Here is a 144,179-nt window from a genome sequence, read left to right as displayed (position 1 = left end):
ATTGCATTAAAAACAGGTAGAATGCTTAAAAGAAAAAGGAAATAATTGGCCTTTTGGCCAAAATACAGGCCACACCCTGCAGATCAACAGGGATTAGCCCACATGAAATGATGACAGGAAGAATAATGAGGCTACCAACAGATCCTAATACAATTGACCTGGTAGGCGCTCAAATAAAACAAAAGCAAATTGAGTATTCGACACAGGTGCAGAACACATTAGCACAGCTCAAAATTGAAGCCTGTAATAATAATACAAGCTGAAAATGACTATACTGACATAGTGGTTCAATAACTGAACGTATACCTGCGACAATAAGTCTTCCGGGAGGATTAGTGTAATATGACAATTGCATGATGCTGAGTCAACAATAATGTTTAATAAGATTGTTAAGTGTATGCAATGTGAATTGAATACGTTGATTGCTAGATTACTATTTCTATGAATCAGATAATGCTGTTAAATGACAATGAGTACTGCTTTCCGTTCTCTATGAGGAAGACAACATGTCAAAACACATGAGCGTACCTGTTTTACCTTGTTTTAACCCTTCTATTAGGTTCCGGGTCTATTTGACCTGACTCTAGTTTCCAATTAGCTTAAATGCTATTTTTCTTTTCATTTTCTGTATAATATTGTATGATTTTTCCTAAGTTGGGGTTATAAATGTATACACAGAAATAAGAATCTATGAGATGTTTATTTTTTTTAGAACAGTTCAGGTATACAAATAAGATGTTTAGGGTCACTGTGACCCATGGCATTTATCTATGTAGATTTGTGTTGTAATAGAAATGTTATAGAAAATAGGATTGGCTCGGCATGGAAAAGTACTGGCATCTTGCACTCCTATAATCTTGCTCGCATAACCTTGTATGCTTTGCTTAAGATAAAGTTTTGCCTACACTACAGCTGTGAGACAATGGATAATAGGGTGAGCCAGACGTGTCTTTGCACATACACACAAAACAGCCATTCTGTTATCTGCTTGCTTAGCTATATGCCACGTATGCATAGTTATAAATTGTTTCCCTTGTATGCTAATATCTGAATCAACATTGGCTAACCCTCTGCCTTGCTGACAGTTTTAAGGTATATAAGAAACTGATCCAGCTCTGTATGTTGGATCACTACTCGATGATTATCTAGCACCTTATGTTATTAGAATGTTCTCAGTTTGCAAACTTAAGAAATAAAGGCCTGTGTGTTTGGAACTCGCAGTCTCTCTTCCTTTTATTAGAATTTCCACGACAATTCTTGGCGATGAGGATGGGATGGCTAGTTTTGTTTTCTGATCATTCCCGGGGACTTCGAGGTTAACCGTGCACAGGGGGTTGCTTAGGAGTGGCTTAGGGAACCACACTCCGAAATAATTTCAGAGGAGAAGGACCCGCCTTGAGCCCGGCTGGGAGCATCGGTGGACGGACACTCCATCCCGAACATACACAAAAGGTGAGACTGGTTTTCCTCATACATAAAATAGACCAATTGGGAACCTGATAAAACCCGTTCTGGGAACAGGCTGCACAGAAAGAGTTCTGGGAACTCTATTGTCTAGAAGACAAAATTAAGATAGACCAATTGGTTAAGGTTCTGGGAACCTGATAAAACCCGTTCTGGGAACGGGCTGTGCAGAAAAGTTCTGGGAACTGTCTAATAGACATAGAAATCCTGATCCGGAAACAGGTAAATGAAGTGATTCGATTGATCTATGAATAATACTAAGTAATTACAAATGAAATTAGTTAAAAAAGACATTGTATGAAATACCGAATATCGAACCAAAAATAACAATCAAAACAATTAAATGCACAGTTAAAAAAATAAAAAAAAAAAACTACTAGTGTAGTTGATCAATATACCTAGTGGTCAATTAAGACAAGTCATTTTTCTGTGCAAGCGGTACAAATAAAAATATGCAGTGATAATAGTGTGGACAACAGATAACCGTGTGAATGAGTGAGTGAACGAGTGTTATCTAATAATTGTGTGTGTGTGTGTGGATGTGGGTTTGATTACAATGGGGTCAAGTAATAGTAAAAAAGAGGTCTGTCTCCTGGATCCGCTGGTTGGACGGGGACGAACAATGGTTGATAAATGGGGTTGCGGTGTTGTAGACCAGGTTGTTTTGTGGCACAAAATAGCTGATTTTCCACTAAAAGGAACCCTGAGTGAAAGGAAGTTGCAAGAATATAGAGAAAAGTTAGAAGAGTTTGAGAAGACAAAGAAAGAGAAAAAGAAAAAATAAAGTTGACTGGGATAGTTATAGGAAATGGGAACGAGAAGCAGAAAGACAAACAGCATTGCAGGCTAAAGGCATAATGGTAAAAGAAAGTTAGAAAGATAGTACTGAGGAAGAGAGAAAAAAAAGACAGAGAAATAGAGATTGAAATGAGGAAAGGGACTGCCCCCCCCGTATTGTGTTCCTGTTTCCACAGCCCCTGCTCCTCAGCCTGACCAACCCATCCAGTTCCACTAAAAGCCCCTGTCCGCCACCCGCGCCTCCGATATCCACCCCAAGCAACCCGACAGGTTTCCAAGGCGGTTCCCGATGGACTTGGTCCCCTTGGTCGCCCCCTGGACTGAGCTTCTTATCATCGCCAGAATCCCCTGAGACATCAGGATCTTCCAGCACGCTGATTACACGGTCAGGACCAAAAGGCAATCCAAACAACACCATTATCATGGCCCCCCTGACAGCGTACTGGCTGCCAGAGGTCCTGATTCAGCGCATCTGGAGACAAGATGAGATTAAAGACTATAGACAAAGATTGGAGACATGCTTTCGCAAACACAGAGGGCTCCGACCAGGCACCGATGAATACAATAGTCTGCTAAAAGCAGCCATAATAAAGGAACTCGTACCTGCCCTGAATAAACAGGTACGGACGACATGCATTGGATGGGAGACGGCACCCCTCATTCAGATTATTGAACATTGCAAGCACACTGACAGACAACAACAGAAGCAAGAGAGCAATCAAAAGCCGAAAGAGAAGGAGTCAAATTGCAAGCAGCTCAGCTGGCTTATTATCAGGGCGAAGGAACAACCCGAGGCGGACACCGACGCGGACGGGGCAGGCGTGGTGAGAGAGGTGCCCCCTGGGGAGGCACTGGGAGGCACGTTTTCACCCTTGCTGTTCGGCCTCCCCGATTCTCTATGAGCAAAAGATAAATATGATATTGGCCTTATGAAAGGGGCAGAGCCCCTAACAGTCACACCGAAAAGCACACACCAACCTAGCCGTGCCCAGTATCCTCTCAGCAAGGAAGCAGAGGAAGGCATTCCTCCTGTGTATGCGTCTTTGGTCTCTAGAGGGGCCATTGTTCCCTGCCCAGACTCGCCTTGCAACACCCAGATTCTCCCAGTCCGCAAAGCCTCGGGAGAATGGCGCTTTGTTCAAGACCTCAGATTAGTAAATGACGCGATACATGCAAGGGCCCCTATTGTGCCAAACCCAGTTACTGTTTTCTCAGCTGTTCCCCCAAGTGCAAAGTGGTTTACTGTTATTGATTTAGCAAATGCATTCTTCAGCATCCCTGTTGCAAGGGACTCACAGTTTTGGTTTGCTTTCACCTTTATGGGGAAACGACGGACCTGGAGTTATGCCTCAAGGGTTCACCGAGTCACCAGCCGTCTTTTCTGCCGCTTTGGTGCAGAATCTGGAAGGTTTTGTTCCCCCTGGTGGAAGCAAACTCATACAGTATGTGGATGATTTGCTTTTATGTTCTGAAACTGATACATGATACAAGAGCTCTTTTAGAGTACCTAGCTCGTAATGGCCATAAGGTATCAAAAAAAAAGCTGCAGCTCGTGTCACCATCTGTAAAATACTTGGGACACGATATTACACCGGAAGGCAGGAAACTGGGCCTGGAGCGTGTCACTGCAATTCTGACACTGCCCCAGCATGCCACAAAAAAAAAACACATGATCACATTTCTAGGTATGGCTGGCTACTGTAGAGCTTGGATTACAGATTACGCCGAAGTAACACAGCCCCTAGCTGATTTGATACATAGGCATAAGATGATTATGAAAGACAAAATTGACTGTACTCCTGACGGACTGACTGCCCTAAAAGAAAACTTAAACAACTCTTGTCCTCTCCGCCCTGTCTTGGGTTACCTGATCACTCTAAACCTTTTAACCTGTTTGTTTGTGAAAAGGGAGGATTCATGTCGGCAATACTGACACAAGAGCATGGGGGAAAATAACATCCTGTGGCTTTTTACTCTAAGTGCCTTGATAATGTAGCCCGAGGGCTAGTCTGTTGCTTGAGAGCGGTGGCTGCCACCACTGAAGCTGTGCTGGCTAGTGCTGACCTAGTTGCAATGTGCCCTCTAACTGTATATGTTCCTCATGCAGTTCATGCTCTTATTTCACAGGCAAAGACAGCACATCTGACTCCAGCTCATCTACTACATTACCAGAATGTATTAATGACCATGTCACATGTTGTGCTAAAACGCTGTACTGTGCTCAACCCTGCTACACTTCTTCCTACAGAAGCCGATGGAGAGCCTCACGATTTAGTAGAACAGGTCTGCAAGCCATGACCCGATCTTACTGATGTGCCCCTGTTGAACGCTGATTTAGAATTGTTTGTTGATGGCTCGGCACAGCGCTCTCCAGCGGGTGACCCACTAGCTGCGTATGCAGTAACTGCTGCGACTGCTGTACTAGAAAGTGCTAGACTACCTGGCAACCTCTCTGCTCAGGCCGCAGAACTGTTCGCCCTAACCCGTGGTTGCATTTTGGCTCAAAGTCAAACTGTTACCATCTATACTGATAGCCGCTACGCCTTTTGGGGTGGTACACGATTTTGGCACCCTATGGCAACAGCGGGGTTTCCTCACTTCTACGGGGAAGCCCACATGTCACTCTAAACTGGTGGCCAACTTGTGGAAGCTATTCTGCTGTCAAGAGCCATTTCTGTATGTAAATGCCAGGCACACACTAGCGCTTCTGATCCTGTCTCTCGAGGGAATGCTGTTGCAGATGCTGCTGCTAAAGCATCGGCCGCATCAACTCAGGCCCCTGTGCTCCAAGTGGTGTCATTACCTGCCTTAAATGAATCTGTATTTTCTTTACAGGACGTAGCTGACTTACAACACAGTGTGGGTCCTGCTGAGATAGCTCTGTGGAAAAACAAATGCTCTTATGATTCTACTCATAAGATCTGGAGAGGACCCACTGGGTTGCCTGCCCTTCCCCGTTCATGTTTCCCCTATGTAGCTAAGTTGGCACTCGGCCAAGACCATGTGTCAAAGAGAGGGGTGGTGAACGTTGTTAACAATTTTTGGTACGCTCCAGGTTTTTTTACATATGCTAACCAATTTTGTGCTAAATGTGTGATTTGTATGACCAACAATGTAGGCCGCAGCACACCCATGTCCGTGTCAGCTCATCCGAGGCCTGAGGGCCCCTTTGAACATGTTATGATGGATTTTATTGAATTGACACCTTGCCAAGGTTACAAGTACTGCCACGTGATAATTGATGCCTTTTCTAAATGGACGGAAGCATTCCCCTGCAGACATGCCACAGCTATGGCAGTAGCAAAAAGCCTGATGAGAGAGATTATACCCCTATGGGGTCTGCCATCTAAATTGACATCTGACTATGGTTCTCATTTTGTAAACAGTGTGGTACAGAACATTTCTGAAAGCCTAAAAATAAAACTAAACTAACTGAGCTCATGGCTGAAACAGGGCTCTCCTGGGTTACAGTATTGCCATTGGCCCTGATGAACATGCGCGGAAGCACGCACAGTACTACAGGGCTAGCACCCCATGAAGTATTGATGGGATGCCCAATGCGGATGCTTTTCCTCAAAATAGGCTCACCCTAATGGGATGTGAGAATGGAATGGTAAAATATTAGGCTTCTCTTATCAATGTTCTGAAGTCTATTTTTCCCAGGGTAAAAGCCGCCCTATCCGAACCGAATAAAGGGGCGCTCCACAAGCTCCTGCCAGGGGACTGGGTGATCATCAAAGACCTCCGCCGAAAGCATTGGCATCAACAACGCTGGACAGGTCCGTTCCAGGTACTCCTGACAACGCAGACGGCGGTGAAAGTCGCTGAACGATCAACATGGGTCAATGCCAACCATTGCAGAAAAGTGCCCTACAGCCCGAAGGGAGCTGTATTGCTCCCTGAAACAACGTAGACTGCTTTGTCGGCTTTGGGACAGTCAGCTTTGGACCCCCAGAGTCCTGACTGTTATTTTTCTTGGCAGCATATTAACTGTGTCTCTCATCTGGCTCTTAACTGAACTTAAAGATAATAAAAAAGAGCTAGATATTACAAATTGCAGCCACGCTGAAAATTACACAGAACTCAGAACAAAAAAAATAATGGGTATAAATAATGGGTATAATGGGTATAAAATGTGTTAAAAATTGTTTTGTTAAAACTATCGATGTAGTATTTAACTTAACACTCTTAATGCCTGTAGATCCGTTTTCTGAAACATATTGTAATGTTGAGACATAGTCTCAAAAGGGAGGGAATGTAATAGAAATGTTATAGAAAATAGGATTGGCATGGCATGGAAAAGTACTGGCATCTTGCACTCCTATAATCTTGCTCGCATAACCTTGTATGCTTTGCTTAAGATAAAGTTTTGCTTACACTACAGCTGTGAGACAATGGATAATAGGATGAGCCAGACATGTCTTTTTGCACATACACACAAAACAGCCATTCTGTTATTTGCTTGCTTAGCTATATGCCACGTATGCATAGTTATAAATTGTTTCCCTTATATGCTAATATCTGAATCGACATTGGCTAACCCACTGCCTTGCTGACAGTTTTAAGGTATATAAGAAACTGATCTAACTCTGTATGTTGGAACACTACTCGATGATTATCTAGCACCCTGTGTGTTGAGAGTGTACTCAGTTTGCAAACTTAAGAAACAAAGGCCTGTGTGTTTGGAACTGGCAGTCTCTCTTCCTTTTATTAGAATTTCCACGACAATGTGCAGGAATAAAACAAACTTCTTTAATTTGTTATTTTATTATTATTATATTTGTATTATTATTTCTGAAAATGACTGCATCTGTCTGGAGATATTTATAAACAAAAAAACAAACAATATATATCTACAAGGCAGAGCCTAATTTTCACTGTCACTATTGCAACAGCATCTCACTGGTGAAGACATTCCAAAATGAAGAGCTCTCAGGTTGGCAGTCAAATAAGTTTTGCCACAGCTCCTGGACTAAAAGTGCATAAAAGAGTAAAACATTTGCAAATAAAAACATTTAATCAAGTTAAGGCTGTTTTAAATTAGTCTGAAATTGCACAGGGTCAATATGACCCAAAACATAACAGATGTACCTAAATTCTAAACATAATAGGAGGGTTAATAAATAAAGTATGAATAACTGAGAGACACACTTGGGATATAGACTTTTATTTAGTGGGAGTTGCCATCTTTTCTCTTCGACAGCTGCAACATCTAAGTGTTTCCTATTTAACTTTTCCTGGGATGAAGCACCTTGTGTCTGATTAGATGGGCTGAAACATCTCTTTAGTGCCCGCATCTATATTTTCTACTATTGTTATCCCAAAGAACATAGAACATAAGAAAGGTTACAAACGAGAGGAGGCCATTTGGCCAATCTTGCTCGTTTGGTTGTTAGTAGCTTATTGATCCTAGAATCTTAACAAGCAGCTTCTAGGATCCCAGGTTGTCAGCTTCAACAACATTACTGGGGAGTTGGTTCCAGACTCTCACAATACTTCTCAAACAATCAACAAACCAATCAAAACCACTATATAGAATGTAAATAACATTATATATGTGCCCAGTTAGCTATTGATGTAAAACATAAACTGTTACGTTTTCATTATGCATCAATATATTATATAAAGGCAGGATGTGAACCATAACTACTCATACATTCACTCCAACTACATAACCTCTACGCTACACAGATTCACATCTTAAACCTTTGAACAGACTAGGCTACTATTTACATTTACCCTACCCAAACGGCAATACATTGCCTCAATATAGGTTGAATAGTGTTGCTATTCCTGTAAAATAAGTGATATCTGAAATAAAAACACATTGGAAATGTGAAAAATGCCAAGTTATCAAAAGTACCCAGCCATTTAAAATGGAGATATCAAAAACACAAGCCAGGTTTCAAGAAACCATTGGAGCAACCTTGCTCAGTATAAAGCAAATAGGCAGAACTGGAAAACCAATGGGGGTCAAGCTTGCCCCAGTTGTTACTTGTGTTTATGTTTCAGATTCTATAACACATTGTTGCGGCTTCTAGCAATTGCTATCAGAATCATCAACAAAACTATTAAGACTGTCAGGACTGTAAACAACACCACCTGGTGTTAAGTGATAATTAGTGAAACTATGTAATCGGTGACAGTTTTGTTCACACTTCTGATGGCATTGTTGCCAGTCCCGATTGCCTCACAGCTCTGACAGTCTTCTTGATTCTCCTGACGGTCCTGGCGATTTTGTTTATGCTCAGCATGTATACCTCTTTTTAGTTATGGCCCCTCGACTTTGTCTCAGATATAATCTATTACCTCTTCATACTCTTGATGTGTCCTGCAATTACTGATTAGATAATGAGTAGAACAGTGAAGGCATCAGTTGATAAATGCTGTTGGGTATGTAAAGACACATCCACATACTGTAATATAGGCAAGGCACAAAATTTTGAAGTGTCAGAGAATACCACCCCTTTCACAAAACTCTGTCTGGATGCTGCAATAAGACTTGACATTATGAACACCATTTTAAAGGGAATAATGCGCTTTTTATTATTATACATGTTTTAACACACAAAAGAAAAGAAAAAAAAACTACATTCTGGTATCAAATCGCTTTAGTTATCACCCATTTAATAAGGCTATACATTCAGTTGGCTGACATAAGCTTTTCAAAACTAATTCTGTTACACAAGGTTACCAATAAACAATGGCATCTAGTTTTCCATGTTTTTAAACAAAAACACAGTGGGCCTGTGGCAGGCTGGCGAGTGGATAGAGGCCCAGAGACAGACTGCAGTTAAAAAAAATGTACTTTTATTATAAATAGTGTGGCAGAGCAAAGCTCTGCCCTTTAAATTGGCAGGGATGGGGTTAACTTCCCCTACCTGCCTGGGTTTATTATGTTCAGGTGGCTGGGGTTGATTAGTTGATTAGGTTGATTAACGATCAATCAGCGCCCAGCCACCTGATATAAAAGGAGGCCTCTGCTTCTCATTTGGAGAGAGGGAGCTGAGGAAGCAGGTTGGTTTTTTTTTTTTTTGGTTGTTTGGAAAGTTTGAATCCAGTGAAGGCATTGCCCAGCCTGGAAATTGTTATTTTTGTAAGTTTTGCTTTTTGTCTTTCTTTGTGTTTAAATTGCTTTGTTTTGGCCCTTGTGCCCTTTCATTTTTGTGTTTATTTATAATAAAATAGTTATTTTTTTGAACTGCAGTCTGTCTCTGGGCCTCTTTCCACTCGCCAGCCTGCCACAAATAGATACAAAAATAAAAAGGCACAAAGGCCAAAACAAAGGGATTGAAACACAAAAAGAAAAACAAAATAGCAAAATGTACAAAATAAAGGTTTCCAGGCTGGGCAATGCCTTCATTGGATTTAGAAAATTGAAAAATCACAACCAACAAAACACAAACCTGCTTCCTCAGCTCCCTCCTCCCAAATGCAAAGCAGAGGCCTCCTTTTATGTCAGGTGGCTGGGCGTTGATTGATCGTTAATTAACCTAATCAACTAATCAACCCCAGCCACCTGAACATAATAAACCCAGGCTGGTAGGGAAAATTAACTCCATCCCTGCCAATTTAAAAAGGGCAGAGCTTTGCTCTGCCACAGGGCCATATATGGAACTTTCACATTTTAAAACAATGTAATTAACGGTTCATGCATTTTTCCCTTGTACTTCCTTGACAAGGTACAAAAAAGGAAATAAAGTGAAAATTTAGCAAAGATGTTAACAGTGACAACGTTTACACGGACAAGTCTTGACAGTTTTCCTCACTATGTTTTTGCCATACATTTCAGGAAAGGCGCTGCTATGCTGTTCTGATTTAGGAAAAAAAGATGTCCGTACCAATGTAGATTACTCAGTTCATAGTAATTTAGGGGAGGGGATATTTAAATGCCGTGTCTGCCTAGTAATTAGGAAAAGAACATGACTATCGTGAGGAGAGCTTCATGTATTGCCACGAAGATTAAAAAAAAATTAACAAGAGAAAATAATTAACTTGCTGCCGCACACATTCTGAATTATCACACATTACTTGTTTGTGTCTCGTTACCTTTCCAACAGATACACACACACACACACATATAAAACTATATAAAATAAAACTTCTACTATATACAAGTTTTACTACTTAAAAAATAGATATGATAACATCTAAAAATTTTAATTAATTAAAGTAGCCTATAAATGTATGTGAAAAATGAGAGGAACACGGGGGTTACATTACAATTCAATAAAAAACAGTGTGATCCTTAGGCCTATATGAATATAAGATTGAGGGATGTGTAAAAATACATACAAAGTTCCTGAGCTGCTTCATGCACTGGCAGTTCTATAGGCGGAGTACCAGGCTGAGCATTCTAATGTTCTGTACACATCTGCCGGTCCCTATACCCTGCCTCTGCTCCGAGAAGCCACTGACTGCTGGTCTGCAGCTGTGGTGGTGTTATGCGCAGAATCCGCTTAACACACAAACATTATAATGAAACGTGGATGTCTTGTAATATTGTAAACATTCAAACAAAAGTCTTTATTTAAAGCGACACGGTACATTTGTGTTGTTTGTTAACTATATCCATTACTTACTGCACAATATGCCAATTGATGCTAACAATGCATTCCAGGTCTGTGCGGTGGAAGAGGAGGTGGAGCTCTGTAGCTGTGTTGTTCTTGGGACATCTTAAAAGAATTCTAGAAAGAGAATAAAACTACTACTACCACTGTATTATTTTTTTAGAATCTTATTTTTTGAGAGAGACATGTTAAATTAGACTAAATGAGTTGCCTTTCCTGCAAGTCTGAGCCCTTGCATTTGTAAGATGTGAAAACATTGCCCCATACGGCAACAAGGCCCACTGAAAAGCTTTGGATCGCCACATAGTAACAATGTTAACACAGTTTCACTGCATAGTCTTGAGTTATATACTGCTTAATTGTGAGCTATTTTATAATGGGTTATGCCATGTATTTATTTATGTATTGTCAGGAAAAGAAATATGCCAAAGGCATTCTTTTTTTTAATGAATTAAACACATTAGACAACATGTCAGACTGCATCCTTGAGTTTAAGGGGTGTTTTGTAGGCAACGCTGAAACAGAAACAGCAACAGCACTTGAACTTGATTATAGAATGCTGTACCCTACAGCAAAACAATGCATACGTGTCAAGCCTTTCAGTGCTCTGCCGAGTAGTTTGATCTTAAAACCAACAAAGAGCGCACTCATTAAGTTTTTCTTTTTTCTGACAAACAGATGTAGCTCTGTGTACTCATCTACATGAAACTGGAGCTTGGAATCTATTTGTGCTGGCACACTTGACTGGGGATGAAAGATCTTGCTTTCTGTGTCCCGACGACCGCTTGGACAGAAATGAAAAGAGTTTCTATAGTGCAGGTGGAGAACAGGATAAGCTTTTTCTGTAAGTATTCATTTTTTTGTACAGATAAAAACAACCGCATAGCTGGATTCAAAACCAGTGCAATCATCCCAGCTTTTGAACAGCCATCTAATTAGATCACATTCCTTGATTAGGGTTGCCTCAAACCATAGTAATTAATTCTGTCAACAAACCCCCAGGGAACTAAATGTATATCTGTGCAGTCACAAAAGAAACAAGGGCTGTGCCCAGCAACTGAAGTTGAGAAATAGGCATTTCTTTCATACTGTATGGGTAAATGTATTTCAATTACAATACCACCAAGGAGGAAGAAATCAGTTTCAGAATGGCTGTTTACGAATGGCTGCTTTGGGTAATGGGTGTTTTCTTTGCACAAGAAATGAAATACAATATCATTAAATAGAGATATGCAAAATCAAGAGTCAACAGATCCATCTTGCTGAGGTTCATACACTTCATTTTTATAATGTTTGTTTTGTCATATTAGCCTGATCATGGAAATGTCATTCATCTGAAACACCCATGACTTCTGCATTGTTTATAAAGTGGTAATTTATGATTACGATGCAGGGCTGAGCTGAATAAAAAGCATTTTGACTAGCTAAATAATATAGTTTTTTGCTTTTGTCACCAGATATTTCTTTTACTGTTTTTCTTTTCATACAGATTACATATTTTGTTATTGTCATCTTCCTCCCTTCTGTCAGTCAACTATAACAGGCACAGCTGCCAGCAGGACAATGCAATATTTCTGCTGCATACAACTCCCATGCTATTAATGGCAGCTATGGAAAACCTAAATCATGCAAACCGGATAACATTAAACAGTATACCAGTATTTGTGGAGATACTGCTTTTTTAAAATTGTTAAATTCAAACTACCCCCCCCCCCTGCAAAATAATGTATCACCTAGACAAAACATTTTCTCAGAGAGATGTTGCACTTGATACAAAAGAAACCTTGTAAAATCATGCAAGTAAACGCAGAATCACCAAAGCCATTTAACCAATTTAAGCATATCAATAGCACCCAATAAGCTGTCAAATGACCACAATAGCCTTCAAAGTACATGTTGTTCCCAAATTGAAAATCTGTCGTTCTGGAATGGGTCGACTGAACCACTTAGGTACTAAAGATCCTCGAAACAATTTTAGAAATGTAAAGCTCCAATACAGTAAAAAGACTACAACAATCCATAACAAAGGGGGAAAAAAAAAACAGTCTGTGTCTCATATCTACTGCCTGCACGTTACTGCTGGCTATTAAAATTAGTTCTTCTGAAAAAGAAAAGAAAAAAATTCTGAAATCAAATGAGAAATCCTGAATTAAATGAGAAAGAGGTACTGGGAGTAGCGTTAGGTGCTTACAATGTCTGTGCTTAAAAATATTCTTCGCTGAAATTAAAATGACCACTTATGAAAACTAATCAATACCACAATGTAATCTTAATAATAGTTCCCTTTCAAGTCGAAAATAACCATCAAGGTATGGGACATTGTCGTCAGGAAGTAGGGATTGGCTGAGCTTTATAGCAAAGCTGCCGATAGGCCTCTGCGCGAGCTGACGGGTAAGCCCGCCCCCCTGGGAGCTTACTATACGCAGCGCGTGGAAACTCTCTTCCTCTTTTGTCTTCAGCATTGGTAGCGGTACGTACTAGAGCTTGGCACTGACTGTACTCATTAAGCTTAGGCTTGAGAAGCTGGTTTTTTACCCCTTCTCCGAGTTTATTTCAGTTGCACTCTTTATTGGTATTTTTGGTTTATATAATTGTGTACATATATTATATATTACTTTATATATTCCTTCACGCTTTGCTTCGGCATCGTCGTTTTGTTTACACTCGTGGTCTTCATCTTTTTCTTATTAATATATTATTCTAAATATTTAATTGTGTGTTTTTGGGTTCTGTATATATATTATATTTTATTTATATATATATATATATATATATATATATATATATATATATATATATATATATATATATATATATTATGATTAGGACGCGCGTTGTTGGCTTGGCGACGCATGCATTGCAGCCTCAGTCTTGCCTCTGGCTTGACCGCATGTGTGTGGAGTCTGCTCTGCAGCCCTATATAAATCTTTCCACTGCTGTGTGCTTCCCCACCGCATGTTAGCTGTACGGCCTGCCCTATAGTCACTCCTACAGTCACTAAGCACTTGCTGCAGCTTCCCAAAAAAAAAAAAAAATCCCTTTTTTCACCATTAAGAAGACGACCACCAAACATATAGTCCCTTAAGTACCAAAGGTAAGTATTCACCTATAAGACACTGTACCAGCACTAGCGTCTCCACTCTATGGGTCAGCTGACGCTTTAACATCTGATGCTAGCGTCTCAACGCTCGGTAGTCGCACTCTGTCTGGTGTCAGCGCTTCGGTGCTTGGTGCAGGGCTTCCGTGCTTTGGACTCACCGCTCGACGCTTTGGCGCTCAGTGCTCGACGCGTGCACCTTGGTGCTCGACACTCGATGCACGTACCTTGATGCTCGGCACGTCAGTGCTCTACGCTCGGCGCTTCGACGCTCGGCGCTTCGGTGCTCCTGCGCTTCGACTCTCGGTGCTCGACGCTTCGACGCTACACGCTCGACGCTTGGCGCTTTGACTTTACACACTCGACGCATCGGCGCTTCGACGCTCGATGCTCGACGCTCGGCGCTTCGACGCTATATGCTCTGCGCTTCAACGCTACACGCTCGATGCTCGGCACTTCAACGCTACACTCTTGATGCTCGGTGCTTCGACGCAACACGCTTGACGCTCGGCGCTTCAATGCTACACGCTCGATGCTCGACGAAAAAATGCTTGATGCTCGCCGCTTCAATGCTTCAGCTCTAGACGCTCGGCACTTCGACACTTCGGCTCTCGACGCTCGACACTCGGTGCTCTATGTACCTTCGATGTTTGTTGTGCCGTGCTCGACGGAGATGTCGGGCTTCCATCGCTGCACGTCCTGTCAGGCAAAGCTGCCTGCCAGTGACCCACATGATGATTGCGTGGCATGTCTCGGACCAGAGCACGCCGCATCCGCGCTGGCGGATAGGGCCTTTTGCCACCTTTGTGCTGGCTTCCAGACACGCACCCTTCGACAAAGGGCTAAGAAATTAGTGGGTGGGCACTCTCCTTCCTCGGGATCTTCCCACACCATTTCAGTCCCGCCGTTGTCTATGGCAACGCCGCCAGGGCGGCTGCAGCTTTCCACGAGCGCGGCCTCCCAGATTACAGCTGGTCAGAGGTCCCCCACCAGACCCTTCTAGAGTACGCCCTCGTTGGGAGTCTAGGTCGCCCTCCAGATCGCCTCGACGCAGAGGACGCTCTCGCTCCCCTCGTTGCAATAAGTGATACAGAGACAGATCGGGGGTGGTGGAGTTAACCTCCAAGATGTCTCAGTTCGTGGAGGTTATGATGGGGCAGCAGTCCATCCTCATGTCCCTAGCCAATGCGGTGCCCCGAGCCCCAGAACAACCAACTGGGTCTGTCATTAGCCAGCCTGTGGCTCCTCCACAACCTCCACGGTTGCCTCCCTTTCAATGCAACCTCAGAAGGACTAGGATATCGATGCAGCCAAGTCTTTCCAGCCAAGGCGGCCTCAGGAACAGCCATGGCGCAGGACACCGCCACAGCAGCAGACGCAATGACGGGGTAGTAGGACCTTCCCCGTAGGTCCAGCAGCGCGCAGCCAACCTGTGTTTGCAAGACCACGGCGCGTAGAGTGGCGCCCTAGAGGAGGTGGCAGGCCACGTCCTCGTGGCTCTGGCCAGGCCCCTCGTGAGCGAGCACAGCCAAAACAGCCCTGAAACATCCAGGCAGCTGTTAGCCCACCCTTACACTGTCCCACAGCTCCAGTTCTGGCAACAATGCACCAACGACATCTGGGTGCACAAGACTATAACCACCGGGTACACCCTTCAGTTCCGGTTAAAGCCTCCCCCCTTCAGAGGGGTGGTCGTAACTGCGGTGAAGGACTCAGTTCAGTCCTCAGCTCTGAATCTGGAAATACAGGCATTGCTCAGGAAGCGTGCCATTCAACAAGTAGACAGTGCTCTGATCGACCAGGGTTTCTATTCCAAATACTTCCTAGTGCCCAAAAAGGACGGCGGGTTCTGCCCTCTTTTAGATCTGCGAGTACTGAACAAATACCTAAAGCGGCTATCATTCAGGATGCTTACGCACAGACACATCATCCAGTCAGTCCGACACTGTGACTGGTTCACCACCGTGGACCTGACAGATGCGTACTTTCATGTTCCCATCTGTCCGGGTCGCAGGAAGTATCTGCGTTTCGCATTCCAGAGAAGGGTGTACGAGTTCTGTGTCCTCCCAATCGGCCTGTCACTAGCTCCTCAAACCTTTTCCAAATGTATGGATGCCATTTTAGCTCCCTTGCGGGCTCAAGGCATCCGACTGTTGATCTGGACGACTGGCTCGTCTGCGTGCAGTCGAAGGAGCAGTTGGCACAGCACACAGTGATGGTTACAGGCTATCTTCAGCGGCTAGGTCTGAAAGTCAATTCAGAAAAGAGCAGCCTCGTGCCAAGCCAACAGACCGAATTCTTAGTTCTGCATCTGGACTCAGTGTCCATGGAAGCGACCTTGTCAACACAAAGAGTTGCCTCGCTGGAGCAGTGTCTCCCTGTTCGGGTTGAGAGAAACAATCAGCAAGGATCTGTGTCAGCGCATACTTGGGCTGATATCTGCCGCCTCACAAGCCCTTCCCTTGGGCTTATTACACCAGTGACCTCTACAGGCCTGGTTCAATGCCTTTGTGTTACATCCACGGAGAGACAAACACAGCAGGTTGACTGTATCCCAAACCTGCTGGGAAGCACTAGGCTGGTGGAAAGTTCCGGCAAACTTGGGTCCCATCTTCCAGAGGGAGGTGTTATGACCGACGCTTCCAAACAAGGCTGGGGAGCAGTCTGGAACGGCTCAGGGACCCACGGAGTGTGGTCAGGACCCTGGAGGTCGGCACACATCAATGCTCTGGAACTCAGAGCAGTGGACATCGCCCACCGGCACTTCTTGCCAGTGCTTCTAGACAAGCACGTGCTGGTGCGGTCAGACAACACCACGGTTATGGCGTATATCAACCGCCGGACGGCCTACGGTCCCCCCGCCTTCACCGAATGGTAACACGGCTGTTACTATGGGCACAGCTGCGTTTGACCTCTCTGCGTGCAGTTCACCTACCGGGCAGAGTCAATTACGCAGCGGACCTCCTATCCAGAGGAGGCCCTCTTGCAGGGGAATGGCGTCTCCACCCTCAGGTGGTAGAGCGCATCTGGGAATGGTTCGGCATAGCGCGAGTAGATCTCTTCGCTTTGCGAGAGACCGCACACTGTCCCCTGTGGTTTTTGGTGAGGGATCCCGACAGCCCCCTAGGAGTCGATGCACTGGCTCACGAATGGTCGCCCACCTCCTATATGCATTTCCACCGATTCCAATGCCCCCCGCCTTCTTAGAGAAGGTCAGGGTAGAGGAAGCGACAGTGATCCTGGTCGCTCCTCGGTGGCTTCGGAGGATATGGTTTCTGAGCTTTGTGCAGTTGCTGCATGATCAACTGTGGGAGCTTCCCCTGCGAGCAGACCTATTGTCCCAGGGCGAAGGACAGCTTTGGCACCCAAACCCCAAGCTCATGCAGCTATGGGCTTGGCCCCTGAACGGAAGCGCCTGTCAGCCTTAGGGCTCTCGACGGCGGTGATTTCGACCATTCAGAGTGATAGAACGCCCTCTACTAGGTCGCAGTACACTCTGGCGAGGGGCAATGACCCAATATCTTGTCGTATGGCAGTGATATTACAGTTTCTGCAGAAACTGTTAGATGACGGGAAATCTCCCTCTACACTTAAAGTGTATTTGGCTGCCATATCAGCTTGCCATGTACGCATTGACGGGTTATCACCAGGTTGCCATTTTCTGGCATCGCAGTTCCTCAAGGGCACAAGACGTTTGCGACCCCCAAGAACGACCAGTTTACCGTTATGGAGCCTTGACGTGGTGCTAGAAGCCCTTACCAAGGCACCATTCGAGCCTCTCCATACTGTGGATATGAAGCTCATGTCTATTTAAACCGCGTTTCTGCTGTCAGTGGTGTCAGCCAAATGTGTCAGCGAGTTACATGCACTGTCAGTGCATCCCTCATGTACTCGTTTCGCAGGAGATGGTTCTAAGGTCTCCATGCGCCCAAATCCAGCCTTTTTACCAAAGGTCCTATCCCCATTTCATATGAACCAGCCAGTCGAGTTGATGGCATTCCATCCTCCTCCTTTTTCTTCCCCAGAGGAAGCACGGTTACACATGCTCTGCCCTGTGCGGGCATTGAGGTATTATATTAACCATACAACGACTGTGAGGCAAACAGAACAATTGTTCATATGCCATGGTTCCAAGACCTTGGGTCAGCTGTTGTCTAAACAACGCCTTTCTCATTGGATAGTGGATGCTATTAACTTAGCTTATGAATCTGCAGGCCTTCCACCACCAGGGCAGTTGAAGGTGCATTCCACTAGGGGTATGGCGACATCCTGGGCCCGCTTTAGAGGGATGCCGGTGTCTGACATTTGCGCGGCAGCCAGTTGGGCTACACTGCATACTTTTATGAGGTTTTACCGGTTAAACGTACTGGATTCCTCTGCTCCACTATTTGGAGCATCTGTACTACACTCTATGGCACCTTAGGATGCCAATGTGGTGTTTATTATTCCACCTTAGGACAGGTGTCATTGCGAGCATAGACGCTGAGGCGCAGCGCCGCATATATTGCCTACGCAGTTGCGACAGCTTGGGTGCACTGTTCCCATACCTTGATGGTTATTTTCAACTTGAAAGGGAACGATAGGTTGCGGATGCAACCCCGGTTCCCTGAAAGAGAAAATAACCATTAACCCGCGAGGTCGCTCCGGAAGTCTTCACGGCCTGAAGAGCAAAACAGGAAGAGAGTCTCCACGCGATGCATATAGTAAGCTCCCAGGGGGGCGGGCTTACACGCCAGCTTGCACAGAGGCCTATCGGCAGCTTTGCTATAAAGCTCAGCCAATCCCTACCTTGAAGGTTATTTTCTCTTTCAGGGAACCGGGGTTGCATCCGCAACCTATCGTTATTTGTTATAACATTACAATAGTTAGTGTTTTAATGATTTATCTTTAAATGTTTTATTTAGATTTTTTTAAATCCTATAAGGCTATAGTTTCTTATTAGTCAGTTTCTACCCTGATTATTTGACTTCTGATCTCTATATCTTAACATTTCAAAGGAACACATGTATTTGCAAATTATTAACAACAAAATGCATCATTAAACATCCATGTTAGTAATGACAACAGAACATGCGTATATTTCTTAAGGATATCATATCATAGTAGTTTAGTTGTTTCATTATATTGTGTTTATTTTTTTCTGTTGCTTTTAAGCTATATGTGCTAATCCCATGCAATATATAAATTAATGTTGTAGAAGATTTATACTAAAATTAAAATTAATTTCTTGCTATTGAAAAATATAATAAACACAGAGGCCATACCAAAACAAAGAAACAAAATGTTTGGATATTAGGAGGACGAGCCAGCAAACAATCATACAAATGTTCAGTTGGCAGTTCAACAGTTGGCCAAATACTGACCCATACAGAAGCTGTGTTTTTACATCTCTAATGTCAGAGCCATATATGCCAACAGTCCCTATATGGTCTGGACAGTCCTAATTTCCTAGCAAACGTCCTGCGTCCTGATGCATAGGAAGAAAGTCCCGATATTTACCCATAGAAAAAAAATCATTTATTCTGCACAGCAGAGTTAGTGAAAACCACACGCTGTGCTCTTGGTGCGGCTGACACATCTGCTGATCATTAACTTACACAAAGGTAAGAATGCTTCATTATGTCTTTTTACTGTCATGATGGTCAGGTGGTGTTGAGTTGGGGAGGGATACGTATATTGTATGGTAATGTGTGCTTTTTGCGTATGACCTCTCCAATGTGTATGACCCCCCCCCAGGGACAAGCTTCCCGCTGGACAGTTTGCAAATGTTGGCAAGTATGCAGAGCTTGTATTATTTATTGAGACGGCTTTCTATAATCACAGATAAAAAGGAGGTAAGCTAAAAAGCACTGAATTTTGTTTTCTCCAGGATTTCTGCTAAAACGTGCAGCATGGAAATAGCAGTTTTATTTGGTAATAATGTTAAATGCTTGGGTTATTTTAGCTACCTTCCAATCCAAGGATTACCGGTAGAATCTATTACTTCTTTATAATAAAATATTGTTTCGACTTGTGTGTAAATATTTACAGAATGCAAAGGTTTGCTCGTGGAGGCAAATACATCTACAACTATATATATTTTGCAATTTTCCAGTTAAATCCAGTTTCCATCAGAATGATAGCATAATACATTAAAATCAGATATAACAGCTATTGCAAGACATCACTGAAGAGCCCACAGCAAAACATGTGCTTTCATCTGGCAAGATAGAAATTTATGACACATGCACAGGATAGCACTGACTTCTATAACAATGTGTGTTAAATTATGTTGGCTGGTAGGTTTTAAATTAAAAATAATTAATGTCTGCAATGTTAAAAACTACTACAGAATATTGTAATGGGTTACTGCAAGCAGATTATGTACTTAGAATAAGACATGCACTGTACGTACCCGCTTTGCTGTTGAGCTAATTCTTTAGCTGTCTGTTTAGATGCTTGTCTCTGAGCCGTGAGGTTCATGGTTTACATCCAACCCCTGCTTCTCCTTTTACTTCAGTGGGCTGAGATGCCAATCCTTTACAGTGATGCACACCACCATTTAATTGCATAGTTATTTCACCAATAGTTATGATTTAAGAAGAGAAACCATTGGCTACAATTACACCAAACACAGATGATTGTTGTACTATTCTTGAAATTCCCTTGATCCTGTCCTTTTTTATTTTGACAAGAATTTATAACAAACTTCAAAGTGCTGCGCCATTGGATGTCATTTTATGGTAATTAAGAAGGGTCTATGCTAATATTTCACATATGACAAATCATTAGAACGTACCAATAATTATGGTTAAATGTAATTATGTGTTAAATGCTTCTATTAAGATTTCCTTAGGTGTTCCATGCTTGTAAGACACATTTCCAAAATGTAGAAAAATACAATACGATGATGGTATGATGACATCATGAATCTAGAAAAATAACATTCCATTCTGGGTGCCAAATGTTGTAAGCATAGTCATTTCTAGTTCGTAGTAACCCGGTTATTACCATGTTAATGCTACGTGTAATCGGGGATGTATATGCCACTGTTTTTTTTATTTTTCATAACATTTTTCAGATTTCTATGATTTCACAAATTCCATCATCAGACACTGATGATGCAGAACAGGGAAATCCAACTTGTATCTTTCGTTAACCCTTTGCACCTGTACCTTATTTAAAATAGTAGCAGATTTTTTTATTTTATTTTATTTTTCTGTATAACATGAGTCATAAATAGTATTATATTTTGACCAGCTAATCATGTCCATTATGTGGTTTGTTCAGTTGGCTAAAGAAATGTAAGAAAAAAAAAATACATTAGCGTGCTGTGCCAGCAAAGCAGAATCCAGTAGAGAAATATGAAATGCCAGTAGGTCACATATCCAGAAAATCTAATTTGTTGGACCAGGGAGCTGATGTTTTCTCTATAATTCAGTGCCTTGTGGCTTTATTATTGGGGATCACATTTAACATGAGGCTTGCAGCAAAAGCCTATAGAGTACTGTTTCTCATGGCACTTCTATCACATTATGCATTCTTGAAAGCATAATCCCAGCCAGGGAAATTAAAACTGGCTTTCAAATGGGAACATTCTGTATGCTTGAGTTGATTGCTAATATTATTTTATCCCACAAAACAACAATAATAATAGATATTAAGGAAACTGCATATTTGTGTTTGCCAAGCTACTAGAGCCTGTTCTATAGTTTAGTAAAATATCGCAACATCAATATTAATTGATACTTTTAGGGGGAAGAACATAGTTGGCATTATTTGTATTATATATACCATCATTTAAGAAACCGACAGCTAAAAAACCACAAGCTCTGATTTATAGTCCTAATTATGCTGTATAATTTGGCTCTGAACTAAACTGCCTTTAGTTGAAAGGTAAACCTGTGGAACATCCTTCTACCATCTTTGAAAGAAGATAATTTTAATGTAATTCAAGGCTGGGGCTTGACGATTCAGGTTGATTCATGTTTTGCCTAAGTTAATGAGCTGATAAATTAACAGTAAACCACTTATCTTTGTCCATCCATAAAGGGGTTTTCAGATTCAGCCTGTCTAGGTCCAAAGCACATTAATCTTTTACAACAGTGTAGAAGCTGTCTGTTTTATTATTGTAATGGGCAATTACATTTTCATTTGCCGCTTGGAATTTACTCAGGGCAAAACTTATATTTTAGGAGGTAGGGTTCGATTTGACAAGTTTTGAGTGACTAGATGACTAGCTTAGAATTCCAAGTACCAAACTGTCTGTAGTTAAGGAGAATGATATAAATTACAAACATTTTTCATAAAGAAGGGCAATCATTTTCCAGTTTTAATTGCAAAACTTCATGACTCAATGGTTAGTTGTAGTACCTTTTTGCAGGATGACAACACATTAAATGTAACGTACACTGGTTTCCCAGATTCCTTAGTTGTTTTTAATGATATTGACTATGCTGTAAGTTTCTTTAATTTCATGTTCTATTGCCAGATTCTGCTGAGTCAACACCCTGTTTGAACAATCCCACCCCTAATTTTAGCTGAAAGTCAAATATTCACCATTAATTTCTGTTTTTTAATAACCATGCCCAAATAATGCTTGAGAGGAAATGTTGCAGCTCACAAGAATAGAAAAAAAAACTGCCTGCAAGTAGTTGCTCTATTGAACAAAGACACAGAGTTCAGCAGTTTTGGATCAGATGATACGGATTCACTACAATCCATATTTAGGATTTAAAAAAAATAATAATTTAGACACCGTAAGAGCTTGTAACCATTTTTTTTGTATTGAACATTTTTATGTTATAGTGCTACTTTGGATGTTAATTTATTATTTTGTGTGACACTGCAATTTCTTACTTGCAGAGACTACGTAAAGTTCTTTATTTTATTGGACTGAAAATGTCACATATTTATATATTTTTTAAATGTATCAGCTTTTAGCATTTTTCATCTACAAATGTGTTTTTTCATGATGTGGTTTTGCACTAGACACTGGAGCTTTAAAGTTTAATGTTTGTTTTGTGAAAAAGGTTTAAAATGACAAAACAGTGTTACCAGTCATTAAATATGTTAACTGCACTTCTTGATTCTTTATCATGACTGTGCTGTGCTCTACCTTTGAATTTTCAGCATGCCTAATTGTAAATGTAATCTATCTACCTAATGTTAAAAATATTCCCTCTGCAATAATGCCTGTAATTTCGTTAATCCACAAGTATTAAAACTTATTATCATAACCCTGGTTCCCTGAAATAGAAATGTAACCATTGCCGTATGGGTGTCTACCTTCAAAAGACCAGAAACCTTATAAGATATATCAAAGCTGCTCGCCGAGTCTGTGATGCAGTCATGGCCCACCCCAGAGGGCATAAAAGCACTCTAGTCACTGAACGTCATTTTTCCTTCAAGCTTGCTGCAATCAAGGACTCAGCGACATTGAAGATTAATATTTACTACCATGAGCGCTCTGTTGGTCAGAAATGCTGGTTTTATGGGGATGCGTCTCTTTATACTGTGGTGGAACCTGTTAAAGCCTTCGTGGCGAGCAGCAGTGGGCTGGTTCCGAACATCACCTCTGGCAGCTTGAACAGCCGGCTGTGTCGGTGTTCAAGGCTGCTGGGGCCTAAGGCGCCAGCTGAGCAGCTTTGGTATATTATATTCAGGGTTTGGGGTCTTTAGGAGGTGAACACTCGTGCGGTAATGGTTACATTTCCTACTTGAATAGGTGGTTCTACTGGTTTGTTTCTGTTTTGAATAAAATGGGGTTTTTTATATATGTTACGGCCAATGTTTGAAGTCAGCCAATGACGTCAATGGCCAGGCTTTGTTGTAAGTGCCCAAGAGCAGCGGCCAATGACAGCATTGACGTCATTTGTCAGTCAATGTTGTTAAAGACCTAAATAACAACATTGGCCAGGCAATAACGACATTGCCCAGTAGCAGCTGGTCAATGTTGAAAAAATCGTATTACTATGACAAAAAAAAAAAAAAAAAAAACTAATAATGTAAATAATGTTCTGATGAAATCTTTAATTTTAAATAATTAAAGTGAGAGTTGACAAATTTGGAGTGTTTTATACTTTATACAATATAGCCATTCCATATTAATTATACCAATGGCACAGAGCTTGTGTTAAAATCAACACAATTTATCAATTGTTTATTTTTTACGACATTTTTTCTTTACAATGTACTTATTGAAGCATGACAGGTTACTATGACACTTACAGTTACATAGTTCACCATTAGCTTTTTTTATGTACACTTATTTGGTAAAACTTCATTTTGGAAGGATATATTTTTTTTACAGCACAAAAAATATATATTTTCAGTGCAGGCTACTTACTGCAGCATGACAGACTACCATGAAACTTAGAATTACATAGTTTACCATTAGCTTTACGTGTACACTTATTAGTAACATTTCGTTTTGCAAGAACACTTTTTTTTATAACATCAACACAACATTTTTTTTCTCTTTTCAGTGTAGGCTACTTACAGCATTGCAGCATGACAGACCACAATGCACTGCTATAAACAATGCTTGACGAGAGCTGTTGACAGTAACACTGTTGCTCGAGATTCACTGGGTTTTGTTGACAATGGCGTGAACGTTTGAATAATAACTAGTAATAAGTATTAGTAATAGTAGTGATAATAAAATACAAAAATAATAATTTTGAAAACTTTAAACGTGAATATTACGTATTTATACTTGTTCTCATTATTATTATTAGATTTTATGTTTAAAAAAAACAAAAAAAAAGTGCTTAAACTAATCAGCGAGCCAATCAGGGGCGAGTTCGTGCTGAAATAGCACAGTGAAAATTTCTACCACCACTTTTTGAACTGAATTGAATCGCACCATGTTTACAAAACAGTAATGTATGACAAGCGTAATCCCCCAAACATTGTGCCTTTAACAATGTAGTCTCCATTTTTACTATTTTTAGTATCTATGGTTTTAATCACAGTTAATAATATATTCACTGTAATATTTGTGTGCAGATAAACATGATAAAACTCATAATTTCATGTTAGACGTGGCCAAACCTAGAACAAAGTATTGTGGCAGACTAATTGGTGCAGAACATAAGGGTACCATTTACTAATTATCTGAGACGTAGGATTCAGCTTAGACTAAATAGTGCAGCCTAACAATTAGTTTAATTTATTACAATCTAAAGAGAAAAACCTTCACATTATAAAGGTGTAACAGAGTTTCCAAATATTTACCAGCTGATATTGTAGAAATGAAAATGGTGGGAAACTGAACATGATGGCTTTGGTAATGACACAGGCTTCTTTGCTTAGATATAGAATATTCATATACAGTGGCTCTCAAAAGTATTCAGCCCCATTGGGATTTAATGGATTTAATTATGATTTTTTGCAACTGATTAACATAAAAAAGTCCATAATGTCAAAGTGAAAAATAAAATCTACAAATTGTTCTTAATTAATTGCACATACAAAACAGAAAATAATTGATTGCATAAGTATTCACCCCCTTGAGTCAATATTTGGTAGAGGCACATTTGGCAGCAATTACAGCCATGAGTCTATTTGGATAAGTCTCTACCAGCTTTGCACATCTAGACACTGCAATTTTTGCCCATTCTTAATGCAAAATTGCTCAAGCTCCGTCAAGTTGGATGGGGATCTTTGGTGAACAGCAATTTTCAACTCTTTCCACATGTTCTCAATTGAATTGAGGTCTGGGCTTTGACTGGGCCACTCCAGGATATTTACCTTTTTGTTTTTAAGCCACTCCAGTGTGGCTTTGGCTGTATGTTTGGGGTCATTGTCCTGCTGGAAGATGAATCTTCTCCCAAGTCCCAGGTCTCTTGCAGACTTCAGCAGGTTTTCCTCCAGGATTTCTCTGTACTTTGCTGCATCCATTTTGCCCCTTTATCTTCATGAGCTTTCCAGGCCCTGACGCAGAGAAGCATCCCCATAGCATGATGCTGCCACCACCATGCTTCACGGTTGGGATGGTGTTCTCAGGATGATGGGCGGTGTTAGGCTTACCCCAAACATAGTGCTTAGCGTTGAGGCCAAAAAGCTCTATTATGGTCTCATCAGACCATAAAATCTTCTTCCACTCGGTCTCAGAGTCTCCCACATGCCTTCTGGCAAACTCTGGGCCGAGATTTGATGTGATTTTTTTTTGTTTTTCAACAATGGCTTTCTTTTTGCCACTCTCCCATAAAGGCCAGTTTTGTGAAGTACCCAGGCTATTGTTACCATATGCACAGTGTCTCCCAGCTCAGCCGTGGAAGACTGTAACTCCTATAGAGTTACCATAGGCCTCTTGGTGGCCTGCCTGACTAGTGCCCTTCTCGCCCGGATACTCTGTTTTTGAGGACGGCCTGTTCTAGACAGATTCACAGTTGTGCCACTGTGCTCTGGGGGATATTCAATGCCTTGGAAATGTTTTTATATCCTACCCCTGATTGGTGCTTTTGAAGAACCTTATTCTGGATTTGCTTTGAACGTTATTTCATCTTCATGTTGTAGTTTTTGTTAAGAAATGTACTAACCAACCGTGGGACCTCCCAGAGACAGGTGTATTTAACCTGAAATCATGTGAAACACCTTAACTGCACACAGGTGGACTCCATTCAACTAATTATGTGACTTCTAAAGATAATTGATTGCACCAGAGCTTATTTAGGTGTGTCATAGCAAAGGGGGTGAATACTTATACAATCAATTATTTCCTGTTTTATATTTGTAATTAATTTAGAACAATCTGTAGATTTTATTTTTCACTTTGACATTATGGACTGTTTTTGTGTTGATTGTTGGTAAAAACTCCTAATTAAATCAATTTTGAATAAATGTTGTAAGACAATAAAATGTGGAAAAGTCCAAGGGGGGTGAATACTTTTGAGAGCCACTGTAGACTTCAGGGAAAAGCCCAATCTCTCTCTCTCTCTCTCTCTCTCTCTCTCTCTCTTTCTGTAAAAGTCTTAGACATTTTTCTACTCTGATGCATTATCAGCATCAACAATTTCCTGAAAAACATTGAGTGAAATAGCTTGCACCAATCGATTAAGAAATAGAAAGAAGTCAAGTTTTGAATTGACAACAGAACTGTCAGAAGGCACAGGTGTCATTGTCCATCCATCAGCAGTCCAAAGCACCTTTGACCATTGTTCCATAGTCAAATTTCTGTATTCTTGTGTATATTTTAGCCTTTTAGTCTTGTTCCCCTTTCTTAAAGGATGTGTTGCCGTAAGAATACCTCTGTTAAGTCCTGATTTCAAGAGTGACCTTCAGGCTATTGATTTGATTGACAATGACACATGTGCCTTCTGCCAGTTCTGTTGCCAAATCAACGCTTGTCTTCTTTCTAGCCAATCAGCTTCCAGTTCTAGTGGGCTCTAACAGATGGTAGATGCCTGAGGGAACATCTCAGCATCAACTGTGAACCAAATTTAAAATCAATTTGTGCAAGTACTGGCTTTTTCTTTTTGACTTGCTGTATTTTTAAGCATAGTTCACATCTATTGGACAGTAAATACTAAACAAAGAGATAATTGGTCCAAATTCATTTTATTGTCCACCAAAACCAGTCAATCAATACTTTGCATTGATGAAAGCAACCAGTCCTGTACTGGCAACTGCCAAGTTTAGAAAGTCGTCAAAACCAACAAGTGTGAGATTTCACAAATGCAAATCTCAAACATATAATTATCAACCAATAACCATCATGTAAAGCATAAATTAACTTTATTTGGAACATATTGTAAATTCACAATTATGGCCTCTACACACTGGACACGATGCAAAAAGGGAATGTGTTTTACGACACAACAAGTTTCAGATTCAACTGTCTCTACACACCATTTCTACACAGATGCTTGATATTTCACCTCCTCCATCAAAAAATGTTCAGAGAACAATTTATGCTACTGTAGCTCAGATCCTAGCTGGAGAATGCAAAGGACCATATTCCCAAAGCATTTACCACCATTCTCATTTTGCACATACTGTTAATGATACATAACTAGCATAAAGAAGCTCTGAAATGAACATTCTGGTTATTAATTTGAAGCTTACACATTTTTATTTCTTTTTAGAAAAAGGGCTAACCTATCAATATAAACACTTTGTCAATATGGCCCAGAGCTTTACTTCTAAACAATTTGATCTTGCTCGGCTGCAGGTGAGGACACACAGGACAGCTTTAAACAAAGTCCCAGTGGCAGGTGGAAAAAAAGTTAGGTTACTGATGTAACCCTGGTTCCCTGAAAGAGAAGATGACAACCAACCAATACTTTTGGGATAACCCTGCCACCGGTCAGGAATTCACTGAGCATTTTATGTCAGAGCTGCCAATAAACCCCTCCAGGGAGTGATGTCTTCAGTCCTGCCTCCTGTGGGAACAAACAGTCACTCCACAGAGCTCATTTCCTCTTTTGCATCGAACCCGTGGAAGCGACCAATGTGACCTCGCAAGGTTTAGTGGTCGTCTTCTCTTTCAGGGAACCAGGGTTACATCCATAACCTAACGTTCCCTTTCAATTCGAACACGACCATCAACCAATACATTTGGGAAAAGTATACCAAAGCCGTCGTTAGGGAGTGTGAGCAGAGGCAGTAGACAAGGGATGTCTCACTACCACAAAAACTACTGTAGGCATAGAGGGATCTACCACATTAACTCGGTAGAAACTCATGAATAGAAGTATTCTGAGTAGCCCAGCTAGCCACAGTACATTTATCAGGCAATGAGACTCCTCTAAAGAAGGCCCATGTTGTAGCCACTCCTCGTGTAGTGCATGGCCATCCACTCAGGTGGGGTTAGGCCGGCATTAATATATGCAGTCAAAACTGTGACCACAATCCATTGAGACAGCCTCTGCTTTGAGAGGGCTTGACCCAGGGTCCTTACACCATAACAGACGAAGAGCTGGTCTGACTGACGCAGGGCTCTTATTCTGCAAACATAGCTTCTCAATGCCCGAACCAGGTGGGGGCTGTCTGGGGCAGTGTTGGAACTGCCTCTAAGCTCGGTGTTCTGCTGAGATCTGTTGTTGCGAGTGGGCTGGGCTATTAGTTGCCCAGGAAGCCTCAAGTCATTAAGTGGAGCATGGGGACCGGGACTGTCCGAGTCACCGTGTGTCTTGCGGGAAGGTACCAGCATCTACCTATCTCCTGAACCGGAGCACGGGAAAAGCATTGAGGCTATCTGCCGAGACACCTTGTGTCCTCTGTGGGAGCGCTGCAATATCTCCTCCACGGCTGGTCCTTCAGGCCGGGGGATATCGGCGTTTCTAGCAGCGTTGCCTTGTCCTCGGCTTAGCCATGCTAGCGGGGGATGTAGCGCCCATAAACTTATCAAGCCTCCTGCATAGCACCTGAGGCTGGAATGCTGCACAACTAGAGCAGAACGTCTCATCTTCAAGGGCAGAGGCGTGCTGCATTCCCAGGAACCGGATACAGGGAGGTGCTTGTTCTGTGCAATAAGCATCACCTTGCAGAACATGGAAGCGTGGAAATTAGCCATGCTTGAAGATGGTATCACCGTGGTGGGGTGTCTAAGCATTGAGGCACGGAGTGTCTAAGCACAGAGGGCACTGAAGCACCGAGGCTCTGAGGCACAGCTGAGATTCTGATTCCTGGGAATTGGCACGCCGACTTTGAGCAATATAAATATTGCAGAGGAACTCCAGAAAAACTTGAGTGAGAGCTCTTTCACAGACTCAAAATCTCAGCAACTGGAGAGGATAGTATACCTACCTTACCTACCTGATGTGAGAGGCAAAAGAGAAAGTGACCTCTTTGGAGTGACCGTTTGTTCCCTTGGGAGGCAGTAACAAGGATGTCACTCCCCGGAGGGGCCTACAGGCAGTTCTCTAATAAAATGCTCAGTGCATATAGATCTGGAGAAGGAATTGGAGAAGGAATCTATGAAAAAGACCTAGGAGTTTTTGTTGACTCAGAAATGTCTTCATCTAGACAATGTGGGGAAGCTATAAAAAAGGCTAACAAGATGCTCAGATACATTGTGAAAAGTGTTGAATTTAAATCAAGGGAAGTAATGTTAAAACTGTACAATGCACTAGTAAGACCTCATCTTGAATATTGTGTGCAGTCCTGGTCACCTCACTATAAAAAAGATATTGCTGCTCTAGAAAGAGTGCAAAGAAGAGCGACCAGAATTATTCCGGGCTTAAAAGGCATGTCATATGCAGACAGGCTAAAAGAATTGAATCTGTTCAGTCTTGAACAAAGAAGACTACGTGGCGACCTAATTCAAGCATTCAAAATTCTAAAAGGTATTGACAGTGTCGACCCAAGGGACTTTTTCAGCCTGAAAAAAGAAACAAGGACCAGGGGTCACAAATGGAGTTTAGAAAAAGGGGCATTCAGAACAGAAAATAGGAGACACTTTTTTACACAGAGAATTGTGAGGGTCTGGAATCAACTCCCCAGTAATGTTGTTGAAGCTGACACCCTGGGATCCTTCAAGAAGCTGCTTGATGAGATTCTGGGATCAATAAGCTACTAACAACCAAATGAGCAAGATGGGCCGAATGGCCTCCTCTCATTTGTAAACTTTCTTATGTTCTTATGTTCTTATTGAAATCAGTCGATTAAATGGGACGTTATCAAGCAAAAATCAACCCATATAAATGGGCCAGTAGGTACCTACTAACCCCTAAATATACCCCCTACACCTAAACCTAATGTCTACAACTAACCTAAAATCTACCCCTAAACCTAATCTCAACCCCTAAACCTTTATTTCAAACACCGTTTTTTAGCGCCCTCTAGTGGCTACTACAGCCGACGTCCATTAAAGTGCTTGATCCCGACCAACTCTACCTGTTGGGAGACTAGTAGGTACCTACTGGCCCATTCCTATGGGCTGATTTTTACTTTATAACGTTGTCTAATCTCAATCAGATGTGGTGCATACCTGGCCTGTGGCAAGCATATCACAAAAGTATTGGGTTAGTGGTCGTCTTCGAATTGAAATGGAACCATATATCGACTTTGCAAAATCAGGCGTGATGTGTAGTAATTTTAAATATTGGTCAATTAGCTTTTCTAATGTGAACCACATTAAACAGTGGCTCAAATATAGTGGCTATGAGGATTTTGTAAAGTAATTAAAGGCTTATATAAAACATATAACTGTGCATTAGTAGCCATACAGTTGACTGCAGTCTAATGCTGAGTATAATATTTTTCAGTTCACATTCTCACTGATTAATGCTATAATGTTTTTTTCTCTCTCTCTCTCTCATTTCATAACTGCCTTCTTGTAGCATATTCTGGACAGAAACAAACAGCTCTCTGAAGCCTGCAATCATGTTTGATTGCATGTAACCTCACTATAGCACTCGATTAACCTACACTCTGTGGCCTTGTCTAAACAATACAAGTCGAAAATGATCTGTGCAGCATTTGCAGTGTTTGCATTTAATATGAAGCTAAAAAAAAAAAAAAAAAAAACAAGGACAGCTTTTAACAAACCATGTAAAAAGTAATGAAATGAAACCAGTTAAGCTCAGCAGCCTATGGAAGTTAGCTGTCATTTTGCTTTAAAATCTAATCAACAAGATATTTTAAAGGGTAGACAGATTTACCAGTGAGCAGGAGGATGATGGGGAATGTAGTTCTGAGAGGTCCATGAGTGTACATGGGAAGCCATCTTGAGGCAGAGAATGCAATTTAAAAGTTTAAAAAAACTGGTCAAAATGTTAAAAAACATAAAGTTTAGTAAGGGAGAGATGTCAGGTATGGTACAGTACATTTTTAAAAAAAGTAAACCAGTATTAAATGATTTTGATGCAATTAATATAATTAGCAGTTTATAAGGATATGAACATAAATGTCATCTATGCATTTCAGTATTTTACTTCTAAAACCACAGTTTAAAGTATACATTGTATGTTTAAAAAGTTAATCATTATTGCTACTCATTTTTTTTTAATTGTCTACCATCACCAAGCAGCTCCATTTCTTATATATTTAAACTATGGTCATATACAAAGATAGATGTTGGCTCCCAATGTTTCAAAATACAGATCAGACATGACATTAGCTTAAAGCAAGCTATTGTTGTGCCTTAGTAAATGGCAGACTCGATGGGCTTCCAGCACGATTGACTCAATCGACTACCCAGGCAGGGATCATATTTAATCTGACCAACCCCGTTAAATCTGACCAATCCCCATCCTCAGAGCTTGTGTCGTTTCAGACCTATCGTATCTCAGTGATTCTATCGCCCAGATATTAAAAAAATAAATCAGAGGGAGATCAAGTTGAACAAACAAATATTTATTTGATTTGCAGACTTAAACATAAATGTTCAATTAACAATTGCTTTCTCTGCTTTGACTGTCTTGCAGGACGCTGTGATATGGGACAAGACCCCAGCCATCCTCCTCCTTGTCCTAAAGGCATTTTATAATTCCCACCACTTCTCCTGATTATACATTTAGCTGTAAACATTAGATTCCTCACTCTGTCCTCCATATTTGCTGTAATTATGACAAACTCAGAACCACACTTTCCCTTTCATGTATACATATTATAATACAGTGTATTTAAACCTTATGCATAATTCTGTGTGCTGAATTCCGTGGGCTGTGATAACTTAAATATGAATCATTTAGCTTGCTTTATTTGTTCATATAATTAGCTTAGTAAATAGGGCTACCGCTGGTTAATTTTTGTGCACGGTGTGGCTTCCCCCTGCCGCCGTTTAGTGAATGAGGCCCAATGTGTTTTCTCTATGCTATTGTATTCTCTAGTGAAATGCTGTACTAACATTAGCATAAGAAAATAATCTGTAAATAGTAAACTATTTGTATGTGGAGGATGTTGCCCTAACCTAAATGTCACACAATGCAAACATTTACAGATATCATATATAGTGAGTTATGAAAAGGAAATCTTGACCAGCAGTTGGAAACCAAAGGCTTGAAAGTGTCTCATCTGCACCAAGTTTGTTTTCAACGCAGTAATTGGTAGCAAACTGTTCCTGAACAGTGCTAGTAACTCCCTCCTCCTGAGACACAATTCTACAATCACTGCAAAAAGAGTAAACCGCAACAGAAATTCCATCTGTGACCTATCATGTTTCTTTTAGGCTTTTTGATGTTACAAACTTGACTGCAGTATATTACTGTATGTGCCAAAGCCAGATGTTCAACACACGAGGCTCAAATAAAACCCACGTTTGCAGCTCATGTATTTTTTGTCTAGCTCTCAATAAAAACAAGGGAGAACTTGAGAAAAGCAGGGTTGACTTCCAAGGGTCAGGAATAGCATGCTTCTTTAGGGATGACCACAGATCCCTTATGTATCTCAGATGTCAACATTGTCAAAGAAACATTTGAGATGGTGGCTTGGGGTTTGGTAAGGTTAATTTCTCAAAAAACGAGATTTATCCCTGTTGTAAAGGAACACATTTCTTGTTTCAAGCATATATGGCCAGTGAACACATTCTTATCTATCTCAGCAGACCACTGTATGGTCCACAGCTTTTCAATAACACAAGGTATAAGATAAACTTGACAGATACACTTTCTGATAGTCTCAGAACCTATAAACAACCACTTCATAATCTTATAATCCTCAAATGAAAGATTATGGGAGGGGAACCATTATAGTAGTGTCACTCTTGCTTAAAAGGCCAAACAGTCTTTCAAGCAGGTTGCACGAATATTTTAGATATCCAGCCTAATGTTATTTCCCCCTGCTTTCTGAAAAGAGCAGCTTCCTTTGTGAAAGCATAGGTTCAAGCAACAGACAAATAAACACATCCCAAGACAGCTGTCACTTTGAAAGCTACCTTCTGAATTATAAACACAATTGAAAATAAATGTTGTCCTTGTTTAGTGTTTTTATGTGCACAAAATGACAGAGGTTGAGTGCCCTAAATAAATGTTACATAAATATCACATAAATGTTTTCCTGTCACTTTAATACCCAAGCAACTGTAAATTACTCTGTTTTGTATTAATGTTTGATACTTTCTATGGGAAAATGGCATCAATGTATCCTTTTGAAACAGACAACCAAATTAAAGGCACAGGCTATGGTGTTTAGACCAATAAAAAGCGTTATGCTTAAAAAAAAGGAAAAAAAAAGGTAGAAGGGTGACCATCTCATGTGACAATCACATTAAATACATTTTTTAAAAAATGGCGCATCAGCTAACTAATTAACACAAACTTTTAAAAAACAGGATTTATTTAACTGACAAAGATATAACATACAGTATAACACTTTTTTTTTTTTTTTTTTTTTTTTTTTTGATAGACACCGCACAAGAGAATTATTGGTTATAAAATGAATATCAACAAGAATATTTGCTTTCAGTTTCCCTACTTATTTCTTAAGATGTAAATATTATTAAAAAAAAAGAAAGAAAGAAAGAACAAATAGTATAACGGCAAGGTTTTTATTTATTTATTTATTTAAAAGCTATAAATTTAAAAAATCAAGCTTTCTATTTTTTCCTAGCATTATGGTTACACATGTTCTGGAAAAAAAACTAAACAAAAAAAAAAAAAACTGATATTGGTAGAGTTCTGTAGAATCAGGGCACAATGCAACTTTTTTTAAACTTGGAATGTAATAATTTGTAAAAGGTACAATTTATCCATATTTCATTATTAGTTTATTATTTGGCAGATGCCAGTTTTCTATAATAAAGTATTGCTACAACAAATCCTCATGCTTTGTCTAATGAATTATTTAAAATATATTTTAATGGATTACATTTTGGATGCATTAAACTTTTCTAGACTGTTGTTCGAGAAACCAACCTGTCCAAACTTTGTGAATATAATCTGAAACCACTATAGCTTTTTGACTAATAACTTTTTATTTATATTTAGTATATCTACACAATAATCATGCTGTTGTCATTCTCGAAATATAATCATATACATGAAAAGTGTGCGCTTGTTTGCTTAAAAAATTCAGGCTTATGCATAATTTAACTACACACATTATTAACTTTATTTTTTACTTTCCCAAAAGACCAACACAAAAATTCCACAAGTTGAAAGATGACACGTTTCTTCATTAGAGGTCTTTTTATGCTACATAAAAAAGGGCTATGTCTATGTAAAACAATGTAATGTAGCATATGCATTTGAACTTTTTATACTCCATCTCTCAAACAATCTCCAATGTGCAGATCTAAAACATAAGTTGATGACAAGCATATATACAGATTAGTAATATGTATTTATTGTAATGCTTAGACATACCGATTCTATCTTTGTTGTTATTATTATACATGGTGAACAATAACATTCCAATATTAAATAAGATAAGGGGGTTGCACGAGACCCATTTATAATAAGCATCATCATTAGTGACCAATGACCTCAGCCACATTCCTTCCATGGGATGTTAAGCAGTTTAGACTGATGGCTCTCAGAAAGGCTCTTGAGTGATGAGGAAATTATCAAACTCCACCTTATAAATCCACACCCTGGCTTGCCCCCCAACATTTTTTTTAATAAAATTAAAAAAAAAAAAAAACCTGAAGTTTAAAATTAATTGTAAAAAGTAATCTTGTTTTACATTTTTTTTTAATTCTGTTTTCCAATGTTATTCTCAATACTTCTACAATGTTTGTCTATTATATCACCAAGTATATTATAACTAGAGCTTCTGATTTTTGGTTTAAACCGATAAAACACCCCCAACCCCCGATACAAAAAAAAAAAAAAAAAAAAATGAAATCAGTGGATAGCTAATAAACACCGGAAAACACAGGAAAAACTGTGGAAATGGTTAATCAATTTATGTTGACTTTACTATTTTCAGATTAAGAAATAAAACATACTATAATAATAACAATACATAAACTTCCCAGTGCTGCTGGGCAATGTCCAGTCTTCCTGACTTGTATCTATCACTGATTCGTTCTGAATACTTTAAACCCGCCCCCAACTACTGAGTGACAGCACATTCCAACATTTCTATTGGAGATTCCACTTGCAAGATTTAAAACAAGATTGCAAGTCATGGAGGCGTGTTAGCGGGATTTAAAGCTGCATTACAGTTAAGACACAGAGGATGTAAAACAAAATTGTGGCGAATTGTACAAAAATGCCTCCACACAAAAACCCCAGAAGAATGTATCTGTGACCAAAGAGATTTCATTGTGGAAGACAGCAAAGGAAAGAAGGTACAACTTAAGTGTGCAAGTACTGTCGAGTTAATACTATACATATTTTGGCAGAAAAAAAAAAATCGCTCAAACATGTTGGAAAGTAACCAAAAACACTAATTTCATACAGTTCATCAAAAACAAACGCTCCCCCAAAAAAAGAATTTACATAAAACTCGAAAATAGCTAAAAATAAGCACTAAAAATACAATTAATAAAACCCAAAAAACAGAAACCCTATTTATAACAAATAATACACAAAAACAGTACATATAACGTTGCAATTGTTCCTCATTGACAAGCCACCCGACACCCTTGATATAATTACAGCCTTATCATCCACAGTTGGGTGTATATTATTATTATTATTATTATTATTATTATTATTATTATTATTATTATTATTACATAGTGCATATATTTTTTTATTGAAACCACAGAATCATCAGCAATTACAACAATGGTATAACTTTTCATAATGTTTGGCCAAGTCAAACTGCCATCCCATTCATGCTGTCATGAAAAGTGAATTATTTTTTAACTGTACGGGTCCAATAAAACACACACGCACGCACGCACACACACGCACACACACACACACACACACACACACACACACACACACACACACACACACACACACACACAATTAGGCTTAAGCTGTCTACCAGTTTAAGGACTATGCTGCATCACTCCACAGAGCAAGAATGGCAGGAAGGGTGTTTTGATTCATTTGCAGACCTCTGCCATTAGTAGTATCTTAAAATGACTGAGTTATCCTAAGCTGAGCGCTCTCTGCAGGAATTCAGTGAATTAAGGGGCTTATTTATCTTACTATTTACTATCTTGTCTGACAGGCCCCTGATGTTCTGTTATCAGAAGGTCTGGAATAAAGCTGGGTTATTAATAGTTGTTGCTCCTATTGCTTTGAACAGGAATTGGTCACGGAAGTATTTTACAAAATAAGAGATGCATCCTTAGAATTTACTGAGGTGTCCCACAAACAAAACATTAACCATCCTGCACTGACATGAACAAATGTAATATAGATGCAAATGTAATATACATACTAGTTATTATAGTTACTACACTGTACATCAGCATTATGTAGTATGCCAATGCAATCTTTATCCCCTAACATTATTAAATACCTATTGTGCATACAAAAGACTGAAGTATGGATAGGAAGCCCTTTGTATTTTTATAAGTTAGCAACTTTTAAATTACAATGCAAAGAGTGTCAGTAGTGAATTAATTGTACTGAACCTTTTATATCCACATCCAAGTCAGCCTCCCCTGCTCATGGCAACAAACAACATACAGCCAACCCCCCCCCCTCCTCCCTCTGTAGTTTGGTAGATGAGGATATTTTAGATTTTAATAAGGATTCACAGAGCGAAATAATATTAACAGTATTAAAGACTTGCTACAGTGGCTTGCGAAGGTATTGACCCCCCTTGGCATTTTTCCTATTTTGTTGCCTTACAACCTGGAATTAAAATTGATTTTTATTTGGATTTCATGTAATGGACATACACAAAATAGTCCAAATTGGTGAAGTGAAATGAAAAAAATAACTTGTTTAAAAAAATTCTAAAAAATAAATAATGGAAAAGTGGTGCATATGTATTCACCCCCTTTGCTATTAAGCCTCTAAATAAGATCTGGTGCAACCAGTTACCTTCAGAAGTCACATAATTAGTTAAATAAAGTCCACCTGTGTGCAGTCTAAATGTCACATGATCTCAGTATATATACACCTATTCTGAAAGGCCCCAGAGTCTGCAACACCACTAAGCAAGGGGCACCGCCAAACAAGCTACACCATGAAGACCAAGGAGCTCTCCAAACAGGTCAGGGACAAAGTTGTGGAGAAGTACAGATCAGGGTTGGGTTATAAAAAAATATCCGAAATTTTGAACATCCCATGGAGCACCATTAAAGCCATTATTAAAAAATGGAAAGAATATGGCACCACAACAAACCTGGCAAGAGAGGGCCGCCCACCAAAACTCAAGGACCAGGCAAGGAGGGCATTAATCAGAGAGTCAATAAAGAGACCAAAGATAACCCTGAAGGAGCTGCAAAGCTCCACAGTGGAGATTGGAGTATCTGTCCATAGGACCACTTTAAGCTGTACACTCCACAGAGCTGGGCTTTACGAAGAGTGGCCAGAAAAAGCCATTTCTTAAAGAAAAAAATAAGCAAACACGTTTGGTGTTCACCAAAACGCATGTGGGAGACTCCCCAAACATATGGAAGAAGGTACTCTGGTCAGATGAGACTAAAATTGAGCTTTTTGGCCATCAAGGAAAACGTTATGTCTGGCACAAACCCAACACCTCTCATCACCCCGATAACACCATCCCCACAGTGAAGCATGGTGGTGGCAGCATCATGCTGTGGGGATGTTTTTCATCAGCAGGGAATGGGAAACTGGTCAGAATTGAAGGAATGATGGATGGCGCTAAATACAGGGAAATTCTTGAGGGAAACCTGTTTCAGTCTTCCAGAGATTTTAGACTGGGACGGAGGTTCACCTTCCAGCAGGACAATGACCCTAAGCATACTGCTAAAGCAACACTCAAGTGGTTTAAGGGGAAACATTTAAATGTCTTAGAATGGCCTAGTCAAAGCCCAGACCTCAATCCAATTGAGAATCTGTGGTATGACTTAAAGATTGCTGTACACCAGCGGAACCCATCCAACTTGAAGGAGCTGGAGCAGTTTTGCCTTGAAGAATGGGCAAAAATCCCAGTGGCTAGATGTGCCAAGCTTATAGATACATACCCCAAGAGACTTGCAGCTGTAATTGCTGCAAAAGGTGGCTCTGCAAAGGATTGACTTGGGGGGGGGGGGGGGGGGGGTGAATACTTATGCACGCTCAAGTTTTCTGTTTTTTTGTCTTATTTCTTGTTTGTTTCACAATAAAAAATATTTTGCATCTTCAAAGTGGTAGGCATGTTGTGTAAATCAAATGATACAAACCCCCAAAAAATCAATTTTAATTCCAGGTTGTAAGGCCACTGTACTAATGCAGCTTCATGCTGGTAGGTAGAACTGTAATGCTTTACAAGGTGAAAGATGACTGACAGTGCTCTTGACAGTATCTTGGCTAGCAGTTGACTCATGGGAGACTTATTTGACCAGAACATTAATGGTTGATCCAGAGTTCGATCTTATCTGTCATCACATTTAAACAAAGTGTTATAGCTAAGTGTCTTTCTGTGGCAGGATGGTCGCAGTGCGCAGGTGCGTGGTGATGTCATGGACCAGGAAGAAGCGAGACAATACACAGACGTGGGTTTTTTGGTGAAGCTGAGCACTTGCTTGCGCTCAGAATTTAATAAGTAAACAAACAGAAAATAAAAAGAGTGTAACAAAAAATACTGGACACGGCACTTTACGCCAAAAATAAAGAGACAAACAAAACTAATAGACATTAACAAAACAGAGTGGACGAACGCTAAACAAAACATATACGGTGCTGGTGCTTCCAGCACTCGTGGTAATTGATCTTATATTTTATTTTACTTTACATTTCTCCTCTCTCTTTCCTGTTCTCTACTCCTGAACATACAACACCAAGCGATGGACAACATGCTGCTTTTATGTAGTTGTACTGAGACTCGATTGCTAATCAATCATTCAATTGGAGTCTCGGTACAACTGCACGTGAATTTATGTAGTGCAATTCCCCATACTCACATATTATTTCATTTTACCTGCATGTGAAGTGCTGAGCAATCCTAATGCCGAAATACAAATATACATTTTAAACACCCGTGCTCGTAACCCATATTATATCCTGTGTACCAACAACATTACACCAACATAAACACCATACATATAACACAAAAATATGCACAGGGGCGGAGCACACTTCCACACTTTCCTACACACACCCAGCCCTCGTTATATCACCACACGCTATACTACGGATTCAGATATATCGCGGTCCTGGAGTTGGCTCCCCATTTTTACTGTTTAACTGCATATGCCTTAGCTGCAATCTACAGTCACTTAGAATTACTGTTTGTTTTACTTTGTTCCGCACATCATAAACAACAATATACAAAGCAATAAAAAACTAAGCATTAATATTGTACTGTTATCATATACACACGTAATATTTACTTGCTAAAGCGGTTTTTATTTTAGCCAACATGGTGTTCATTTGTTGCAGCAATGCACTAGCAAAAGTCACAAGGCAGTGACGTCATCTCCTTAGCAATAAGCCTCCTACTGTATATTTCAGCACAGCAGGTTTGTGCATTTGAGAAAGGAGAGAAAGACTAATTTAATTAACTGGAGACTCAAGTTGATGAGAAGCAATTACCCTACACTGTACGAACTGAAATGGTGTGCTGCTTTTTATACGAAAAAATTGAAAATTTGGTTGTTCAGTATTTGTTAGCCTATTTGTTTTTCTATGGGTCTATTTGTTTAGTGTGTTCACTTGTAATATTGAATGCAAACAAACACATGCCTCACTAACTTCCTTGTTTTGTCTTTACAATGCACTGTGGGAGATTTCTTTAGAATAAGTGAGATACACTTTCTGTTCGCCAGCATGAAACCATTTGGTTCATCGAATTGAATGAAATGTGGCTCTAACGCGTACTTAATTTCAATTGAGTTTGGCACACCTCTGGAGCATCCGTCTGAAACTGGCCATCTTTGTATTTCAAGGGTGGTTTTCTGAACTACACATATGGTCTAATTCTCTCTGTCTCTAATTGATTATTTTGTAAGGCTACTGTCCCTTACTGTCACATTGCAGAAAGTAACTTTTCATTTCAAAATGTCTGTGTTAGAGGTGATTGCAGTTCTGCAGAATTCCATTTTGAACATAAGATTAGTTTCGCTTTTATAGGTTCTGCCATACGGTATTATAAAAATGATCCAGTAATTTGTAGAAAGCCTGGAGAAGACGTATGAATGCTTTGAACACTTATGACACACTGGAGTTCTTATTTACTGTAATAATTATTCCAAACTGCATATGTTGTTGCATGTGAACTCCAAAACCAGCTGAGTACAGAGGAAAAGTATATATTACAGATTTTTCGTAGCAACTAAAGAACTGAAAATTACCATTAGCACAACTGCATAAAAAATGTAACATGAAAAGAACAAATCTTATGTTAATCTATAATTGTTAGTTTTTTTTTTCATAAATCTGTGCAGCAATTAATGTCCAATCAAGTTAAGCACAAGCCCTGCAAGGTTGTTTTTTTTTTCTTTGTTGTAATGACTGGTAGAAGGTTTTGTGATTAATACATTATATTAAATTGCACATTATAAGACATATATACTAATCCCTGCTAGAGGCAGAAGTAGGGATACATGCAGAGCAGTTATATGTTAAGCATATTCTGAAACATTGGCCATTTTTTAAAAGGGTTATACTACAAATGCCCTCCCTGGGTCATTAGAATTAATGCACTTCTTTTATTGCTCTACTGGGATCAAAGTGTTAAAAGGTCATTGATTTGTCATTACAACAATCATTGTTTTTGTTCTTAGTTGGAACTGTAAGTGAAACATTAAAGAAATGTCTATAGTAGATGTTACTTGTAACTAGAGAACATCTTGAATCTTCTGTGGGCTAAGTTGCAAATTAAAAGGAATTATCCGCTGCTAAATCAACTGAATTTCTCCTTGAAACAGTGTTCATGCTTTAGTTAGCACCTGTCCACAAGCTACATTTGCCCTAGGACCACAAGATATTGCTTCTACAGTACCCATATGTCTTGTCACAGATGGTTCTGGCATATCCCTTTTGTGCTATAAGTCATTAGATCCTTTTGCACTGACGGTCTAGGCTGCAAGGGTGTGCAGTTCTTTAATGAACCCAGATTCAGTTAAAATGTGTTTGCCCACTGACGATGAGAATGAGAATGTAGAGATGGGAGTCCAGCTAACAAGATTTAGGTTTTTGCAGGTATTTAGTAAAGACCCTGGTCGCCCACACTTGTGATATAAAACGTTGGATGCACAAGCCTGTTGTGGTGTTCGCAGAGATACTTCGACCTGAGCCAGGAGGATAATTTGAATCTTGCTGGGAACAAGCTGACTTATTGGATATGGATTGGATGCTATAGAATGAAATACATTGCTAATAGTAATGCTGTAGGATCCTGTATTTTGTATCATTTTGAATAAGTCTGCTAAAGAGAGCTCCTGGTATCAAAAGGTCAGGCCGACCTGCTGAAATTTCCAAACCTCCCTGATCAGACAAAAGCATCTTTTTTAAATAGACTCAGAGTTAATATGCCAGAAGAAATAGAACTAGGTTTGATTAAAGTAAGAAAAAACAAAAGTATTTAAATAAATAAGAAACCTAATATAATAACATTAAGTAAATGTATGAGCAGTCCTAGTTTTAATATTCAAGGTTGCATTTGCTGCTATGCAGATGCCTAATTAAAAATTAACCTCTTGCCTTCTGTGTATATCAATTAAGTAAAATAAAATTACAATTTAAAAAATAGATTACTATATTGGATAATGAGTTAGAAATACATGTCATAAAATCATTTAAAGTTAAACTGTTGAAAGAACATATTCCAGTATAACAGCAAAAAAGTATTATAGAGTTGTGTAATTCTGTAAAGAGAGTGCACTGACTTGAGGTCACGCTGACCAAAACACACCTGTGAAAAGAAGCCATCATTTTTTTAAAGAACTAAACACAGAGGCTATGTATTGAAACTTAACAAAAAGAAAAAAAGTAACCCTTGTAACAAATGTTTAAAACTAAAAAAGATATGTTATACCTATTTGATTTTATTTGATTGTATTCTGATCTAATAATAGTGACAAAACTCTCTGAAAAGCAATAATGTTTTAAGTCAATGGAAACTAAACTAACAAGTGTTTTTGCTTGTTTAAGAATCTACTGTAATAAAAATAGGACTGTAAAAGCAGGAGCAAGAATTTCATTTAATCAATTTAAGAATTAGTTCAGTTTCTGCCTTCAACTAAACAAAAAGTCTTTTAGATATTACAATATCAATTAAACTAAAGAATAAAATGTTTAGTTTATATAAAGGTTTTACTGCAATAAAACAAAACAGAGGAACTGTTAAGTATGAAATAAGAGAATATAGTGCAGACTGTATTTAATAACTTTAATATACAGTGAAGAAAATTAACACATTTTCTGACCTTGTCCTTACGTGCCTGAAGTAAGAGCAGTGCTGGGCATAAAAAAAATAGATTTTGGCATATGAAGAGGGACTTGCTGGTTGTCAGCAGTTTTTAATCGAAGGCCTTTCAATAGTGAGCAAAATTAACTACCGAAATACCTTTTGGCATAAGAATAAGGGAGTATATGGGGTAATGTCCGTTCTCTTCATTATATTTAGCTCTTCTGTTTTTGGGGTTCTTATTGTATTTTTTGGTTCTTATTTTTAGAACATTTTTTGAGTTTTATGTGAATTGTTTTTATTTTTTACGGCTTTCATTTTTGATATACTGTATGGAATTAATGTTTTCGGTTACTTTCCAAAATGCTTGAGCATTTTTTTCTGTCAAAATATGTATAGTAGTAACTGGACAGTACCTGCACACTTAAGTTGTACCTTCTTTTCTTTGCTGTCTTCCACAATGAATAAAATGCCTACATACAAAAACCCCAGAAGAATCTGCCAGTGACCAAAGGGGCCCAGGCACATTCTTCTGGGGTTTTTGTGTGTAGGCATTTTTTTTTTTTACATTTCACCACAATTATGTTTCAAATCCTGCTAACAAGCCTCCATTCCTGATTGTAATCTCATTTTAAATCTCGCAAGAGGAGTCTCCAATTCAAATGTAGGAGTCAATAGTTGGGGCGGGTTCTAAAGTATTCAGAGCGAATCAATGACAGATACAAGTCAGGAAGGAGGGACATTGCCCAGCAGCACTAGGAAATGTATTTATTATTATTTTTGTAGTAGGTTTTATTTTCTAATGGGAAAAGGGTAAAGTCAATATGAATTGATAACAATTTCTATGTTTTTCCTGTGTTTTCCAGTGTTTATTGGCTCTCCACCAATTTCACTTTTTTTTGTATCGGGGGTGTTCTATCAGGTTTTATCGGTTAAAACTGAAAATCAGAAGCCCTAATTATATTATAGAAATTAATATAAACTTGGCAGCCGAAGTGAGCATTAATAATAATAATAATAATAATATCTATTTTTATATAGCACCTTTCATAGTGGACCACCATCACAAAGCACTTTACAGAGGCAGGCTGTGAACTGTGCATTATAGAGTCACTTACAATAGGACATTGACTTAACATCTCCTCCGCAGGATGGAGCACAAGGAGGTTAAGTGACTTGCACTGGGTCACACAGTGAGTCATTCAGTGGCAGAGGTTTGAACCAGTGACCTTCTGATTATAAATCGTGAACTTTAACCACTGGACCACACTCCAGTTTCATTTAAATTAGAAAAGTTGTCTATAGTATCAGTTCTTATCAAAAAGTTAGCGACTAACTGGGATGATGTTTTTGAGCCAACATTGACTTCTTGCGGTGAGTTTGGAAAAGCGCTTACAGTGGAGTTTCATATTAATTAAAACACTAGCCTTGACAACTAAACAGGGTGTCTGAAACATGCTTGTGCAGGCGAATGTTTTGAAACAGAGAGAGGTCAGGCTTAGTCCAAAGGTGGTACAAGTTAATATAAGGCTATTATATTTAATGTGTTCAATTATTTATTTATTTTTAGCAATACATTTTAAATCAAGTGTATATTCAGGTATCCATTTTTTTTTCTTAAACACAACCATAACACTATGCTTTATATAATGGAAAGTTATGGAACATCATAATAAATATTGCAACAGTGGAGTTATAGCAGCAAATCGTTATTAACGATGTACTTGATGACTATGATTAGCTGCAAACACCAGCAAATTCTAATTCATACGAAAGCTACTGAGGTGGAACACTCCATAAGGTAAATCAATCAAAACACATTTTTCTTCCCTTCTAAACAATAATGAGAACAGCCTGTTTGAAATACCTTATTTTCTGTACCATATATATTACAGAAACAATAAGTTTTCAGTCTTTTATGGATGTCAAATGAAGGCAGATGTTTTGTACTCACAGTGGCTCAGTTATGCAAAGCATCCATCTGCCCTCACTCATACGGGTCTGTACTGCCTTAGTGTATTGCATATACCGGCACTTGCTTGCTGCCTGTCATGACATTGTGCTTTGGCAAAATCTAACTTGCTATTATTGTTTGTATATTTGTAAATTAATATATGACAAAGCATGTGACTTTACACATCTTCGCCAGGTGTTCCAAATTGAGCAATTTAGATACAGTTAGCAATCGGGAATTTGGTTTCAGACTCATCAGTTATCACCATATTAGCCAGCCAGTATTCAGTATTATACCTACAAATAAAGGCCTATTTTGTGTCAACATTGTACCTAGAGAAAGTAATTATTTTCCTTATTAATTATTGCTGTTCATTAAAATAAGTGGCGTACTGTGGGAACAGAAACTCATCACTGTTGCAGGAGGGAGCATGATCTGGATACACTGCAGATATTAGAAAATATGTTTTTTTTTTCTCCTGGGGAACACTCCTGAGTAAATGTTGATAAATGTATTGTCCAGTTGATTTAGGACTGTGGCTTCCACCTACGTTTTTCAAGGGATAAATTTTACAGACACTTTCACCTTTCCTTGATAAATCTTATTGGTCTAATTCATTTTCCATCTCTGCAAAGTACATTTTCCGTGAATTTTTCATTTTCTTTTTTACTTCCTGACAAAGTTACGAGGGACAATGTCATTTTCTGTAGTCTTGCTATCACTGAGCTACAGTACCATCCCTATTAAGAACATGTCTTCCTTGGACAATAGTAGCATGATGTTTTATTTATTTATGTATTCTTTTTTTATTTTAAGTTATAGCAGTGCATGGGTTTTATATAAATTCTGGCTGCCTTCTTGACCCATTCCTAGAGATTATTAAATTGTTATTTGTTTGTGTGATTATTGCCAGTACACCCTGTTAAATTAAAACTAAACATCTGCTCATTTTCTTATTTAAAATGTCACACCTTTTATTTTAAATGTCTTAATTTAACTTGCACAGATTGCATTTAGTGTAGAATCTGGAAAATCAAATTACCCAAGTACTGACCCCAGCATTAATATTAAAAGATGTATTTTCTCTTGATCACAGGCAACTTTTGAGTTATTGATGCATTTCAGACATGTCACAAAACCTAATACTATAAGCAGCTGTTCTACAAAAGGCATACATCATTCCACTGAAACTGTACCTCAAATAAGTACTTACTAATAGGAACTAAGTAACTAAGCATAAATAAATAAATACACACACACATAACTAAATAAATAAATAGGCTGACTATGCCAACCTAGCAAAAAGGCAGTTGACCCTCAACTAGAATCATTACCCTCTGAGGCTGAAAATGTAATTAATCCTTAACCCTTACAATCTTCATATGTCCTTGAAGGACGGTAACTTTCACCTTTAAAAGCAAAATATTACCTTCATCAGTAGTGTTACATGCTGTGTACCAACTGATCTATTTTGATCTTTGCTGAGAGTTATACTTGCTCATGTGACACTACCTATTGATATCCCATATAATCCCAAAATAAGCCTCAGGAGTTGGCAGTAGTTTTTTTGTATTAGGCTAGACAGAAGGATATTAAACCTTGTGGTTAAACAGAACCCTTTTTCACTTGGAAGTGGTTGTTGTTCTACAGAAGTCAAAAGGTGGCTGTACAAATGCAACGCTGTTGAGGGCCAATTGTAAGCGCTCTTGTGCTCAGTACTTAAATTTTTTTGTTCATGCTGTGTTTTTAGGAGTTGCGATCACTATACTCACCCCAGGGGTGCTCAAGGTGAAAATACACCTTGAGTCATTCAAAAGGCCTTGATTTAACACAAATGAAAATCAATACAAGTATCTGTATGCTCAAATGCACAAGAAATTAATAGAGTAAGCCAATTTACTCCTGCAGTCTCATACAAACCCTCTGTCCTCTCGGGTTAAGATTTGTCATGCTCTGGAATGGAACCAAACAGGAAAAATTACAATTGATTTTCCATTAATGTTCTTGTCGTTCATTTATGTGAATGCTTTCAATGAGTGGGAGCAGCTGTTGTGCAACTTAAGTCTATTAATGGAATGCGCTGAGTGGCAGCTTCGTCACCTTGCCTTCTTTGAAATACCAGTTTAAAAACAAAAAAAATATTATGAGATAATTTATTCTTCTGACCTTTATCCACGCCTCATTTTCACTGGTCCCATCACTTAACGAAAAGGTCGTTAGAGCCCAGTTTGAAGTCTCAGTTTTCTCATTTGTTTGCTTTTTCAAAATTATACAACCTGCCAAATGTTACGGTAAGTAACCTAATGTTCCCATTCAATTCGAATACGACCACCAACCTATACTTTTGGGAAAGTATACCAGAGCTGTAGCGAGGGAGCGTGCGCAGACAGCATACAAGGGGCGCCTCGCTACCGCCAACTAGTGTTGGTGGTGTGTACGTGCACCCTCAAGGACCCTTGTGCCTAATGAAGGTGTAGAGGAATCTACCACATTGATTTGGTAGAACCTGGTGAATTTATGTCGTGTAGCCAAGCTAGCCGTAGTACAAATGTCACAGTTACAAATGTAACAAATGTCAGTTAATGATGTGCCTCAAAAGAGTGCCCATGACGTAGCCACCCCTCTAGTAGAATCTGTGGCCACCCTCCCAGCCTCATTATAAGCAGTCAATACTGTGTCCCATGTCAGTACTGTGTCCCTCACCAGGCAGAGAATTCAGTTTCCAATTCTCCTCCAAATCAAAGGGAGGGGGATGGAAAGACTCTAATTCCACTGACTGGTTCAAGTGGAAAGCCGTAATCACCTTAGGTAGGAATGCAGGGCTCGTGTTTCCATTATCCCAGACAAGCATACAAGAACTGTGCACAGACAGAGCCTGCAGCTTACTGACCCGCTTAGTGGAGGTGATGGCCAATAAAAAGACTTTCTTAATAGAGAAATATTTCAGCTGTATGGAATGTATAATTATACGGGAAAACATATAAAAGCACAACGGTGGAGGAAGAACCACAGGGGGCAATGAATCATCTCTGCCGAGGCAAAGAGATCAACGTGGGCTTCCCCGAAGTGATTCCAAATATGCTGCACCACCTGATGGTGGAGTCGCCATTCTGATGACTCCTCTGCCTGCCCAGACCGCACCCCAACCCAGGGTCGATGCGTCTGTCATCACCACTTGATAGCTGTGTATCACGCCCATCACTACACCTTCGCGGCGGTGGGAGGTTTGTCTCCACCAGCATGGGGCTTCCCAACATGAGTGAGACACTGTCAGCTGACTGTCTCGCTTGGGGTGTAGACGAAAGGCATTGAGCCACACTTGAATGGGGCACATACGCAGTAACCCCAGTTAGATAGCTGATGAAGCTGCAGCCATTAGACCCAATAGTTTTTGACACAATAGTAGCTGCACTGTGGACCCCTGTTGAAACAGGGCCAGACAGGTTTGAATAGCCTCTACTCTGTCGTCCGACAGATAGGCTCGCATGGTGAGGGAATCCAGCTGGAGACCCAAGAAGTGCACTGGTATTAATTGACTCTTGATCCCTCGAAAGGGATTAGGTCCCGCGCGGAACTGCGGGGTATAACCGGTGTGCAGGTGGAGAGCACCAAGGAATCCAGTGTGCATGGTGGCAAGCACCCAGGAATCTGAGGTGCAATTGCACCAGTACTGCAGATGATGTTGCGGAAACGGGTGGCCTGAGCCCGCAAGCCTTCAGGCCCCCTGCTGGGGCTGCTGAGACCGGGCAGAGCACGCTGAGGTGTCTGCCTAGGGCGATGCCTGGGAACTGTCTTCTGCTGCATGGGAGCACCATACCCTGTGTTCCCGCTTCCTTACGGAAGTGTCCGGTTGAATGCTGCCGTGGTGTCCTGCAGGCGGTGTCTCAGGTCACCCAGCAGAGCTGTGGGAATCGGGACCGTTCGGGTTATTGTGCGTGCCTGTGGAGATGCCAGCGGCTCGGCCTGCCCCGTTGCCGAGATACCTCGTGATCTCGGTGAGAGCGCTGCAGGATCTCCTCTACTGCTGGCCCAAAAGTATGCCCTGGGGATATCGGAGCATCCAATAGCGCTGTTTTAACCGCATCATTGACCCTCGTCTGCCACAGCCATAGCTGTTTGCGAGCCACCAACAGGCTTGCCAGGCTCCGGCCCACGGCTTGCCCTTGAAGGCCAGAGATCTGGAGCAGCATGCCTGAAAGGAGGCATAATTCGGAAGCCATGCAAATAGGCGGTTAGGATACTTGCTGTATTCGTCAGATGAGTCACCTGTGCTTCAGCTGTGTAAGCCCCCTTCAAATGCGTCTCTGGGACCCTGCATTGCAGGTTTGAGAACGCAGGGTCCTCGAGCAAGCCCCACACCGGAGAAGCTTTGTCCAAGGCCACAGTGGTGGAGTTCACTGGGGGAAAACCCGCCAGGCCCAGCTTGTCTGCACCCTCTAAAGAAGCAAGCGGGGCCGCTTGCTTCAGCAAACTGGATGTTGAGGCCGGAAGATCCCATGAGGAGCATACCTCCTCCATGAAATCGGGGAATGTTGGGAAGGGCTGAGGGCGAGGAGTCACCACCTGCATCCTGAACACAGATTGGGGTGGCTCAGGTGCAGGAGCGTAGGTGAGAGGCAAAAGAGGAAGTGAGCTCCACGGAGTGACTACTTATTTCCTCGGCAGGCGGGACCAAGGACATCACTCCATGGAGGGGCCTATCATTGACTCTAACATAAAATGCTCAGTGAATACCTACCTAAGGCAGGCATATCCCAAAAGTATTGGCTGGTGGTCGTCTTCAAATTGAAAGGGAACTGCATCACTTCAAAGATGTCTAATCTTTTACTCCACTTAAATGGTCTGGATCATAACAGGGATATTAACTTTGCTATAATTTAATGTAATCCTATGTGCCAGGAATCATACTACTAATTAGATCATACGGTAAAATGCGTTACTTAAAAAAGGGAACATTTTGCATACTGAATTGAACTAAATGCTAGTCATTTATATCAACTAGGACCCATTTAAAAGTGCATCCGAGTCTCTTCATAAAACACTAGGGAGGATTCTATTTTAATTTATAACTGCCACTCTTTAAATCCAGTTTTGATTAGTTCACCACTTCTTCTGGTTAGGATTAAAATATGAATAAAACAGAATAGTAGGTTTAGGTCTTTTGGTCTGGATTTGCGTTTTCTCTGATATACATATGTATTCATTTATTTATTGGGGGGGGCAAACCCCATTGTCTTTGACTTCATATCAGTGTTTAAAGACAGCTCATGAATATACAGTAAGATTACTTTTAACAACTGTGTTTGAATATATATTTTTTCAGTAAAGCAGTAATTCCATTTTGTTTTTGACCACATCCAAGACCAAAAACACAGCACTCGTAATTATGATTTAAAACATATTTGAGTATACTACCTGATCAGCCTCTAACGTGGCCTTGCTGTTTACCTGTTAATTTGAAAAATAACCTGAACACAAGAGTCCATCAAAATACCACTGAATGAAATTAGGCTGACCTTCTCAAATGGGTTAGGACCTTGCTGGAACCAATTATTCTACTTAATCTCCTTGACATCTGTTTTTGATCAGATGTGATCAGCACTTTCTAACATGCAGAGTAAGAGTAAAAAAGCCATTCTCTCCTGAGCACGCAACCCCAATCAATGAGTAGACGAAGGTTGCTGAGCTTCTCAGTTCTTGATACTAATCAATGCAAACCTACCCAGTAATGTCTACAGGTTCCCACTTCTACACAAAAGCATTACACAAACCTTAATACAGGCAAGAATAAAGAATAATACAGGCAATGTAAATGATGTTCCACAACACTTGTTCATAACGTCGGCCATCTGTGTAGAATAACCAGCACATGTCCAGCTATGATGGACTACAGCAAATACAGACCTGCATTATCAGGCTTGCCTGCACACCAAGTGAATTAAGTAACTGGAGCATATCACGTTAATTAGGTCTTTCCACTGATTAAGAGATAACCTGAGACATTAGGGAGTATGGTGCAAGTGCAATTATCTCTTGTACAAACGTACTCTGAGCAAATATGACCTGTACAATTGAAATATTTTACCTAATATTTTATGACCATAGATAGAAACCATTAGTATAAACACACCTCTGGCAAATAACATATTTTAATACAAAGACCAGGGATATCAATTCTGGTAGCCTGGGACATTCAACCACATGGGGGATAAGAAAAAAAATACACAATGTTTCCCAATGGAGATTTTCAAAGAATTTTACTGTTTTTATAACAGTAAATATCAGTAAATCAAACATCATTACATGCAAGCTTACATTTTATTTCTCTATGTGGCAAGCATATTAGAAATTGATGATTGGTAAATCGATGCATGAAATTAGAGCCCAGTTTGAAGTCTCCAATTAGGTGTGTTTACACTAGCATAATATATTCCACAACAAGAGGACAAGAGTTACGGTTCCACAACATTCACTTGTGCAAGCGTCACTGAGCACGTTCCAGAATCTTAACTCTTAACCTCTCAAAAGTTCAGTTCGTATTCCGCAATGAGAGGACAAGCGTGACGATTCTGAACATTTTCCTTGTATAAATGCACTGAGGACAAGATTCGGTAAGATTGGAGGAAACCCCCAGCATGCACTGCACATCTACCTGCAACATCATCACAGTGCTGCTTTTGAATCAGAAGAGGGAACACAACAACATTTTTGACTCGAACCAACTAAATAAAGTAAATGCAACTTATTCATATATTATATTATATCTATAATTTCAATTGCATTGTAGCTCACCTTTCCGAAAGTTCTTCAAATGGTCACCCACATCCATATCTTCATTTCGTTGAAGATATTCAAAATATGGTGCTCGATAATGTCGTCATTATGGCACGTCGCCGCTACAAATTCTGAGAGAACTACCCCCTGCTGTTTTATGCATGTGTGAACGTGCTGTTTCTGAATATTTTGTACTGGAATCGCGTCGGAAGGTTTCTGGATTGAAATGACTGCACATGGTATTTTCCAAAGTGTCACGCCCTATTTACTAACTAATTAGAAGCAAAAATACTGCTCGGAAAAATTCTAATTAAAATACAAATTGTGGGGTGGCAACAGGTCTGAAGTTGTGGTCTGAAGTGTTTATTCTGTTGACAACAGGTGAAAGAGCTTACTTACTGGTGGTAGCAGGGATACAAATATGAGAGAGATAAAATAAAATATGATGAAATAATATTTTATTATCTACGCATCCTGCAACAATCTGAAGCCTACAACACATCAGCATAGTTTGTTTTGTATGGTACTGAATGTAGAATAAACTAAAAAAAAAAAAAAAAAAGCAAGCCTGTTAGGTATTCATTTGATTTACTACTAAAATGAAAGCCTGTTGTACAAATCGGACAACATTTTAAATTATAAAATTTACAAACACATTACATGTTGTGTAATATATCATATTATACGGTAGTATAAATATATATATATATATATATATATATATATATATATATATATATATATATATATATATATATATATATATATATATATATATAAACAAACATAAATCAATTGAAAACATACAAATACATATACAATGCAAATGAGGTTGCGGCGAAATTGAGGCCTTTTCATTTTGCATCCGATAAATCCTTTTTTTCCGCATTGGAAATGGGAATAGTAAACAGGACGGGATAGAACTGCACACGGTAATCATCTTTTGCATACGGTAAACACTTTGTAAATGAAGCCCAAAGAGTCTGACGACTTGTAATGTTTCATTTTCACACCATGGAATATGGTCCTGGTATCAGTTATTGTAGGTATTAGAGACACACAAGTACAGATGTTATGCAATTATTGGAATAGGTCAGGCCGAACAATATAATATAATATGTGATCTGCCTAGAACGTGTGAGGTCAATGTTTTATACCATGTATTTATTTATTCATTTACTTATATATTTGTTTGTTTGCTTGTTTGTTAAAGTGAATAATGTCAGCATAAGGATCTACATGTAAAGTCAAATATTGTATAAAAACTGCATAGTTTAAGTACACAGCCATGTCTAAGTTTCTGGTGAGAACACCACACATTACCCTCTTATTTAAATGAATACCTTATAGCTTCCTCAGATCTCATTCTTTTTTATCATTTTAAAATCCCAAATCTGCGTACTGAGGCTGGTAAAGGATCCTTTGCTTATTATGGCCCATGGTCCGGGAATTAGTTCCAGTCCAAACTAAAGCTGCAGACCCAGATATCTTTCTTGCAATTTAAGAGTAAACTGCATGATTTCATGACTGAGAGTTGTAACTGTGATTGTTGACTACTTTTGTGTATTTTGATTATTATTTAAAATGTGATTTGCCTGTGTCTTAATTGTATTTTATTGTGTATTTGTTCTTGTTGTTTAATATTAATGTGACTACCTAGTTAAATAAAGTAGAAAAAAAAATCTTAAATATTAATCAAAAATAAAGTTGACTATATAATTGAATACTGTGTACCAAAATAATTTTACCAACTACAGCAGAAAGAAAAAATAAATACCTTTCAGTTTCAATTCTCCCGCTTTTCTAAAATGATTTAGATCACACTACAAGGAATGACAAGTAAGTATTTTAATGGATTCCAAACTGCATTAGAAGATGATTCAGTACCACCAGCCAATCAGCTTCCAGCTTTAGCATAATTCCATCAGACAGTAGATACCCGCTAGAACAGCATCAACTATAAATCAAACCTAAAATCAATCCATGCAAGTGCCGGCTTTTGCATTTTGGACAGCAGATACAAAACAAAGACACAATTGATCCAAATGTATTTTATTATCAACCAAAAACAACCATCAATACTTTGCATAGATGAAACCAACCAGGCCTGCACCCGCAACTGCCAAATCAGCTTGACTGAGCTCAGTATCTTTTAACAACAAACCTAGACAGAACAATACAGTAATATTGCTCCATTCAGATATCTGGCGCTGTCCAGATAAACTATACTCTGACAAGTTATTAAAGCTAAAGTATCTTTCTTTAATTATGTGTGTGATCCTTTATGAACATTTCTGGACTGTTTTCCTAAAACGTTTCTCAGCAAAGGGTACCTGACGAATCATTACATGTTCAAGGTAAATCTAGATTTAAAGAGTTTTTTTTTTTTTTTTCATTTTTAAATAAAATAATGAGATGTATTTTTTCTAATATTGAAAAAATGGCTTCCCCTGAGACGACTGCCCACTTCAAATCTCCTAGGCTTTGCTTTAAAAATTGTTTGCCATACTATTACAACAGTTGGGCAGATTTTTGTAACACATACAGTAGAATGAATAATTCTATTATATCACAGCAAAAATTATTAAAAGAGAAAGTGATTTAAAATTTGAAAAACACCAGTGTAGAAGTAGGTATTTTAAATAAACATACCGCAGGTGATATACTTATTAAATTAATTCTGACTCTCCTGCAGTGATTTATCATTTCCTAAGTACCAACAGAGGTATGTTTACCTGTATACTACTTTAAAATAGTTACACAAGTGAGGAATGACAATATCAAAACTCTGCTTGATTGCTGAATATTTTATAATGCGAATGCTTCAGTATGTTGTTATATGTTTTAGCTGGGATTCAAGAAAGACAATGGCCTTGTGTGTCCAGAAGGGAAGATATACCGTGGTTATTTTTATTTATTTATTTGTTTATTTAGTTTCTATGAATGCCTTCGCTGTTTCTCAAAGTTTGCAGTAGGGTACCTTAATAACTGCAACTACATTTATTTGCATTTAGGTTATCATTTAAGCCTTTGCACACAAAATAATATTAAAGAATATATAGGAACAAAAAAATGTGAAGTCATTTTTTGTTCTTTTATTTTTTTCCCATTATTTTACATTAACAGCGCCATGAAAAATGTATTTTGCAGTCCTATTTAAATGTATTTCAAGAGTACTTATTCAGAGTGATTCTGGAGTTTTCTTTATATCTATGTTTACCTTCCTTTGAGATCCTAATGGATAGCATTGAAAAGACTTTCTCATTCCATTCAAATGGATGATATTATTAAAATATATTTTAAAAGAATAAATGTCCACCCCTATAATTAACAGATTATCTTGATTCTTGATATAACATGTGTGTAACATTTAGCAGTAAAGTGATAACGAAGTCAAACAATACTTTAATTAAGCAACCATATGTAGTCTTGTTATAGTGACAATTAACATCCCGATGAAGGCAGAGCTAACATCTTCTTTCCATTTCATATTTTACAAGCAAGACATGAATAATTTTATTTTTCTAAACTTATTAAAAAACTCAAACCGCAGAAACTTTACTTTCATGTCTGCACAGCCACAGACCAATTATGGAACGAATTGCATCTGTCTGGGAAACACTGCTTGAAGCAGTTTAAGCACTGATATGTAAAAGTGATGCAACATTTTCTGAGTCTAAACACTACCCACTACTGCCTTTTTTCAATTATTGTATGTAATAGTGCTATAATTTATAATATAGAAATGAGGCCAACATATTAAACATTTCATAAAAGCTGTGCAATGGTATTTTTGTACTTTTCAGTACAACAGGCACAATCCCGCAGGTCAGAAAATTGTTGAAAGGGATTAGGAAGGATGTGTTGGGGAGGTAGGAAGCTTACAGTATCTGACAGTTAAACATGCAGTTACTTTAAAAACCCATGCTGAAAACATCATCTCTGTAAGTCCTCTCTGTATTCTTAAAGATCATCAGTATAACAAAAACAATAATGAAGCCACCGAAACTTTGTCAAAATGTTTGTCATTGAATGTGGTAAGTTTCTATTAGTGTTTCGAAGTATAACAAAAACACCATTTGGTTTGGTTTCTGCACTATAACAGTTCTTGTAGGTGTACTTTTTAACCACTTAGGGGTAGGTGTACTACGATGGGCCGGTTGCAGCTCAAACATACTGCAATTTGTATTTTGTTGTGACATTTAACAAAGAAAAATGTTGTCATTATTCATTGCAACAGTAGTGCAATATTGTTCAGATAAATAGCGGGAGTTGAGTTGTGGTTTGCTGCAGCAGAGGCTGCCTGAAGGATAGCGTCTATACATGCAAGGGTGCAACAATCAAAATAACATTGACTTTGTTTTTGTTAAATTTAAACATCACCTGTGCAATGCATCCATCTTCATTTTCTCTGTTTTAATACTGTTTTTATATATATATATATATATATATATATATATATATATATATATATATATATATATAAAATGAAAGGCAGTTTAATCCCATCAGATTCTATAGTGGAGCCCCCACCTCCAACCCCCAAAAGCTTTTCATAATCATACAGTAGCCCCTCGCTAAACCAGACATGTTTGTTCGACTTAAGAAGGTGTCGGGTTTAACAACAATACAACACGATCACACACACACACATACATTTATAGTGCTCAATGCATTTTAAATGTAAATAACACTAATGTGTTTTGGGTAGGCTGCACATTACATTATGTAAAAATATTTGTCTGTAAAGTAGGTCTAGCACACTTTCTTTTTGCTTTAGCCTACCAGTAACACAAAATAGAACATGGTTGTAATATATTGTTGTATCAAGTACTGAATTTAAATTCTTTATAATAGTTTAGTTCCAATTCAGTAAGCAGGAACAATACCTAAATTTAGCAAGTAGGTGGTGCTAAACCAGATAATTACCTGTTCTGTAGTAAGTGAAAATAAAACAGTTGGGGGTTTACAGTTGAAACGTGCAAGTCAGTGTGCTGCGTGGTTATTGTAAAATAATAGTAAATAACGAATTAGAAGATTTAAAGAAACACTTCAGTGGTCATATACAAATGCTCAGAATGAGCTGGAGGGGTTAGTGGCACGTGTGCAGTCGATTGCTCCCAACACACTTGGAAAACCAAAAATGTCATAGAAATTTGTTTTCAAGGCATGTAAGTACACCCTGCTTTTTGTGAAATTCAGGTACTTGGGTGTTGACCTCAACAATACATTAAGCACAACTGGCAATGCATGGGAAAAAAGCGGACTTGGAAATGCCAGCAACAAGTGTGACTGTTTAAAACATGCTTTCAAAAGTTCTTAACAATTGCAAGTGAGCTTTTGTACATCTCATTAGAATATCTGAGAACCCTCATTTGCACTATATCCGCCCCCTTTTTGCAAATTTATGCAGGAATGCCCATAAATACATATTCATTCAAGTTTGAATCACAAAATAAAACTGCCACAAAGTATTCCCTAAAAAGTCGAAAATAGCATTGCGCTTGTCTTGCACATTTCACCCAAGACTTCTTTGCAGCTGGTTTGCGATTATTGCGACAAGCACAACACTTTATCTACTCTTAATGTTGCAAAAAGTAGAAGGAAATAATTCATGGTTAATTCACATTGAAGTTGGTAAATTTAAATTTAACATGGTTAATAAACACACCGGTTAATTCATAATTAAGATGGTTAATTTATATTTAGGGTGGTTAATTAATAAAGAAGATGGTTTGTTCCTTATTGTTGTGATGAACAGCCTTGAGGTCATTTTGCTGCAGCTCAGATTATAAACGCTAATGAATCGATCAAATAAATCTGTCCTTAATGAGCCACCATCAAAAAAAAGTTATATAATATATCATAGAAATTATATATATATATATATATATATATATATATATATATATATATATATATATATAATCAACAGCCGAAACAGCTAGCTTCAATGCCTATATTACAGTATAATCTCATATTTACTTAGTCATTTAGAATATGTGTAAATATGTAAACCATATTTTTATGTACATCAGACAGGTCTTTACTCCAGTAAAACCCAAAAAGTTGACAAATTCACCTGATTAGACACAGGTTTTTAGGAATGTTTGCCTATTCAGACTTACATTGAAAAGATCTTGTGAAAATTGTTCTACCTAAAAACAATCTGAGACCTATCTCAGCAGGTCTGATTGGAACTGGTCTCAGAACAGTCTTTCTATTCACTTGAATGTTCCATGTTTCATAGTAACAATTCATTTCATGGGAGAAAGTCATGGCACCTCATATCCACCAGGCGTCGCACTTCTTAACACTTTATAGGAAGAACGTTGTATATTGTCTGTCAGGGAGACACTCTTAATTAACAGATAAGAATCATCTTTGTTTGTCTTAGGCAAGGCCGCAAAGATCACCACGGCAGGTAATCTCAACTATTCCCCAATTTAAATCTTTACGACCCTCTGCTGCAATATCTAATCCTTTGTAGATCAACAGAAATGCACTGGGGGAAGATCGAGAGAGACAAACTTAATTAACCTTACAGCATCTTTAGTCTCAGACCTAGTTTTCAAGATTAAAAATGTCATTTTAGAAAATACATTTGATTACAACTACAAATGTATCCCACACTTACACATACTATGTTATTATGCATAGTTGCAATGTATTTAATGTGCTATTCTTTTTGCACGCTATAACCCTAACCCCCCTTACCCTTTTCTGATACAATTGTATACTTACATATATTTCAGAAAAATATTTACATATTGTAACTATGCATAATTCCATGATAATTATGTGTAAGTACATGTGTATTTACTAAGTAACTACTATGTAAATGCACAGTAATTAGAGACACAATGCAAAGTGTTGCCAAGGGAAAAATGGAAACCAAAGCCCCTATGGAAAACAAAATACATACATAAATAAATAATTAGAAGTAAACAGATAGAAAGATAGACTGTTCCTGTAGCTGACACTATACACTGATAAATGTTTCCTGGCTGGATATTCATCACAGCATTCTAAACAGCTGCATGAATTCTCAAGAGGACAGTAATGTGAGGTATAAGTTGTTTGCTTTCATATCGCCAGAATTTATTAGACAGAGTTAATAATTGTATAGCACTTGAGGTAGACTTCAATATGACATCTTTCCATGGATAACTGCATCTGGGATTCTGCTGTGCACAGGTGTCCTGACAGATTTGTATCACATATCTATGTTTGTTACCTGAGTGCCGTCAGCCCTGACCAATACAATTAAACTAACAGACAGACTGTGTCATGTACAGAATCCGTTGGAGATAATACACATTTTTTGAAAATAAAGGCAGATTGGTGGAATATTTTTTTCTTGAAAGAAAATACATTGCTCAAAAATCTAGTGAGCAACATATTCAGGTCAGAATGAATACAGTACTGCCATGGGCTAGTACAATACGGATAAAACCAAGGTCAGACGTGTTTTCTCAGTCACAAAATAAATAAAATCGATATGTCTGATGAAAGTGCTCCAGGAACATCAGAGGCACCCAAAGAACCTTGATGCAACACATCACTGATACCTTTAAGTTTTAGGGTTATGTTACTGTATTCTGTATATATATATACTGTATGTATTCTGTTACTGCAAGCATGTGACTGGTGCAAAGGGTCTTGTCTTGGGCTTCCCCTGTGTAGAAAGGAATATAAAATGTATTAAGACTTTTTTTCAAGCGATAAGAAGTTCCATTTGTTTTCTTTTTTTATATATATTGGGTGCGTGCGGATGCTCGCACTTGTGATTGCCTTTTAGGAATTATTTTTTGGCCGGTATTAAAGACTAAGTAGCGAGGTTCTGAAAAATCAAGCGTTATACGTTCTGTTTAATTTAAGCATGTTTATCTCAACATAAACAAATCCATGATTACATTGACACACCCCTTTTAATTACTGTCCTAATCAGGTAATGACATTGTTTGCTGATTTTATATGATTAAATCTTTAATTAATTTGCGGATGCATGCTTTTGCATATTTACTTTGCAGTTTGGTTTGTTATTTGTGTTAAGCCTAATGCTTCCCTTTCATATTATATACAGGTTTATTGTTTTCAAACAAAAAAACATTAAAACCACACTTAATACTGTGTGCTTAGCAACTTTAAAACAGAAAACTATACTGAAAGGCCTTATTAAATGATAATTGTATGAGCCTATGGAGAAATAAATAGTACTTTCCAGTGGTACGTCTCTGCCTACCGGTAACCACTGAAATACAAATGGTGATTCCAGCTGTTGAGTCTGTGTATAGGATACGATCCCAGTGAAAGGCACTGACACAAAAAGAACATTGTTCATGCACAGCTTTCACGTGACTTGTTTTTACTTAAAGCTGTACAGAAAGAGCTGAGGACACAGAGCATGGAATTCATAGCTGACCCAGTTCAACAAATCACTTTGCCTTTGTATTCACAAGGATACACTCGTGCAACAATGTCTTTGTTTAAATGCACATTTTCATTCTGACAACAGTTATTTATAGCTGCGTCATTCACATGCTTTGACCTACTGACATCATGGAGGATCTACTCCTTAAAACCTTATGAGATCAAGCCCAATCTATTAGTGTCCACATAAGGTGACTGCAATCATCAATCATTGCCACAAATTCATATTTTTTGTGCAATGCTGTTTAACAATCATATTAATAATTACCAATAAATACTGTATATTTTGTTTCTTGGAATTTATTCTGATTTATTAACAGGTACCACTCAGGCTTTTGTTGAAGTATTGTATTTGTCTACTGTTGCAAAATGCTTAGGAACTTACAATCACCTACTCCACCCAGAGCAGTATTTCCTTTCACATATGGTTGTATTCATCTTTAACAGCAAACAAAAATACTGTACCCTTACTTAGTTGACATGATTTTATTGTATTCAGAGTTCTGTTTGCCATAAACCAACATTTCAGTGTAACTGTAGACCTACCTATCACCTAGTTCTATCATTGCATGCAGAGGGTTGGAAATGAACGTTGGGTTCAGTGCAGAAGGAATACATGGCTAATCAAGTAAATGTTTTTTGCATTAAGCATTAGAAGGCATAATCGCATCAATGTCATGCAATCACTAGATTGAATGTGGGGTTGTCAGTAAATTTGCAACTACCTATATTTTAGATTAGATAAAATAAAGCAACATCTGGTTAGTCGACTACCAGTTGACAGTGATTGTTTCAATTCTACTAGTCAATTATTCTCCTATTCAGTGTGACTAAGTGTGGATAATTGGAGTAACCTCGTTACTGTTATCATCAACTACATTGTTGGAATAAGCTTAGTCTTCTATATTTTAATAATAGCATGTATTTTGTATAACGTGTGCATGTGTGTTTGAAATGATTAATTTGTAAAACTTCTGTTTTGTATAATTCATTTGGGTGTGGTCCTTTGCCTAAACAGTTGGTTTATTTCAGAGGAAGGGAGGGGATTCTGTGTAAACTCGCACCAAGAAGCTGATATGGCAATATATGGTCAAAGGCGCTGTATAGAGAGAGATAGGAATGTAAAACAGACCACACCCAAAAGTGCTAATATAACGCAGGAGTGAAAATCAGAGCATTGCACGCCATACAACCAACAGACAATATTAAATTTGGCAGGGTGTGGCGATTGGTAAATATGCCTTTTGTTCTGTAAATATACTATTAACTGTAAACTAATATGTTTATAGGTTATATAGGTTTATAGGTGTAATTGTATATATAAGGCCTGCAATATATACTATGATTAATATTAATTATTGGTAATAAAAAGACATGAACATTGATTGATGGTCTATTATTATTTAATGTCTCTTTAGGGTCTGCCCAATGTTAAATATACCTCTGGCGATCTGGCTCTTTACTTCTTTTTACTCATGCACTGTGACAGACCCCTGCTTGCCATATGTAAATGGAACGAGGAGAGTCAGGGCTTTCAGATGAGGTCCTACTTTTCTGGTAGATGACCAGGTGATAGGCTTGAATGCAAGTGTTTTGCAGTAACAAACATTTTCACACAAAATTATTATTTTCTAATAAATATGTATTTGGATCAGATGCAAATATATACATGTTCCGTACATGTTGAAGTTCAATGTACACTGTCAAATTTGAGCTGGCCATGCTAAAATATATTTTACAAACAATAAATAATGTTGTTTTTTTTTTTTTTACAAAGTGTCTATTTTTCTGTGTTTTTTGTTATCTGTATTGAACAGAGTGAGTTTCAGACTATTTCACGATGAAAGCCTTGTGTGTGCACATTCATTTCATGTGTGACATGTACCTATAACCTTTATAGTTAAAGAGTTTTAGACACAAATCTATCAAGAGTAAAAGAAATAGGCGGAAATGGCTTGGACCCTGAATTTATTTCATAATAATGTTATAATTGTAATTTGAAATAGCAGAACATAATTTGATGCATGATAAAATTACCATACTTTTAGCTGTACTGTATGTTGTAGATTAATTTGATTAAAAATCTACATATATAAAAATTGAATAATTATTACAGAGTAAGAACACGTTATAATAAACAATTCCAATAACATTACTGTACTGCATATTGCAAATACCACTGGATGTGTGTGTACATTTTAATGCTTAGGGAAGTCAAATATCTGTCTGTTTCATAAGAAAGATCTTCTGCCAAAGACAATGAGTTACATAAATGTTCTAAGGCAATTATACCAAGGAAATAATCTAGATTGGCACAGCAATTAGCGCTCCTCCTACTAGTATATAATACCGGCATTTGGTTTATGAAAAGTGTGCCACTACATTTGCTTTGTGTGTGGCATTTATTTGCATAATTCAAACAAATAATTTGCATTTTTCTTAGAAGTTTGAATTACTTTTAGGTGTGGGCATTTTTTGTAATCCTTGTGTAGACCTTTATGAGTATAGTGATGTGTTTATTAGCATCACAGTTGTGTTGTTTTGTTGATTTAACAACATATAGCAGTTTATTAGCAATTAGCAATTAGCAATTATTTTTCTTTAACAAAAATAATAAGAAAGGATGAAAACATATGGTATATAGATATGAGGTGAGAAGCTAAAGAAGCTACAGTTTTTTGGCATGCTCTAGAAATCCACATACTTTTCTTTAATAATTAAAGCAAAACAACTTTAGTGGCAGATTTGAGAGAATATATGATAATTTCTGTCTAGGTTAAAGGATAGATCCAGTGCAAGAGAATCCCATTATCAAAGCTGCTGAAGTAGGCTTCACAGACACAATTATCATGCATGATTCAATGTGTATGGTAATTACAGTATTAAAATAAATGGGAACACGGCGGTATGTGACCTAAACAGATCTTCTGGTAGAACAAAGATTTGTGTGATTTCTGGAAAGGTTACTCTAATCTTTTTTTTCCCCTTTCTACAGAGATACCACCAAGCTTCACTAGGGCAGTCAAAACAGAACAGGTTCACTCTTAATCTTTAAAACAATCCCACTGTTCAATGGAAATCTTTTATCAGGCATTTGCATTTGCATTGACATCTAAGGCATTAAACAATATTTTGAGTGCCTATTGGGTTGCACACCTCCAGCACCTCCAGTAGAAATTTGGTAAGAAAAATGCTCTTGTTGTACCTATTATATACAGGGTTATCATGCCTAGGTGCACCAAAATACAGCATGTGCAGGAAAATAAGGTATATGTGATTTCTGAAGCTACACTGAAATACTCACTGAACTTAGTTGGGTAATTGTGTTTGCGAAGGGCTTTAACACCCAATTGAATTAACCATACTTCTTTTCTGTGCCACGCTATTACAAAGTTGATTAGCAGGATGAAGAGCCTAATAAAACAGTGGCAATGACTTTGAAAAAAATATGCAACCATTCTATATGAGTGCATTGGAATGAAAAGCAAAATTTACTTTCACATTTATTTCAGTCCACAATTATCAAACTGCCAACCACTGACAGTATGTTTTATTTAAACTCATTTAGCACTTTACTAGTGCATAATCTTGATGGTTTTTTTTTTTTCCATCATTTTGACATCATTATCAGTTTGCAATTGCATTACATCATAAGCTTAGGGAGGATGTTGACAATACCTTTGTAGTGTTAAAACTAAATGTCTGGCTTGCCCTTGCTCATTCCAAATACATCAAAACTTAATGATGTCTTCTTTTTCAAGCAATTCTCATCAATAAACGTAAACACTGTATCATAGTATGTCATTCCTTTGCACTCTTGAGTAAATGCATGAGGAGAATGAAATGATTATAATCATACAAACCCTGGGGCTGTCTTTTCCTGCAATAGGAAGCACAGTTAGGGTCCTCTTGGCAGGGAATCTGGAACTCAGACTCACAGAAGCTAAAGCCCTGCCTGTCGTTGGTGTCACTATAAACAAACAAACTAAGCAGTGGATTAATTAATTAAACAGGAAAAAGTATTCTCTATTTAATCTTTGGCAGACATGGGTTTGCAGGTTTATTCAGTAATTTGAAATGGCTATAACACCATTCTGGCATAATCAAATAGTGCACAGGATTTTTTTCACTATGGTACTGAATATCACAAGTTAGGCCAATGAAGTGAGAAGCCAATGTTTCGTTTAAGATTGAGACAATGTGCTGCAAGACAAGCAGGTACAGTGGAAATACAGAATAGATAAAGCCAAGCACCCTAAGGAGGCATTGATACAGATGCTAAAGCCCAGTTATTACCATATTATTACATGGTTATGTATGCCCCATAACAAAATACATGTGCAATAATACAAATAAAGTAACATAATATGTGTCAAATAATACATGTTTATATTTATATATCTCTCCTGACTCTTTTACTACAGTGGTGACTGTTGATATAATTTTTTGTATATCATTTTAGTGTTGGAATTCTTCCTAGTAAGGGAATACAACCTCCAAAATGATTCTAAGAATGATAAAAGGGTCTGGAACCTAACAGTACAAATGTCATGACATTTTTGTGTCTTTTCAGCCAGCAGCCACATAGGGTCAATTGCACCAAATTAAAAGGCGCATACTAACTGCAGATGATCCCATGGTTAGTACGGAGGGGGGGATTATACTAGTACGCAAATTAAGACGAACTGCAATGAACTTAAGCAGCTCAAGCTGCATATTAATATTTTTCTCAATTGTAACGAACCCAAAGTAACTGCTGTTGCCTCTAGAGGGTACTAATCACATATTACTAATGCTGTACCAGCAATGGTATTGTAGTACCTGGAACACATGAAAAAATCTCAGAATGTATTGTCAGCTTTTACGAAACTGAACTATGTATAACCAAAAATTATGTCAAATGATTCTAAATCTTCTGAAAAAAAAACAAAACAACATTTGCTACAAAAACAGTTCCATCCAATCTGTTTACACGTGTATTCAATCTGTTTACACGTGTATTCAATCTGCTTACACATGTATTCAATGCAGGTGTGCGCTGCAGAACTGCTGTGGAATCCTTTCGGCCATAATTATAATTTTATTTTTTTGTTAATTATATTGGTACAGATAATAGAGTGGTTAAATAAAACGTTTCATTCTTAAATCTGATTACAGTTTTACCTTAAGTCTTCTGATCTTTAAAAGTAGGTTACAAACTTTCTTTTTCGATTAGGTTTATTCTTGATTGTACAACACTTTGTGATAACTCTGTTGTGAAAGGCGCTATATAAAAAATACAGTTGTACTGTATTGTATAATTATGAAATACATTTTATAAGGAATAAAATAAACATTTAATATTGTATTCAGTATATAGAGATGAATTTGGAAGGAGTCCAGTGTTAGCCTGGTATTAGGGTGTATGTACGTTTCCTATTGTAATGTTATCACAGGGGCTCAGGGTTAGAATGGTGAAATGGGCTGCTGTTGTATGGGTCTAATATATGTGAGAGGGCTGTGTCAGCTAATGTGAAACATGTAAACCAAAACCAGATGTTACAGTATGGAATTCTATAGGGTTACAGCTAAGTTTATAGCCCTTTCGTAAACGAGGCCCAAATAGCTTAACCCTGAGCTCCGTACTAAAGGTGGGGATCAGCTAGTCCCCAACTTTGTTCCCCATCTTTTTTCATTGCAATTGGTACTAAATTAGTACGCAGCTGGGGATGATCCTGAGATAGTACTATATTAGCTAGTCCACATCTAGAAGTCTGTTGCAGTTGACCCACAGAGTACAATATATTACCTTAAAAATAGTTTACAATCACCTGACTTGTATTACAATTCCTTTGTAATACATAGCACGTGGTTTGTGTAAAAAAACATCATGGAAAGCAAAGGACAATCATAAGTCACTGTCCTATATTAGGGAATGCTAGTACCTTTTGAATAGTAAACAGATGCTCAACGACTTTTTTCTCTGAGCTGTGTATCTCAGATGACAAACTACACTTGTGAGCTCCCCATTCACCATTGAAATATTTTGTTGAACTGGTTCCAAGCTGATGAAACTGTGGTTCCTTTCACTTCTGTCTTCCCTGTATCATGAGCAGCAAGTATCTGATTACAATCTCCTGTAGTTCATAATATTGTCCATTCATCTTTGACGAAGAGAGAAATGACTTGAAAAGGCCCTATTATATCAAAGATGGCCACGTTAGGCTTTTCATTTATGGAGCACCAGTCTGTCTTTAATTTTTAAATTTGTGCCGAGTGGTACATCACCTGCTTTTCTATCAGAAAAATACTGTGAGATTCCTGAATCATTGTTAAAGTGTGGCATGACCCCAACATGAAAGTATGCTTTGCTCTTTAAATGATTTTAATTCAGTGTAATTTGTCGGATCTAATTCGATTTCTTTCTGGTGTATATGTACTGCAACCACTGTTGCCATTTAATGAAATTGTGCCTTTTACATCTGTCTTCTTGTAGCAGCAGAGTACATAGATTTCCAGCTAACCCAATACATTAAAGTGATTGTTAACAATGAACTGTGTAGATGCTGGGATGAAAAGGCATGTTTTGTTCAACTCCATAATATAGGCTTATGTTAACAAATATAACAGAGAACATGCTTTGACTGTCAAGTACAGATCTTTTTGTATCACTTCATGCTTTCTCACCACACACACAGTGCAAGAATGTACAATATATACATACACTACAAATGTCAAAATGCCGCATGCATGTGGTTTTATTTATGTTTTTTTTTTTGTTTTTATTTTTGTCAGAACACTTTAATTTGTCACACTGTACCTTTGTCACCTGTTGAACAAGATTGACTGTATAATTATGTTACTGAATAAAATGGGTGTCCAGTCTCAAACATCATGTTTTACTATTTGGAGCTACTGTATGGTTTCTGAATGGCTGTCACAGCTTTAAGCTAAAAGTAATCTTTATTCTTTATCTTTAATTAATATTGTTATTTAAAAATTGCTTTTTTAAAAGTTTGTTTTTTGAGTTGAAATCACATTTGTATCTTTAGTAACCTGTTCTAGGCTGCTATTGAAACCATTTTCATCACTTCAGATAATTTCATGTAGAACCCCAACTTATATACTGTACCTGCTGCACAACGTCCTAAATTAGAGGTTTCAAGCTGTTAAGCTTTTTTTTTAATCATGCCATTTACATACCTATCTCTCTATCTATCTATTTCATATAATTCATAATTTATGTACTGACAAGTGGGTTTTGACTGGCTATCTCAAGAAAAATGTGTTGTCTGTGTTTGCCATCAGTAACACTGTGGGAAATTCGTTTCACAGACGCAGTTGCTTAATTGCTCCTGTGCCCTATTCTACTGTATCCCCTCTGCGGGAAGCAATACACTTCATTACTGGTAGTACAGACCAATCATTTACCAACGGATGACGCAACACACAAAATATTTGCAAGAAAACAAGCAAGCTCTCTGTTGGCTTAGAAGTGATCCTTTTGTATAGGCTCAGTGGGACATTATCAATGCAGCCAAATGTGCTGCAATGTATAATATTTCCCCCACAAAGAGGAATGCCAATGCATTCCTCTGTGTCTTCATTTAAATTGATTTAACTTACTTTAGGTTTGTGCCAATTATAATAAAAATAAATCTTTAGTAGTTTTTATTTTTATTTTTACTGATATATATATATATATATATTTTGTAATTACACAATCAGACAAAACCGTAAACATTAAGCAACACAGCTCGCTGAAACACAATCAACCAACTCGAGTCTTAATGGGCTTCTGTTGTAATTGTATTTTTGAGATGGAATCAAATGAGAAGAAACAACATCTGTGATTAACAAACTTGCTAAGCCTTGGAGACCAGCACGTTGATACAGAATTTGAAAGGTGTTATTTTGCTTATTTTAAAGATTACTACTTATGGAAACTTGAATGCCAGTTCCAGCAGCTAAATATATTTATAGTTTTAACTTTAAATACTCGTAACATATTACTATATCACATATGTTTTTGTTTTAGAATACAATAGATACATGCTTTTAACTAAAGCAATTATGTATGTGAATGTGTTTTATATTATAAATCATTTCAGGATCAGAGTGCTCATTGATAAAATCTTGGGACTAATGATTATGCTAGTGCAAGATGCAACACAAACACTTATACCATATACAAAGCTCTTACAAGGACCGTGGACAGACGGCAAGGAGGAACATCCCTGAATTTAATATTTGAATGTTTTTATTAATCATTCATCCATCCATTATCATTAACCGCTTAATCCTTTACAGGGTCATGGTGAGCCGGAGCCTATCCTGGCAGACACAGGACACAAGGCAGGACTACACCCTGGACGGAACGCCAGTTCATCACAGAGCACCACACACACATAAACACTCACACAGAGGGCAATTTAGAAGAACCAATCAACCTGAACAGCATGTGTTTAGACTGTGGGAGGAAACCGGAGTACCCGGAGAAAACCCACGCAGACCCGGGGAGAACATGCAAACTCCACACAGACAGACCCCTAGGCAGGAAACAAACCCAGGACCCTGGCGCTGTGAGGCAGCAGCGCTAACCACCATGATAATGTTAATAATTTGTCTTACATACAGAAGCATTCAGGTTTCTAGAAACATTGCAGAACTATATTAAAAGGGACCCATCCACTGTGATGCAACATTTTAGAACAAATGAGTTCAAAGTAGGTTATGCTGATAAAGAAGCAGCAGATACACTATACTGTACATGTTCAGAACTACTTGTATTTGTGGTCTTTTAGAAATGATATGCTACCATTTCTTTAATCAGGATCGTATCATTTATTTATTTTTATGCATACATCAAATTATTTGCAGTTTATAAATTCACGAGGACACAGTAAACCAAAATGTGCATGTAGTCATTCCAAGCAGTATGAGAAACAAATAAAGATGCTGTGTCAGATTTGCATTCAAGAGAATATGGCAATCGAATAAAGTTAGTGTGCTGTAGGTGTTTATATATAGGGTTTTTAAAACTAAATAAATTATAGTTAACAATAAAATGTGCTTTTTAACTCAAAACTATATACTATGGAGACACTAGAGTCCTAAAAAAAAAAAAAAACACTGTTAAGTTTAAATATGGTAATGCACTGTACAGTAATTACCACTTCAACATAAACATCAGTTTACACAGACCAGCCCTTATTGCGATGTGACTCCATCACATCTGTCCTTTACGGTCCTGAGCACAATATATAAGCATATCGTTCAGCATTCCGCTACTCTTTGCATCTGCATCCTTTTTTAATATTTGTGATTTGCCTTCATCGCATAGTTTACTAACAATACTTTTTTTGATGAATGGTTATTTGTGATGTATGGGTATTGATCCCAATCAACCCAAAATCCTATAATGTAATTCAAAATCACTCCATGATGTTTTCATATTAAGCCACCTCTGAAACTTTAGACACGTAGCCATACCCTTTCTTTTATATCTTCAGAAACATAGTTTAGGTTATTTTGAAACTAACTGGGTATGTATTTACTTATGTATGTATTTATTTGTGTAATCCTTCATTCATAATACACTATTGATTAATGCAGGCATTTCAGCCCAAGATTTCCATTACTTTTCTTATACTGCCAAACCAAATCTATATCTACACTTTCTTGTCTAATGAGCAACTGAAATTCATGATTTATAAACATGTGCCTTCCATTAAAGAATGACAGCATTATGTATTGTGCATACAGTATATTAAGGGCAATGAAATATATCCCCCTAAAAGCTTCAGTGAACAGAATGAAATATTTTTTTGTCTGTATAAAAAGAATAAAGAAAAATATCAGGCGGTTGTGTTTCCTAAAGAAAGCACCTGCATTTGTTTTGATATCAGAAGAGCCCCAGCATTTACTACTTGGCACAGAGAAGAAGGTCAAGTGGCAAAAACCATGAAATTTTATTTCGAAAGTCAAATGTTACTCATACTTGTAAGATCCATCAATTTTGACTGGGACTCGGGTATGCCATTTCTCTCTTCAGTGCTTTTGTTTGGTAACTTGAGCATAAGCAATGCTGGTAGACTGTTCCTGTTCGTAAACAGACTGGAGTCATTTGTTTTGCACTGCTCTCATTATATTTTTATCACTAAGAAAATGCACTTGTGTCATGTATCTTCAGGAGTCACAATCACACAATCAGATCCTTGCATACTGTACACAGGGGTGGGTGTTTTCTGTCTATAGACGGAGTCCATCTTAGATTTTTGGGGGGAACATTGAAAAACTATGAGGGGCATTTCTTGATGTTATTATACGTATCGGGGTACGTTAAACCATTTTATTTGTACTTGTATAATGCGCCACTAGGTGGTCCACATCATTTTCATTTATATACAGTCTAATCAAAGATCTTCTATATACACAAAATAGTCACCTCTGATGATTTAACATTGGAACTTCCATCGCTGTGAAAGCAATGCATCATGGGAATCCAAAGAGTTCCAGTGGCGATTTTTCGCCTAGCTATATAATGTAAAGTCTGCTTCATTTCCTATTCCAAGCCTTCTCTTTTTAAAAAGATTGCATTTTTAAACACAATTCACCTGGATTTGTTTAGAGACACCCCTCCTTATCACATACGTGTTATTATTTCAACGATCAATGTATTCCCTTGGCTTGCCAGTTGACTATCTTGTGTATACAGAAGATCTTTGGTCTAACTGATTGCCCGCTTCAATATTCAATATCTACATGTTTGTTGATTGCATTGCTTTGCAGGCCTCTACTTATAATTTTGCTGAAACAAAGTGTTGACATGCCATTATTTTTGAATAACATGACACAAACACACATACACACACACACCTATTGGAGATGTGAAAATATAATGCCATTGGTAGTGATGCATAGAGACTTTCCTTAAAAGGCTGCATGGACAGTAGGTATGAGAAACCAACGTTCCTAAAGAGTTTTTGCATTGTTGTGTGTAACCGCTCTCTGAAGTATAGAAGCAAAGGCAAAAGGGTACTTTGTAATCACTATGCTAAAGACAAACAATATGTGAAATTATTTGCAGTACAACTATGTAAATAATCAAATCTTTCCAGGTGCCGAGCCAGCCACAGGGAGAATAAGCACAACAGACCGAGTTATTAACCTCAAGTTAACATGTGCATTTTTTAGTGAACACTGTTTGCCATTATTTCAGATATAAGCAAGTTGCAGAGAACAAAGAAGAGCTCAGTAAACTTTACATGTCAAGGAAGTGTGGAACATGCACAAACACACATGCATTGGCAAATGCTTAAAACAGAATTATGCAGTGCTTTAAAGAAGACTTACTCGGATAGATAACTGTTCTACTGTGTCTTGCATTTGTAATGTAGAAATGCCAACTACTACAATGTAAGGATAACAGTTTAAATAGAAAAATGTCAAAACTTAGATAAAAAAAGCCAAAAATACCTTTGTGCAAGAGGTACTGTTTTGTGCATTGGATTTATTTTGTGAGACATGCTTTCAAAAATAATTTCTGAAATGTGAATATTCTCATATCTGTTAAATGCTTTTATGTCAAATGAAACATAATAAAATGTTTCTGACATTAGTGTGCACAATGTGCGTTTTTTTCTGTAGATTTCATAATCAAATGCATATTTGTTTTGTATTTGTTATGCAGAAGTGCAATCTGCTCAAATGTAATCACAGCAGTTTAAATAGTAAAAATACGGTTACATAGGGGCTACTCAGAACAAGAAAAACCTTTGGACGCTGGGGGTCAACTGCCAAACAAAATGTTTGCCTCGCTACTCTCGGCAGGATGCCTTATTTTTCAGTCTTGGCCACTTTGCTGTGCTTCCACCCTGTGTACAAGAGCTCTACAAATGAGCACTCTAGTCTGTTAATTGTGTCCTCCATTTGACTTTTTCAGTGTACAGAAAATATTAACATATTTATATCCCACGGTAGAGCACGATTCTCAGGTTTAAATTATTGTTCTGGCCACCACTTTCTTGTATGACTATTTATCTCTACTGCATAGCTAGGGATATAGAATGCCATAGCATTTTGATACTAGTGCTTAATATAGGGCTGCAAACACCAAACTGAAAGCCGTGCTGACAGCTGGGTCTGTGACGTAGACGGATTAAGGGAAAAAAAAAAAAAAAGTTCTACAAAACTATTCTCTTATACTGTCAGTGCAGGAGGACTGGTGTTCAAAGAGGAAGGAAAGTAATTTTGTTTTTAAACAGTCAGGTTTAAGGCTCTAAAAAAGAACACTAATAGTCAGGCTTAAAAAGACAAGCCTCATAAGCAAAAATAGACAAGGGCGGATTTATATTTCTAATAGAAAATATATGTCACTGACTGCCATTTTTTGTTTAACATACATTATTATTACATACATCTGTATTTATTTTCTGATATTTGCAACATTTAAAATATACACATCTTTTTTTTTTTTTTTTTTTTTTTTTTTTGATGACCCAAGGTGAGAAATAAAACATCTTTTTTAATTTCTAATAATTCTTAATCAGATTTTAGGTGACAAGGGCTCTGATATAAAGACAGATACTGTAGCTTGGCAAACACATGCCAACTGATATAGATTAATTGTCAAAAAATAAAATAAAATAAATTACAGTCAGCAGTGCTTCCCACTGGCTTCTTGCGGTCTGCAGTCCTTTGAAAATCACCTTCCCAGCGTCAGCCATGTGAAAATGTCATTAAAGCATATACATTTGTACAAAGTTTGCAGTATGTAGAGATATTATAGGTCATGCACAAGCATGAGTAACAGACTTACACAGGCATTTTTACATTTCTGTCAATCGTAGCCATATCTGGAACCTCAAATAGCATTATTAGGCTATCAGAATGGTTTACACAGCCTATAATTTTGCTGACTCCCTATCTGTCATGTGCATGGTCCATTTTTTTGCTTTTTAAATGGATCCGAGATATTCAAATACACAGTCCACGGGCATTGTAAAAACACTTTTGATGAGCTGTCAGATAAGGATCATTTTAGAAATCATGTAATTTAAGCAGTGTGGGGTACTTCTAACAAAGACCATTTTTGTTATTTGCTTAGAAATAGTATCACTATACTGTTGCCAGTAGGTGGAGCACTCATTAGCCTGGAAATGTAATAAAGTGGACTGAAGTAGCAAGTTCCCTTTCAATTCGAAGACGACAACCAACCAATACTTATGCCTGCCACAGGTGAGGTATTCATTGAGAATTTTATATCAAAGCTGCCGACAGGCCCCTCCGTGGAGTGACGTCCTTGGTCCCGCCTGCCGAGGGAATAAGTAGCCACTCCACAAAGTTCCCTTTTGCCACTCACAACCGGGTAAGTAAGGTATATACTAAGCTCTTCCAGTTGTTAGATTGTCTCTTAAAAAGAGCCCTTCTCTTTAAGTTTCTGTAATTCCCTTGCAATTGGTTTGCTGGAAGTTGGCTTGCAACTTCCCCAGAATCAGAACTTGGCAGTTGAAGCCTGAGCAAACGCCACACAATTGTGCATCGTTTTTTTTTTTTTTTAAATAAAATATATTACATCAACAGCCTATGTGGACAAGTGGTTAAAGTCCAGGGCTTGTAACCAGAAGGTCACTGGTTCAAATCCCACCTCTGCCACTGACAGACTCACTGTGTGACCCTGAGCAAGTCACTTAACCTCCTTGTGCTCCATCTTGTGGATGAGATGTTAAATCAATGTCCTATTGTAAGTGACTCTGCATATAATGCACAGTTCACAGCCTACCTCTGTAAATCGCTTTGTGATGGTGTTCCACTATGATAGGCGCTATATAAAAATAAAGATATCATTTGTATTATAATTGTCATTACATCAGCTAGCAATTGTAGTCTGCTTCCACTGATCTTGCAGTTTGCTGTCTGTGTTTTTCTATTTTTCCTCTGCCATGGCAGCTTCAAAAAATATCAGAGAAAGAGAGTGGTATCCCTCAGCTGGACCCGACTTCTGCTGTGCCCGCTGTTGAGTCTAGTACTCTGGGCAACCTCGGATTGCACACTCACTGTGCACGGCCTAGTCTGAACCTAGAGGATGTCTATTAGCATTGTTTTTCTGCTTGCAGTAAAAAAAAAAAAAAAAAAAAAAAAAAACACACCCTTACCCTCCAGCTTGCTGTTGAGTGGCTGTGCGTGTATACTGTCTTGCAGTTTAAAAACTCAATTAAAAAGGACAACTCTGTGCTTCCTCCTTTAGGCCTGGTATTACCTTGTCATACTGTTGAGTAGACTCCATGTTCTTTAGAACCACACCCAAAAAAGTGTAGTGTAAGTTGGTCTTTGTACCTTCGGTGCCCCATTGCCACATTGCCACAGTGCCTGTGCCCCAGAGCCGTGGTACTCGATACCCTCAATACCTTGAGTGCTCTCGGTGTCCCCAGTACCTTTACACTCCACACCTCTGTGCTTCGGCACCTTCTGTGCTTGCACGTTCTGTGCATCCGTGGCTTCAGGCCCCTCGGTACATTGGTACCTAGGTGCCCCAGTTTATCGGCACTTCGGTGCATTAGAGCCTCCCAGGGCTCCAGAGCCTTAGGGCCTCAGTACTTCGACGCATCCGGTGTCCAAAAGTCCGCTGCATCTATTATGTCAGTGCCTTCAGTGCACTCGTACCTCAGTGCTCCAGAGCCTCAGTACCTAGTAACAATGTCGGGCTTTCACCCTTGCGCATCCTGCAGGTCGAGCCTTCCCCCACAGGACAAGAATGTATTGTATGTCCAGTGCTTAGGCAGATAGCACACCTGTTCTACCTTAGAAGACAGGTTGTTCTACCCCATTTGTGAAAACTCTAAGGAGAGAGTCCTGAGCAGGAGGGTAGCACAGTTCTCAGACGAGACCTCTACGGTCAACTTGGATGAACCAGCTGTGTTCTCAGGGCCACATAGTGACCTGAGGCTCCACCTGCAGGACTCCACAGCAGCCAATACCCGGTGAAGTCAACAAGGATGGGGAAACACTGGAAGTGAGGCCCCAGCATATCATCGCGCAGAGAGACATTTCCAGTGGAGCTGCCTCAGGCAGCCTCTGAGACAGGCTCCAACCCAGCCTCAGAAGCCTCAGCAAGGGCACTGAAGGCTTGCAGCCTCAGACTCATCCCTTGTCACAACACCAGCTACAGTATTGGTGCAATTGCACCTTAGACTCTTGGCTGCTAGCCACTGTACACACCGGTTACGCACAACAATCCTGATCGGTACCTCCTCTCTTTTGAGGGATCACGACTACATCCGTGAATGACCCTCTCCAGATTTGGCCCTCAAGCAAGAAGTAGAAATATTACTTCTCAAACAAGCCATTCATCTCATAGAACACACCTTTCCAGAAGAGGGGTTCTACTCGAGATACCAAAAAAAGGATGGCGGCCTTCGCCCCATGACCTGAGACACCTCAACGGGTTCTTGGAGGAGAGGAGGTTCCAGATGGTCACACATTGCCACATCCTCCATTGACCAATATCTGTACTGCGGCTAGCTGGGTTACTCTGGATACATTCACTAGGTTTTACCGACTTCATTAGGCACAAGGATCCTTGAGGTTGTACGCTCACACCACCAACACTAGTTGGCGATAGCAAGGCAGCCTTGTATACTGTTCGCTCAGAACAGTTAGCCTTGACTTCTCCAAACAGAGAGTTATATGAAAGCGTAAATGGCAAAATATCATTTTTTGTTTTTCTATCTTTTTTTTTTTTTTATTAAACACAGCTGAATTCCATTTTTTTGACAGCACAATCATTTCAATTGAAAGAGACATCTCTGCCAGCTCAGGGTCTGCTAAGGTTAACCCCAGACACTATCTCTGTAAAGTGTCATTACTCCTGCTACTAGAGACAATCACAAAGCCATTTTTGTGTCAGAGCTGTCATATCAGCATTTAAACCAGGCCTCCTATGACTGTGTCTGTGCTTGGACAGCTGCTTTGAAAGTAGGGTTAGCATGTCTGTTACTCACAAAGAAAAAAAATACACTTAGTTTTCCAAGCTAATTACCTAATTTCCCGCAAAAAGAAAACTTATTTACTTTTGTCGATATTTCTATCAAGTCAAGTTAGAAAAAGTGTATCCTGGAGGGTGGGATTTTTTAAAGATAAAAACAGGGTTGCATTTTATTTGTTTCGATTCAAAATTTGGATGTACAAGATTGAGACAAACAAAATAAATAATTTAAGATAATGTCCAATACACATTATACACAATCTCTTTGTGAGTCTGCTGAAAAAACATCAGGTAACAACTGATAATAAAACCATCTGGCCTTTTATTTGATTCACACAATTTAAATGGAACTGCTAAATTCAGCAATAATGTAAAAGTTTTTTGAGTGCAATATTAAAAATGATAAACAGATGTTATGCCAACCTTACTATTAACCCTTTCAGTTTTAGAATGTCACATTACTTCATGGCCACAAAACATGACATTTTAGTGGACTTCATAACATAGCCACCGTGGTTCATTGTTGAGAGCTATATAACACTTACTGCTGTTAAATATTGAATGTTGGTTTTATCAGATGACGGAGTCCTAGGTTTATCAGTCTTTTATGTGTCTAATTCAAACCATTTTCATTTCTTTAGCCTTAGGCATTCTGGAGACATCTCTGCTGATGTATACTGAGCATCTGAGATAAGAAACTTATCACTTCTATTTGAGCATCAAAATAAACTTTTCACTTATATTTGGATACAATTGACTAGATGTGATTGAAAAATGACAAACTTTGTTTTAGAGCAGGTGCAGGGACTTTTTATTGTGCTGATTAACAACTGACATCACAATGATGCTGTCGATCTTGGGTAGGTGTTGTGACTCTTGGTCTCCCAGTTCATGGTCTGTCATTGATAAAGTGTGTCTGGTTATACCATCTCACCAGGTTTAAAATTGCTGGCTGCGAGCACCCAAGATGGTGAGCCACAGTGCGCTGCACTAGTCCAGTCTCCAACATGCCGATTGCATGAAGGCGCTGCTCTCTTGACAGGCATGGCATATTGTTTTTTTTCTGTGATTTTCTTTATTGCTTTTATTCAAGCTTGCAATTCAACAGCTGAAATCACTCCAAACCCAGTGTCCAATCAACTGTCTCACTAATTAGGTGACTAAGTACATATGCTTCAGTCACAGTGACTCAAGCTTGTCATGGTCAAGGATAAATGATCGAGCGATTAAAAAGAAACCAAAAACATTTAGTCAATTTCGATCATTTATATACCTGATTTTTTTTTTTTTCAATAAATGTGTTATAATAGTGATACGTTTCTTTTGATGCTGTGTATATTTTTTATTCTATGTAACCATGTTTTAGTAGCTCAAAATACCTAGATAATTAAATAAACAAGCATGTTGTCAATGTAATGCATGTTGTATGTGTATTAGACACAATATTCAAATATGATTGAGTATTTTCTATCTTCATTTTGAAGATATGTTGCATTAAGTAAAAAGTGTTTATACAGAGTCATCTGCACACTGTTTGAGTGGTCTGGGCCAGCACTCAAAAAATATCAAAAACCCAATGGGAGTTAAGCTTACTTAAATGCAATATATCCTTGACTCTAGTGGCACTGGAACCATTTTTAAAATGGGGGTGCTGAAAGCCATTGAACAAAACTATAACCCCAGCACCCCTAGTTCCAGTGCCCTTGCTTGAATCCCTTATATATACATATATATATATAACACACACAAACACACACACACACACACATACAGATTTCATAAAGCTAAGAATCAGGTATTTCCTTCATGGGATCTCCAATTCAAATAAATAAACAAAAAAAGTATTTAAAACGTCATATTAATGTACCCATTTAAATAGAAACACTTTTTTCAAACAGTCTGTAGAAGTGTGGGTGTAAACAAGGCAAAATAAAGGGGGTGGATTCAATGTGGTGGATCTGTGAAGTTTGGGCCCCCATCGCTCAAACTGGGCATCTTCTCACTAAAAGAATTCCCATGGCAGGTTTTGGGTGGATGAAGAAACCTGTTATTATAATCTCTCTCTCTCTCTTCAAAATACCTATTTTATCAAAGCTGCATTCTGTGGTGACCTACTTTACCAACAAGATCTCCAGTGAATAACAGTATCATCCCAGTAGTCTGTCGTGTGAAAGAACCAGCTCTTTTTTGATCTGAGTCATCCACCTTGCACTCACATGGTAGTGCCTCTATTGGATGAGTCACTTGGGACCCACATTTTCCATAAAAGGAATCAAACAATTGTAACATAAAACATAAGAAACCGCTTTGTTGCAGGAAGCAACAGCCACATTTTTGTTTCAAGTAGTTCCTTGCTTGTTTTATACCATTACAATCAGTGTAATCCTCCTTGAAATCATGCCTTTACATTTGCACTTGCTTTAAAACATAGCCATATTCATTGTGATTCTAAAGCTTTTAAATAGTTTCCACATCTGGAACATGGGTTATGGAATATGTACGAAGCCATCTTAAGCAATCAACTAAAATTGTACTAGCTTTTCATTACCTCACTGTCCTTACATACCCACATTTAACAAGAACGACAACCAGAACTCTGCAAACCATAAATGCCTAAACAACATCAGAACAGCCAGTTGTATCAGGATAAAACATGACAAGTCTTCATGCTTCTGATTTTCTGATTTCAGTAGCAAAGAACAACTTATTTTGTTATATAGAGAAATGTATTTTTTAACAACAAAACATTTTAATAGCAGTTGAAATAATTAGTTGTTTTCAGCAAAAAAACAAGGATAGGGAGAGAGAGGGAAAAAAAACAAACATTTACTCTACCCTGAGTTTGCAGGTTTGAAAATCAGCAGAACATTCTCTACCCTGAGACCTGCAGAGAGAAAAATAAACAAACTATTACTGTACATCAGTATACAAAAGCTATATGTCTACAACAAAGTATATATAACCTCAAATACAATGAATAACATACAATACAATAAGTAATAGAAGTGTGCATTAGTGAAAAAGCAATGTGCTCCAAAATTTAGTTCAAAATCTATAGCTTCTCTATTAGTCAAGCAAGTAATATAGAATGGTGAAATTTTATAGAAACAGTTAATGCAAACTATATTTAAAAAAAACAAAAAACAAAACAAAACAAAAAAAACTATATTTGTTAGTTCCCACTTAAAAGCCACCATGCAATCTGCACTCGAAGTAAATAACATATATTGACAAATAGGTTGTGTACATGATGAGCAAATCTTGAATGTCTTAATTAACCATCACTTTGACACAACCTAGAAATAATGCATACAACAGAGTTTCATCTGCTATGACATGTACAGTATGTCAAGCTTAAGAAAAGGTTTAACAGCACAGCAATTTTGAAAAGGTTTACATCTTGGTTCTCAGTCCTTTAAAGCACATAGAGTTATATTTAGTTTTTATCCATGTAGTCCAAGGAAGCAAATACTGATGGTAAAAACAATATTTCCCAAGAGCTGTTGGTCCTGACTATCAGGAAGTTAATGTAAAATACCTGTTTAATTAAGGATGCCTCGAAAGGCTGTAGGAATTTACATGTGGGTGAGCGGGTGGGGAGAGGAATATCTGTGAAGGAGTGCCAAGAAAACAGTGTTGGTTAGTGTTAAATAAAAACAGGAATTGTGGATATTGGCGTAAGGATTAAAGAGTTGGTAAACAGCTGACCTGTTTGACTAATAGACAGGCCTAACTGAAATTTAGCTAGGGTTTCAATGTGGAACCAGGTTTTGTTTTGTTCTATTTAGATTTTTGCATTTTGTCTATTTTGAAAGCAGTGCAAGAGCCTTCTGTGTAAAGATAACACAATTACAGGTGGCAGGAATTAAGGAGCCCTAATGTCTGGTTTTAAGGGAAACGCATAAGAAACACCAACATTTCTTTAATATTATCTTTGACATACCGTATAACTGGAAATTTTGTCGTAGAATATATTTTGGATTTATTGGCGGTTTGGACTGGATTGCCAAAAATACTTCTACCAATCGGAGTGTGGCACATAGTGAGTGATCCTGCCCTCTGACAGACAAGTATGCAGCACAGGTTAAAGAAGCGCTGGTCCAGGGACAAAATGTGTCTGAAATCAAAGTGAATATCAGAATGGCAGTCAGGGATGAAGTCAATTTGCTTGAAAAAATTTAAAGCAGACCAGACACTTCCATCAATGATTTTAGAAAATCTGGAATTTATAATGCGATCAGAAACTCAGAGGCAGTTTAAACTGTGCCTGCTACTGTGGTACCTGAAGGACTGTTCTTTTTATGCTTAAGCAGTTTTGTGTTATTTCTTTTACAAGGGGTTAATTAAGTAACAGCCAAAATTGTTTATGCCAGGCTTGTTAGAAAGTCTGTAAAAAAAATGGTGCTAATTTGCTTTGGATTATTATTGTCGACACCCACCGTGCAGGTATTGCAAAGTACCTAAACAATATGTTAAAATAATTTAGTTGTGCACTGTATAATAATTAGCTGATTTTGCCAGTGCTTGCTAGTCTATTAACCAGTTTTAAATTTAAAGCATTTTCATTTTGGCTTTATTGTTAATGTTTTCACACATGGCAATACTGTCCGACAATTACTAACCGATGCTGTGATCATTCCACTGTGTTATGTTAGTGATCCATAGCTATGTTTTAAAACTGACAGTTAGCAAATGCCCATCGTTAAAGTGTACTCCAATTAGTATATCCTTTCAATTACTAGTATGTTAAAATTTAAGAGCCATACAAGAATGATAAACATTGTAACTTGTTTTTAGAAGGCCTTCTTTGTTGTTCTCCAAGTTGCTACAGTGATACTGTAGATGCTATAACCAGTTACTATAAATGAGATACAGTTTTAGAAGACACATTTAATTAAGTAAACATGCATTTGAATGTTTTGAAATTAAAATTACAAATCCAAAACTGCGTGGCATTTTTCTTTGTGAATATGCCAAGTGATAAATGCCAATTCAAAAAAATATCATAATATAGATATCAAATCAGCGAATTTCCCGTTACACGGTATTTTAGATGCTTAAATGATTTCCACTATCTTATTAAAAACGTACTGTTTAATATGGATCAGTATATTCTACTTTGTCCCCAGCATTTGAATAATGCTTTACATTACATTGATCTGCGTGTGATTAAATATATAACCTTTACAGTAAAATATGTTTTTATGATGTATAATGGTAATTAAACCATATATATTCATGCGTGTATGTATAATATGCATTACATTTGTAACATTGAAAAATCTGACATCTGAGTACATTTTGACTCATTTTGTCTCTTTAAAATCTCTTTAAAGACACACAAACGATAGTGCCTTAGTTTCTAACATCTATTAATTTTTTGTTTTGTTAATATTTATGGTTGGGGGGGACAATGGCTGTAAAATAATTCTGACCGTCACAAATGGGCTTTTCAGGCTCAGACATCCAGTGACTGGAAAAATCATTTGTAAAAATAAAACCAGGTAGACAGGATCGTCGCCTCAGAAATTGCATTGATTTGCCACGGTGCTACTCATCACTACAGCTACTGTCTGAGGTAAGATTAGCCCCTAATGTACCATGATGTAGCTACTATTTGTCTGGCTTGCAAGTTCGATTGCTAGAAATATCAAGAGCACAATACTGTGTATACTGCATGATTATTGAGTTGTACCAAGATCTGGTGGTATTGTGTTAAACTATATTACAGTATGCTTCAGTTTTATATATATTATTAATTGACAAGTCTTAATTTTTGCGACTGTGGCTCAACCAAATAAACCTGATTTCTCCTTGAGGCAAAATATTTATAATTCCGTATTAATGATTTATCCTCATATTCTTTGACAGAGGGCACATTATTTTCAGGGAATTTTGCAATATGATGAAATGAATGGTTTACCAGCCAAGCCTAGCAGTAATCATCAATCATGGTAAAGTAAAAAAAAAAAAAAAAAAAAAGATCACAGGCTTTTAATTCTGATGAAAATTAATGCTCACATTCGCATTTCCAAGGAAAAAACATATTACATAGCAAACTGACAAAACCTTAATAATACTACTAATAGGACTACTACGACTACTACTAATAATACTATGACTAATACTACTACTACTAATAATAATAATAATAATAATAATAATAATAATAATAATAATAATAATAACAAATAAAACAAAAAATGTGGGCGACATTTAAGCTCCTTGCATTTTTGCAGCTTGGGGTGAATTGCATCAGATTTAGATGTAGTGTATGAACAGAGAATAAACTAATGTAGTGTGAAAAACAGCTGAATGTGATAATTGCTTTGGGACCCAATAGGATGGTCTTTTTTAACACTCAAAAACAGCAAGTTAGCATTAACTTGTTTACTCTCAAATGGCATTTTCACAAAATAATTGCCACCTTAAAGTTTAACATGGTACAGTGGGAAATATATATATATATATATATATATATATATATATATATATATACAGCTGTAGTTAAAAGTTTACATACCCCAAATATACATTTATAATTTCTAGAAATTTCTCGAAAACAAATAATTACAGGAACAATCTTCTGTATCAAAAGTTGCTTTTGTGGATGAGGAAAAAAAGTTAGAAGAAATAGATTTCTACAATTATTTATTTCAGCATTTTTTTTTGTAAAACTCCAAATATGGTAATTCACAAGAATTGATACCCTGACAAGGAAAATTTAATTTCTATCTAGTTGAGGCATTTTTAGCAATACTAACCTAATTTAAATGATTAGGATATTTGTCAATGAGCTTATGGCATGATTTTTAGTGATCTGTGACCATTCTTCAATGCAAAATTGTTCTCTTGTACACAGCCTTCTTCAACTCATACCAAAGAATCTCAATTGGACTTAGATCAGGACTTTGACTAGGCCATTCCAGAACCTTGATTTTATTCTTCTTTACCATTCTGAAGTAGATTTCGATGTCTGCTTTGGAACGTTGCTGTGTTGTAACGTCGTGTGGAAGCACCTTTGTCAGCAATTACAGCTGCAAGTCTTTTTGGGTAAGTCTCTACCAACTTTGCATACCTGCTTGGTGCAATTTGTGCCCATTTGGCAGATTTGCTCAAACTCTCTCAAGTTGCGTGGGGATCGCTTATGGACAGCAGTTTTCAAGTCTTTCCACAGATTCTCAATAGGATTCAAGTCAGGACTTTGACTGGGCCACACAGGGACATTGACTTCCTTATTCTTAAGCCACTCCAGTGTAGCTTTGGCCTTGTGCTTTGGATCATTGTCCTGCTGAAAGGTGAATTTTCACCCCAGTTTTAAGTCTTTAGCAGACTGAAACAGGTTTTCCTCTAGTATTTGCCTGTACTTTGCTCCATCCATTTTTCCTTCAATCATAACAAGCTTTCTAGTCCCTGCTGAGGAGAAGCATCCCCATAGCATGATGCTGCCACCACCATGCTTGACTGTAGGGATGGTGTTGACTGGGAGATGTGCTGTGTTGGGTCTGCACTAAATGTAACACAAAATAACAAACAGCCATGCATGCATGAAGGTTTCACTTCCACAAGAAACATTTCTGTTTATTCTGTTTAGCCATATTTTTGTTGGTTGAGACACAGCATGAGCCAGATTGCAGCAGGGATGAAGAAACATTTGCTCTAATCAACATTTGGGCCGACGGTTCAATAAAGAGAAGCTTGGATGGAAGCGTCTGTAACAAGCTGCTTCTGGGGCATTGATACAGCTATTGTTTACTTGCGTCTGTCACCCATAGATTCTGACCCGGGTAGAGCATGCCGGTGTGAAAGAAGCTGTAGATTATCTTCATTATCAATTTGAGATTGACATGTAAAGCACAGTGAGAAAAAAACAAATTTCGTTCCCAAGATTAAAACATGAATATGCTGTATACATAAAACTTCCCTTCCTGAACTGTAATGAGCCCTGGCATACTGAACCATCATGTAGAATATTAACTTCTCTTGACATAATTGTTTAAAGTAGGGTGGAAAGATAATAGCTTCTATGTAGGCACTGACGTAATCTGACTGTCTGCTCCCATATCTGAATCTGTATTAGATTAGATATAAATTATCCTCCCAAATGCAAATGACCTATTTAATATTCAGATACGGGTGGGTATATTTAACTGTTTCAATTTGGCCTTGCACGACCACTGATATTGTGCAGCTTCCTTAAACTGGGTTTAACTGGGTTTTTACATTGTGTTGAAGAAACACAAACGGAGCCTGCCTCATTTTTTTTTTTTTAAATGAATAATAAAAGCAATACGTATCATTATCAAAAACACAGTATTGTACATTGTACATTGTTAATACAACAAAACACATTACAATACACCAAGAGGTTTGTATCTGGCCTACTTTCAGCACGCTTAAAATTATCAAAACTTTTAATAACATAATAACTGCAATGACAATGACAGAGACCGTTTAATAGAGACCCAGCATTTATTTACAGGACTAGCAAGTTTAAAAAAGTACTAGTCCTTGGGTCTAGTACCACAATATTGTTAGTTTCTAACCCTGCTTATGGTAGTCTACAAACACAGCTAAAATGCAGCACTTTAAATTAATGACATAAAAATTAACCAGTAAAAATGTTTAGTACAGTACATTTTCAAAATAAAGGTAGTACAACATATACTACCACTACTACTACGACTACTGCGAAGAAGAAGAAGAAGAAGAAGAAGAAGAAGAAGAAGAAGAAGAAGAAGAAGAAGAAGAAGAAGAAGTGCCAAATCCAAATAACAGTGGGGGCTACTTAAATGAAGTGGTCATAATGCTGTCATGTATCATCATTACTAAACACAAAGAAGTGAACGCTAGCAGTCCTGAGCATAGCAAGAACATTGGTCGGAAAGCAGCCTGAGTCTGTTTGTACATGAGGCACTACAAACATGGGTCTTGGAAGCACAGGATTAAAAATACTGTACTGCTCTACACAATGTGCAATAATGTGTGCTTTACATGTACGTTTTTGCATAAGATTGATTGATATATAACTGATTTGAAAGTTCAATCCAGTGTATTACATTAACTGAATCATATAGATTTCTAGACCTCAGAATGTCAGATGTAAGAGGTCATTTAAGATAATGTCAGATTTTTGGAACAATATAATAATAGTAGACAAAAATATTCCACTCCTGTGGTAACTGAAAGGGATGCTGAAAAATGACTTTATAATAGAGACAACCGGTCTACTAAACATAATCTCTTTTTTACACAAATAACTGCTCCTAAACATACCAAGTATGTATCCAGACATTTTTCATTGAACTTGTTGGTATTTGTTGAGTTCTGATCCCTCAGATTCCTGTACTGTTTGTCAGACCACAGATATTTGTTGAGTTCTGATCCCTCAGATTCCTGTACTGTTTGTCAGACCACAGTTTATTTGCACTGTACCACTCAAGCTTTACATAATGTGTTTATATATTAAATTCTGAAATCAGGAGGTATCAAATAAACATTTTTCCTAGGTTGTGGTTTTCACATTTTTAAAAGCATATTGTGACACTGGCCTTTTTTGGTGTAGCAGTGAGTTTATCAATATGAAAGGAGTCATATTTCAGATTACACCAGCTATCCTGTGCAAAGAAAAGGCCAGCAGTCTTAACGGAATAGGTTTCAAATCAAAATCATTGTATCTTTGTGTGGCACAGCAGAGCTCTGCCCTTTATACATTGGCAAGGTTAAATTCCCCTACCTGTCTGGGTTTATTGTGTTCAGGTGGCTTGGGTTGATTGGATTAATTAACGATCAATCAGCACCCAGCCACCTGACATAAAAGGAGGCCTCAGCTTCCTGTTATGGAGAGGAGGGAGCTGAGGAAGCAAGCTAATGGTTGTGCTTGCTGGTTTTTGGTTTGCTGTTTTGTGTTTTTGAATTTTCTGGTCCAGTTAAGGCATCGCTCAGCCTGGAAACCTTTTCTGTAAGTTTTGCTTTGTGTTTTGTGTTTTTGTGTTTAAATACCTTTGTTTTGGCCCTTGTGCCCTTTTATTTTGTGATTTGATAATAAAAGTATTGTTATTTTTGAACTGCAGTCTGTCTCTGTGCCTCTATCCACTCGCCAGCCTGTCACACTTGGTGCCAGAAGCGGGATATAGCGCCTCCAGGAGGCTCAGAGCAGTACTGCAGGTTTTTTTTTTTTCTTGGAAATTTCAGGACAAATTTTTTTAAATAAATTAAAAAAATGGGAAAGAAAAGCAGGCAGTGGCAAAGGCAGACGGAGATGCAGCAGCCGAAGAAATGTAAGCTGCTGCAACAGCCACTGCTGGAGGACCCGGCCAGCCTCTTCCCCTGGTGTTCCTGATGCAGGAAGGAGGACCACTGCTGGAGGTCCTGCCCAGAATTGCCACCAGCAGACTGGTATGGCTGTTGTGAGGAGGACGGCCACAACTGGGCAGGATGCCCCTACAATCAGGCACAGGAAGAGGAGCAGTTTTCACCCAGGCATCAGCAGCCATCCCACTACCTCCAGCGCCACCACCTTCACCACCGTTCCAGGAGATATGGGACTGGCTGATACACCCTGAGGCGGACCTCTTCCACGACCTCCCCGTAGTTCTCAACATGCTGTGGTGTCGAGATGGGGGGGTGGGAGGAACAGCATTACCCGACGTCCTTCCCAGAGATTGCCCTCATGGTCAGAGAGGGAGGAGCTGCCGTCCCGAGAGACAGAGAGGGAGGAGCCGCTGTCCCCAGAGGGGAGCCGCTGCCGCTGCCAGAGCCCAGAGAGGGAGGAGCCGCTGCCCCGAGAGCCAGAGAGGGAGGAGACGCCACCCCGAGAGCCAAAGAGGGAGGAGCCGCCGTCCCGAGAGCCAGAGCCCAGAGGGGAGAAGCCGCCGCTCCCAGAGCCCAGAGGGGAGGAGCCATGGACCAAGGAGCCAGAAAGGGAGAAGGCTGATGCTCCACAGCAGCCTCTACATGTGCTGCTGAGAGGAGCCCAGCAGAGGCGGACCAAACCGTTACAGCAGGAGGAGCTGGAACTGCTGCTACCGGAGTGGCCACAGTCCTCGTCTGCTGTTCCCGAGGGTCCGCCGGTCCCATTAAATTGTCATGCGAATGTCTTACTTGCCATAGGGAGCCGGGCCACCGTCCCCACCTCTGCCGCCAGAGGGAGCCATGCCGTTGTTCCCGCTTCCGCCACTAGAGGGTCCAGTGCCACTGGAGGTTTCGATGCTGCTAGGGGGATTTAAATAACCTAAATATCTATATTTAAATAACATAAATATCAAAGAAAACACTTTCAGCACTGTGCAGTGACAAAACAGGTCAAAATTCTTGTGGTTGGGAATGAATATCAGTGATATTCGAATGAACACAGTACAGTATACTTGTGCGGTATACTTGAGTGCAGTTTATGTGCCTCAAGTCATGAACAATAAACTATTTTTCTTGCAGTTGAGCCTTTATGTTTTGGAAAAAATACAACTCTATAAAATATGCTTACTTGATACATTAATTGTGATAATCTAGTATATACTGTATACATACATTTTAAAGTATTTTTGCAAAGTATAGTTTGCTCTGCGTGTTACTTATACAAGGGATGTTAAATAAAAATGCTCAGTCATGCACACAATGAACAAGGTGTACACAATACACAGGGTGCACGTTATATAGTAAACATTATGGTATACCATAAAAAGACATTGAACAATGTATTGATTACCTTAAAATATTGGAAGAGAAAAAATCTACAGTACTAAGGATTCCACAGCTATAAAGATTTTTGTTTTTAGTGAAAATGTGCTGCTGATAGTTTAGCGGTCATGGGAATAATTTGATGAGAAAACAGTGTGCATACATTGCTAGAGGTTTTCATGGCAACAGTCTTTTTACTATTTTAGATTTCTTTGTAGAATTACAGGGGCTCCAAAGCCTATTGCAATAGTTTATCTTGTGGGAACATTTATTAAATTCAAGATCAAATCTAACAATGATATGGTGTCCTACAATTCGTGCATCTGTGTTGATGTATTCCTTTTTTTGGTTTATTTTTAGACATATTAAGGCTTTTTTATTGATACTGAAGCATCTGTGTTTATCAGGGCTTGTATTTGTTATTCGCTCAGTGGATTACATTTTCTTGTAATGTTTTATTGGTGTTTAAAATCAGAAATGTTCACAGCTTAGTTGATAAGTATATACAGCTGATTTACCACACACCATCACCTTTACATGATTAATGCTACTGTGTCCATCCTTCCATTTAGACTGCATTAACAGTTTATTTACTGTTTGTTTTTTACATTCTGCAAAGGCTTAACTAGTCTGCTGGAACTGGTTTCTGCAGTCATTAACTTACACTGACAATATCATAATCACATCTGCAGTTACTTGCAAAAGATGGCAGGCTCAAACAACTTTTGTATAATGGATTTCCTTGAAGATTATTAAGAATTAAATTCAGACCTACTTTGAGATATAAAAAATAAAGGATGGGCCGCTTTTTTAGATCTATTGCTCTCTAATTGGATTTACTTTAAAGCCACGGTCCTCGTGTTTACCTGTGTGGCAAAGACATCTGTAACTTCTTTAGATATGTACAGTGAAAATCAATCCTAATAATGCTGACAAATTTTTAAAACATGTACAAAATCAACTCAATCAGTGAAGCTTTCTGTAAGAAATCAAACCGAACAAAAGGTACCTTGATATTTTATCGCATTTAAATGGCACAGGAATTAAGTCATTGCAAAAGATGTCGCCTGTTTAAATAATCTTGAATACACTTCAAAGGGAAAAATCATAAATAGCATCAGGATTTTTCCCATCTGTCATTAAAATCACCATGTTCGTGAGTGTAAACAACAACCTGTGGTGATGAGACTATTTAAAAATAAAAAAGTTTTGACTTGGTATAAAAACAAACTTTGAAAAGGCAGGTGATTAAACAAGGAAGAGCTGAATTCACTTACTGCCTATTGTTATATTATTTCTAACTTAGTTATCCACTCTTTAAGACGGTGGAAAATCCACAGCCCTTTAGAAGAACAAAATAATTATAATAAAGACATTGTATCTTCATAACTTTTGTAACAGCATCCTATATAGTCAAGCCAACATGTATGACATAGCTTTGAGAAACAGTCCTTTATTAGGACATACGTTCAGCTCACCAGGTGTCAGTAAACTTTTTTTGTAAGCTAAAGCTGTAGTGCCCCACTTTACTGAATCAACATCATTGGAGTTAAGCATAGGTGCCACTGGGTGCAGATGTCCTTGATGTTTATCCTCAGCTGTGGTTGACTCAGCAATATTGACTATGCTCAGCATTTAGTATTGAAAGGCAGCCTATCACAAGGGCGGTTAAGCTCCCTCAGTTGAAAAAAAACCCAAGCATGAATTATAGGGACAGGAAAGATAAAAGGTGGCTTTTGTCAGGTATGATGACAAAATGATAATTATGTTAGCATCCCTAAAAAGCTTACCCACTGTAACTCAATTGAAACATGGGCGAGGGGCCCTCAATCCAAATTTGACCTCCATTGTAACTATCAATTGTTCGAGAGTTTTTGCGATGTGGACTATTGTACACTAAATGCTAATAAAACATGTATGCATTTTAATAGATTAAATGGTCTATTTTTTAAATTAAAAATACCATAAAAGTACAATGAATAGTTTAGACTTTTATAAGGTTTAGGGAAATTAAAACATTCCATTATTTTAACAGCTGCATCCTTATATAAGAATGGCTGCATATTTTAAAAAGTAATAACAAAGAAAGATGATGGATGAAATCAACAGAAGCTGTCTAGGCTTACTGATACAATGATGATTAAAATTAAGAGGCTACCAACTTTTATGTTTTATAATATTTGTTATGATCATCAATGGTAAAAACAGCAGAGAGAGGGAAATATATGTAGGCTATACTGAAATACAGACCTGTGACAGTGTGTCATATCATTTCCATATCACTGTCACAGGGGGTTTGGTTATTTTCTTTGGAAGACATCTCTCAATTGCATGTGTGCCTCATGGAATGTACTTTCTAATTATATCTTTGTCTTCATTCACGTAACTACTGTACGAACATTTTTTTTTTTGTATTTGTACAGCACTTACAACTGATTATTTGACAAGATGACAGGTTACTGCATGATCACATGTCCCATGTTCCGACAATAAACAATCCAGAGCAAAAAAAAAAAACATCAGTTTCTTGTTTTGTCCTTTCAATCTGTCCAACCTAATCATAACACTGTATTCATTATGCACCTTTCAGAATGCTGTTTGCCTTAAAACATTAAATCACACTTTTTAATGAAGGGAAGGAGTTGCTCATATAATATGCCCAGTAATTTTAATTACTTTCCCCACACTATGCATTTACAGCAGCTTAGCATGCTTCACCAACCACCCTTCACTTGGTTTATAAAGGGCCAAGAAATGTCAAGAGAAGGGGATTGCAAGGATTCCTCGTCCCACTGCTGTGATTGTCAGCCTAGCCTCTCTCTCTTTCTGCTGTATCGTATTAAACAAAGCTAAGTAATTTCATATTTTGATAATAATTATTAAAATATACTTTAGTGTTTGAATTTTCTTCCTACTTTAGAGTCATATATATTGGACAACCTGATGATTTACATTTGATTTTCAGCATAATTGTCTCCCATCATGAATCTGAAAAACACCAGGCTGCATAGAAATAATCAAAGCAATTATTCAAACATTACCTCAAGTAAAATTAATTAAGGCTGATGATTAACTAATCTTGAACATCTGTCTTCATTAATACGGGAAGAGAATTAATTCCACAATAAAAAATTCACGGTGAATGGAATGCATTGTTCACTTACAATCAACAACTATGACAAGGTGTCCATGGAAAAAGAAAAATAAGTCTCACCTTTTTCTCACGTTGTTTTTATAGTACCTTTCAGGCAGTCGGGGTTTCAACGTAGTTTTCTTTTAGCCATAGAAATTATCCTTCCAAATAGAAATAACCTAATTCATATTAGAACACGGGAGGGTACATTTAAATATTTTTATCCGAGTTCCTAATTGGCCTTGCAAGACTCCTGATATATGCAGCATTCTTCAACTGGGTTTCCACAAAGTTTATAGTGCAAGGCTCTCAACAGTTGAATGTGGTTATGTATTTTGTTGTTGTTATTGGGGATCCAGTATACTGGTAGTCCATACGAGTTCAACACTTTTCTCCGTAAATGCTAATCCACCTGGAAGTTTCTGGAAGTTCGTTATTTAAGTCTTGCAGCAAATTGATGTTAAGCCCCTGTGACGAGATGCACCACACACCTGTGTTTATTTTTTATTATTATGATTTAAAGGTATTGTTTTGTGTTTATTTTAAAGCAAGTGTTTAGGTATTGTTTTGCAGCATGGATGGGGTTAAAGTCTCCCTCCCAGCTTAAACTTGTGCGTTATGTGGCCATCTCCCAGTTGGTAATTACTTAATTAATTTATAATGTAATTAATTTATATAAAAGAAAAGCAGCCGCTCAGAGAGGGATGTTGAGAGTGGAGGGGAGAAACACCAGAGTAAGAGAGAGATCTAAAAAGAAGAAATAACAATTGCTACACGTACTTGAACTAGCACGGTATTTGTTTTATTTTGCTCTGTTCTATTTTGTTTGTTTCGCCACTGTGCCTTTTTGTTTTGTCGAGTACTTTTGTGTTTAGTGGTTGTTTTGTTTAAATATTTATTCTGCTCTGTGAGCTTTATTTTTTTGTTATTTAATAAAGAATTAAGAGCGCATTTGTGACTCAGCCCGTAGTATTATGTCTGTGTGAGGTTACTTCCTGATCTGTGACATCACCACTCAACCATCCTGTCCACAGCCCCGTATTTGTCATTTTCATATTTTCATTTTTCTGAAACAAATCTTCCTCAATGAATTAGGTTTAAGAGATTTTACTTCAACCCTATCCTTGATGGGGTAACTAGCAGCAATAAAGCCACTGGCAATGAATCCTCAGCTGTGCTAATTTAATGCATTCTGGAGTGCAAACTTTTTTTTTTTCCATGGTAGGTACCCATGGTAGATGCTACTTAAGGCTAGTGTACAGTGTATTGCATTTTATTGCTAAGGGACAGACAATCCTAAACATAAAGCAATCGGCTAGCCGATCAGTAGTTTTTCACAAAAGTGAAAAAGGATAAAAATAAATCTGTGCTTTGCAAAGTCTTTGTTATTTTATTTATTTATTTTTACTGTAAAGGGCTGCATTTATAGTAGCTTCAGTATTTTTTTATTACCTTGCTATAAAACAACTAAGCTAGAATGCACTCATCTTATGAGTACAATGGCAATGACTTGAAATGTTGTGGTGTGACATAAAAAACATACTGAATGAAGAGGTCCCTAAACCACTCTTACTTTATGCTTATTTTTTTCTAATCGGTCAAAGAAGCTTGCCATGGCTGCTTCCAGCAGATCTCAGATTATAAAGGATTGCCTGGTACGACCTTTAATTATAGTAGAATCTTTAATGCAAAGTGTCAAAACTTACGGTACCCCAGTGACTCTTCTTTAACATGTCCAAACAACAATGCACCTAACAAAGTTTTGTTAATAGTACCATTTTAAACACTTTATGATAGAGTTTGGTGTTTATCCCCAGGTGTGGTTGACTCAGCAGCAGTGGTTAAACTGCTGTGGGTTGTGCTGATATAGATACCAGCTGATATAGATACCAGGCAGAGAAACATGGCGGCTAAACATACTGGCCGGTTTTAGATTATATATATATATATAATATATAAGTATATAATATATATATATATATATATATATATATATATATATATATATACATACTGCTCATACTGCTGCAAAAAACCTAACCCACACCTCTTTACTTTCGCACAAAAATAAGTTTGGCTTTTGTGTCTGTACAATTATGCAGTACAGCAAAGTTTAGCATCCCCTAGAATTTCAGATTGACATATAATTAAAAAAAAAAAAACTATATGAACATAATTTAGTTATTTTATTTAACATTATGTATTCAAAGAAACTACACAATTATATCTCAAAAGTCTATTGGAAGCCATAACAGTTGAAAAGTATTTCATGTTAGATTTTGAAATGTCACATTTTAAAATTTTTGGAAGTTTTTCTACACAGAGATAAGTAATTCAATATGTTAACATAACATTATTCAGCAGCTTTAATTCGACTTTATGAAGCAAAATTAGTTAATTCTATAGGGTCATGCAAAACTTTTGGCCATAGCTGTATGTTTCACCTCAGGTCACTGCCCTTATTCTCTGAAAGCACTTCCTGTAGTCACTGTACCCACGAATTGTATGCATTACTGGTGTGTGTTACAACATTCTTCCTCTTTTCGGAAATCATACTGGAATCTAAGACTGAGCGAAAAATCATGAGAGACAAATCTAACAGCTTGGACAACACAAAAACATTAGACCACCAAAAAGAAGTTGGCACCAAGCCCGGATCAAATCATCAAACTTCTTCAGTTTCTGGAAAAGAGCAAAGAAACTCCTCCACAAGTATTCTTTCTGTTGATTGCCCTGATTGTTGTAGTAAACAACAATATATTCAAAACTATTTTTGTTGTATAACATTAAAACAATAACAAATAATTGAAAAAAGCGAAATAAAAAAATATTGTACATGACATTTAAAAATTAAAACATAATTTGATGCTCTGGCTGAAAGTGGTCAAAATCATCAAAGATCCCCCCCCCCCAGCACATTTTTACTGTGGTCCCGGCAACCTTTTAAAAACACTTTAAAAAATGCTCAGCACATAGACTATGTTGAGTTTTTTGGACAGGGTGCCAACTCATCAGAAGGGTAAAACTGTAACTCTGTTTCAGTAAGAACAACAATCAGCTTACATATGGGGTGGGGGGGTTTATGAGTTCAGCACACATACAAGGTAAAATAGGCTATGGTCAGATTGCAGGGCCTACAGTGCCTATAGGAAGTATCCCCACCCACACCCTTGAATGTTTTCACAGTTTGTTGTGTCACAACCTGAAATCTTGATGCATTTTATGTTTTGTTTTTTTTTCTTCTTTGATTTACACACCCTACTCAACACATTCAATGTGTGAAAAAAAATGGGGGGATAAAGTTGAGGAAAGGCACAGATCAAGTCGGTCATTAAGAAGCGGAAGGTATACGGTACCAACCAGAATCTGCTTAGAGCAGGCTGTCCTCCCAAACTGAGCAGCTGGGTAAGAAGGGCATTGGTCAGAGAAGCCACCAAGAGGCCAATGACAACTCTGAAAAGATGTGGCAAAAGATTATGTGGTCCGATGAAACAAGAATTGAACTATTTGGCCTAAATGCAAAACATTATGTCTGGCGCAAACCCAACACAGCACATCACACAGGTAACATCAGCCCTACTGTGAAGCATGGTGGGGGCAGCATCATGCTATGGGGATGATTTTCATTGGCAAGGACTGGGAAGTTTGTCAGGGTAGAGGGCAAAATGGATGGACCTCATTCCAGACAAATCCTTGAGGAAAACCTGCTTCAGTCTGCAAAAGACCTAAGACTGGGACAGAGATTCACCTTTTAGCAGGACAATGACCCCAAGCACACAGCCAAAGTGACACTGGCGTGGCTTAAAAACAAGAAAGTGCATGTCCTAGAGTGCCCAGTCAATGACGGGACTTGAATCTGATTGCGAATCTGCGGCAAGACTTGAAGATTGCTGTCCACCAACGATCCATCCAACTTGACAGAGCTTTAACAATTTTGCCAAGAAGAATGGGCGAATATTGCACAATTTTTCATTAAGTGTTGTTTCACAATAAAAATTCTCTTGCCTCTTCAAAGTGTTGAGTAGGTTGTGTAAATCGAAGGAAAAAAAATCAATTTAAATGCATCCAGATTTCAGGTTGTAGCATAACAAATTGTGAAAACATCCAAGGGGGGTGGAAACTTACTATAGGCACTGTATGTGAGCTTTCCCACAAAGTTCTGCTTATGCACCTCCACTGTAAAAAGTGAAAAGCCATTCTAGTCAGCCTTAAACCTCTCTGAATTGTGATTTTGTGTTGAGATTTTGTGACAATGTGGTCAATTACCAACGAGTGGCTAAATTGGGAACACCAAATTAATTTAATTTACCTTATGATCTTAGGTGGCATTAACCTTATGCCTCCAGAGATTAATGGGTAGAACATGAACCCACTGCTGGATCACCTTGTCCACTACAAACAATTCACTTTCTATAATTTAATGTCATATTCTTTACCATTCATTTTAGTAGATTAACTAACTATTTATTTGAAATAGTTTGTCTGCGGGATCTCAGGAAAGGATCACACAGACATTGTACAATGTAAAGAAAGAAGATCTAATTACATGCTATGCTTTACACGTGTATTGCAGGGTACCCTGCTGATTGTCCAAAACAAAAATATTATTTTTTTTTTTATTTGTCATAGAACATAATTTGTTTGCAAAATTGCTCCTTGTCACAAAGACGGCTGTAGTGGGTGACGTCAGTCCAGAAACAGGGACCAACTGAGCTTTTGCTTGCATGCAGCATTTAATAAATGAACAAACAGAAAATAAAAGGTTGAGCAAAAACAGTACACGGCACTGGAGGCCAAAATAAACAGACAAACAAAACAAATTAACACTAAACGAAACAGACACTGACAAACAGTGGACGAACAGACAAACACAGTGAGTTAAATTAATTATTTACTTTTACTTATCTTTTTGTTTTTTCCTCTTCCCCACCCGTTCTCTACTCATCGAACACACAACCCCGAGTGAGTGAAACATGCAAGATTTTATGCAGCTGTACCGAGACTCGATTGCTAATCAATCATTCAATTGGAATGTTGGTACAACTGCATGTGAATTAAATTAGCACACTCCCGTGTCCATATACTTTTTAATCTGCACGTGGAGTGATGTGCAATCCATGTGCCTAAATACAAATATATTTTAAATCACTCGTGTTACACAGACCCATTTATATCCAGTGCACCAATGACTATACATACCAACATTGACACATTACATACAACATGAAACACAAATAAATAGCACAGGGGCGGGGCACTCTCAAATAGATTCATGATATTACTGTAAGTTCCAATGATTACTGTACTTTGTTGGCACAAAACACTATATTCCAGTAGTAGTTTTTACAGCATGCAACTATAATCTCATGTACACTGGTACAGGGATGTTATTCAGCAGAAATGTTGTAAAACATATTTAAAAATAATGTCCACATTAAATTAATGCTGTGCAATGTTGCTCAAACAAATACTTGATTGCTATGACAAAGTAAAACAGTGATTATACAGTATAAACTAAATTGGGCAACCTATAGTATACCATACAGTATATCTGACATTTTTTGATATAGCTATGAATATGTATATAATAGTTTAAGACTCGCATATACAATTCTGTCACATGTTTATTTTACCGATCCATCAGATTTCCATTTATTATCCACTGTAACTGTCAACTTTAAACAACGTTATTCGGCAACTTTAAAAAGCAAAATATTTGCTTTTGATGAAATTTATTGGCATTTATTTTTTACCTGAATGACATAGCTGGAAGTGCTATGCCTTGAATAATCTCAAGAGTAAATGCAAGTATGAATCAAAGTTAATCATATATTTTGTTCTAGATTTTACCATGAGAATAATGTAGAATCATAATATGAATATGTATGATGCATTTGATTTGGATGAATCAGTAAATAAGACAGTGGGTATCTTAAATGAGTACTGTTCTGCATATCAAGAGGCATCATTTTCTCAACATGCTGCATTATAAGCAGCCCTTAATTTAAGATCTTTTCAATTTTATTTTCTTTGATGTAGCTAGGGTATTACAAACTTACGTACAATAATGAAACATTAAAGTTAAAGTTGCTTAAATAACATTGTTCTATCATGGATCAAAGGCCATGTTTGAAAACAATTTACTCAGTCCTAAAATCCCTGGTCTACCCAATACCTAAAGGAATTACCCATAGAACGGTTCGTTTCTATCATTTCTTGACATTTATATAATCTTATAAAGTATATACTTTAGTTTTTTTAAGTGTTTTTTTTTTTTAAGAGCTATAATCATTTGTACAACAACAACTATATTTTTAGTGCTCAGTTACAATGTCAACACAAATTTACTCTCATACTTTTTTTTCTGATGATTTATTTCTGTACCTAGAGAATACTGAGCAAGAGCTAAGGGCACTTTGTTGTGTATCAGTTATTAAACTAACATTAAGGAAATTAAATTAAGTTGCCCTGACCAGGAACATCCTACAGTTTCTGCATCACATCTTATTCTACCCTGCTGACTACAGGGAGTCTACAAGTAGAGGGTACCGATACTATACAAGTTTTTGATGCTTTGTTCCATTTCTGATGGCACAATTAAATCTTAATTTACACAGAACAACCATCTCGAAGCAGAAACACACAAGTCACACAAATGACACGCTTGTTGTTGATTTAAACACTTCCGCCTCTGTGGGTCTAGTATTATGTCATGGTTTCATTTTGTAATCTGGTTATTTATTTTACAGTTGAGATGTTTCGACATAAAAGTGCATTTTATATTAGCTAAAAATAAAAATAAAAGTTATTCCTGAGAACAGTTGCTACCCCCCCAACCCTCTCACCTGTGGATCTTGCCCCACACCCCACACACACCTTTAAAAAGTCTCCGGCTCCTGAAACAATTCCAAAGGGGGCCCTAGCAAAAAAAGTTTGAGAACCCCTATTCAAACACATACAATTAGTTCAAAAGTCAGACACAAAAGTTCCATACCCTTGTAGCCTGCCAGTTACTGGAAACCACCCTGAACTCCATGAATGAGATATTCAAGCAGAATGAATTGCAATGAACCCTCTCAAGCAGACAGATGAAGGCAAAGATGGTAAGACGATGAGGCAATTTGTTCCAATACTCAAAATCAATGTTTATTTTTTATATGTTTGCAGCCTTAAACCTCTTATGATTATACTCTGCAAGATTTATATTAAATAGTATCTGGCAAACAGACAAATCCACAATAATTCCACATAATTTCTCCCCTGTCTTACTTGGGTTGTAAAAAATCTTTAATTGAAGCCAGCCAAGATATAATTACTCTGCATTTATCAGTTCATCTTTTGGCTCATGTTATTTGCCTTTAGTGCATAACATCAAACAACAAAGGCCAAGAATCTTCCAACTCCTCTGTGAAATATATATTATTAAAATGCTTAATATGCTGGCTAAATCCAGTCTACATATAACCCTGCAAACACACAATCAGCTTTCCACGTATTTACTCTGAATTTCAGTTCAGTAATAGAAAATACAGAGAATGATGCTGATAGTGAATTTGTAGAAAATCTCACACCATCTTCGAGAGGGAAAAAAAAAAAATAGAAACAAATCACAATACAGTGCTGCTTACAGTGAGTGGTATGAAAATGCACCCCCCCCATCTTAAAACCATGTTGAAAACCTGTTAGCCAGTTTTACACTGTGACACCCGTATCACAACTAATGTTTTCACTTACAATCAGTGATTTAAGTGTGGTGGTTAAAAGCCTGCATCAATGAGTTCAATGAGTCAACACCCTTCTGCTGTCAAGGATGGCAGCTTACTTGTGCTGATGTTGACACCCTGCCCTCACTCCCTCAGGTGTATATTTTCACATGTCCAAAGACAATAATTAATTATACTGCTAAAATAAATCACAAATGTATTTTGACCAGTGCTCGAAATATGGGACAAAAAGCACGGGACCAAAGTGAGTTAGCACAGTTTTCCTCTCTGATTTCACAAGCATATACGAACATCAGTATGTAAATCACATTAGAAAACGATTGAGAGCAAACAGCCAATCAGCTTCCAGATCGAGCAGGCTTTTATATTGCATAGATGCCTGCTAGAACGTTGACGTGCTTAACTGTGAATGAACAAATCATTCAGAAAACTATTTATTTTATTTCTGAATGGAGCCATGTAATAAATTATTCTGCTGTTAACTTGCTGAGCACACTGCTACAGTAGCAAAACCAGGACGATTTAACAGTTTTAATGTTTCCGATTGGGACAAAAAATGAAAGGCTGAAAACTTGGCCAATCGCAGCTTTCTTGGGATGCCAGGTAAATCTATGTGTGATTCTGTGAATTCTACATGAAAGTTAATAGTAAAAACAAGCATTGGTTTGTGTCATATTGATGGTCACTGTAATAGCTAAGCTATAAAGCTCAAATCTACAGTTACTATATATTTTTGGGCATTTGCTGAAGTCAAGCAGCCCAAGTCTCATTGTCCCCTTGTGTGAGACTGGGAGGCTACTCCTATAGATTTTTGCACCATAATTATGCTTAGACCTGTGCCGATACTATCGCTTTTTAAGTCTGGTTCTATTGTCTGTTGCTTTTAATTAATCATCATAGTGGAGTGGCATACATCTGATAAAACATAAGATTTCAGGCACTTCTAATGGTTTGAATTAAAATTTCTTTAAATGTATTTATTCATCCATGACATTGCTCCACACTGCACAAAGTAGTTAAGTATCAATATGACGAAAACTGCACAAAGACCTGACTAGTTTGATTTTGATGACAGCATTACCGCATCAAGAAATGTGTACAAAAATATATAAATAAATGTAATAATAATAATACAAGTAAACATGTCCTATAGTGTGGCAGAAACTCTCTTAACCCTAGCATATGCGTTGTTTGATACTTATATAATGTAAGAAGCAATACGTATCTCTTGATTGATTTGCCTTTAGTTGCAAATGGCCCCTATCTCTGCAGAGGAGCTCCCAAACAGTGGTAGGGTTAATTAAATAATAAAGGATTAACTTCAACACCATTGTAACATTTGGGGGAAAAAATAATTAAATAAATTTGTATTGCTTTTAGTTTTCAATGTTCTGTTTATTCTGAGTTTATTGTCCCATACAGTTTAAACATGTTTATCTACATATTTTAGAAGGTGGAGACCTTATGAGAAAATAGAAAAATATGGTGGAACATTGTTGCTTTACTTCTTGGACTATAAAATATCTACTGGGTGACCTGACATTTCACTGCTATATTAGTAATATAGTAATGTGTCCCTGAAGCTAAAACTACCTTTCAATGCAAAAGAGGCCTGTCTTATGATGAAGCTAAGTTCACAGAAGAATGTAAAACACATAACACTCATATTTTCACACAAAATTTTACTTAAGCTCAAAGAAGCAAAGATTTCGTAAAGGCTTAAGCCTGGGACACACATGAGCTGCGTGGCAATGCTGGGCATATTTACGGTGCGATACTGTTAGTCAAAAAAACAAAACAAAAAAATATATGAACATAATTTTGATGTTTTATTTATTATCATACAATCAAAGAAACTACAAAATTATATTGTAAAAGTCTACATGAAACTAGTACAGTATTTCATGTTAGATTTCAAAATGTCACATTTGTTACTTTTTGGAAAACTACAAAGCGATATGGAATTCAGTATGTTAACATAACATTATTCAGTAGGTTTCATTTGACTTTGTGAAGCAAAAATAGTTAATTATATAGGCTGTGATGCACTTTTGGACATAACTGTAATGCCCCCTCATATAATCTACTAAATAAAAAAACACTGGTTTGTTTATCAAAGTTGTTTTCTGTCATGTATGTGCAGGTTTATGAAATGAGCGATCATCTTAGCAAAGAAACATATAATACATTGCTGACAGCAAGCAGCCTACTACTGAAGTGTTAGGAAATATGTCCTTTTTACCGTCGAAGCCAGTTATTTAGTAAAAATAGTACTGAACTATAGAAATGATAAAAAGGCAAAAAGTGGTGACAGTATCAAATAGACTATAGGAAGGATGTTTATCAGGGACGATGTATAAAATACTGATCCACCTGCCCTTGTATGAAATATGGGAGGGATCAAACACTTTAGGGTGCTTGGACACCTTCGTAGGCAAGTTCAATTCGTAATTTTTCCTGTTACTTGCTGTCAGCACTTGACTATGATTGGTTAATCCACGGATGGTACCACGTGGCAGCCAGAAAAAATCGCTCTGGATTTGATTTGAGCGGCACCACTGAGCGGTATCATCCCGCTCTGATCTGGCCTACACAATATTAAAGCAATGGCAGTAATACAGGGGGGCAAAATGCCTCTAGTGCCGCATCGTGTCTGTCTGTTCCAGGCTTTAGAAAGAATTCTGATAGCAGTACTGAAAGTGAAGGTGCTCAATTGTGAAAGCTTTCATGACATTAAACCTGCAAACCAGGGGTCAAAAGATTTCATATTTTGACATGATTTCATTTTAGTTCTTTGTGGGTTTAGGCCTAGTTTCATTTATTGTCCTTGAGAGTGCTATCCCTTCAGAACCACCAGTGGTTGTATATATCTGACTTTTGAGTTTACACAAGAAAAAGACACAACACATTTATTAATGTGCTTCAAGTGACTTGTCATTTTTTATTTAAACCCCCAAGAAATTAAAAAAAAAAAAAAAATAGCTTGACACAAGAAGGCAGGGTCAGGTTATAGCAGCAGAATCCCAATTTGCTGGAAAAAGCCATGCTGCATCTAAAGGCACTGAAATCAGTGGGGCATTTAAAGTATGTGTAGTTGAAAATAATCCTTTAATTAGTGCCGCTTGAGAGCAACTACGAAATACAGGTGATAACTGTAAATCAGAACAATTAGACTGTCGAAAAACACACCATGATTAAATCAAAGCCCTTCCACCAACTGCTCATTTGCTATAGGGGTGATGCTCTTTAAATCTTAAGTGATGACTCTCTAATTAGCTTATCATTGTTGTCCGACATCTCTAGGAGGTGACATGGAATGAGTTCTTATTGTCTCGTCCCTCTACCTGTGAGATTGTCCCAATAAAATAGGCCTTGACAAGACTTGTGGCTAAGGCAGTTGAGAAAGGTGTTAAAATTGTAGCGGCCTTAGAGGTTTACCCCTATAAAACTATATTGCACTCCATCATATTGTTAACCGAGAGTACTGTGGGCGAGTGTTGCATTAATTTTATAAATGAATAACATTAGGGGAGGGGGGTTAAGTTTTACCATTCAAATATTTACAGTGACTAAAGATTGAGTTGGACTTAACTAGAATGTGCAATACCTTCAACTAACATTCTAAATTTGATTGAATAACTAGTCATCTAGGAGCAATATAGCACTGAGGTTTAAATGGGGAATTGCACAATAAAAGTTTTATTTTATTAATGACCTTCTTGGAAAATGTGATTTTAAATGTAAATGTAATATTTAAAATACAGTCCAAGCATAAACTGTATCAGCGCTTTTCATAATTGTTAGCATTTACACATTTTGCTCTTTTAGAGATAGCACAGCAATTTGAAGAAAACTACATTAAACTTGTTTATGCCCCATTTGAGACTAAACAGCTAAACGTACATACATCAGGTAGTGTAACAGTGAACAAAGGGCTCTACAGAAGAACTATCTTTATATCTTCTGCTTGCAAAATTGCTTTTTATAGGGACTCCAATCCATCTTAAATACTCAGCTGCATCTTATGAAAAGTAGTGGTGCAACAATTAATCGATGCATGAATTATTGATCACCTGTCCTTAAATTTCCAGAGCTTCGATTACATATTGGTGAATTGATGCATCAAATTAGAACCCAGTTTGAAGTCTCCTGTTGCTGGTTTGGATTAAAACCTTGAGTGTGTGAGAGTGCACTTCTTTTAGTGCTGGTATGGCAGATAAACAACATCAGCGCATTGCTAGGATACACACTTTAGGCTTCCACATTCATGTTGGACAAGCCAAATCAGAAGTACGCCTATTGTATTAAATCTATTACCTTTTAAAATGTCAATGCATCGGTTAACTTTGATAATCGAATACGAAATTTGGTTGCCGATTGCACTGCTAAGGTCAAGTATTTCAAGTAAACATATATAGAGTTCCCCATGACAGGTAATATTTCATTATGCTGTCCTTACTTGCATGCATCCTACTACAGTGGATCATTGTCATATGCAGTTTGAATGCATAAATAGTTGGACATCACAACTATTAGCTCAGTAATGGGCTTGCTTTGTGTCAAAGATGAATTTGGCAATTTCTTTTGAGGCTGAACAGAACACTCATATTCCTTAAAATTATTTTTGCTTAGCAAAGCCTAGATAAGGTGATATAGAACAGTACGCAGTGTGGATCTATCTCATTAATTATCCAAACACTGTTTGAAAGCAAAATTAGAACTGAACACACACACAAACAGGAGTTTATCTTTAAATGCTTCATCTTGACGTCACTATTGATTTACTCTAGACATTGAAGACTGACACAGTAGCTGTTTCTCAAGAAATCTTTAAATTACATTTTGTGCACCCTAATCAAGGACTATTCACTACCGTCCAGTAAGCCTGTAGTCAACAAGACCGCATTAAAGGAAAAAGAGAGAGGATGATAAGGAGATAACTGGAATCCATACAACTTAACACTGTTAAAATCCCTTTACAGTCTGTGGGGAGATTTGACTTAAGGTTGTTATAACAGACAAGAGGGTGAACTGGACAATCCAGTCTAATGCATCAAGCTGAGAAACCCGTTCTGTGAAGGGCTGAGCTGCTTGATAAGAAGTGTAGCTTGAAAAAGCCTTGAAAATCCAAGTATGTCAGCCCATGAGCCAAGGAAGGCATGTTGCAAATACAAATCTCAGGAGTGTTTTGTTAGGGGATTGTAGACTCCGAAGATAAGCTTTAATCTGATATAACGCATGCTGTTTGATTATATTTTTTGATGCAGTTTGAGAGTCCAATTCAAATAACTTTCATCTGGGGTAAAAAACAAAAAAAAAAAACATTTTAATAGACTATAAATTACAGAACAAAATTGACAAAGCTGAGCTATTTTATTTTGATTTGATTGATGGTTTCCTCCACATTCACTCAACTAAAAGTTAAATGAATAATGATTTGGGTACTGAGTAGGTAGCCAAGTCCTACATGTTAGAAATGTTAGAATTGTACTAAACCATTATTTGCAAAAAAAAAAACAATATGTAAAATACAGCCTTGAGTGCCTTGGTGTATAATTATAATATAGTTTAAGGATAACAGTTTTTTCCTATTTATTCAATGGATTTTCCATATAACAGGTAAATGGTGTATTTAAACATGTTTATTCATTAAATGCTAAATAAATTAAAACAGAATTAACTAACACCCTTAAAGGGAAATAGTATAAATTGCAGACATTTGTGTGCATCATGGTTTGTTTAGATGGTTTCGTATCTGAAAAGATTCAAAATGAAAAAAAGGCTTACATTAAAAAAAAAAAAAAAAGATTACATTTTTTTTTTCACTTTTCCCCGATGTGTACATAAGCATTTCCAATCAGAATAATATACTGAAAGCCTGACTCACTATATCACACTGTGTAACAGGTTTACACTCTCAGGGTTTATGACCCATGGTTGATGAGCTCATGAGACCAAAAAATATCATTCTGTGAACTCAAGGTTTCCCAAGGTTTACCTGGCACACCACTGGAAGCAATGTCTACTTTGCTATGATTTAAGAGTTTAATTGAAAAAGAAAGAACATAAAAAAAAATCATATGATCATTTCCTGTTACTTATGTGCCCTTACAGGTTTGTACTTACAGAATTGTACCTTTTTTGTATGATATATAGCAGCCATCAAAAATAAGTCAGGAGCCGCCACTAGTGGGTATAAAGTGAAACCCTGCAACAGAGGCAGACTAAACGCAAAATGTAGAAGTACAGCGTTACGTACTTGGAAATGAGATTTACTTGGACTGGTAGTATGTTACAAGGGGTTGTTGAATGAAAGTTTGAAGCCAGCTAATCTTCAATACCACTTAGAAATGAAACAAAGCAACTAAATCTGACTGACTTCTGGTTACACGTTCAATCTGAGTACCCAGAACTGTCCGACAAGGCAGTGAAGTACTAGATGCCATTTGTCACCACATACTCTTGTGAAAGTGGATTTTCTGCACTTGCTGGGTTGAAATCAAAGTACCGGATTAAGCTTGATGTGGAACCAGATTTAAGGCTAAAACTGTCATCACTCCAACCATACATTCAGGCTGTGAAATAACTGATACAGCACCAGCCATCTCATTAGGTAAGTTAATCAATGTCCTGTATGGCACTGTTATCAATTGCCGCACTATAGTGTAAAGCAAAATTAATAGACTTTGCTTGTATAGCGGCTGCGTGTCACTATGGTAGTAGTACATGGTGGTCCGTGAAATTTTTGGAGGTTCAGAAGGGGTCCCCACACCCAAAAATGTTGGGAACCACTGCTTTAAGGTACAAGGGACATCTGTGCCCTACATATAAAATTATGCTAACTTTCTTATTTTTGCAATGAGATGCATGACAGGTTGGATCTGGTCATCGAAATTGTCAGTTTCCTTTTGATACTTGAGTCACAAATGTATTTTAAAAATAAACCATTTGAACAACTGCTCAATTCCTCTGTGTCTTCAGATGCCAATGCTATTAAAAAAATAAAATTCTTTAACTCGAATGGCCAATGAATGAAAACTATTTGAGGTTATTGCAAATAAACAAAAAAATAAATAAAATACATAAATACAATTGTAAAATCATCATTACTTATTTCAGGATTTCAGGAAAACTCTTGACCAATGAGAACACAGTTAAAGACAATATTAGGATCTTGCTAATCCCTTAGGGATTACACAACATCTGCCAGATACTATATTTTTCTTCTAAACAGTCTTCTAAGGACTATAAATATCATGAGCAGCTCTGCACATATTCCTTGCCAGCTATTTGCCTGAGCCAATAAACTGAGGAGCACATTGCCCTACCAAAGTGAAATGTATTACTGTAGTGAGTCTCAGTGTCTGCTTGGTTCTGAAATGGAAATGTTATTTTCCCCTGGCTTTCATGCAAGACAATATTCTCCTGGTTCCCCTCTTCCCAGTGCAGTTGCACTTTTAGATTTTTTAATTACTGTACTATAGTTTGTGAAAGTGCATACCTCAGGACAGGTGACATTAGATTAGCAATGGAAAATTAAGCTGCAATCCTTTAAATATTACACTACACTATGACTACTAATTGTTCTCTGGAAGCCCATATTCAAACAGTAGTTAAGCATAATTGCAATGGTATCTAGACTGTTGCTTATATTATTACTTTAGACGTAGAAACAGTCTGGTGGTACCAGTCCGTTTAAAAAGCCCTTACCTTCCTCCGAGGTACATCCTGTTGTTGTCGTCTCAGGACAGAGAACTGAGGACAAAACAAGAATATAATAGATGTTAAATTACCATTTAACATCTATTTAAGGTGTCTGCAAAATAAAGTTCACCAGATTAAAGGCTTGATGTGATTGTGAAGCTCAGGAAATTGTTTTAAGTGCCCCAAAGTGACAAAGAAAGGAGGCCGTTCATCAATCAAATCAATAAATCTTTATTTATATAGCGCCTTTCAAAGTGAACCACCATCACACAGCGCTTTACAAAATGCAATAACAACAAGAAAATTAAATTCATAATACTTTAAATAGAGAAATGCTTAATACATGATATACAGTAAAATAAAAAACAAAGCATAATACATTAAATACAGTGGATGATGCATAATACACAATAGTAGCATAATACATAAAATAGTAGCAGCAACACAGCAGATAATAGCATATATCAGGCTTAAAGAGCATGGAAAGCAAAAGAGAACAGGTAGGTCTTGAAAGTCGATGTAAAGCGAGCGACAGTGGGAGCATCACGCACCAAAGCTGGGAGAGAGTTCCAAAGAGTTGGCGCCTTGAAGCTGAATGAGCGTTGTTCAAGTGTGGTGCACTATTGCTTGGGGATGTCAAACAAGCCAGAGTTGGAGGACCTCAGCTTGCGGGCAGGTGAGCAGGAGAGTTTTGAAAATAATCCTAAACTTTACAGGTATCCAGTGCAGCTGGGGAAGACGGGGTGATGTGATCACATTTTTTACAGCTGGTAAGGATCCTGGCAGCGACATTCTAAACTAGCTGCAGTCGGACTATGGTGCGTGCCGGGAGACCACCATATAGAGAGTTGCAGTAGTCGAGCCTAGAAGAGACAAATACATGACGAATTATGTTTGCATCCAGGAAGAAAAGGATCTTATGTTGAGTTTTAGATCCTACTAGAAGGAGTTCAAATTTGCTGAAGAAAATTGGCAGACATCCAGGCCTCGATGTCTTGAATGCAAGCTGTGAGCCAGACCATGGCAGAGGGGCTTCCAGGGTCAAGTTTTAAGTAGAGCTGGGTGTTGTCAGAGTGAAACATGAGGAAGTGTTAACGGATGAAGTGACCTAAGGTAAGCATGTAGATAATGAAGAGAAGGGGCCCTAGAACAGATCCTTGGAAGATACCAGAAGTGAACGGGTTTGCAACGCCAATGTGTCCAGCATAGAAAACAGACTGCATGCATCCGGATAGGTAAGAGGACATCCAGGAGAAACAAGTTCCAGAGATTCCAGCATACTTCTGAAGGCAAAGAATGCCATGATCAATGCCATCAAAAGCGGCTGTTAGGTCAAGGAGGACAAGCACAGAGGGAGCACCAGCATCAGCATTGAGCAGGAGATCATTCACAATCCAGAGCAGAGCAGTTTCAGTACTGTGATGCGGCCATAAGCCAAACTGTAGAGATTCAAGCAGATTGTTATCCGTGAGATTTTTCATCAGCTGACTGGGTACAGCTCTTTCGAGAGTTATTGAGAGAAAAGGAAGATTGGAGATAGGACGGAAATTAGTAAAGTCAGGCAGGTAAAGGGAGGGTTTTTCTGAGTACCGGCATAACTCAGGCAAGTTTCTAATATATATATATATAATATATATATATATATATTTTGCTAGATATAAGATATGGTAAGCACAGACTATTCATCCTCTAACTCTGAACCCTGGTTGTGGTTAGCATTCCTTCATCATTGTCAACAGTAATGTGTGACCCTCGTAGACCTGAAAAATAATACAACTGGATCAACTGACAAGTAGAAAGCCAATAGGGGACAATACAACTTGCATCTGTTTCATCTGTGCTGTTGACAACCAAAACAAAACTTTGAAATACTAAACCAAAATACTTTTTATGTCTGTGCTGTGTAAGAGGGATGGGGTCATGTAGCCAGGGGTAGATGTTGGAGCAGACAGGCACGGATAAGTCAACAGACAAGATGTGCAAATTAAACAAAGCCTTTATTTCCACCATTCCTAATGTGTATCAGTAGAACACTTTACAAGAACATCATCCAATAACTGACAGGAACAAGACTTGGCAATTATAATACAATTGACACTAATATAGCAATAAACAAAGAATTTGCTATAACTGTTCCAGGAATACATAAACTAGCATACCCCTTTTCATTGCAGTCCCTTAACCATCTGCACTATCCTACAGGCACCTCCTCAGGGGAGAGAACTCTACAACTGATTCACGTGAGAGTTTATATACCTGCTTGCTAGCAAGCCCCACCATCTGGACCACTCTAAAAATCATAAGTAAATATTTTGTTACAAACATGGTTATTTGACTCAATGTCGCTAGAACATAACTCATAATAGTTAATTCCATTAACATTCTGATTCCATTACCCGTAATATTAATTTTAAAAACCATTCCCTCTGGTTATATTATTATATTTTACTTCCCTATAGACCTTTATCATATGCAGCGTTACACATGTACATTGTAAGTGATATTTTAACACCATTATATTTTAACAATCCACGCTAGATAAATATTGGCACCATTTACTTAATTTAAATATAAAATGTAACTGTCATGATATAACATTTAAATAAACCTCTTTTCTTCCCTTTTAGGTTTCCCCACCATATTTCACTAACCCACAGGTATGTACATCATTATGTCTTTCCCTTTTCTTTGTGCACACTAGTTTACACTAGTACTATTTATTTAATCCTTTACTTTTACAGAGTTAACATACATTTATAAAACCAGCACGCTCACTGGAACAAAGAAAAGCATTGGTCAGAAGTCTCTGAATTCTTTATTTTACCAGTCCAGGGATGGTTTTATTCCATGATGCAGTCTTTGGACTGTTTATTTTAGAAAGTTAATTTATAGGGTGCCTTCCATGAGCCTATTTGACTTCATCACATGCTGTGAACAGAATAAAAGTAATGACAAGCTAAATTATATTTTATTTTTTGTGTAGTCCGTTCTGGCAACCAATGTTTTGTGAAGGCCTTATGAAAATTTACAGTAAAACTGTACATTTTGGTCAATGAACACTATTCTACATTAGAAAACTATTCAATACCAACACCTAATCAGCTTCTAGATCTAGTGGGCTTCTATCAGAGGGCAGTGTCAGCTGTAAATCCAATTTAAAATCGATCTGCGCATGCAGTGGCTTTTTAATTTTTACTTGCCATAATGAAAGCTCAGTTCACATTTATTGGATAGCAAATACTAAAAAAAGACACAATTGGTACAGATGTATTTTACTATCCGCTGAATTATTCAATCAGTACTGCCTTAAAACCAGCCATTCAATACCGTGCAACTACAAAAGGAAGCAGTCCTGCATCTACCACTGTCATATCAGCCAATCCACAGTCTGTCAGCTCGACTGGAGCTCAGCATCTTTCCAGCGACAACAAAGCCAGATGCAGACCGTTCAGTAACAATTTTATATTTAGTTATCTCAGAAATAATCTATAAGCAACTCTAACAAGTACAAAGTTATTTGTTTAATAAAATTATTTGTTTTCCAGGCTATTTTCCTCACAGTTTTTTTAGTGGAAGGGTCCGCAACGAAAAAGTTAAAAGTAAACCTAAGTAAATGTATTCTGAAGTACTATGAGATGCCAATATTAAGTTTGTGGCCTTAATAGAAGGGTGGACTTACAACTGAGTGTATATATCATTTATCAACAGAGAGTATATATAATTTATCAACTGAGAGTATATATCATTTATTCTAGTTTATACTATCTTACTATCAAAGCAACACAATCCTACTAATAGGTTATCAACATTTAAAAAGTTGTTCTGAATGCATGCAATAAAGTAAGCAAGCCAGTAATAAATAACAGAAACAAACAAATTTTTAAACAATGTTGTGTCACTATCAGCATTTAGAAGTGAAGTCATTTAGAGATATCTTTAAAAATATGGAAAACATGTAGATTTTGTCATTTAGAGACATCTTAAAATGAGGTTTTTAAAGATATCTCTAAATCATTTGTAGATACTCTGAATGACTTCCCGTTTATTTACAGATATCTCTAAATGATTTCCTGTGAAAAATGCTTTCTTTTGAATGAACTTCCTCTCTATATAACGATATCTACAAATGAATAGGAAGTTATTTCAAGATATCTCTAAATGATTTAGAGATATTGCCAAATGAATAGGAAATTATTTTGATATATCTCTAAATCAGTTAGATATCTCACTAAATGAACAGGAAGTTATTTTGAGATATCTTCAAATCATTTAGAAATTTCTCAAAATAACTTCCTGATCGTAGAACTATATAATGTAGCATTTGAAAGGGCCATGTTAGTAAGTATACCTTATCATTGTATTATTATAATTAAAAACAAAATCAGTTCATTGAATACAAAAAAAAAAAATAGACTAGATCAAATACTGTCAGGATTTTAAGTAAACAAGGGCTAGCAAGAGGACATCCAAATTAGACAGAACAGGGGCTGGTTGGGCAGGTTAAGGTGGCTTGTGCCCATCAAATGTCCTTGGCATAGGATTGTGCTAATGTGCAGATTGGCTGCATTGCCCACTTTTGATGACAACAATGTGTTCCAATGAATCATCCCAGTTCTTTCATTCTGGGAGACCACTCTCTTATTATCCTCCACTGATGTTCGCACAAGGGGATATCAGCCTTTATTTCTTTGAATTCGAGAGTGAAAGATGATAGCTCCTTATGTATCGAGCTGAGTTTGGAATCCGGTTTCATATACACATCCTCCAGTCAGGAAAATTGGTGTTAGAAGAATAGCTGTTTTTTCTCCATATACAGTATCCTTCCATTATAGTGGTTGAAAGAGAATAAAGGGTCATGTTTCCAGCCTTAGAGTGTGATGGCTCCAGTGAAGAAGGTAGTTTTTTTCTGCAGCGCTGACATTCTTGGGTGTCCAAGAGACTATAGTAAATTTAAAGGGTAAGTGGGCAAGTTAGTATTATTCTTTTTCTTTCCCTTTCTCTCACTTTAACATGTATATTAGGGCAACAAGAGGACGGGAAGAGAGGAGCGAGATTTCTGTGGAGCCATTGAACCAACGGGTCACATGACCCCCTTCCAAACAAAAGCTCATGATTAAAACCACTTGACAAAACTCTTTTGGGAAGCATCTGATTATTCTGGGTGCAGCTTGGGTGTTTTTCCCATAATTGCCTACACAGTTGATGTAACAGAACCACATTGCAATTTCAAATGGGTTTAAACTTCCTCAGGCTCAAGAGACTATATAGACGTTCAAAGACTTGAACTACTCTCATTTTCAAAGGATTTTAAATGAAAATGTATCGTTTAAAAAGTATTTGAATGTACGTTGGATCAACAAATGCTCAATGCTACAAGGCTTTATAATCCCGTTATGAAATGTAATATTTTTTTTGGTTTATTATTGAAAGAATGTTAGTTGAACAGTAGGTATTCTTTAAAACTTGTAATTAAAGCTGTGACGAAAGCTTTGAAAAGGTGAAGAGGCAGCCAATACCCAGGTCGGCACTTGCAGGGTTAAGGAGGATCACTTGATGTTTCCAAGGCAGGACGGTCTAGTTCAAGATGAATGTTTTGCTTTTCATGGACTGTTTTGCTTCTCATATATTGTTTTGTTTTGCTACTGTTTTGTTTTTGCTACTGTTATGCTATTGCTCAAAATGTTCTAGTACAGAGTGACTTTGTTTTGCTTTTGATGCAGCTATGCTTGTAAAAGGTTAGGGAAAAAATGTGTTCAAGGTTGCTGTATTTGTGTCAGAGAGTTAAACTGTTTTCCTGAGCTTTGAGCCAAAACAATTCCTTATAGGGAGGATGTGTTCGTGTTACTGCTGTGGTGTGTTCATGTAACTGCTTCTCTTCCCTTGCGCGCATTGTAATAAACTTCTTCATCTGCTACTGATCCAAGTCATCAGACATTTCACACAACAGGAGATTTCCCCCCTACTAAAAAGGTTAACCTAAATATACAGTTCTATCCACTTGAAAAGTGCAGATTCCCTTAATGAATTGATATGCGGCGCAGATTTTCAAGGGAAGTACGTTCACATAAAGTCTGCTATTGTGCCAAAACAATTATTCCAGGCACATGTGAATTTGTTGCTGCACCATTTAATGCAAAGCCATTTCCTGAGTCAACAGGGGGTCAAATCATTCTAGTACTGCCAACCCAGCTGAAACATTTTTTTTTTCTTTTTTTTTGTGTGACTATATTTTTCTTTTACACTTGAATTGTTAAACATTTTAAACTGCGACAGTCTTGAAAAAGAACCGCTTTTGGTCAAATATACTATTACATTCAGTTTTGAAAATGAATTCCTGTTTTCTGCAGCCAGCCCTTATATAAATAATATATTAATTTCGAATAGCCAAAAGCAAAAATTCAACAAACAATTTAAGATACAAATTAGGATGTTTTGTGAAAATTGACTCTGCTGTAGCTGAAAGACTTCAAATCATAAACCCATATTTTATCTAATATCATTAATAAATATACAAGTAATTAGAAGCAATAGCACAGAACATTTTCTAATAAGTATGTATATGCAGCACCCGGGAGGGGCACTCATTCTTTTTGATCACGGTGGGATCAGTCAGGCAGAATACCAGAAGGAAATAAACTATATGCAGGGCAATGAACATGGTTTTATTAAATACAGGTGGTTAACTATATTTAACAAACATTTGGTTGACAGGTAGGTAAATTGGTAGGTTAGGTTGAGGGGTACTGACTGCACTGAGCAATCCTGAAGATCAAAAATCCAGTTGCTTATTCATCAGCCACAAACACACATTTGCAATTAAGTGCATTCAACCATACATTGAAAACCAGACTTATTGGTCACATTTTACTGTCATTTCCCAGGCAGACTACAATTAGCTGTCCTTGTATTTGTATGAACCATTCTCTAGCTACCACTTACAGTGTATTAACAATTGACCATTGAGACACTGGGAACCAGCGAAGTACAAGAAACTTCATAAAATGTAAATTCAGGCTGTGCAACTTATCTGGCTATGGATGATTCATATTTGTCTTTGTACTTCTTTTTTTATTATTATTTGATTTATCTTTATAAACTTCACTGCATCCCTTCTTGTATTATTATTATTATTATTATTATTATTATTATTATTATTATTATTATTATTATTATTATTATTATTATATTGTATTTAGCAGAGACCATGTATTAATGTTGTGTCCTATATACAGACATGGTTAGAAACAGATTTCTGCTTTTATTTTTAATGATTTTAATCCTCTTGTCTTTGCTTCATGTAAAAACTAAATAAATAAAATATTACCATAGGACAAATATTAGGTATGGTAATAATGACATATTTTCAGCAAAATTCATGACTCTACTAAGTGTGATTTAGCATTATTCAGTTTAACTCGTTTAATAAAAAGTATAACCTAAGTGCACGCATGTTTTGCATTCAGTGAGAATCATACAGTGGCTACGTCATTTTGTATTGTGAATTGTTGTTGCCAGACAGTGATCGTGGACTTAAGTAAAAGAGCTTGTTTATTAGCATCTACTTAGCTTTTTTATACATTGACCACTGAGCTAATCTATAGATTTACTGATTTTACACATAATATATTTCAGTCTGGATTCCATGCTGTACATAGCAGCGAGACAGCCCTTATCACAGTTGTAAATGATCTGCTGATAAACTTTGACTTGGGCTTTCAATCAGTTTTAATTTGCTTAGATCTAAGTGCTGCCTTTGATACTGTAGAGCACCATCTTATTGAATCATCTTGAAAACACAATGGGACTGTCTGGCCTTGTCCTATCCTGTCCTATCCTGGCTTAAATCTTATTTTTCCGATAGATTTCAGTTCCTCTCTACTGGGGAGGCAAAATCTGAATAGTTTGAAGTTATCTGCGGTTTTCTACAAGGCTCTGTTCTAGGTCTTTTGTTATTTTCATGATATATACTACCGTTTGGTGATACTATCCACACACATGGAGTGAACTTCAGCTATATCTGTCCCTAAAGCCAGGAAATACTTCTGCTGGGGAGTTACTTGCTGCTTGTCTTGCAGACATCGAGTGTTGGGGATGTCAAGGAATTATTTAATGCTAAATTCAAACAAAGCAGAGGTTATGCTAGTTCGCTCTCATGATTTCCATTCCATGAGCTTGGCTATAGATATCTCTCATTAAATCTTAAACTCATAATTTCAGACTCACATAAGGGAAGTTACAAAAGTATCTTTTTACCATTTGAGAAATGTACTTAAGTTTAGACCAATTATTTCTGTATCTGATGTTGAGAGACTAATCTAGAATTGATCACTGTAATGCACTTCTCTCTGGTATCCCAAAAGGTGTGCTGTCTCGCTTGCAGCTCGTTCAGAATACTGCCGCTAGAATTCTGACTAAAACTTGGAAAAGTGAACATATTGCCCCGTTTTAGCCTCCTTACACTGGCTCCCTGTTCAGTATAGAATATATTTTACAATTTTGCTGTTAACCTGTAAAGCCCTAAATGGATTAACACCTAATTATTTGCAAGAGTTACTGACCCCGTATCATTCAAATCGCACTCTTCGATCACAGGATGCGGGGTTACTGGTTATTCCAAGCGTCAACAAAATTAACATGGAAGGAAGGGCTTTTTCATGCAGAACCCCTAAATTATGGAATGCCCCTCCTTATTTTGTCAGGGAAGCTGGAACTGTTACAGTTTTTAAGTCAAGATTGAAAACATTCTTTTATAAAACGGATTTATATTTATTTTATTTTTTTTATATACTGTTTTTTAAATGCTATTTAATATGTAGCAGTTGTGCTTGTGACATGCCTGGGGACCTTTCTACAAATGTATTGTGTTATGTACATACAAATGCTATTCCCCTGAATGCCACAGGAGTGAGCCAGGACGAGGTTCTCCTGGCTCTTTTTAATGAGGGACACCTGCCTGTGATTAGCAGGCTGGTATTTAAACAGGCCAAAAGGTTTGTTCAAGGCTAACTGTGTGAAGGCTGAAGTCCTGTGTGGGCAAAGAGAAAGGTACTGTTTGAACCTTAGGGTTTTGGTTACATTTGTAAATTGTGTGTGAAACAAGTGTTTTTGCAATCGGTAAACATCTTAGCTGTCCAATATAGTTAAAAAAAAGTATAGTTTAGAACTCCACGTGGGAGTTAGGTGTTTTGTTTTGTTTTCATTTTTGTAAATAATAAAAGTGCTGAAAAAAATACAGTTACTATTTTAAAGGGTGCAAACAAGCCTTAGCTGGGAAGCTGTGTTTCAAGCTGCTCCCAATTAATCAACTAGAGTTGATCACAGATTTTTTTTTTTTTTTTTACAATTTAAATATAAATGTTAGATAAAATAAAATCAGCCAATAGAAGATCTGCATTTTCTCCACGGCAGTCCAGTCATAAGTGAGTGGAGGCAGGACATAAACAGTTGGCGGTCTAGTAGGTTTTACCAATGGGAGAGTGTGGCGGGGTGCCCTGCCCCAGTACTTATTTTTGTGTTTTATGTGGGGTGTTATTGTTGGTGTGTATGAATTGGAGCACTAGGTATAATGTTGGCTATGTAGCACAAGTGATTTAAAATGTATGTTTGTATTTAGGCACAGGGATTGCACAATCACTTCAGGTGCAGATAAAATGTATATTAGTATTTGGGCACAGGGAGTACACAAAGTAGTTCACGTGCAGATTGTGCCCAGATTCAATTGATTGATTGATTCGCAATAGAGTCTCGTTAAGTCAGGGTTTCTCGCACATATGGTTGGTGTGTTCAAGGCAAAGAAAGAGAGAGAAAATGAGAAGGAAGATCAGTACAAAAATTAAAGCAATTGCTACTCAAGCTGACATAGCTCAGCATGATACTTGTTTAGTGTTTGCCATGTTTTGTCTGTCTGTTTTGGCCATAGTGCCATTTTGTTTTGTGACAGTGTTTGTGTGTTGTTCAAACCTTTTGTTTATTTATTATTAAACTGTGCAACGGTGCATTCACTCATCAAAACTGTTGCCATCTTCCAGGTCTGATGTCACCAGCCAGCCTGGTCACAGAGTCAAAGATCTGCACCTTATTATGCAGGTGTCCAATCATGAGTGATCAGAGGCGGGACATACTGCAGGACATACACTGTGGAAGGTAATCTCTGTTTCAGTTGAAGGTCTTGTGAGTTTAACCAACGGGAAACTCAAAGAGCTGCCCTTGTTTAGTAGCTGTCCAATCATTAGTGAGCAAAGGCGGGACATACATATGCTAGGGTACACAGTGTAAGACTAGCTGAATTTCGTGCAATATTGCTAATATTATAGAGACTGTTATTGAGAATTATATTAAGAACGTCTAAGTAATATTTAGAATTGCTTTTTAGAAATTAAAAAATATCTATTTCATTAGATAATGGAGACTATTTGGTTATGAATCAATTTTCACAACTTTCTCAGAATTGTAGGTTGTTAAAGAGAGGTATACACCACAAATACCTGAAATGACACAGGAAGGGACTTGCCACTTCCAACATGCAAATTATGAAAGGTATCTGTGGCTTACTGGTAGGATTTATTTTACTATTATGTCTGCATATTCTTGAAACATTAAGGATTTCCATAATTCTGTGTTTTCTCCTGACATTTCCAAGGGAAAATACATTTGTTTTGGAACAATTGAGTCAAGATGTAACATTCATAAAACAAAAATACAAACTTGAAATAAAAACTGCAACAAAGCTAATTTTCCCCTTGGATCCCTAGAGGTTTCCTCTTTTTATAATCTCTATTTATAATCTCTATTTTTTTTTGCTTTGTTTTTGTTTTTTATTTGCATATCGGCCCAATATTGTAGCTGAAGTTTCATTTGTTGGAATTATGGTAGACATGTCAGCTGGATGTGCCCTGATCTACTTAAAATGATATTTGAGAAAATCCAGCACCGTTGGACCACAAGATACATATATCTGTCATCCAACTGCATTATATTTTTTCATGAGTAAAAGCTGTCACAAACCTTATTTAACTGCCATGTTTTAAAGTACCTTCCCAATAAATGTGTTTTTTTTATATATAGTTTTAGAAAAATGCACGTAGGTTTCTGCACACTCTTGGTATGAGAAAGTGAGTCACAATGGCCCTGATGCATGTGGTTCACTTGCTGTCTGTCCAAGACTTGCATTGGAAAAACTTCAAGCAAAACTGAGCTATAAACACATTCCACAATTTAAACATCAGGGTTCTTCTGTTCTTTTCATATTCACTAAAGGGAAAGGATGAAAGTTAGGCTCTTGGTTAAAAAGACAAATATGTATGACATACATTCCTGTGCTATCTACTGCACCCAGATAAACCATCAACAGAAAAAAATAAATAAAAATGCAAGACCAAATGTGCCCTTCAATACAGAATGAACCAAGAATGCTATAGAATGCATATCATTTATTTACAGATATATTCTGTCCCTAAAAATGAATATACATTACGATGTCAAAAAGGGAATGTGCCACTTTTAATATTAGGGACTGTGATGTCATGTGGAAACCATATGTAGGCCAGGATTTGCCCTTTAATTATAACATTATTCCAAAGATAATGCTGAATAGAAAAAAAAAAAAAGCTTTAAGGGATTCTGTGAAACAACATTAAAGAAGACAAGAAAGCTATCACATACTTCCTTCCTTGAGTAGCCATATTTCATTACACTGCGTTGAAGCTTAGAAAGCAATCAAGCATATTTAGCCATCCTAGTCTCAGGCTAAAGCAATTATTACTCTGGAGTTTTTTTTTTTTACTGTGCCCGGCCAAGGGGAAAATGAACCACAGTACTTATCAGCTCAATGCATACACAAGTGACTCTGAAGGGAGCTGACCAAGAATGGAGCCATAGGTTACCTTTGAATCCATTAACACTGTAACATCAGCACATTAAGTGATAGCCATAAAAATATCACAAAGAACAGCATTGTTGTTTGCATTAATATTGTATTTACCACATTTAGAAAAGAAGGTGCAGGATTTTACAATTTAACACCTGGACCTGCAAAAAAACAACATATGAATCCAAATTAACATGTATTTATACTAAAGTAATACAAAGATGACTACAAAAGATTTAGAAGTGAGTAGTTTTTCGAGATTTACGATTATACTGTAAATATATAAATACTGTACATATATAAACACAGTATAATCGTAAATCTCGAAAAACTGCTCACTTCTAAATCTTTTGTAGTCATTTTTGTATTACTTTAGTATAAATACATGTTAATTTGGATTCATATGTTGTTTTTTTCTGACTTTATGTGAACGAAAAGATACACATTTGCACGTTTTCCCATTGGAAATAGTGATATTTTGAAATATCACTGTCCTGGTCACAAAAGCAAAGTTTGTGGGGAATAATAGCCATTTTCTATACTTTTGGGGCATAAACAATTAGGAAATAACACTTACTACCCAGGAACAAAAAAAAAAATAAATTGTTACATGGTGTTATTAACCTAGGTTTACATATAAAAATCACTCAACAAATAGTTAATTACAGTAAACTCCACTCACTCCTTTGCATAAACAAAACATAATATTTGTTGAGAGACTTTCTTAAGCTGATATAGATGCTCTGATTGGTGCTTGTGTGGGCATCCATGGTAGTTGGTTAACTCGTGGTTAATCCATGGTTACCTTGGTTAACTCGACACCTTTGCTTAACTCGACAGGCAGTCTTGGTCCCAGATTTTCTCCATATAAAATATATTCATCATGCCTCTTAAGTTTTCTATTCGACACCAGGCTTTACTTGTAACTCTAAACACTTATTACAGGTACCGAAGGGATACGAGCTATTAAAGTTGATAAATCGAATGTTGTTTCACATGACTGATCTACTTGCACTCTTGTTTCACATAACTGAAATCTGGCTGGAAATGGATCGTTCATTTGCAACTACCAAGTGCAGATGGTTACAGTGTCAGTTAACAATGAGTGAGTTCAACTGGCAAACTCAGGTTATTTGGGATAACAAACTTGTCAATGAGTTCAACTGGCAAACTCAGGTTATTTGAGATAACAAACTTGTCAGCAGAACCTTCAAGGTGAATGTTTCTGCATGCATGCTTGATTTCTGTGTGAAATTGTAAGTTGTTTATTGTTGTTGTTCACAGAGTTAATTCTGTATAACGTACAGTTGTTAACTTTTGCTATTGAAACCGTCAAATTAGACAGTACAAGCCAATAACTAAAAGTATAGTCAAACGTTTGTACACATGTGTGGTTGGATTGTTTTTGAAAAATGCTGTAGCTATTTTATTAATTATTTCAATCTAACTGTACAAGTTGTATCGAGTTTGTACTGTATACTGTAATTCATTCATTGAAGTTCTTTCAACCATTTTATAAGGAAATTTACCTAAAAAATAAGCTTGTAAGTAGTGCAATACTTTAAATATGTGGGTTCTGTTCCTTATATGCATGTTAATGCCATGGCTCATGTGCACCCGTGGTTAACTCGACACCTTGGGTAAATCAACACTAAATGGCATCCCCTTGGGACGTCGCGTTAACCAAGGTTGACTGTATATAACAGTCTGGAGCATAGACAATTTTGTAATGACTTTCATCAGGGATACAAAGTGACCAGAAATGATTCAGAAAAGAACTTCTGTGCTTGTATATTAGAGATTTCCACATGGTTTTGCATGCATAAAACAAGTAGGCTACTAACGTGAAGACAGAAGGTAATCTGTTAGCTATTGTACCTAATTTTTGCACCTAGAGTCTAAAAAAAAGAATTTGCCATTTTGCAACAAATGTTTAACCCCTTTCTTGGTATCACTTACTAATTTTAACTGGGAACATTTCTTTTTAATCACTTCTATTTAATATATTATGAAACTAGAGATAATTTGATAAAGCAGAAATATCAAAACACATTAAAATGGTTATACCATATTATATTTAATATTTTAAAGGGGATGCAGTTTAATTAGCAGTTGAGGGCGCATTTGCACAATGTATATAAACTGAAGCCCTTTTCATTAAAGGCTGATGGGCAACCACAAGCAAGAAATGTAATCCTTGAAACTCTGTATTAAGCAATACTAATATCCTCTCTCATTTGTTCTTTTTTTTATGGAGAGAAGGCAAATGATATGACAAGCTTGTTTCCCATTTACCATTAATCCGATATTTGGATCAGATGCACTATGTCTGTCTCGACTGGCAGGCACTGTGGTTGGCATGTTAGACTGGTCATATAACCTAGCAAATCTATTTTAATACTGTAACCCTTCAGATTTTATAATGCCTGTGGGTGTCCATTTTATAGGCCCTTTATGTAATGAATATTAAAGCATCATCATGCACAGTGTTCTGTGATAGAAAGGATTCTACAATATGGGAACCCACAACCTTAATCGATGTACAACATACTGGAGTCTAATTATGAAAGGAGCTTCAGAAATGGACCTTCAGAGGCATACAGCATAATCCATTGCCAACGGTTAATGACAAGCATACTAGAACTTATTATTCTATAGCTAGATCCTGTCGGACAGAACGGATATATTTTGGCAGTAAAAAGAAATTATAATTAAGACGTATTCTTCTCCAAATTATGCAGCAGTAAGGAACTGCTAATCAGCTATGCTTGTCATTGACCTTTTATCTGATTTCTGATACGTTTCAGAAACCTGCGGTATCTGGGACTGTATTTAAGTGAAATACTGAATCCATGTTTTTCTTTATACTTTTATAGACTGAGGACAATAGGCTACATGCACTGACATCTGTTTTCTTGCATACTAATGTTTTATAATGGCACATATTTGTATTAAGAGCTGCAATGCCTCTGTTACCAAATGTAAATGTTTGAGGTGCATGTGCCAGGTTTTGATGTACAATTCTAAAAATTCAAATATGTATACCTAAAGAACATACCATAAGAACAATAACAACAAAACAGAGCAACAAAGATCTCATTCCACTGAGAAAGAATGGGGGGGGGGGGGGGGGGGGGGGACTTTTTTCACAGTGGAAGAAACAGCAACAAATACATATCATTAAATACAGCCAGGTCATGAAATTCCCAAAACCTGAATGTTAAATGTATCTAAATCTTAGCCTACTATCTATAAAGGGTTGAGTGAATAACAAAAAAGGTCCAGCACCAGCGACCCCTGTGACTGATAAGGCATCTGCGGGTCTGCAGTGGAGCCATTCAGATCTGTGTTGTCCTCCGGGACTATAGTTCTGGTGGCTTCGCTGTGGATCCGCAGTGCATAAAATGACAGATTGGCAGGAACATGTTTCGCAGGATGTGTTTCAGGATCAGTTTCCCGAGTCATCGTGGAGGTGCAGCGGTGAACCAGGTTAAAAATAATAATTGGGCATTCCAAATTGGAGAGAAAACCGGGGTAAAAACCATTGGCGGCGACAAAAAAAAAAAAAAAAAAAAAATATATATATATATATATATATATATATATATATATATATAGAGAGAGAGAGAGAGAGAGAGAGAGAGAGAGAGGATATGCCATGGCCCACCTGAACATATCCTATTTTACTTGTTAGCCTTAGTCACTTTGCGTTCATTCCGAAGAGGTCAGGCTAAGAAGTAAAAATAAATTTGATATGTCAGGCCCATCAGATGAAATCACTGATTTCAGAGATATAACAACCAATTAATTTATGGTACACAGTAAAAAAAATAGTTTTAATGTCAAAATAAATTGGACGTGCTTCAACAAATCTAAATAGTGTTGTATCTTAATACTATTTGTGTCATAAAAATAAGACCCTTCATGATGTTTACATTTCACCTACCGAAAACACACTAACAACAATCATGTTCACTGTGATGAACATGTTTTTTTTTTAATTGGTGCATAAAGTATCTCATTAAAATTATTTCAACATAGGTGGTATTTTAATGTTACAATTTATAAATGTAGACCAATAAATAGGCACCTACTATCGTAATACTCACGAACAATCACATTTCATTTTGAAATATTGACAGCTCTTTGGAGTTAATTCATTTTACATTTTGTCCTCTAATAGAATGGGCATGTGGTTCATAATGGTGTACTAATTGTGTTTTTCAATCGCTTGCACATCTATCAAACTCAAACACTGGAAGCAAGGACTATTTATAATGAAAATATAATTCCAGCAGGATCACGTAAAATGCTACTATGCCCTGTCCCAGGTGTGTTTGCGTAAGCAGTGCAAAATACTGAAAATGCGTCATTTGATAGTAAGTGATGAAGCATTTTAGAGAAGATAGGGACATCATGGGCCCTTGATTGTGTGGGAAAAAAAATAATGCAGAATACATAAGTGAAGAATATTCTTTGAGAAGGACAAATGCCACAGATTGAAATCTGAGTTACAGTTTCAGAAGATTCAGGTTAAAGGGGGGGGGGGGGGGGGGGGTAAAATAACTTTAACCTGAAATGTTGATGGACTGGAAAATACACGCCTGGGTAAACAGACAGATGGTGCGGGTGGTGGAACTAACCAACAGCTACAATTTGTGATTCTTCATCAGACTCGGTCTCGGCATCAATCTTGGTGTAACTACCTTGCAGTAGAAAATGAATATCGTCATCACTAATGTCCAGTACCTTTTAAAATAACACATTATTAAACTTTTCAGCATTGAAACACTCGAAATTCAATTAAAAAAAAGAGTTAAACTAACAGATCAGTTAAACTTGAGCATGGCATGTATACTATACACAGGCAGTGCAACCTTTTTTTTTTGTTCACTGCCACATTGCCACCTACTGGACATTGCCTGTATTATATACCAGGGGGATTTGGAAGAACTGCTGTTAAGGCATCATGCATAGTAAATGTACAAAGTAGACCAATTTCATATGATGGCAATGTAAAAATATTTTTTTGGATGTACGTACTGTACTGGATACTGTGCAACCCCCCATAACCTTAATCTCTGTTTAATCCAACATAACATGGAAATAAGGTTGAATTCACAATTATTTCTCTAACATATACACTGATGTGGGAATAGATTTTTTCAGGTAGAGGTACAGAAACAAATTCATGTTAAAAGGGACACTTTAATCCACCCTCCAACATATTCCTCTATCCAGAAAAAAAAAAAAAACCCTAAACAATATGGCTGGTGAAATCTATTTGTTCCAAAAATGTTTTATGCAGATTCTTTATTACATCAATGATTCCAATTCTTAATATTATTTGTATGGTGGATAGCTGACAAAAACAAAGCCAGCCAGATGTGTGCCTACGGTACTTGATAAGAATGATACGGTCTAATTCCTTAGATTTAATAAAGACATGGGTGTATGATTTTAATGAATTCCAGAGATGTTGTTTTGCTCTACAGGCAAACCTTTATCTAGTCTGCTTCACTGATGGTTGCTGTGGAAGAAACAGAAAAAGATCCTTATACAATGATTTGAAGCACAGCACCATCTAGTGGATATTGATGCAAAAAAACCCCTAAAACTAAATACTGATTTCTGAGAGGGCAGACTGTCTATAATGGCTTTTAATTACATAGACAGAGTATTGTATCCATCAATGGGTTAGTTAAGACAATGTTTAAAGGCTATTTGTTCTTCAGTAATGTCAGCTAGTACACTTTTAATTTGCTATTCTTACAAGGTCTAAATTTAAAGTACTGTTCTCACAGTTTTCTCCAAACACGCAATGTGACAGTGAGAAAACATCAAGTTGCATTTACTTCTGAAGTTTACCAACGAGACCTACAAGAAAGAATTTATGACTGTGTTTGAAGGTTCGTTCGCTAGCCAGAATGCAAAGGTAGTTCTAAACCTCTGAAGGTTCGTCAGGCAACATTCACGCACTGTATATTTTGTTCTTTTTTTCTTTGTTGACAATGGCTGAATACTATAAATAAATTGCACATTAAATATCACTCAAATGCAAAATGTGGTCTTTTGATTTGTATAATGCATATTATTTAAACAAGTTTGTTGTACTAAAATCCACTACCAAATTGTTATATGTAGCAACTCTATTTGGCGCCACTATCGTATATGGAGTAGGGTATAGTATGCCAAAGCACTAGGGGGGGTACCTATAGCAGTTGTATTGTCTCAGTAAAATACCTAGTTTACACTACAGTGTAAGAGAAGTGCTATGGTAGAATATGTTTGAAAAATACAAAATATACAATAACCATTTTAATTTTGAAAACTGAGCACCGTCCATCCCTCCCCCCTCCAGCTTGTGTTATCCAGAAGCAAACCTTTAATTTCTTCATTCTCCATCTCGACAGCAAAGCGTTGTATAGTGTAAGCTGTATTGAAATCATTTAATAAGATTTTCAATCAAATATAAACAAGTAGCTATGGTGACGTCACCAGTAAATTAGTACCATCGAAGGTTCAAACCTTCTTTCAGTAATGTGTTCCGAACCTTCGAAGGTCAAAATGTACCCTTTGTTGCAGCCCTACAAGAATTTAATGTAATTGGTACAGCTCAAGATTTTCTTTTGTTGAGTTGAAAATTCTATATTTTGAAATCCTCTGTCCATCCTTTTCATGTTAAACTAATGTGCCCTGGTCACCTGGTTGTCCTGTCTTCTTGCTTTTAACAAAATATCAATTATGGTATTGGTTACATTTATACATTTGGTTATATTTTCAACTTTTTATCTCAGCCTTTACTGCTCTGTAAACTCTTGTTGATAGCTAATTAATGCTTAAACAATAAATAAAGCCTTGAAGCTCCTGTTTGTATTTTCTCAAAATTAGGAGCATACGCCATTCTACTTCTGAAACACCAACATTAAAAGCAAAGCTAATCAACATCTCCTCAAAGGGAAGACAAATATGTTTTGCATATTCTTCCTGCTCAATAAGGCACTGCATACATTTAGATGTATATTTAGAAGTTTTTAGTAATAGTATAGCTAGTTTATGTAATTGATATGATTAGATCACAATCTAACAGATTCTTGTCACACATAACCTCTATCTAATCACAATAAGCACAATATTGATCCAGTAACAAGGTTGCTACAGCAGTTGTACATCTTAAAGGGTCTATTAAGCGTGGAACACACTGCCTGTTGCAATCGTCCTCAAGTAAACAAGCCACTTTTTAAAAAGTGTGCAGAAAAAAAATTACAGTGAACAAGCTGTTTGACATCTTGACACACTTTAGACTTGGCCTGAACTCTCAGTCATTACTTTACTGGGCATGCAGCTCCGTAATCAATCCACAGCACTGAAATTTGCTCCCCTTGTGCTTTAATTGTACAAGAGCATATTAGTAGTTACAAAACTGAAAGTTGGATTCATCTTATAGAGAAAGATTGGAAAAAAAATGCAGAAGCTATTTTTATATTTAATTAATCCCAAGTATTGCTTATTATAATAGTACTCTTAGAGGTAGATGTACTAAAGTGTTGCGCCTGTCGCAATAATCGTAAACCAGTTGCAAACATGCTGGAAGTCTTGGGTGAAATGTACTAAACAAGCACAATGATATTTGCGACTTTTTAGGAAATGCTTTGCGGCAATAGTTTTTCTTTACATTTCAAGCTTAGATGAATATGTAATTATGAGTGTTCCTGCATACATTCACAAAAAGGGGGCAGAGATAGTGCAAATGAGGGTTCTCAGATATTATAACGAGATGTACGATAGCGGCCAGCAATCGCAACACTTTCCATTGCACCTGTATAGGACCATGACCTATTTTGTGTCAATTGTCTAGTTTAATAACTAGGCCAAGTTAAAAATATTAATAAATAAAAAAATAATAATAATTAAAAAAAAAAAAAACCCAGCTAAAATCAATTAGTTTCAATTTAAAAATATTTTATTTGCATTGTACACTAATGTGTACAATGCAGCAGCATGATTTCTTTTATGTTACCGGTAGGCTAAAGTAAAACGAAAGTGCAATAGGTATTCATTCTGTTTTACTACTGTACTATATAGGCCTACTGTACATATTTATATTTTTACAAGATGTAATGTGCAGCCTACTGTAAGACTTTATTTATTATATTTTATTAAATTGTTTATCTCCTCCATGGTCCGGAATTGGACCTTGGCACCAAAGGCAGACCCACTAGAGTTCTGCTAAATGGGAATCCCCCCTAGTGTGTTTGTAACCAGAGCTTTCATACTCCTGTATTTCTAGCTAATAATAATTAGTAATAATAATAATAAATAAATAAATAATAAATTCTGATTATTTTATGCACTTTTTCTAATGTGGAGGTTCTTTTTTATTATTGGAAAATAAAATTTGTCCTGGGGGAATAATTAAAACTAAAGATGATTAAATTCATGTAAATTAAGTTTATTATCACTTGCTCTAATCAGGAAGCTGTAATAAACAAACTACCAGCTGTCAAAAATTACATTAAATACATTATCTCCAGGCAGAATAATGCGGTTTTGGGAAAGCACAAGCATTCACAATAAACAGCTTACAAAACATTTGAATAAAATAAGTTCATACTACAGTACCAAAGTGAAAAAAAAATCACTGCACTGATTGAAACCAATGCCATACATACTGCGAATAAACAAATAGGATTTCAGATTAGGTTTATTAGCAGGGGACCTTATTAGTTATCTTTTTTTATAAAGAAATTCATTTGCCAGCAGATGTCCGATAATATAAATTCTGTACACCAAGAACTGTATTGTACTGTACTTTTCTTTAATTATTTTGTCAAAGTCTGAGTAGCACTACGCTGCTCAGCTGTAGGTGTAGCACTGGCTGGTAAAGCAGCACGCATTACTTGCTAAGTGTAGAGTCCCTGGTTAATAATCTACTGAATTCGAAAATCTGAAAACCTGATGTGAGCCTGCCTTCATTTCCATGCTAAAATATTATCTTATTACCCAACATAAAATCTCATATACACTATATGACTGTATCCAATTCTGAACAAATCGTCCTTCTCATAATACAACAATACTTATTATTTTAGAGAAGTGTATTTTGTAAATTTCCCTTAGACTTTTTTTTTCAGGTAACATTAGTCAGGGTTATAAGCATAAATCATTTGACAGATGTCTCTTACTGTCCAAGGGAGTATTGACATTGTAACTTCAGCACATTCATATGTGACCTGCTCCCACAAAATCAGTCGCATGTCGCCAACATCCTTTTTGCTACAGAGGCAAAAATAGAAAAAATGGTATCCCTGAACATTTTTTGTTTTTTGTGTTATTTTGATAGTTTGAAGTCTAAACTAACTCAGTAACAACTATTAATGTTAAACAGCTTTAAAATTTTTATTTGTAAGCGTTTTTATAACACATACATTTCAGTCGAGTGCTTGTCGTGTGAGAACTCTTTTAATTATGCCTAATTTAAAGTGAAGCAGGCGTTCATTCAAAGCTGTGTACCACCTCAAATTATACATCATCTGAAAGCTGAAAGTCTGCTCTTTCAACCCAATGTCATCTCCAGGTCAGATTTCACATTAACTGTCGACCAGATGACGTCTTCAATAGCTCGTTGCGAAGGCAACTTAAAGCTTGTTGCTATCATGTGACCGAACGATCGAACGCCACTGGTTCTCCTGCCTTGACTCAGCAGAACCAGTGACGTCCATTTCTGCAACCATATGTAACAGGGGGAAGTCAGACACAGAACACTGTGTAGCAATGTTTGTGCAGGAGCCTCAAGCTGTGGCGCAGTCGCTTTTTGTGATGTGCATAGCCTCTCCTGGCACGCCCCCCCAGCCAATCCGAATCTTCTATTCAGCTTAGCACTGGGCAAGCATACCTGCTCAATTGGTTGCCTATCAACAAGTCTCCTGTTACGAGTCCCAGCTGCACAGATCCACGCAAGAACCAGCGACAGGGTCCTCCCTGTCACAGGGTGTTGCTAAAATAAGTAGTTTACATTTAAAAGATGTCCACGTATAGCTTTAAAACACATTGGTTTTTACAATATAGTTTTGTTTATATCAGTTTAATCAACAAACACCACACTACTAAGGTATAACTATTAGGGGTGCACTGATTAAGATTGTCTTGGCCGATACCAATAGCCGGTGGTTATCTACCCATATTGACCGATACCGATAATAGATAGTGCAGGTAACCTATTGTGAACTACTAGAACAAGCGTACACAATGTCAACAACAACAACAACATTTGTTAAATTCTTATTGTAAGCATACTACTTTAAAATGCAGCACAACTTAAATTGTTTACTCAAGCAAAAAAAAAAAAAAATGAAAAAATCATAAAAATATTACATTTCCGGTTACAAAATTCAGTCACACTTAAATTTCTTACTTAACAAAAGACGGCACAATAATCCATTTCTGCTTCATAATGCGACAGAATACACCCTCAACAAATGCAGATGAAGCAAGATAAACACAAATTACAAAAGCTCATTCTGATGTACATTGGGTAATAATAATAATAATAAAACTTAAACCAGCAATGTTACTTAGAATTCAACCAAAAAAAAAAAAAAAAAAAAACATTATATTCTACTCAGTTAATTCATCGTTGAATTTAACGTAGCATCAAGTCTGTTCTGCTGCACAGAACTCAGCTATCCTATTGTCTTCAGAAATATAAAAAAGTATGAAAACACAGCTCTTTTGAGACATATTTACTGCAGGTTAATCACACACTACTGCAAGAGAAATGACTCGGTGTTCTTACGTCACTAGTAAGCGCGCCAAACCAAACATTAAGGGTTAGATGTACTAAGATGGACCAGTCGCAACGCAAAATTACCACAATTCATTGCGACTATTCGCAAAGTAAACATTTTGTCACATGTACTATGAGAAAATGTTAATGAAAAGAGCTGCAATATACTAATTTAAATATCTGGGGCATCTTAGCGAGATCTTACACGCTGCGAGAGTCCTGCGACATTGTTCATATAAATAGCAGGAGTTGAGTTGTGGTTTGCTGCAGCAGAAGGTGCCTGTAGGATAACGTCTGTACATACAAGGGTGCAAGAATCAAAATAACATTGTTTATATATATATATGAATGAATGAAAGGCAGTTTAATCCCATCAGATTCTATAGTGGGGGCCCCACCTTCACCCCCAAAAAGCTTTTCATAATCACACAGTAGCCCCTCTCTAAACCAGACATGTTTGTCCGACATAAGGAGGTGTCTGGTTTAAAAACAACACTTTAGTACATCTATCCCTAAATTCTGTGCTGGAAGAAATTCGAGAATGAATATCGGTGTCCATTATTGGCTAAAATAACAAAAACTGTCAATAGCTGTGTGATGAGTCAAAGGGTTTTCGGTCTGTGATTCAGCCTCCCGACAGTAGATGGCATCAAACCAACTCGGGACTTCCCTTACCAAGATCTCGTGACCATGGCAAAAGTCATCTTTTGAGGGGCGGCACCTTGGTGAGGGGCGGAAGTACGAGTATGTAACTTCCAGCCACTGGAGTCAAGTGAAGGATAAGGACACGTGTCGGTTGGGGATTGGTGTTCCACTGACTACAGAGGCGGGACATTACATACTAAAGGGAACGTACTACTGTGTTCGGGGTTGGTCCGAAAGTAAAGTAGGAGGAGTAACGGGTGAAGGGAGAGACTGGTTTGGTGCAGCGGGATTTTTCACTAACATTTCTTTTGTCTTTTTTTGTTTATGTATGGGTCGCCACGAAGACAATTAAAGACGAGTCATCACAGTTTGTTTTGGATCTCACCCCTGCACTCCTTCCCTCACACCATTTTGTTTTCTTTTGTTATTTAATCCTTTTGTTGTGTATAGAGAATAAAAATAAATTATTTTATTTCTGTACACATAAATTACTGTCTGGACATTCCATTTAATACACTTTCGCCTCACAAGCCGATTGGGATTTTTTTCATTGAATTAGGGGAAGTCCACTGTTATATGGATACAATGCAGCTCCAAGGATTAACAGAGATTAGGAAATTAGTATTGTGAGTGCTTAAACAGCACATGGCCTACTATAAGTAAGAAACAACTTAGAATAGGCCAATGATAGGTTCTATCCCACAGTGTAACCTTGAGTTGTAATCTGGACAAAAATATTTTTTAAACATATAACACTGGACAGAAGGAGTCCAATAATTAAGCTTCTGTAACTCATGAGAGAGAAAAGGCATTTAATGCTTAAACCAGGCCATTGCAGTTTCCTGGAAAGAGGCAAGATCCTGAACAACTAGCAATAATATGTAAATGAACTGCAGAACACGTCTGAAAAAGGAAAGACTGAGTACCTACATGAAATAGAAATGTTAAAAGGGACTCGTGCAGCACTTAATTCACTGAGAAGGATAAACTTCTCAATGAATAAACCCTAGAATGATTGTGTCACAGAAAATTCACGGACATTCAAAATTATTATTAATGACCATGATTAGAATAATAGAATACATACTCGTTAGGTATAATCCATACTTGTCATTTGTCTTGACGGTTTGACATACATTATAATAAGTTTCCAGCAATCTAAGCCTATCAAGAGAATAGATATATGCAATAACTGGTTGAGTTGAGGAAAACCTAAAATTGGAAAACACTGCTGCATATGCTACATGTTTCACATGCTTCAATAGAATGTTAAGAAATATTTTCATCTGGAAACAGCTAGATTTACATAAAATGCATGCATGTAATCCTATGATGAAAGGACTGTTTGTTAATTGTTTGTTTTTAAGAATTCTTCCATGTGAACACCCCGTTATACATTTGAGGTTTTTATATCATGTTTTAATCATTTATTCCTAGGACCACAGGCACCAGTTGCACACCTAATAACTTATTTTCCCAAAAGCTTGGTTTGCCTTCACAAAGCCTTTGATACAGAAATCCTGTGTCATTGTTGTTGTTATTTATTTCCTTAATAATTACTTAAGTTAGCTAGTAGAGCAATGCTAAAGAAAAACACAGGATAAAAGCAGTTTAAAGGTGTCTGTAGCACACCAATGCATCGATACAGTATTTAACTGGTTTTGTTTTTATAAATCATCATGTAGGGTTCCTAATGCAGTATGTTTTCTGTTGAGAATCCAAAGTAGTATGAAAAGACAGTCAGAATGGCTTATTTATTGTTTGTAAACATCTGCTGAGCATCTTTTGAGCATCTACCATTCAATCAGCATCCCAAATCCTGCCACTAATAGCATTATCAAACGTCCTGGATGTTCTGCCTCGACAATCTGTCTTTTTTTTAAAACTGTAACAACCGATAAAAGAGAAAATCTATGCATAGTTTTCTAATTATATAAAGAGTAATCAATGTTTACAGCTAATTAATGAACAAGAACATTATTAAAGTATGCAAAACTAATCAATCAGAAAACTTTGCCCTCTACAGTAGCTGGCATTTTGTGTTAGTACATTTGAGTTACTGCTGATGGACCTCAAGATCTGTTAACTCAAGAACACAAAAAGATAATACCATGCCCTGCTTGAGTAATGAGGATCGCCTGGTTGCTATCAGCATGATTGAAAGTGGCCTGTCTGTGACAGAAGTTGCCCGGAAAATGTTATGTTCTGCTCAACAATCAACAGACTAGTTCAGATAAACCAATCTGAGGGACAGACCATGTCCTGGAAGGCAAAGGGTCACCACACCAGCCCAAGACCGTCAGACAGCTACAGCACGAGAAATACCATGATGAAATAACCTGTGCATCAACAGAATGACTGTCGCTCGCCATCTGCATGAAAATGATTTGCATTCTCGGAGGCCGTTCATGAGTAACACGTTGACAGTTGAGAGACGAAATTGCTGTCTTCTGTGGGCCAGAAAGCATCTGAGGTGGTGGCAGAGAGAGTGATGGAGTATTTTACTCACAGATGAATGTCTCTTTGCCCTTGACAGACCTGACAGAAGACAACATGTGTAACACAAGAATGCCTTTGGTGCGGATTGAGGGCAACCTTACTCCTCAGCAATGCATTGACGAAGTCCTTGAGGCAACAGTTTTTCCGTTCCTGCAAGCCAATCCAGAATTGTTGATTTTTCCAGCAGGACAATGCAAGACCACGCAGTGCTAGGATTGCAGTTGCATGACTTCAGGAAAACAATGTCAAGGTCTTCCCATGGCCAGCTTTTTCTCCTGACCTGAGTCTAATATAACATCTGTAGGACCAAATCGTCAGTGCCATCCACAGGAGACAACCTTGACCAGCCAAACTTTGGCAGCTGGCTACAGCTGCACAGGAAGAGTGGTGGAACACCCCACAGCAGTCTATCCAGAGGCTGATCAGGTCTATGTGGCAATGCTGCCAGGATTGTGTTAATGCTCAGGAAGGTCATACCAAATACTAACTTTGTAATGTTTTCATTTTGACAGTGTGATTTAGTTAGGGAACGTTCTTGTGTTAGTTAGGACTTTAATGTAAAGTTAGATTTTGTTTGTTTTGTTTTTAGTCTAATCATTGTGTAAATAATAAAAATCAATGTCCATTTGGAACTGTTCTAAAGACTCTGACCTGTTAGGCCATGCTACCACAGTATTTACAATTATATTAAATTATATTGGACAGTGACCATTATGAAATGTAACACACTTGTGGTCTGTATTATTAAAGAGGCCAGAGGTCATCCATATGAACAAGGAAGGAATACACTTTCCTTGCATTGAGCAACTAAGATAATTGTTTCTAAACTCGTTAAACTCGGGTCAGAGTTTTACTGTTTATTATAGAAAAAGGACAGGGTTTTCTTTTGGAATTTTTAATCCTGGTGAGTATAGTGAGAAAGAGGTGTGTTTGCAGGACCTATCAAAACATATTTTTATTTGTGGCTTATTTTGACAGTTTTTTTTTTTTTTTTTTTTTTTTTTATCCTGTCATTTTTACACTGTTTGCATGATCAACCACTGGTATCAGCCGCGGTTTTCCTGTGTGCTGCCTGTTAATAAATCTGCATGCCTATGTGCCATGGCGACATCTGTCCCCGTGTCTGTCCTACTACACTAACATACTCATATGTAATGCATTTTCTCATCATAGATTGGTATTTCACAGTTAACTCCAAATGTTCTATCACACTACTTAATTATTTCACGCCCCATTGTAGTATTGAATATTTGCAGTAGAGACATGTAACATGGAAGGTAGATGGATTTTTGAGTTGCCTTTGACCATGTATTTAGGCTTGGCAGAATTAGATTTTTATTTATAATTGACGGATAATATTGTTTTATTTTTAAGCTCTTTTTTCTGTTCTTATCTGTGGCAGGGTGAAAGCCATGTGGTAAAAAAATATACGGTTGTCAGGGTGGGGGTTAAAATCATCCCTACCATAACACTTGTGAGAATGTGGCTGGAGCCTAATTAACCATTAATCAATCATCCACATTGTACATAATGATGTAAAAATCCTTTGTGTGGAGGTTGGTGTAGAGGTGAATGTAACCTGTGTTGAACTGTGCTGTTGTGTATGAGGGGTACTCTGTGTATTGGTCAGTGAAAGTGAATGCCCAGCCTGACATTAGTGTGTGTACAGTAGTGTTTTATTTGCAATTGCCTTGATGCTCTTCCTCAGCTTTGACCCCAAGGTAATAAATGCTGCATAAATTATCTGTAGTTCCACTCTGTTAATGGCAGATCCTGAACTTTTAGCAGAGCTGTAAATACAGCATTCATAAATACAGAATGTAGCACTCATTACAACACATTTTATACACATCAAGGTGGGACCCTAATAAGTTCTTAAGCAGCATTTGTCTTATTTTGCCTACCTGTAAATTATGATTATTATCAATGGAACTATTTTTTCGGCGGTTTGTGTATGTGTGCAATAAAATCAACATTTACTAACATTTACATGCAAATTGAATCCTTCCAAGCCTAACTATATTTTAGTCTGTGAAAGTACTGAGCTTACAGATTCACTACCATCTCAAGCTACAACTAGCAGAGGTACATGTTCCATGGCCCTAGTTATCGAGTCTGGCCTTTGTCTGAGACAACATATTTTATGACTATTTAATATAAAAAAAATTTCGGTTTCAGACTATTTGTATCTGCAGTAGATTGTGTGTTGCTAAATGTAAAGAGATATAACAGTTGTAAATTAAGTGTTCCTTTTATAAAAAAAATGTTAGATTTAATTTGTTCATAGTTTTATGTACAGGATGTAGATAAAAATAAATAAATAAATAAATAAAATTAAAATAAAACTTGTGAGAAGGAGTCATTACCTGGACTAGATCTACACATCCTTCAAGTTTGAATGGGCAGTACAGACCACTGAAATATGGTAGAGACTGTTAAACAAACTTGTCTCAAACATGAATCATTAGTTATGGCCTTCACTAGAGACATTACTCTTGACGTTCGACAAACAAATACTCTTTTTTTTTTAATGGACGTTTCATTATGTCATTATTAAGATCTGGAAAAAGATAGAAGTTACAGTCAAGCAAGATAAATGTTGTGTCTTGTTTTACATTTTTACAATAACCTTTTAAATGTATCAACATTTTTGTGACATACTGGGTGTATGTTAGAAGTTCATCACAAAACACTTTGAGATTTAAATACCATAACATCATAAGGCATTGCATAATTACATCACTGACAACAAACCTTGCTGTAGGTCAGACTGACAATATTAAGCCTGCTTTGCACGACCCACTGAGGCATACGACTTTACTCATCATTAAGCAAGCATGGTAATTCATGTCAGACTCAAAACGTTATACCTCAGTCACGTACAGTACTTTTGAATCCTCATTATTGGTAGAAAGTGAACATTCTGTTACAGTTATTACCAGTTGATTGCTTCCATTGCATGTGGCATCATACCCGTCTTGAGCTGGCGATAGTAATGTAAGTAAAAGCAAGCAGACTGCTAGATGCAGTGGCTAGTTATCGTACATCCGTAATGATGAGGCAATAGCTGAAATCATATTTAAAACTTGATGCACTGCTGAGCTAAAATAGCTTTGCATATGAAAATGTTCAGTTTAAATTGATCTGGGTGACAATAAAAGAAAGTCAGCCACTTTGATTTTCTAGGAGTGAACAGCATGATGCAACAAATTTAAGAGTCCACTTGAAAATTAGTTTATAATTTACTTTGAAGATCTATGAATTGTGATACACTCAATCTAAACAAAACAGCACTTACATTGCTTAGATATTGTTGAAACATATTATTTAACTATAGAAATAGATTCATGAGCATTAACACTAGAAATACAGAAATCAAAATGATGCTGATTAACTGATTAACATTACAGTTTACAATCATTGAATGTTTAGACAGGTTGAATAATCTTTTGCAACAAAACAAAACATTAGGAGTATGTGTTTCTGTATTTGCTGCACGTAAAGCAGATTATCCTATTTAGTAGGCTTACAGGTAAATGTGGGTTAAATTTCACAGTTCAACAAAACAGACTATTTAGCATTTTAAATCTCATGACAATGTAATGCTGGAATTTTATGACTGGATTTCAAAGGCTTGATAAATAGTTATTAATTATGCTCAATCACATGATGTAGATTCAGTCAAATACATTTTACATTCTAACTCAAGGGTTTTACTATTTATTTTCATATCAATCAGTTTCAAATTGAACGTTTCATGAGACAATAGAGAAAATGTCCAATTAAATCTAGCCAAGCAAATAATTTTTCCCAGTGAAAACTTTCTCTAATTTCCTAAAACATTAAAATATTTTCAGCTGTATAACAGTAGGCGTAGTTGTGTCAGTATAGACAAAAAGAAGTTCTCTAAGAACCAGATTCACTGCTTAACACAAGCTTTACAAAAATTGCACACATAGGGTTTTTCGTTTCAGCGATTCAATTACTTTTAAACCTTTTACCTATTACCTGGTTATACTAGCATGCTTCTAAAAACACTTTAGTATGGGAAACAGTTTGCATTTTATCATGATAAATCTATGAGGTTTTCCAGAAGTGGATAGACTTTCTCTAAAATATCACAATCCAGCAGATATGAAATATGGCACATGGTAGGATCCCATGAAGGAATGCATAATAAAAATGAACTGAGCTACCGCTCAAGCATACAATGATTCGGTGGTTCATTTGCTCATGTCAAGGCTTGTGCACTCACTGAGTAATCCAAGACTCATCTGGATCTCAAGCATGAACGGATTCTAAAGTTGACAGCAAAGTTGTAAGTGCATCAACTTCTCCCTTCTTTCACTCATGGGAGTTAAAAAAAAAAAAAAAAAAAAAAATCTTAAAACTACTCTTTAAAGTGAGTGTTTATAGGCATGGAAGTGTAATAAAATGGAGCGTGCCTTTCTTTTTGCGTAATTTTCCCTTTTCTTTGTTACACTTTGTAGGCTAGTTATGCAATTTTAACATTACAATGAATTTATGTATCTCCCCTCAAAATATCTCTTCCAGAAGCATAGAAGTGCTATGTTTTCTACTGTGGTCTAAAGTGCTGCTGGACCACAAGCACCGCCACGCTTGTCACGTGCAAATTGACATCTAAGCGAGAGATTATTGAGATATATATATATATATATATATATATATATATATATATATATATATATATATATATATATATATATATATATATATATTATATATATATATGCAAATAATTAATTTAATGCTGGGGCCTACTTCAGCTGTTTTAAAAGGTATTGACAATGTTGACACAAGGGACTTTTTCGACCTGAAAAAAGAAACAAGGACCAGGGGTCACACATGAAGATTAGATTAAGGGGCTTTCAGAACAGAAAATAGGAGGCACTTTTTTAAATAGAGAATCGTGGGAGTCTGAAACCAATTCCCCAGTAATGTTGTGAAGCTGACACCCTGGGGCCCTTCAAGAAGCTGCTTGATGAGATTCTGGGCTCAATAAGCTACTAATAACCAAACGAGCAAGATGGGCCGAATGGCATCCTCTCGTTTTGTAAATGTTCTTATGTTATGTTCTAAAAAACATCTACTTGAAGGTTTCACTTCTGCAAAGAACATTTCTGTTTATTCTGTTTAGCCATATTTTTGTTGATTGAGACACACCATGCCAGATTGCAGCAGAGATGTAGAAAAATTTGCTCTAATCAACATCTGGGCCGACAGTTCAATCCAGAGAAGCTTGGATAGAAGCATCAGTAACAGGGTGCTTCCGGGGCATTGATATGTGCATTGCGCACTTGCCTCTGTCACCCAGATCAACCCTGCTTTATCAAAAGCAATGTGAAATCACATACCCGACCCGCATGACACCGGGAACAGAACCGGGTAGAGCGTGCCAGTGTGAAATAGGCTTAAGATGATCTTATTGGCTGTAGAATGCTGGCTCTGTTCACACAAATATCCTGTGTTTGTTTTAATTAAAAAGACTTACATATAAAGTGTTGCTGCCTGACTCCATGAACTATAAATACAAGTAACACACAAAATATGTTCACTTGAATAGAAGTTATGGAGTGCTATGGAAACCTACTATGGATAAATTCAATTTTGTTTCCATTGAATTTATATAAGGGTACAATAAAAAAATAATTGGCTAATTTAAATTAAATGCAATTATTCAGAAAAGCACAGAGCTCTATCCTGTTTCAAGCAGAGTCGATGGCCTTAAAAAAACCTTTTTACATGAGTATGCTGTTATTGAACAGCATAGCTTGATAATAAAAAAGCAGCAGCTGTCATTCAGTAATAAAATATTTAATGATAAAATGGTCATTTTAAATTCAATTTAAATTCACTTTCTTGAAGAAATAACTAGGCATGTGACAAGATCAAACTTCTCATATCTAACAAAATGAAAAAAATGCAATTATACGGCAAACTGGGTTTATGAATGATCTATTTTTACAACTGTCTGGAGATTAACTATATCCACAATATTAGGGTCTGCTTCTTTGGGTAGAACTGTGAAAATCATACACCATCCACTATGTACTATGCTCTAGGTGACAATTGGGTTTGCGATGTACTATTGTTTATCAAGTACAAAAGTATTAATAGTGTCTGGTCTTCTGTACAGTGAAAGCACACTTCATGCTTATGATACATTTTAGGTAGAGTTTCTCCCATTTTTTTACAAATACCATTTGGGTTTCAACATCTTTCAATGGTTTTGCAGATAAAACAATGATAATGCAATGTATCTACATAATATGTCTGTTCAAATGTATGACAGAAAAGTGTCTTTCATATACCCAGATACTTGCAGGATGCCATCGTCATTTATAATACCACATTCCTTTCCTCATTAAATCTGTTTTTTGGTCACGATAAATATGATACATTTGGTGCACTTCTTTTGCTGCATTAGTGATGTTACTATTATTGTAGCCTTTCCAAGGTTAAGGAAATGCAGCAATGGCTTCTCTGAATCACCCAGCAAAGGCTAACCTGCAGTGTGCCTTGCCTCTCTTGACTGCTTTTCTCTTCTACCTCTCCTTCACCATCTTACAACAGGTGTTCTCTCCATCTGGGGGTGGTGTCCTTTCCTCCCTGCCGTTGTCTCAGCTCACTGAGGGGAGTGGAAACCCTAAGCTAAATCATAGCCAAACGCATGTTCCCTTTGTTCCCCATTCATTCATTAATTGTCCTGTCAAGACAACCTGTCCTGTCATCTTCACCTTCATAGCTAGCTGCAGCCTGGGATATAGGTACATTAAGCTGAGAAGTAGAAATCATACTCAGGTTTATAATAGCCAAATGATTTAGTGCTCTTTATATTCCATTTAAACAAAACTGAGTCACTGTTTATTAGAAAAAAAAAAAGTTATTCCAATGGGAATGATAGTCAAGAGTCATGAATATGCAAGAATTTGCTAAAAAGTTTCAAGTGAATATATAGCTAGCTCTCAGTATTGAGAACTATCAAATTGGATACAATTAGTTCCAGCCAATTGAAATAGCCAGGACAACCATGAACCTCATCCTTAACATATTAGAGTATGAATAGATATTGCTCTACCATTTTTACATATTCAGCAGATGGAATCCCAAAGGCTGAGTTTTCTTTAATTTGCCCATTACTGAATAAGTTATTTAGGCACATATTCAATTTTAGTGTGGAAATTATTTGAAGCACAAATATTCACTTTAAACCAAGTTTTGTTTGGAGAGTTTTTGTTCTGGCTGTGTTTGAAAAATGAGACCCCGCAGACTGGGCACAGGAAACATTATAATACATGTTAACTCTACTGATAAAAAAGTGTGAACCAATGCATTCAAATTACTTCAGCTTTATCTGTTAATGGTCTCCCTTTTTTGTTAATAATCTACTCCACTATTTTGAATGCAACGCTATAGATTGAAGGAAGTGGTTTGTAAGTACAGTAAAATCTACATTTCTCAAACAACTCCATTGGCGTAAACTTTGCTCTTTTGACGTAGACATTGTTGGACAGAGTGAGTGCAAAGGAGACACAGGTATTGAAGCCATCCTTGCATATGCAGACAGTAACAAACAGGATGTTGCCCAATGGCTACAAATGGATACGTCTGGCTTTCATCTCCTGGATATGGACACAGTTACCTTTGATGACCAGCACCATGGAACAGAAAGTAATTCAGACTTTAAAATGGATGATGACAATGTTCCAAGTCATTCAGAGGCAGAGATTATGTTGTCCAATTGTATGGTGTGGCTTGAGCAACAAGAACACTCAACTCAGCAGGACTTGCAGCATCTAAAACACTTCAAAAAGCTACAACAAAGTAACATCTGCAATTTTTTCACACACAATTAATACATTAAAATAAAAATATTTACCCAGCATGAAGTCGAATGCTAAGAATGTAAGCTTGTCATTGCTTGCTACATTCTTTGTGAGATGAAAAGTAATAAATGTTAAACAGATGTTTTTTTTTTTTAGTTGTGATATGAGGTCATTTGTATTTGTTTATTTACTCAATGCTGTTATTGAATACTTTTCTGACTGAATTATTCTATGGCACAAGTTACGATTTAGCATTCTACAATGTGTTCAGTGTACCGGTAATTTATTATTTACTTAACTACGTACTTGCTATTTTCCCCTTTCATTCGTCATTGTTTTGCATTACTGTAAAACATGCATTTAAAGAATAAAAAGCTGTATTGTAGTTGTGTTTATCTTTAGGGAGTGGGATTTCCTCTTAAGAATTATTATTCTATTATCCAAACTAATCAATTATCCAAACACCCATGGGTCCCTATTAGTTCTTAAAATTGAGGTTTTACTGTATAATAATGTAGCACTTTGATGACAAAAACCTTGTCTTTGGCTAATTTCTCTCCAATTATGAGATCATTGGTTTAAATCACAAGAAATGTACTTACTGACCCAAATCACGTCACCACTTTTTTTTTTAATTTAAAAAACATATATATCCTCCAAACACAAAGTAATGATAGTAACAGTCGTTGGTTTCAAAACTTCATCTCTTTTTTTGTTTTCCTTATTATATGGCAGATTAATTGCTTCTTATTGATAAACTCTTGATTACAACAAACACTAATTGAATCATATTGGGTGGATTGCAACCCTTATGGAAAAAACATATTTGTAATATATTGTAGAAACATATGATCGTTATATTTTCATATATAGAAATTGTCCCCTTTTTATATCATTAAAATATATGGGATATATTTAAAAAAATATTTAGTCTGTAATCCATATATTTATTTTATATGTTGAAAATATATGGTGCACCATATAATTCATATAAAGTAAATATATGGATTACAGACTAAAAAAGCTCAGGTTCAAATTCAACAAAATGTGACATTATTGGTAGAGGGTGAATACTTCTGCAAACCACTGTGTGTGTGTGTGTGTGTGTGTGTGTGTGTGTGTGTGTATATATATATATATATATATATATATATATATATATATATATATATATATCATATTCTAACTTCATTATAACAAACCCCTCTGGGGCCTGGAAAAATGGAGTCGCTGCCGTGTATGGAGCAGGGTGTAGTATCCAAAGCGCTGGAGCGGTACGGTTGTAGTGCGTCAGTAAAATATGTACTGAATATCTAGTAGACAAAACAGTGCAAGAGAAGTACTATGGTAGAATATGTTTGAAACATACAAAATATACAATAATCATTTTAAATTTACAAACTGAGCACCATCCCATTCGTCCCTCCACCCTCCAGCTTGTGTTAACTAGAAGCAAACCTTTAACTTCTTCATTCTCCATCTCGACAGCAAAGCATTGTATAGAGTAAGCTGTATTGAAAGAAATGTCTCAAAACCCCTCTGCTGTTTGGGATTCATTTGTTAAATTCCCAGACGACCAAAAAAAATAAAGAAATGCAAACTGTCTCGTATCATGGAGGTATAAACAATCTCTGGGGTCACTTGACAAGCGTAAGTTCATATTATTGTTATTATTATTATTAGTTTTCATATTTTTAGTAGTAGTAAAATGTGACTGATAACCTGCTCAGAACAGTGACTGTTAAATAAAGCTTTGTTTTGCCGAAGTCCGCAACAGTTTTTGCAATGCAAGCTTACTGGATTTATGCATTTATTTTTTAATTTAAATTTTAAAAACATGATCAATTAAACTACATGTGAATGTTTTATTCCATTTATATGGATTGCCCATAAAATAATAGGATTTTCAATCAAATATAAACAAGTAACTATGGTGACGTCACCAGTAAATTATACAAATTAGTACCATTGAAGGTTAAAACCTTCCTTCGGTAATGTGTTCCGAACCTTCGAAGGTCAAAATGTACCCTTCGTTGCAGTGCTAGCTGAATGTAATTTAGGTGAACAGTACAATCAAAAGAACACTATTTTGTGAGATTGATATATTATTTTGAGAATTATACTATCAATATAACAAGTTTCCTTATAATTTACAGTTTGTAGCGACTTTAGAGCTCTGTTAAACATAAAACCACACAAACATACTTCAATATTTTAGGACAGACGTGTAGCAGACAAAAAGTTATATTAATATATGTATGTTTTCCAATTGATGATTACTGGGATAATCTTACCTCAATTTCAGCACACACAGTCCTACTCAAAGGGGATGAACACGATCACGCTCTGTTCGCCCACCCTGTTCAAAATGCATCCTAATGTGGACATCCTCACATCAACACAGTAAGTAAATGTTTGCATATGTATTGGTAAGAAATACATGCCATGTATTACTGAAACTGAAAATTGATGTCTTTGAGTGCTGTTTGTTTTTAATAACTGAAAAGAATTGATTCTGCCAAATAATAATAAGAAATGAAAAAACACCCTCGAATTCAACAATTTAAAACGCAACAGAAGTGTTGATATGTAAATGAATCATGTTCACCTGCAGGGCGTATCAACTTCAACCTCCATCTCAATCTCTTGTTGCCTGTCACACAAGCATTTATACCCTGTATCTTTCTAAACAAGGGACTTAGGGGAGCTCCCTAATAAAAGCTGGATCTCAAAACAACAATTGTGTGAATTTAGTAATTGCTACAGCTGTGTATGATTGTATTTAAAGCATGATTAATTTATCCGCCTTTTTACATATCCACCCTTACTCTGGTCCTACCTCAGTCGGACATGCAATGGATTACGAAAAAAATAGTTACATATACATACCAGAAACCCTTCTACAACATATACCGACAACGAATTCCAAATTAGGTACAGTTTGTCAAAAGTTAGCCCTCCACCAGTAACATGTTTTGATTATATGAGGCAAGAGCTTTAATAATGTGTCCTTCAGAGATTATACAACTATTCTACAACACACTGCTGGTTCTCTCTGGATTATGTCTTGTGACTGATAAGTCACCAAAACCAATAATTCCTTATTCCATTTTATGTTCATCATATATATTTCAAAGCTTTGGAAAACATCACAAATATAACCGTTCTTCTACACTGTTCTTTAACACAAAGCTTTTTCTATTCTAAAAATAGGTCAGAATAATCAAAGCAGTCCTTCTGCCATGGGTATTAATTAGAAGTGTTTTAACTGCCTGCCCTTCACTTGCACTGTGGTTTTGCATAAATTGTGGCTAGTCTATGGCTACCTAGAGAATTATACAATTCACAAACTCCTGTAAATGTATACCGTAGTTAGAAGTTACATAGACATACATATATATATATATATATATATATATATATATATATATATATATATATATATATATATATATATATATATATAGTACTGTGCAAAAGTTTTAGGCAGGTGTGAAAAAAATGCTGTAAAATAAGAATGCTTTCAAAAATAGACATGTTAATAGATTATATTTATCAATTAACTAAATGCAAAGTAAGTGAACAGAAGAAAAATCTAAATCAAATCCATATTTGGTGTGACCACCCTTTGCCTTCAAAACAGCATAAATTCTTCTAGGTACACTTGCACAAAGTCAGGGATTTTGTAGGCATATAGTCAGGTGTATGATTAAACAATTATACCAAACAGGTGCTAATGATCATCAATTCAATACATAAGTTGAAACACAATCATCAACTGAAACAGAAACAACTGGTTAGGAGGAATAAAACTGGGTGAGGAACAGCCAAACTCAGTTAACAAGGTGAAGTTGCTGAAGACAGTTTACTGTCAAAAGTCATACACCATGGCAAGACTGAGCACTGCAACAAGACACAAGGTAGTTATACTGCATCAGCAAGGTCTCTCC

Source organism: Polyodon spathula, chromosome 2, assembly GCF_017654505.1.
Source record: "Polyodon spathula isolate WHYD16114869_AA chromosome 2, ASM1765450v1, whole genome shotgun sequence".
In the NCBI taxonomy this organism is placed as follows: Eukaryota; Metazoa; Chordata; class Actinopteri; order Acipenseriformes; family Polyodontidae; genus Polyodon; species Polyodon spathula.
Note: the sequence above shows the minus strand (reverse complement) of the source record.